Genomic DNA, 122,500 nt, shown 5'->3' with positions numbered 1-122,500 from the left:
GCTGTTGATGATTGTTTTTATTTTTTTGTTTGTTTTTTTTTTTTTGTGTTTTTTATTTTTTGTTGCTTTGGAGGGGGTTTTCTTTGTTTTTTTTTTTTTGTTGCGGTTCGGATTTTTGTTTTGTTTTTTTTTTTGATCGTTGATTTGATTTTTGTTTTTGAATGTGGATTTTTTTGTTTTTGTTTTTGCAATTGCTTTACATTTTACTACTTTTATGTCGCTTTAATTAAATCAGTTTTATCGCGCCCTTCTATGTACAGTAGGATAAAGTGGAATTAGATTTTCATCGAAAAATGGAGCGTATCGAATAGTAGAGGGTCGTTTATGAGAGTTTCTTGTTAACAGTGACTTTCAATAATCGAATAAGGGAGCATATCGAATAGTAGAGGGTCGTTTATGAGAGTTTCTTGTTGACGGTTACTTTCAATAATCGAATAAGGGAGCATATCGAATAGTAGAGGGTCGTTTATGAGAGTTTCTTGTTAACAGTGACTTTCAATAATCGAATAAGGGAGCATATCGAATAGCAGAGGGTCGTTTATGAGAGTTTTTGTTGACAGTGACTTTCAATAATCGAATATGGGAGCATATCGAATAGTAGAGGGCGTTTATGAGTTTCTGTTGACAGTGACTTTCAAAATCGAAAAGGGAGATTCGAATATAGAGGGTCGTTTATGAGAGTTTCTTGTGACAGTGACTTTCAATAATCGAATAAGGGGGCTCATTACATTTATCTTAGAAATGTAAGGGAGGAGCAGGGTGATTAATCTTTAATAGCCCTGCTGTAATCACCTCGCACGTTTGGGGTATTTTGAAATGTTTTCAATGAACCTCGGGACTATTATTCCCAAATCATCCCATTCGAATCAATTTTGCTCCATTGTCCATCCTGGTCCATCGCACAAAATCATCGTGTCTTTTGGGTATTTCCCTCACTTTTTGTCCCATAAAATAAAGAAAGAAACCATGGGACGCACACGTTTTTTCTTGTGTTGGTGGGATAGAGCATGTTGCATTGCACCAACGCGGAAAAAACTTCTCGTGTCCCCAAGCCTTAAAATTCTAGAACGATGCGAATAATAGAAGTTCGAATTAACGGAAATCCACCGTATTTCATATCTTTTCATTTTAAATTTTCGTTACAGGACCATTACTGGGAACAATAAGTTTCATCATTCTTATGTTTTCACCGTTATCGCTTCTCGCTGTTATTTATATCACGTACTACTTTCTTTGGGACTTTGGACGTTTCCGCCCAAGGCGGAAGGCGGAAATTTTTGTTAATTTTAGATCGTGTAATTTTCAAGGCCGTTAAATACTTGCCTTGTGATATTTGTGTAATAAGGTCATAAAACCCCCTTAATTTTTTAAACAGTCTTCAAACCATGCTATTATTAGTACGTATCGAATAGAAGAACATCGTCAACTGTATTTTCATATCTTTTCATTTTAAATTTTCGTTACAGGACCATTATTGGGAACAATAAGTTTCATCATTCTTATGTTTTCACCGTTATCGCTTCTCGCTGTTATTTATATCACGTACTACTTTCTATGGGATTTTGACGTTTCCGCCCGAGGCGGAAGGCGGTTCTCACTTTTACGCCGGCTACCTGTATGGAATTATTTTTGTCAATATTTTCCCATCAAATTGGTCAAAACTGCTGAATTACCTGCCGACCGGTACGTTTTTTTTCTTTCCCAGAGGACACACAACGTTCTTTCAACGTTTATCAAACGTTCATAACGTCCATATAACGTTAGATGGACGTTGAAACAACGTTGTGTGCCAGCTTGGATTCTTACTATAGTTGTCTATATAACGCTAGATGGACGTTGAAATAACGTTGTGTACCAGCTGGGATTCTTTATATAGTTGTCTATATAACGTTAGATGGACGTTGAAACAATGTTGTGCGCCAGCTGGGGTTTTTACTATAGTTGTCTATATAACGTTAGATGGACGTTGAAACAACGTTGTGTGCTAGCTTGGATTCTTACTATACTCTCGGGTACTTAATAGCCGGGGGGATTGGAATAAGCGGGGGGGAGGGGGGTTGGAAAAAATCTCAAAACTTAATAAGCGGAGGGGGGGTTGGAATATAAATGTTCTAGGTGGAAAATTTTCGAAAAATTAATTAGCGGGGGGACGGCTATTAGATACCCGAGAGTCTATATAACGTTAGATGGACGTTGAAATATCGTTGTGTACAATTAGGCTACGTCATATCTTCCTTCGTTTCGAGCGTAAAACTCCTACTCTTAAGGCCTGAAAGCCTGGAGCTGTCTATTGTGTAGACTATCTTACAATATACAGTGAAATAGTTCCACTTTTCTCTGAAACAAAATGAAAGTAATTTATTTTTTTTGCATTACAGTTGAGCCTCCATAATTCGAACCTCTATAACTCGAATATCTTCCTAACTCAAACGAGAATATATTAGTTAACAGTTAACAATACCTCTTAAACCTTACTCTATAACTCGAAATTTCCTTGACTCTAACAAATTTCTCTGTGCGGGTTCGAATTATGGAGACTCCACTATAGTAATCGAATTTACAAATAATATGTCTGGTAAAATTAAAGTCCAGCAAATTAAAAAATAAATCTTTGATGGATTCTTTGTAAGCCTTGAAACAATAATATTATTCTATTTTCTTTGACAGGAATTATATCTTTGGTTATCACCCACATGGAGTGATCAGTAGCGGTGCATTTAGTAGTTTTGCAACCGAAGGTGCAGGATTCTCCAAATTGTTCCCTGGAATCGTTCCTCATCTGATGACACTAAAATGTAAGTGTTTAATTTTGGTATTCATGACGTAATCTTTGATACGGAAACACCTGAGAAACACCGGACTTTTGCCGGGCTTTTGAATTTAAACAATGAAACTGGTGGCAAACGCCTCTAAAATAAATTGAACAGAAAATTTAATTGTATTATAAATTGAACCATTTCGATAAGTGCTACTCCTAAAAACTTTGATTAAAGATGGCGGGTATATCTATGGTACGAATAACAAATATTTTAGTAGGGGGCAAACCAACCTCGTTCTCTGCGTATTATCAGCTTTTTTATGCTTACTGATAGCGCTAGATAATTCTCTGGCGTCAATCAATAACGTAAATAAAGCCTAGGATACACGCGGACGAGGTTGGGGGCAAACCGTTAGCAACCACATGTAATTAGTTCGAAAGTATATAGGATTATAAGACTTTTTTGAGAGGGGGTCCGTGAAGTTCAAAATTTATTTTTCTTTAAAAAATTAAAACATTACAGACTGTTTCACGCCAGAGACGATCATCAGATGTATGAATAAAAAAATTGAACATTAATTCTACTATGTAAAACATATAAGAAATAGTAATTAACAGGCTAGCAAAAACTGACGTTGTAGGCCAAATTCCTAACCCCCAAAATGAGTAAAAATTTGAGAATTTTCAAATGTCGAATTTAACAAAAATGGTCGTTTTCATTTGATGGAGCATGAAATTCTGAGCAAGTCTTATACAGTTGACGCTCTCTAATTCGATCTTCAAGGGGAATTGGATTTTCATCGAATACAAGGGAGCTTATCGAATAAGGGAGTGTCGTTTATGAGAGCTTCTTGTTGACGGGGACTTTAAATTTCATCGAATAAGGGAGCCTATCGAATAGTAGAACGTCGAATTAGAGAGCGTCAACTGTATACTCAAACATACGAAAATAAATGACCATTTAGACCATGTTCACACGTTAAACGATTCCGTTTCGCTCCGAAATGAAATGAAGCTATTGGTTAGAAGTGACCTGAAACTGGAATGTAACTAGAATGTAACTAGCTTTATTTCGTTTCGGAGCAAAACAGAATCGTTACGTGCGAACATGGTCTTAAAGTCTGATATCCTGTGAAATCTGTTAAGTTTTAAGGGCTACTTAGACTACCTAATATATTGGTGATCAATATTCAGTGCCGAGCAACCAGTAATTTTTTCAAATGGTTATTTTGCAAAATGCAAAGTTTTTCTTTTTTAATTTGTCATAATTGTCTTTTAAATCCCCCTTTATTGTTGGAATATTGCAAATTGAGCTGACAATATATCGCGGACACCTTTTCAATATATTGACGGCATTCAGCAATATATTCTCAATATATTACCCGACAATGTTGCCCTTTAGATTAGACTATGCTATAGTCTAATACGAGCTTCATCTAAGAGGAACAAAACGTGAAGACGGGAATTTTTTTCGGGAGCTGTTGTCTTGAACACAGACTCTATCCGCCGCGAAACATATTACGTTTTATAATATACAAACTATGTTATATCATAATATCATGATAATATATTATACGGACGATAGCATCGTCTACCTTTAGACTAAATTGACATCCAACTGACTATTTTGATCTTTGTTTTCTAGTTAACTTTCGATGGCCCTTTCATCGCGACTTTCTTCTCGGTCTTGGCTTAAACGACGTTTCCAAAGAAAGCATTAATCATGTTTGCACCAATCAGGGAACAGGAAACGCAGCCATTATTGTTATTGGAGGAGCAGCCGAATCTTTAGAAGCTTACCCTGGGTCCGCGAAGTTGAAATTGAAAGGACGTAAAGGTTTTGTGAAATTGGCGCTTAAGAATGGGTAAGGCAACAATTTTTTCATCATATATTTAAAATATCATTGGGCTCTTCCAGTTAAAGTCCGTTACAGGGGGGGGGGGGTGGCAAAATGTTTTTTTTGAAATCCCTGGATTTCCAAGACAAAAGCAATTGAAACTCCTGGATTTCCAATACAAAATCAATTTTTTGGTGGAAAAATCTGGAATTTCCGATACTCTTTTCAAATTTTTTTTTTTCGCTCGAAATGTTTTTAATGACATAATCTTTTATGCAGGCAAAAACATTGAAAAACGTTTTCGCCATTTTCGCGCGAAAGTTCAGACCAGCCTTGAAGGAAGTTCTACTTTTTTCTCCCGTTACGTCAATTTCTACCAATGGAATTGCTTCATTTTTCAACCGATCAATAACCTTACAAAAACGTCAAAAAGTTTTCGCTCATGTCGCGTGAAAGTAGAGACCGGTCATTATGGATTGCCATCCTGGATGGCATGAAACTTTGAGTATGAAATTAAATAATTTTCTTTACTCAAACAAGCTTTCATTCTATGTGATTTCACTGAAGACTGCCATCCTGGATGGAATGAAACTTTGAGTATGGAATTAAATCGTTTTCTTTACTCAAACTAATTCTGAAAATTTCAATTACTTTTTATTATAGAGCTGACTTAGTCCCTGTTTACGGTTTTGGTGAAAATGATCTTTTGTGTCAAGCACAACATCCGTGGTTGCGACGGTTACAAGAAATGATTCGCTCCATTAGTGGAATTGCACCTGTCATGTTTTACGGTCGAGGAATTTTTCAATACTCGTTTGGATTGATGCCATTTCGAGTGCCAGTCAATCTTGTCGGTGAGGATTTATTTTTAAAGTGTGTTAATTTTGGCTGGGATTAAAATCATTATCGATTTTAGCCCGAATCCGCTAAATTCATGATATTCATGATATGCACCACTGCAATGACTTCACGAAATTATGCAACTTTTCTGCACCCAATACGTCATTTTTTCTATTGTTCAAAGGCCGGCACAAAGATTTCGAGTAGAAGCGTGATTTCACTACAAACTCTTTTTTTGCAACCGGTATATTTCATGAAATTTTTGGCCGACGTATTATCTCCCCGATTGTAGCCACTGAGACTTTGTTTAAGGTTTTATCTTTACATGAATATTCCCGTTTCATATCAGACACATATTTCATACCAGGGCAGTGTCTGCCTATTGTTATATTATGCTGATATATAAGCAAAAGAAAGTTTTCCTTTTCCTCTTTCTGTCCAATCTTGCTCCACATCCATGTCAATCCCATGTGAAAAAGCTTATAAATTAAAATTGATGAGTAAGCAAACGATATCACTCTTATCTAAAAACAAAACCTTCAAAATGTTCTTTACTTTTTCTTATTTTAGTTGGAGAGCCCATTCCAGTCACCAAGTCCACTGAAATTACTCAAGAAATGATCGATAATTTGCACACCAAATATATTGATGCACTCACTGCGCTGTATGATCAACACAAAAAGAAATATTCGAATCACCCAGATGTTGAATTGTCATTCATGTGACGTCACATTATGGAGTGATTGTTGTTATTATTGTTATTTTTTATATTTAAATATGTAGTTTTTATATTATAGTAGAATCTCTTTATCTCGAATCTCTATTCCTCGAATGTCTCCTTAACTCGAACAAGTTTTATGGAACCTTCTGTTAACAAAGCCGTACAAACCATATTCTAGCCTGTTAGACGAAAACCGCTTTTATATCAAAACAAAAGAAACAATTTGGTTTGTGGGAAGGTACTGGATAACCATACAAACCATTTATGTTCCACGTGCGTGTTCGAGTTATGGAGACTCGAGTTACCTCTATAACTCGAATGTCTCCTTAACTCGAACAAGTTTTCGCGTCCTTTCAGTTAACATTGTTTTATATAAACCTTACTCCATAATTCGAAATTTTCCATAACTCGAACAAATTTGTGTTCCATTATTCGCCTTCGAGTTATGGAGACTGTATTTCGATTACAAGACAAAAGTTTCATTTTTAATTGAGTTAATGATAAATTTGTGGAATTGGTGTGTATTGAACAATGAGACCGAATAATAAAAACAAATTTAAAACATAAGAATAATGCTGAGCCTAAAATGGCTCAAATTTAAGCAAATCAAGACTTAAAATTAGTAAAAATAGACCTAGATACTTAAGTTTTGCCCTAGAAATAAGAACAAGATTAGAACAACACTCTTAAGCTCAAAGAACTGCCGAACGTAATAAAAAATTTACTGTGTTTCTTATTTAAAAAAAATTATTATATTCTAGTTCACTGAAATTCCACTGCCTATGGTTTCTCGCTTTAATTGGTAAACACTTAAGCAGTGATGCATGAATTACTGTATCGCAGCCATCGAGGCTCCAATATCGAGTTTATGTATTTGTGTTTTTCTGCGACGTAGACGGTAAGGTTCTAATTTGTCTACATCCCAACTGACTGAGGAGTCGGTAAATCAGCATTTTTACCGTCCTTAATTTTGCGGGTGCGGGTTATTCCAAACCGACTCAGTCACTTTACCGTTCTCAAAAGTGCAAATACAAAAACTCGGTTGAATCATTTTCACTACAAGAAAAGTGTCAGTCTCAAAATTTATATTGGCAAATCAAAAAGACTGAAACCTTTTTCTCAGACACAAATTTTGAGATTGAACCTTTTGTCAGCGAATCATCAAAGTCCATTTATTGGACCCATGACCTTTCTCGTCGTCGACGACTGTTCTACTTTACTGACCTGACTAAATGTAAATAAAATTTCACTTTTAGTTGAGCCAATGATTCGACATTACTTTTAATTATACTTTTCTCAGGGGAGAAACCACAAACAAGCTATATAGTTGCTTTAGTTTTAATCTAAACATGTGGCATGAGGGGGCTCTTGCTTTATAAACAATCTTGGCAAAACTTTTTGCTATATACCTCGACAGTGCAATGAAAATTTGTGGAGATTGGAGAACAATAGCTCAACGTATCTAATAACAATGTATTTTAATTTATTAATTTATTGGAAGCTAATTTAACCTTTTCGCTCCTAAGGACGTACATATACGTCTTTGATACGTTCCTAAGGACGTATATATACGTTTTTAAAGGTGACCTTTATATTTGATCGGATTACGCCCCAACCGTCAGAGGTACGGTAAAACCGATTAAAAAATCGGAATCAGCGTGAAATTTCCGATAAGAAACAATCGGGGTTTGTTTTGGTATGACGCAACATTTTTCAAAAATAGAAATGGTAGACCAAGCTGTGTTGCGTGATTTTGTGAAACTGGAGGAGGCAGAAAGTTAGCTATGAAAGTAAGGGTTTATAAAAGTGTTTTAGAGTTTTATTTGGCTTTTCAAAAGTATGGAATTGTATTACCTAACTATAAAGAAACCTTCTAAAGAAAAAAGTAAGTGTTTTTATCAATTTTTCAGTTCTCTATAATTTTTTGAAGTTTTGCACCAAAAAATGACTTTTTCGCGACATTGTTTTTTCATATACCTTTTGTCTGGCTTCATAATTTCTGTCCAAAATTGTTTGAAGTACTCAGTTAAACATATTTAGAAAGGGGAAAGGTAGGGCTTTCCAAAAATATAAGGGTTTTTTTCTGAAGTTAATTTTTCAAAAAGTTATAACGGTTATCGTGAAAATTGCATTTTCATCAAAAAATGTTGCGCGCAGACCGCGTAAAAATATAAAAAACAGCGGAGGGGAAAGGTTAATTACCATCGTCAGGAAATTTTATTTTTTTTACTATTATTTTTGTCATTCTGTCATTAAAATTTTTAGTTTTGATAATTTTTTTTTCTTCATTAATTTGCAATTACCATAATACACCAATTTTTGTAAATAATTTATCGACAATGAACCAAAACCTTCTCACCGGACGTCAAATGGACTTTAAAGGGACGTTAAAGTACTGACAAAATTTGTAAACAAACCGTATGCAGCGGAGTACAAAATCAAAACAAATGTCACATGTCAAAATGAAAAATCAAAACAAATATGGCTGATTTTGATTGTTTCAATTGTTTTACAAGTTTGTTTTGGACACGTGATTTTAATTGTTCTCTTTAATGACACGCGGTTCGCGCAATTTTAATACTTTTATGTACCTTTATAAGAAATTTTTCATCCGACACGTTAAAGCTCTGAAGGTGGGGAAAATTTTCAACATCTGGAAGGTTTAGATTACGGAACTTAGCAAGACAAGACGATTTTGCAGCGGGAGGCCTAAAACCCAACCCTCGTTTTCGGGTAATAGGCGGTCTAACCGAAATATTTTTAGGTTTAAGCCCAAGGGTAATCGAACCCGACTGTCGTCGCCACATCACAGGACAACTACTAAACCTCTCCGATGGGAGATTGGCTCGCTCCTTTAGAGCTTCAGCGTAGGCGGGCGCCAATCCGCCATCGGAATATTAGATAAATTTTAAAGCGCACAATGACGCGATTGAATCTTTCGCAAAGTACAGTTGTCACCAGTGCGGTATATGTGCGAAAGCTCTTTTGCACTGGTGGAAATCACGCTTAAGGAAAGTAGTTCAGGCCAAGTACACTTTTCACTATACATTCAGTAATTCAATTTGTATATAAATTAATTTGACATTTTATAACTTATATAAACAACGACTCGGGTATTATAATGGTTCTCTTAAATTTCGGGTATTATGGGTATATTCTTGACTCCAAGGGGTGAATCACTCAAAAGAAAAGTCGGAAGTTCTTTCTAATTGGTGGATTTTTTAACTCGGGTTTTTTTCGTGCCTTTAACTTTTCGAGAAAACGAAACCGAGTTAAAAAAACACCAAATAACAAGAAAAGTTTAAAGCTAAAAAAAAAGTCGAGTTATCATTTTTGTGATGGCATCATAATGACGTCGCAAAACTAGAATTATGACGTAAGATGCGAAATAACTCAGAAAAAGATAACTCGGGAATTCCAGGCCCCTTACTCAACTGGATTGTCTTATTTTGATTTTGAATTGACAATAGATGTTTTTTTTATATAGAATATAAAATGTAATTACGTAACGTTTCGTGACCAAAAATATAGACGACCCTATATCGTCTACATAAGATCACTAAAAAAGGGAATAGTTTAAGAGGCGTGATAAATTCGGGCGGTGGTGTTTACAGCTGTTCCAAACTTTACCGCCTCTTTTTCCCCGTAAACCGCCCTGGCACTCTGGTTATACGGTTATATATTTTCCCGCGGTTACTGACCCTCTAAAAAACAGACGATATAGCATCGTCTACCAAAAATATTGAGAGCATTTAAAGGCTTTCCATTATTGAACTCTTGATGTTTTTCTATTTTTCTCTCGTTTCAGAATTTACATGAAAAAGAAAAGATGAAATATTGTGTGACATGTATGCAATGAGGATTTTGTTTTGAATAATTTTTGTATTTCCTTGTATTTCCTTTGTGGAGAGGACATACACATATCGTTGGTTTTGAAATTGACAAAGAAAAATTGAGGAAATTTATATTTTTGGATCGAAAATTTATCGAAACCATTTTGTTGTTGTTGTTGTTGTTGTTGTATATTTATGTGAAATTAATGAAGTAACAAATTTTGGAATCGCTGGAGAAATTCATTCATAACTGGTGATCATTAAATTAGATTCAATTATTACTGAAGACTTTGCTATTGGTTTTCATATTATTGCAAAAAATTGACGGAAATTTTTGGATTGTTGATACGCGCAAACAATTTATACCTTCCGAAGATTTTGAAATTTAATTTACGAATTTATACTTTAGCGATACATTGTTGATTTTGAACAAATTGACGGAAAAATTCTGATGCCGGGTTGCTATTGATCATCATAATTGAATAAACTATTTTTGAGTAAACATTTAATAGAAAATCAAATCAATACTTGAAGCAATCTGTTTGGTGCCCGATATATGGTTCATGTCATTACATGAGATAAATTTTGAGTATAAATTTGACTGAGATAAAGTAAGTTTTACTTTAAACAGAAATTTTGCTAATTATTCAAATCAACAATCTGGTTTGAAAAGTCTCCAAAACAGGAGAATCTTTATTGATCGAAATTGACAAGATTGACAAAAAATTTTCAGTAGAGATAATATATCAGGACACAGAATTAGTGAGCAAAATAATTCTATTTATTGAACGTTATTTTTGATGCAAAGTATACCAGTTTGATACAAACAACCCTTAACGCAAACAAATTCGCAGAAAAATAACGACTTTAATTAAGCAGTTTGGAACTTCGATTTATTGGACAGTTTTGAAATAAAGTACACAAAGTTTGATACAAACAACCATTAACGCAAACAAATTCGCAGAAAAATAACGTCTTTAATTAAGCAGTTTGGAACCTTGATTTATTGGACAATTTTGAAACAAAGTACCACAAAATTTGATACAAACAACCATTAACGCAAACAAATTCGCAGAAAAATAACGACTTTAATTAAGCAGTTTGGAACCTTGATTTATTGGACAATTTTGAAACAAAGTACATAAAATTTTAAAGAAACAACCCTTAACGCAAACAAATTCGGGAGAAAAATAACGACTTTATTAAAGCAGTTTGGAACCTTGACTTATTGGACAATTTTGAAATAAAGTACACAAAATTTGATACAAACAACTATTAATGCAAACAAATCTGGGAGAAAAAAATGACAATTTTAATCAAGCAGTTTGGAACATTTCTTGGTATTTCTACCACTGTTGCTGGTTATGAATGGTTCAAATGGAATTATGCTGAAGCTTCGAACGAAACAATGACTGAAATTCATGACGATTGTCCAGAGAAGAATGAGGTATTATTTTAGGTTTATTTTATAAGAACAATTTTATGAGAATAATGAGCCTAAAACTTGCCAAAAAATAAGAACATTTCTGAGCCTGAATTTTACTCAATTTCAAGCAATTTAAAGATCAAAGTTGTAAAAATTGGGTAAAACAGCTTAGAATACCTTAATTAAGAACAGGATAAGAACAATTAGTACCAAAAAAATAGAACAGCCAAACCTCATTAAAAACTTACTGGTTCTTATTATGAAAATGATGTGCACCTGCCAACCACTGACCTTTATACTGGCTTTTACAAACCCTGGATAAAGCTATTTCGGCCATCTTTGATTTGAATTTATAGAAAAGTGGTAACCTAATGGTAGCACCAATCGACGTTTCTCAATTTATGATTTGATAAAATTTTCCGTCGGAGAATATCTTTACCAACAACTGTAGTGGTTCTAATCTGGTTCTATGTAGTGGTTCTGTAGTGGTTCCGCTACCACCAGGGTATATAAAGGTCAGTGCTACACCAACCCTTTAAACCTTCAGAAGTTTGGGCTCGAGTTTACAAGGAATATCGGAAGGAATAGTGAAAGGGACTTGAGTTTTTTGTTAACACATATTAGGCTATTCCAGAAAAAATTTCTACCCCCGATGTTGAGGGAGGTCCTTTTTAAAAAAGGCGACCCCCCTGGATTTTTTTCCAATTTTTCAGGACCCCCTTGGATTTTTTTCTCCCATTTTTTAGACCGCCCTGGATTTTCGACCTTGTTATACTGACCAACCTGGATTTTTTATTTTACAGACCATCATGGACGTCACAGCAACATAGGGGGTACAGACTATTTCTGGAATAGCCCATTTGTACATATCTCTGGGGATGGTTAGGCAAAAAGGGTCCTTTTTTGTACCCTCGAAAGTCTCTCAAAGGGCTACAAAAACGATAAATAAGCAATTGAGTCTCTGAAAGGGTCAAAAATCTACTCTCTCAAAGGATCATAAATACTCGTAATTTCAAAGGGTCGTAACAAAAGTCAAAAAAGAGGCAGTCTTTTGAAATTAATTCAGACAGGGTCGATTCTTGGCTCGGATGTACCCCCTCACCTCGCTTCATGTACATATCTTATCATTATTCAGGTCAATCTTGATTTCGCAAATCTCGGTAAAATCCAACCACCAAATGTTAACAAAAGAAAACAAAATGGCAATTCTACAGACCAGACGAGTCTGCATAATCATAAAGATTTCACGGACCACGTGATCACATACGGTCGACAATACAAACACGTGGTTCCAAAACTCTTTCGTGTTTTACAACAAATCAAAGAAGAAACTGGAAGTCCTGGTAAGCTATTAATTTAATGGGGTGATTTGTCATGGGAATTAAATTTGCGCGGTTGAGCTTGTCCGCGAAATTTCAACTTGGTTTCTCGGATGCCATTATCGGGAGACAATCTTTTATAATTTTGTACCTTTTTGCTGCTAAATTATATTATATTATACTGGTTGCTGAAATACGCAGTATGTGAAATTTTGGGGGTGGGGGGGGGGTCACAGTCGATCTGAAAATTAGGGTCTCAAAATTAGACTCTGCTATAATAGTGCAGAGAAAATTTTACCAAATTTGAGGAAAATTAATTATCAATTTAGAGCACCATAATACCTTTCCTTCGTTTTTCTCATTTTCTACATCCTGAAAGTGCATTTTCTCTCATTTCAACTCTTTACAGTTAACTATGGGAACCCTAAAGATTTACCCATAGGGATTGCTTACCTTGAGTGCCCCCCCCCCTATTCTCACAAACCCCGGTGGGATTTTATAAGCCACTGGAGGTAAGAATAACGCGGACCAAAACTCGATTGGGATTGATTTTCTCATATTTTTTACGGCTTCCATTGTTTTCTAGCCAGAAAATTCAGTGGGGATGGAAAAAATAGCACAATATTTTTCAGTGAGGATTTGCTTGTCTGGTTATTTTCAGCGAGGACAAAAATTAGAGTATAATTTTCCCTTGGGGACGATATTTTTGCCAATTTTTCCAGTGGGAAGGGTTCCCAGTGGGTCTGTGAGAAGGAGGTGTGTATATCATTGAAAACAACACGAAGGGGGTCTCGTGTACATCTTGAGTGCCCCCGGTGTGTGTATTGAAACTGTAAAGTTAATTCGTTTTTGTATTCATTTGTGCCATCATCCGGAATCCTATTAAGAGCGGTTTCCACGTGTTAGGACCTGTTTGGAGGTTAGTTAATATCCAGCGAGATAAAATCTCGATTACGTAAGATTGGGCGGTTCAAGTTATAGTCTGTTACCCCCTGTGGACGACATGGATTTTCCGTAACAAGTTACTTTTGAAAAACTTCAGGATTTTTTATGGGAAAATCTTGGGTTTTCTGATACTTGGCAGGAAAGAAAGAGCAAATTTTATGGATTTTCGGATACATATGACTGAAGAAAAATCCTGCATTTTCCGAAGCCGTTTTCAAATTTCTCAGGATTTCCAAGTGAAAAGGAAATCCAAAAGACCCTGTTGTCCACAGTGGAGTAATGGTTTTTTTCTGGAACTGCCCATTATAGTTCATAACGGGAAAGATTATGAAGTTTGGAATCTAATTATAGACTTTTCAAAAAGACAGTTGCGCTAATCACATCGCCCCATGTTCTACGGTCCTATTTGGGAAAACACTTGAAAATGACCTGAACCAGCTGATTGGCTCGAGAGAGGTAAAAAAGGCACACTTAAAGTGAATCGAACCTAATTGTCAACATTCCAGGTATTTCTTTCGCCATTTCACGTGATGGTGACGTCATCATGAAAGGAGGCATCGGATTGGCTGACGTCGAAAACAATCTACCAATGACAAGCCAAACCATTTTAAGAATTGCAAGCATCAGCAAAAGTTTGACTTCCATCGCTGTTGGTGAGATTTTGTTTTTTCTTCTTACTAGTAAGATTTATTGAGAGATGAATTGGGCTATTCCAGAAAAAATACGTACCCCTATGTTTAGGAGGTCATTTTTGGGAAAGCTGATCCCCTGAATTTTTTTTTCAACTTTTCAGGACACTCTTGGATTTTTTTTTCTAATTTTTTGGACCACCCTGAATTATCGACCTCTTTTTTCTGCCCACCCTGGATTATCGAGCTTATTTTACTGACCACCCAGGATTTTCAACTTCAATAAATTGACCTTCCTCTTCCTCTTCCTCGAAGAGCGTGATTTAATCCAACGAAATGGCGCTTCAGACCAAAAACGCTTAATAAGCAAATAGTCCATAAATTAATCATGTCAGAGGGTGGAAAAATAAGGGCGGCGGGCCCATTTGGATCATCACCAATGACTTTTAAGTTCGAGAAAAGTTTTTTTTTATATCAACAATACATCATCCAAAATTTCATATGTTCTTAAGTTTTGAGCTTTAAGCCTATAAATGTTCTTAACTTTTAAAATGTACGTTAAAATGGGTCATTCTTCATATAAATTTTTATTTTAAACAATATTTCCACCACCTTATTGAAGGTCTTTATCCGATTTACAAACGTTCAGTTTGAGATCATTGTTTTGTAGTCATATGACATCAATGCAATGACTTCAATCTGATGTGCGAGAGCATTGGTTTCCAGAACCTAGACGTCACATACTGACCATCGTCTAGATTTAGACCATTTTCACCATGTGGCGCCGTCTCACGGAGCTGGATCTCCAATGCTTCTCGCACCTTCCTATCAAATTTATTTTCCTCTCTTTTAAGGAGCGATACATCATCCCATGTTCTTAACTTGTTCTTAATGTTTTGGCCATCGAACATGCTTGTAAATCCATTATCCAAATGAAATTGGCCGAACTATTTCAAATGGAATAATAATACTTCTTATAATTATTTTTAGGCAAGTTACTAGAGGAAGACAGGATCAACCTTGAAACCCCAATCCAAACATATTTGAAAGATTTCCCTGTCAAAAAATTCCATAACAAGGCCTTTAACATTACAACCAAACAACTCTTATCACATACAAGTGGGATCAGAGGATATTTTCAGGACCCGAATAAACAAAGTAAGTCATTATTTTGCCTGTCAAAAAGTTTCATAACAAGGCCTTCAACATAACAACCAAACATCTCTTATCACATACAAGTGGAATCAGAGGATATTTTCAGGACCCGAATAAACAAAGTAAGTCATTATTTTGCCTGTCAAAAAGTTTCATAACAAGGCCTTCAACATTACAACCAAACAACTCTTATCACACACAAGTGGAATCAGAGGATATTTTCAGGACCCGAATAAACAAAGTAAGTCATTATTTTGCCTGTCAAAAAGTTTCATAATAAGGCCTTCAACATTACAACCAAACAACTCTTATCACACACAAGTGGAATCAGAGGATATTTTCAGGACCCGAATAAACAAAGTAAGTCATTGTTTCCCTGTCAAAGAATTCCATAATAAGGCCTTCAACATTACAACCAAACATCTCTTATCACACACAAGTGGGATCAGAGGATATTTTCAGGACCCGAATAAACAGAGTAAGTCATTATTTTTGCCGTCAATAGGGTTAACTTTCGTAAAGCAGAGATGGATTTCATTTCTCTAGGCCACTCTCAGGTTTAGTTAAGGAATGTCCAAAATCTTTCAAGGCTCTTAAATTATTCACTTTCTTAGTCATCTTGTGCAGACGATTTGATGCCTTATTACCCGAATATTACTAGGCAAGTATTCAACGGCCTTGAAATTAACATGCAAAAAATTCACATGAATTTTATTTGAATTTTCAAGGACACCAATGTTGGTTTTAATTAAGGGGGTTTTTATTAACACGAAATTTTTCAGGACCCGAATAAACAGAGTAAGTCATTGTTTTGCTGTCAATAGGGGTAACTTTCACAATGAAGGGATTCAGATTCTTGTCCTAAAGATTATTAAATTTAAAAGTCCTAAAATGCTGCATGGTTTTGATGAAAGTTGCCGTACTCTTATAAAAGAGACCTCAATAATTTGCCGGCATAAAAATTTGACACTTGACACTGCCATGGGTTTTTTCGGTTCCTGGAAGCCTTAATCAGTTAAACCAAAGTACTTGGTCAAATAAATGATCTTCCGTTAGAAATAAATCATCGGCACTTTAGGCCTACTTTTGATGGGTGCCTTGTCCTTAAGGACCGAAAGGCACCCTATTTCAGTTTTTTCAAAACTGCATGAACTTTTTCCATATAAACGTTGGGCTCAAATGATAACCCTATTCATGATGTAATCATGGATTAGCCCTGTCAGATACAAAATACTTTAACCTCGAAAAATTTAATGAAAACCTTAAAAAAATCATATATATATTTTACTGAGATAAAGATTTCAACTTTAAATTTAAAAAAATGATATGATTATATGGAAAAGTTCATAAAGTTTTGAGGTATTTTTTTAGTTTACTATCCCTCTAACGGACTAGAATTGTCTAATGTATTCCGCGTTTTCTTTTTCAGAAGAAGACAAAAAAGACGAAAAGGTCAGCGAGAAAGACAAAATCAAAGCCGATATTTTGCTTCAAAAATATGGCAAAGAAGCGAATACGAAATGGGATGAAAATTTAATTATGAGACATTCCAAAAGTGTTCAGGATGGGCTCGAGTTATTCATCAATGATCCTTTGATTTATCAGCCTGGAACCGATTATGAATACTCCTCCTTAGCGTACAGTCTAGTGAGTAGAATAATTGAAGAAACTTCTGGTCAAGATTACGTAACATATATGAAAGATGTTTGCAGAAGACTGGGAATGAAAAACACGTGCGTTGATTTGAATAACCCGATTATTCCGAATCGGGGAAGGTGAGTTTATCTTGCGGGTTAAGATATTGAAATAACGTTCTTAGTCTATTAGTAATAATTTCTTATCTTTATATTAATACTCTCGGGTACTATCGGGGTATCGGTACCGGGGGGCCGGGGGGTTGGAATAAGCGGGGAGGGGGAGTTGAAAAAAAAGGAGAATTAGGACAAAAAAGGGAACTTTTAAAAACATTTTCCCAAAAATTAATAAGCGGGGGGGGTTGGAATAAGAATGTCCTTAGTGGAAAATTTTCGAAAAATTAATTAGCGGGGGGGGCGGCTATTAGGTACCCGAGAGTAGCCGTAGTCTTTATGGGGTTGGTCTAGAAAGCCAGGTAGCCAATTGGGCTAGGTTGTTTTTCTTTTCCTCTTTCTAACCAATCTTGCTCTACATTCGTGTCAATTTAATATGAAAAACCTTGTAGATTAAAATTGATGAACAAGCAAACGATTTCGACTTATTTAAGAGGGCTTTGGGGACACAAGAAGTTTTTTTTGTGTCGGTGCAATGCAACATGCTCCATCCCACCAACCTGAAACAAATCAATTTTTCTCCATTGTCCCAGCGACAAAATCAGCGAGTCTTTTGGATTTTTCCCTCACTTTTTGTCCCATGAAATAAAGGAAGAAACCATGGGACGCTCACTTTTTTTCTTGTGTTGGTGGGATAGAGCATGTTGCGTGTCCCCAAGCCTTGTTTGATTTTTTTAAACACTATTTTAGATATTATGACCGTGCGAAGAATACGCATCGTTTGATGAATGTACCGTATGTGGATAATTCTTATAAGTGGTCCGGTGGTGGCTTTCTTTCGAACGTGGATGATCTCATCTTGTTTGGGAATGAAATGCTAAAGTGTCATTCGCCCGATAAAGGTACAATTGCACTTTATTATGCAAACTTCAAAGGCCATTTCACAGTCGGAATAGATCATGGGTAATCAGGACTGATTGCGCCCCGACAACGGTTTAGAATCGAATTTTTAACCTTTCTCAGGCAAGAAAAAGTTGAGCCTTAAGATATGCGCCGTATTCTTTACGTCGGATTGAATCTTCCGATTCCTTTGTTTTCAAATGATATCTTTTTCGAAATTTAGGTGTAAATTTTAGTTTCAATATGTCATTTGTGTATAAACCAGGCTGACCACGCTAAACCGCGCAACTTTTATAGGATTTGGTAGGCTTCAAATCCTACCAAGAAGATTCCCTTCGGGCTTATACTTCATTGGTCGTTGCACTCAAAATAATTTATGAAAAGGCCTATTGAAAAGTATGGCGTTGTTTATGTGAGCCTTCTTTGTTGAAGGTGACTTTCAATATTACCGTACAGAGCAAAGTAGACAACGACATGTCGCCTTTGGTGACGACCCGCATGGGCAGCCCCGCTAATATTCTCGCTAATGATGGTAAATAAGAAATTTTACCGTCCTTGATTTTGCGGGTCAGAACTGCGGGATATTCCATATCGCTTTTGTCACTCCGCCCTCCTTAAAAATGTAAATACATAAACTTGCTATTTATCGAATAATGAAGTGTATATATAGAATAATAGAATGTCGAATTAGAGCTAAATGAATGAAGAAGCACTATATTAAATTCTGGGGGAGGGGTGTTTAAGGCTCAATATCAGTGATGGTGCATTGTAAGAAAGTGAAAAGTATAAGAAAAAGGTTTTTTTCCCGGCAAAATTCAGACTTTTATTAAACTGGACACACTTTCACGGGTAATGTGTATGTAGTTAAGTTAGCCTATCTACACTTTTTTTCACAAAAACATCCAAAACTTTTGAACCCTTTCTGATTTTTGCCTTTCTGATTACCCAATTTCCTAAGAAAATTGAATCCTCCAAATGTTCTTAAGTTGTACTTAATATTTTGGCCATCGAAGTCTTATGTTCTTATATAGTTTCAGAAGCATCCGGTAACAATATTTTTTGAATACCTGCTGTTCAACCATAGTTGACCTAGATTTTTGGATATGTTGTTCTGAATGTATGTGTTGTTCCTTGAAAATGCCAAACTAACGGTCGAACCCCTTTTTTCAGATACAATGTAATTGTTGCTCAGCTAAAAACTACTTCCTTATCTTAGAATGTAGAAAAAGTTGAAGTTCTGTCTCCCCTCTGCCATTTTGCTGTTACACCAATATCCATACTTTCACCTAATAATTTACTAATTGCTTTTTTTGCTGTCTTTAAACCCTTGAAGATTTGCCTGACCTAGAAAATACCAAGTGTTGTTCACTAATAACGTCATCATCTAAAACTTATTGCTGCTTACTGTTGATGTCCATCATCGGTGTCCATCTAAAGAATTATCTGCTGTTCATGGATGATCTCTTCTCCTGTAAAAAAATAGCAGATAATTTGCACTTACATAAAAAACCTGTAAACTGGTAAATAACAACAGATATTTCCTAAAAATGGCTTGTCGGATGTCGGATGCTTCTTTAGTTTGTGCTCATAAAAAACTTGAGTGTAGTGTGCAGAGAAATATGATGTCGTAGTGTAGTGGTAGAGCATCCGGTTACGATTCACAAGGTTGTGGCTTCAAACCACAGCCTGGTCATATCAAAGATTTCCAAAATGGTACTCGATGCCTCTCTCTGCTTGATGCTCAGTAATTAAGAGAAGGATCAAGGCTAAGTGGAGCAATCCAGGGAGAAATAGCGACGCCCTCCCCCTACCTTCGGGTAGATAGCTATCGAATGAGGAGCCTTCGGGTCGCCTCCGACTGCGGTCTCGCAGACTTACTTATGATGCCTATGTTCACTTTTTACCAAAGGGATTCTAAAGCCTTCAACTATTGAAACATTGTGGCATCCAGTCACTGAAACGTCCACAAAGAAAAGTCAATACGCTCTTGGATGGCAAATTCCTTCGATCGTTGACCGTGAAATTGGGAATAATGCAGTCTATCATACAGGTATAGTTATTTAAGTTGTTATACACATTACATCTATCCGCAGACACGTGTTTCGTTCATCCAGGGACTCATCAGTGCGGCTAAGCGAGCGTAGGCTGTTGTCACCAGAGATAAGTTGTATTATATAAGTTTTATTCTCCTGTTTGTTTGTGTTTTGACCCCTCTAAAAACTATTAGCTAGAACTAGAAGCTTTTTCACATTGAATTAACACGGATGTGGAGCAAAATTGGTCAGAAAGTGGAAAGAAAAATATTTTTTGCTTATATCAGCACGGTATAACAATAGGGAGACACCGTCCTGATATGAAATATACGGGAATGCTTATGTAAATAAAAAACCTTTAATGAACATGTATGTGTGACATACAATGTAATTAACGATGTCATTATTTTTCACTACAGGTGGAGCAATAGGGGTCAGTAGCGTTTTCTACATTGTGCCTTCAAAGAAGAATGTCACAGGAAACCCCCAAGAAGAATCGAATCATAAGGAAAACCCCAAAAAGGAATGGAATATCACAGGAAACCCCAAAGAAAAATGTAATCAAAAGGAAAACCCAAAGGCACAGTCATTGCTTTGATAGTCAACATGCAAAGTATTGGGCTGACCAAAACGGCTGAAAAGTTGAATGATATTTTGGATCAAGAACTATAGACTAAAAATTACTTTTTGTCTAACAGTGGAAACCCCTATAACTAAACAATTTAGTTTTCATTCTTCATTCTTCAATCTGAAATAAAGAAAAATACCATCAGTGAAGCCCCTTGTAAGATTCAAACCACTTTTCTACTAGCAGAGCGATTAGTGGCATAGAAATTCTAAAACTTTGATGGCTTCTCTATGTCATTTTACGACATTTCGGCATGTCCCTGCGCTTAGGACGAGGTTTCCAGCGCAACTAACAAAAGAGAAGTATATTTTCTATGGCGCTAGTAGCACTTTTCTATTGTTAGTTGATATCTACTAATAAGAGGTTATACACTAAACGTGAGCAATGTTGGTAAAATACTGACCGGTCTGTAAAATACCAACAATGCAGGTGACGGGAATTTTATACATGATCAACATCCCCTGTATCAACATATATCAGAGGGGATGCGCCAGCCTAAGGAACAATGGGGAACGCGATGGGGAACCCTGAAAAAGCGCTTTTTTTGATAAGAACCAGTAAAATTTTGCTGAGGCTCGGCTGTTCTTATTTTTTTGACACTCTGAGCCTCAAATTGTTCTTATCCTGTCCTTATTTATAGGGTGTAATTGAAGTATTTTAGGCGTTTTACCCAATTTTTACTACTTTGACCCCTAAATTGCTTGAAATCGAATAGTTTCAGGCTTAGCATTGTTCTTAAATTGTTCTTATAAAAAGAAAAAAGTATATGTTTGCGAATTGCCTAACTTCTATTAACCTGAACCAAACAGGTGGCTGATCTGGAGTTTCTAAATCATCCATATTTGCCAATATCTGAAATTACGAGAAAGCTCCTCGGCTTTTAGGCCCCTCTTTAGATGGTCGAAGGGGTTAATAGGCTTTATTGACTTAAAAAAACATTAATAACCTTCCAAAAGTCTGAGATTTCCGATGTTCTCAATTTGTTCTTTCGTCGTAACTTTTTTTTCTCATAATGGGGTCTGTAAATTTTGCAATCATCGAGAAAAAGTTATAGTCTTGTGAAAAGGATACGGGGCAACCGTACTAGAATCCTACACGTTTTTTTAAAAGAACAAACTATATAAGAACATGAGGCTTCCATAGCCAAAATGTTAACTTACAAATTAATAACAAGGCTTTGTGGTTAAGATTTAGAAGGACATTGCACAATAATCGAAAGCATCCACCGAAGGAGGACTTCAAAATATCTGTTCTGAAGGCACGTTCCACCTGGATATGGCGGTCTGTTCTTACCGAACTAAAGAAAAAAAGACTGCTGGAAAAAAGTGGTCTGTTCTACTGAAGATTGGGACCAGCTGGAAAAATATGGTCTGTTCTACTGAAGATTGGGACCAGCTGGAAAAATATGATCTGTTCTACTGAAGATTGGTACCAGCTGGAAAAATATGATCTGTTCTTATGAAAAAATAGTCTGATATCTTATATTTATAAATAACGTGTCTAAGAATTTCCTATCTGTTCTGAGGGAATTTAAAAAAAGTCCTGAATGTGGTTGCCTGGAGTGGCAGCTGAAAATTCTCCATCTGTTCTACAAAACATCTGGAAATTGTGGATCTGTTCGAACTGTTAGCTGGAAATTAAGTTTCTGTTCTTAAAAGTCCTTCAATGTCAAGCTGGAATTTAGCGATCTGTTCTTATAAGATTTTGTCAGCCCTGGTAGATAAGAACAGTTAACTCGCGTAAAATCAATCGCCTGGTAATTTCGTATCTGTTCTGAAAGTTTTTTTACCTCCTAGCTGGAAAAATATAACTGTTCTGAAGTAAAAATTTCTCGCCTGGAAAACGAGGAACTGTTCTTAATTTCGTGGAAATCCTTCCAGCTGGCAAATCAGAACAGATATTTGCAAATTTTAGGTCGTTGGCTGCTTCTGAATAATACTCACAAAATTGTGGAAATAAGAACATTTTAAGAACAATTTTAAGATTAAAACTCAAAAAAGTTAAGAACACTTGGAGCTTTCAAAAATTTGGATGTTCTCATAAAAAAACGTGTATTCTTGATATGCACCACTGCAATGTCTTCTGACATTACATCGCAGACCCAATAGTTGATTGGTTATAAGTGACGTAAAATCAGTCAATACGTCACTTTCAACCAATCAGCTATTGGGTGGAATAGAAGACATTGCAATGGTGCATATCATGAATTGAGAAATTCTTAAGGTGTTAGAAAAAAGGGGAAAGCGTGGGGTCTTTCTCCAGGAATATTTTCTTGTGAATTATTAAATTTCGTAATTCTTCTAACACGTCCATTTCTTGCTTTTATATAAGAACAATTTCATAAGAACATGATTTTCAATTTCGGCCAAAAGCTAAGAACAAAATAGGAACTAAGATTTTAGGAATAGCTAAGAAAATGATGACTTCTAACCCCAATGGGTGAACAGAATAAGCTTATTAAGAACAGTTTAAGACTTTTTAAAGCTTGCACAAATTCGAAACAAAAAACAGTCGCGCTTCGGTCCAAATTTAATGGTTCTTATAAAAAAGCCTTACAAATTTTCTCAATCTTAAGGCATCTAGTGAAATTTATATCACTTTTTAAGACATTTTTTGAGGAGTGTTAAGAACAAGTTAAGAACTGAGTTAGTATAAATTAAAGTCCAGAACTCGCTTTTTAAATCTACAAACTGTATTGACTGTACAAGCACCAAGATGAATTTAATGCCACCATTTTGACTGGAGTGTTTCTTTGTTTCAGGACCCTTTTTTTGGATAAACATGTCAGATAGATTAAAAATTCCGTACAAAGTGTCCTTCTATAAAAAGGATGTTTTTTCATTACATCATGGATATTCTTACTCTCGGTTTCCTAACAAAAATAGAGGGTTTGGAATAAAAGCGGGTGGGTGGAAAAATTCTCAAAACTTGATAAGCGGGGAGGGGGGTCGGAATAAAAATGCCCTGTGTGGAAATCGTTTTGAAAAGGAAGTTAAATACATGTACAGAGGCGATTCTATAGCCTCTGTACTGCGCCCAGAAACCACCCTTCACGCCCGTAACGCCCTAGTTACGGTTGAATGAACTTGAAAGTGTTTTGCTTTGCTCAGATCGCCTGATCTGGGAGTCTAGTTTCGGATAGGAAATGGAGTGGTGGGTTTCTGTGGCGTGTGTATAAGGTAAGCGTTTTATTTAAATGTGAGATATAGCCAATACAGAAATACGTACAGTTTCCCCTTCTCTGTTTGATGTCTGGACTAGTCCTCCACCCGTTAATAGTGTGGTGTCGACCTCGACGTGGGCCGGCATCACATTATTACAAACAGCAGAATAAGGGCAAAAGAGGAATAAGAATGTCCTGGGTAGAAAATTTCCTTTAATTTCTGTTTACGCAAAGTTTTCCAATTCACGCATTTACGTAATTTTTTCTTAAATTTTCACGCATTCAGACAATTGAAAAGCCCATTCACGCAAACAGCTGGGGTGACGGTAAGAGGATGAAAAAGTATTGCCAAAACGTCTATTCTTTTTTGGTGTGTCTCAAGGAATGTCTGAGTAACAAAATCATATTGTACTCATAATTCTAAAATCTGATATTGCAGGACCATTTGAATCATTATTAACTCTAAATCCTGCAAAATTTCCCAATTAGGTCTTTATTCCCTCCAAAGTTATTAAGATTTTTGTATTTTTAAAAATTTTCAAATCTGAAATTTTGATTTTTGATACAATCGTTTTGGTTACAATGATCAAAATTGACGTCAGAGATTGGTCAATAATTTTTGGAAGAAACTGATGCAGTGGAGTGACTGTTGTGACGTCTCACAGTAAAAAGACTGTAGATTGCCCATTCCTTTTGATTACGTGACAAAAAATTGCGAACCGTAGCCGCTAATTGCCGCGCGGGCATTTTTTTGTCCGTTGTACGACCCTAAAACTGTCCCAGTCTTTTTTTCGCACCTAAAGACAATAGAAAAAAGTGTAAAAAAAGGATTGGGCCGAGCTTAGGGTGGTAAATTAAATAATAAAGTGACACGCGCTTGACCGCGCGACTACAGTCGGAAAGGTGTATTGACATTGTGAGATGAATCATGCTTATATAAGAAAAGGTTCAAGATTGATTTTCCTGTGAAGTGTAGGAGAGATAATTTTCTTAAATTGTCATTAAGTGTACACGTTTTTTTTTATAAGAACGTCAAAAATTTTCGAAGCCTTCGGATGTTCTTAGTTATTTGGATTTGAAGCCTCAAAATGTTCTTAAAATGTTCTTATTTTCAGCATTTTTTGAGCATTTTGATGTAATTTCTTAAGAAAATGCATGTTTTTAAGTCTCCAAAGCCTTAGAATGTTCTTAGAAAGTTCTTATATTTTTTGGCCATTTTCATCATGAACATTCTTATAAAGTGTATTCTTATAAAAAAAGCGTGTAATTAGGTTGATGACCCATCAGATCTTCTTAGCTTTAATGAGATGCCATTTTCATCGATTATAATACCTTTTAAGAATGTGATAAGTTGATAGGTAGGCAGGCACATAAGTGAACAATTTTGTTTACTGATTGGATTAGAGTCTGCTTTGAAATTACGTGAACATTTTAATTTTACTGAACTTTACATTTTAGAAAATTTCTTTGTGTGAAGTAAACCGATCAAAAGTATGTTGAAACTTTATTTTACTTTTTAGAAAATTTAAATTTTTATCTTTGAATTATCTTTTCGACCGTAGTCGCCGATTTCTGCGCAGACATTTTTTCTGTCCGTTTTACGACCCTAAAACCGTCGCAGTCTTTTTTCGCACCTAAAGACAATAGAAAAAGGTGTACAAAAAGGATTGGATTGAGTTTAGGAGGATACCTAAGTAATAAAGTGGCATTTTGTCTTGTTGAAAAAGAGTAATTTTTTTTGGAGAGATCTTAGACCTGATTATCCTGGTCTAATGACGTCATAACTGAATTAAGATAAAACTACGGAAATTTCATTTAAAAAAAAATTTGATTTTCTTGCATTTTTATACTCATTGTTTGTTTTTCTAATTTCCGGTTTAAGACTTTGTCCCTAGGGGCTTGAAAAGCATTCAAAATTTCCTCCCTGGGCCAAACCATGGTTGGCCCCCACGGTGTCACTGAGCTTATGCCCTACCCCCCCCCCAATTTCAAAATGTTTCCTGTGGCAACTGTCGGAAAAATATCCATCAGGATAAATGTCTGTCGGGAAACGGCCGGGTACGGTAGTCAAGGAAAATTTCGGTCGTGAAATGTCTAACCTGCTCTATTAAAAGCCGTACAAATTTCAGCTAAAGTAATTGATGAGGTATGCGGTGTGGATCACTATTTGATTCTATGGTTTCAATTTTTGCCTCGAGTTCTTAAATAAATAACATTTTCAATAGAAAAGTTAGTGTTACCCTCAAAAAGTTGAATTAACTCCGGAAAATCTTAAGAACAAATGGGCTGTTTTATTTGGCATTAATTTGTTTGTTTATTGTTGTTGTTGTCACGGAAAAATTTGTTTATTGCTTGCTCTCAAAATATTTGAAAATTTGCCAAAAAGAGAACAGATCAAATCATAGATTCGACGAAAAAGTTTATTTTGTAATTGGTTTATTTTCGACAAAGATTTCTGGGAAAACGTGCATCAAAGGTTTTGTTTTTATATAAGTGTTCCCGTTTCATATCAGACATATATTTCATATCAGGACAGTGTCTTGCTATTATTATATTATGCTTATATAAGCAAAAAAATGTTTTTCTTTTCATCTTTCTGACCAATCCTAGCTCGACATCTGGTGTCAATCCAATGTGAAAAAGCTTGTGAGTTGAAATTGATGAGTAAGCAAGCGATATCACTTTTATTTAAAAACAAAACCTTAAAAATGAATTATGATCAATTTTATTATGGTGCCAATGGGAGGGGCCAAAAGCTTTTGTTCATCAATCGATTTTTGTCGATTATATTCGATATGTCCTCATGCAATCGATATGATTTACTAAATTTCGAATTTTTCAATTTTACGAGCTACCATAAATTCAAACTTAAAGGTTTTTTTTTTTTAATTTCCTGCTCAAGGGAAATTTTTCTTAAAACGGTGCGCTTTCTCCTCCTTTTCCAGTGCGCGGTTTTTTACCGCCATTCTACGCCCATGTACAGTATTACGCCACCGCCCTTCTGTCTGTCCGTTTTGGTAGAAACGGCGCTTGATACCAGTAACACACTTTCTGCCGTCTGGACAGGGAAAAGCTTGCTAAAGTCGGGTACTGACTATAAAAGATATATTTTCTGATTCCGCGCTCCTTAAACAACAAACGTTTTCAAAACAAAACAAGATGGCGGTCGAAGCGAGGAGATTGATTTCGTTTGATTCATACTTTCTTTGTTCTTGAACATTTTCTTTGCTTTAGTGGTCAAGAGACTTACAAACCAAAGAAACTTTGTATTGATTTTTCTTTGTAAACTTTTTCAACATTCTGTCATATCGTATAGGTTTTGCTCAAGTTTTCATAAAGCTTTCTGAGTGAAAATTCTACCTTAAATCAGTTTCATTTTTAGTTTCTTGTTTTCAAAAAGATTTTATTTTTAGGAATTTAATGGCTTCTAATATAGAAATAAATAAACAGAAATGCAGCTCATGTGTTTGAATAAGTTGGAACATATTTCTTGATGCTACACAAGGTTACTTCTGGATCTGTCGCTGTTTGTTAACAACTAACCGTCAGGCACCGTCAGGTGTGGGATGATTTTCAAACTCGACACAAAATCATTTCAAGTAAACTGATTCTGGAATTTGTTGATGGACACTAAAATGGAGTTCATGTGTAAATTAGAACAGGATTGGAAGTTTCTCCATGATGCTACGTGTGAAAATGGTTATTTCTAGATCTGTCCTCGTTTAACGAATTGGTGGCTTTTATTTTTCAAACTTGACACAGAATTATTTCAATACCAATTAAATGGAATATGGCAATGGAGACTAAAATGCAGCTCATGTGTAAATTTGAACAAGATTGAAACTTTTTCCATGATGCTACGTGTGAAATATGGTTATTTCTAGTTCGGTCTCGTTTAACGAATTATTTGGTGGCTTGATTTTTCAAACTCGACACAGAATTATTTCAAATACCGATTAAATGGAATATGACAATGGAGACTAAAATGCAGCTCATGTGTAAATTTGAACAAGATTGGAACTTTTTTCATGATGCTACACATTAAATGAAATGGTCATTTCTGGAGCTGTCGCATTTAACGGTCAATGGCTTGGATTATTCAAACTCGACTCACATAATTGTTTATAAGTCGAATTGACCTTGATGGAGAAAAGAGGGAGAAGATGAACAAATACAATTGACTACATTACATTGCAAAAAGTCTAATTTTTACATTCTTTTTATTGACACTGTCGTTATGTATATTATATAGATGTTATGGAGGAAATTTTTAACCGCATCTTTTGCGGCTCTTGTTTAAATAAGAGTGATATCATTTGCTCATCAATTTTAATTTACAAGCTTTTTCAAATTTTCACATCAAGATTGGTCCAAAAGAGGAAAAGAGAAACATTTTTTACTTATATCAGCATAATATAACAATAGCAAGACACTGTCCTGATATAAAATATGTGTCTGATCTGAAGCGGGAACGCTGGTTACTTCGACGTGTACTCCGTATCTACTTGAAAAGCGATTAATACGTCACCGGGTGTGGGTGGTTATTTTTTGGCCAAATTCTGTTGGTATATACCTCGGTGTTTGAAGAAAAGCCGTTGCCGACAAGACCCAGCTGACACACGACGTTGTTTCAACGTTTATATAACGTTCACAACATCCATATACCATTATATGTTGTCTGGGAATGGATGATCTGTTATGAAATTAATTCAAAGTGAGTTACGGGTCAAGGCCTCTTACTTGTATTAGCATGCATATGAATGAATACATTAAGATTACAGAATTTCACACCCACCATCTCTAATCTTACATATCAAAGTAGGTGTTTAGATTATGATTTAATGATACTATCAGCATCCCACATTTAAATGTATCGATTTTGTGTGCGGTTTGGCTCAGGCTGCACCCGGGGGGGGGGAGGAGGCACTCAAGGTAAGTGACTTACCAGGCGTGCGGCATTTAAGGGTTTCAAGGGTCGGTTTTTCAAGGTTCAGCTTGTGCACCGTAAGGGTATGTCTTTACCTGTACCTGCACTTTAAGGGTAGCAAATTACCTTGTTCCTATGAAAATTTCAAATGAAATGAAATCTTCCTTCACAAAGGAAGGAAATTAAAATAGATTATTCGATAGCGTGCTGGGACCCAAGCCCCACTGGAAAGTTTGGTAAAAGTTTCGTCCCCGGTGAGGAAATACCCTGAAATTTCAGCCCCACTGGGAAATTGACTTTGATTTCACCTCCATTCGAAATTCAATGTTTAAAAATTGCACTCCCAAACCCCATAACTTCTCACTTAATTTTTTAACCTTGGAAAATAGAATTTCTAACCCCATTGGTATTTCTATAGGAGTTTTTATCCCCACTGAGAAAAAAAGTTCCACCGGGGCTGTGAGACAGGGGTGTCATAGATAACCAGACTAATCAGAGTTGGACCATTAAATTTCCAAGCCCGAGGGGGACTTCTAGATTGGAAATGAAGCCATTTATTTCCCATCCTAAACGTGTGACCCGCGTGGTTTTCACACGAACGTTGAATTGAAAGCGTGAAAATAAAGAAAAAAGGGCTAGATTCGATCCGTCATTCTAAATGCGTTGCAAAACTTAAGGCTTCATTTTTCCTTGCTTGAGAAAGGTTGAAGATTCGTCTCTAGCCCCTTCGGGGCTTCAAACTCAATGAGTTGGCCACTAATCTATAATTCCGAAAATAGATAAATGATTTTTTCCTTTACTGCCTTCATCCTCTTTATCTTAAAAATCAAAAGTAGGAATTCAAATTATCTGCCTAGTGCAATAAAACATACACAATCACAAAACAAATCGTGTTATTTTTTTCAAAAGAGTCAATTTTTATAAGAACACATACTGTTGTGTGAATTCATATCATTTTTGTCTGTTCAATCATCCAATCCGAATGTGTATTGACCGGGGGGAGCACTCGAATTAAAACGACCGTACGCGTGGCCAAAAATTAGGCCTTTGAAATGGGACTCACTTTTACACCCTTTGTCTCTAAAAGCGGCCCTTAAAATCCACTGTAGCCAGGCTAGAAAAAAATTACCCTTAAACTTACCACACGTACAGGGGGAGGCAACTGCCCCCCAATGGCCGATATTTTGGGGGACGCCGAAAGACACAAGGGGTTAAAAAGGTGCCTTTAATCTCTGACATATTTTATTCTAAAAGGGTGTTCCAAAATTCCATATTTCGGAAATGGCCTCCACAGATTTGGTCGATCCACCACGCACCGTATAAACAGTTGTATTCAGTGTGTACGTTTTGGGCCGTTTTGAGTTAAACAAAAAAGTGAAAAGGTTTCTTATAAAAAGTTTTGTTGGCTGAATATCCAAGGGGGGGGGTACTAGTACTGTACCCTTCATTTGCCTAAGTACCCCCCCCCTCGGCTGAATAGGTTGATTTTTGATTAGAAACAAACCTAAACAAAGATTTCGTTTTCTCGTTTTTTATTTGTGTTTCTAATCACAAACCTTGGAAAGCTTAAGTTTTTTCATAAGAAGAATTGTGTAATTTACTGACCAAAAAATTGTGTCTTTCTCATTGGTTGGAATATTGGGTATTGGGTATTGGTCCTTATATTCTCAAAACAGAACATAGAAAGGAGATTCTTTTTGTATAATATAGTGTACAGGGTGTTGTCAAATTTCCAAATCTTTTTTCCCTTTTTTGCCCTATACATTGTTCTTATAAAAAGCATAGACGAAACATAAGAGACTTGGAGGGAGAAAAAGAGAATTGCAAAATTGCAGCCAAATATATTTAGACATGATCTATAATATGTTACCATAGTAACTTATTTTGACGTCATCCCAAATGGTAGTTAATGATCACAAAAAAAAGTTTTTTTTAAGCTCGTCTTTTTTTTCATATAGCCTCTCTCCTTTTCTCTCTCTCTATCTCTCTTTTGTTATTTTTTTCTACGTCTCTTGTAATATAGAGGAGCTAGAATACGATGATAGAGAGGTTCTTTATAATTTTGTTGGACGTGTTTTGATTTTTATTCTCATATATTCCTATACTACGTTTATAGTGTTATAGTGTAGTAGAAAATAAATAAAACATTACGATATTACAAAAGAAGAAGTAGAGAAAAAGAAGAGAAGAGAGGTTTTGACTTTCTAAAAAGTGCTTTGGAAAGGAACTTTTTAAGGATCAACCTGAGGTTCTCTGTGTTACATTAGATTTCATATTTAATAACTGATATTGCTGGTTATAAATGTTTTTGTTTGGCTCGGAGGAAGAGATTTTTAAACTACAATTGCAATGGTTATGATGATATATGGTGATGTTTTTATGTATGTATGCATAGAAAATTATGGTTTCTTTAAAAGGAGAATGTTTGGATTGTATTTGTGTTTTTATATGAAACACACAGTGTTTCAAAACTTGATTTAAAAATGTAAAGCCTCGACAAATATTAAGAAAAGGTCAGAGAATAGGAATAAGTTCTTTGAGGGTAATAGTTTTAACTTAAGATATAAATAAACTGGCCTAAATTGATCAGTTAGACTAGTGGGTAATGGGGTGTTTATGTAGAATACGCCAATAGTGTTTAGAAGAATGAATAATGGTCGATGACTAAAGCTCGTGTGAGGATAAAATAATACTAAGAAACTTCACTTCATTAATAATAGCCTCTGCGCTGATAATATTTAGAACAAAAGTTAAATTTTAGTTTGTTTTGAGACAGGGTAGCTTATAGATTTAGTTTTTCAGTGTGAAGAAGGCACATTACTGATATAAGTTGAGGATTTCAAAGGTTTGTGTTTGCCATGTTTCTTTGTTTTATTTAGTAGCAACATTTGTGTGAGTAACTTCAAATTAATTATGCTGATTTACACTGTACTATCTGTTAGGTTTCAAAAGTCAAGTATATACGTGACTGAAAATTCTCGTTGAAATTGACGCTATGCTATCGAATGACGATTTTATTAATTAAAAGAAATAGACTTTATCAAACTATGAGTAGTTTTTCCCAGTAGTACACAAAGCAATCTGTAAATGATTGACTCTTTTGTATGAAAATCTTAAAGAGGCGTCTTGTCACTGCTGCTATTTTTAGTATTGATACTCCAAAATAGGTGTCCTCTTTTTTATAAGAAATACATACTGTATTATATTATTTACTGCTCGATTCTTCGATCTTGTGTATGTTTTTTTTATAAGAGTAATTTCTCATGAATATTCTTAGCTTTTTTGAAAAAGTCATTCTGAAATATACTTACGGTATTCTTAGGTTAGGATCCAACAAACTCCAACTAAATCTAGCATGCAATACAAACAAAAATTTGGCATTTGTGTGAAACTTTTTAGCATTGCTGGGGAATTATTAGCAATTTACAGGTAAAACATTTTGAGAATGGTATCTTAGGCTCAGATGCCAAAGTCCATGATGGTGGTATTCCTATAACATAATTCCATTTTTTTTTGGCAAAATCTACATAAATATTTTGAAGAAGTATAATCTTTTAAAAAATTGTGTAGTTCACTTGCTGTGTCCCAATGTAAGGATATAATCCTGACGTAATCTAAAACAAGATCCAAATTTTTAGGAAATGCAAGGAAATACATAAGATGAGGCCATTTTAAGGACATTTATTTAGGTATAAAATTAACAAAGTTAAGAACATCCAAAGGCCTAAGAAATATACGAATCATTTATAATATTGACTTTCGACATTTTTATTTGCAATGGAATAATAATAATGACTTTAACAGAGTTTTTGGACGTGGGAAAACGTGATCTTTTTGTGAGAATTTCCCCCGAATTTCCTCAGGAATACCATAAATATAAATTGAAAGTGAACCAATAATGCCATGATCGAAATGCTTATATGCTATCCTTATACTTTAAGGGACAGTTTACACTTGGATTTGAATGCTTTGAAATTTCAAAATTGGAGTTTTAGAATTATCATGATCGTTTTTCATTTATGATAGAAAAATGATATTAAAGGTGGAGTTAGTTTGTATAAGCTGTTTTAAAGCGATTGGAAAATTCTAAATTTGAGACTTTTTATTTTATCTGGAGTTTTGAAATAAATTCTGTTGTCTGTACGCACGATAATAAGATTGTTTTAGTTTCAAGATTCAACTTTTTTCCCAAAATTTTCCACATTTTTGACCAATTCCCCCGAAAAAGTACCCTGCGAGAGATTGATGCTTTTGGTATTTTTGTGACCCTACCAGAAACTCATGGAGGTGAAAACCAATACCCCGTACCTCTTTTTGCCCAAGTAAACACCCTCTAACCTAGGCTAGTAGTTTGCATGAAAATGTTGGTGGGCCCTTTCCGTTGTTCTTTTATCAAAATATCTTACCATTCAATGTTCTTCATGTGACGAAATCAGGATTACGGATGTTACGTCACCGGTCGCGTGACACAGTTTTCGATTTGTCGGAGATTGGTTCATTTTAATTACTTTCGCTATTGTAGTGACTTTTCTTTGAAACTCAAATCCGCAGGAAAAACGTTTAGATTCAGGATATTATACCAAGCTTTGGTTGAACTGGAATAGTAATTACGTTATAATCACGGTTCTCTATCCAGTAAAAACAACAAGGACGTCGTTTCAACGCTCATCTAATGTTCACAGCGTCCATTTAACGTCAGATGAACGTTGAAACAACGTCGTGTGCCAGCTCTGGCTCTTCGTGAATTTAGCACGCTTGAAAAGCTTGAGAAATAAGGCCTTAAACAGGTAAAAGTTTGAGGTAATTACATTTTTTGGGCAGGGAACTTTGACTTTTTCATTCAATCAACTAATTCTTTGGGTGGGAATTCACTGTAGTGCAGTGGGTAGAACATCCGACTACGGTGCGCAAGATTATGGGTTCAACCCCCGGTCGGGTCATACCAAAGATTCCCAAAATGGTACTTGATGCCTCTATGCTTGATGCTCAGCAATTACGAGAAGGATCAAGGGTAAGTGGAGCAATCCAGGGAGAGAGTTCCCCTACCTTCGGGTAGATAGCTATCGAAAAAGGAGCCTTTGGGTTGCCTCCGACTGCGGTCGCAGACTTGCTTACTACTAGGGGGATTCCTCAGGGGGGGGGGTTCCGAGTGCCAGTGTCGCCTATTGGTTACACCTACTAAAACTCTATAGTAGTTTCAGGTTTGTTTTATCACTCAATATTGAAACAGAATCTCCCATGTTGGGAGATATTGAAAGATCATTGAAAAATCTGACTGAAGACTGCCTGAAACGGCACGAACCTCCGAGTATCGGAAAATAAATTTGTCTCTATTCTTGACTTAAAGATCATCTCATATAGGGGCCATATATAACGTGAGATGAACGTTGTAAACTGTTTTTGGTGCCGACTGGGTGTATTTGCTGATTTTCCTTTTCTTCAGCTGCTCCAATAGAGGAAAATCGAAGACGTGCTTTTTTTTGCTTATCGTCATTTTACGTGATTTAGTATAACTGGCAGTATTGTTTATAAGAACAAACTGTAGAACATAAGGCTTTGATGGCCAAAATATTAAGAACAGATTAAGAACATTTCAAGGTTTCACGGAACATTCAATTGCTTAGGAAATTGCACACAAATAGCAGTCACAGAATGGCAAAAATAGAAACATATTAAACATTTTTAGATTCAAATCTTAAAGAGGTTAAGAAAATCCAACGGCTTCGAATAATATTTTTGATGTTCTTATGAAAAAAACGTGTGTAAGGACGAAGGAACGGTCAGAGTAATTTCTTGGAGAAAGTATTCTTAATAGACGTCATCGGGATCTGGCGAACGTCTGAGAGGTACCTTTTGATTGGATTTAAAAAAAGAGGTTTTAGGGAAACAACATTTAATTTTATCAAATTTATTTTAAACAAATATAGTTTCGTTATAGTCCAGGCACGATGGAAGCTTTTTAAATCTGGCACGGTGAATGAGGAAAGTTAGGCGATTTTATCGACGAATAGGAAAATTTCGGGATTTTTTATAAAAATATGGTACGGCGTGTCCGGTGCGTCGTTCCTGGTTTCATGATTCTTTTAGAAAAAATTTCGAGCCCTGTGGCTGAGGAATGTATTACCTTCATGGTATTACAGTTGCTGTCTTTTTAACTGAATGAAAACATTCTTTAAATAATTTTCAAGGCACTTAAAATGAAATTAATATTGATTTTGTTGTGACAATGGTGATAAAATAGTTGCTATGGAGCAGAGTGAGCATCTCCTTGGTAATAACTAAAAAAATCTAGCTTTTGATACCAATACATCGTCCCTTACGTTGTTTATGCAGAGATACAATGAAGAAGACTAATTGTGTATGGCTCCCTAGCTAGAAAACTAACTGGATTACAAGCTATTACTTGGAGACTTTTGTAAGACAGTACCGTGAAGTCGGGTAACTTGCATCAGTGGAGGGAATTTTTGCATAGCCATCAAATGACTGACCAATTAAAGCAGCGAAATTTCAAAACAAATGAACTACGCAGTTCCGCTCGCAGCTCTACTCTACTATTTTTGTTTTGATTTAACTTTGTATTTTAATGACCAGACAGGTCATTCATTTGAGGGCTATATGCATGTTAGCCTCCACTGATGCAAGTTACCCGATCTCACGGTTTGTAAGTGGAGGGAGTACTGTTTAGACTATGTTCGAAATGAAGCCATTCTATTGGTTAGAATTGACGTAAATCTTGAATTTAACCAATAGAATAGCTTCATTTCGTTTCGAAGCGAAACGGAACCGTAGTGTGTGAACGAAGTCTTAGCCGTGTTATTCAAATTACAGAAAAAATTTGAATAACACGGCTTCGAAATTAAATAGAGTTGACTATTGATGGCTAGAAATATTTCTAAGCGTCTGAGAATTCGATGGAGTCTGTTTAACTGGAACCTCTATAACTCGAATGTTTCCTTTAGTTGGACAAGTTTTGTCAGCTATAGTTAACAATGCCTTACATAAGATTTCACTCCATATCTCGAAATTTCCTTAACTCGAACAAATTGGTGTGTTCCCCGTGTGTGTTCGAGTTTTAGAAACTCCACTATATTGCTACGTGTATGTCCGAGTCATCAACGTTATTGCTCTCGAGTATTTCTGTTCGTAAGCCTTCCGTTTTTTGGAGGTATTTATTTGTTGTTACTAAGAGAAACCTGCTGAATAATTTAATGTCAGATAATTTTATTTTCACTTCTGGGTTTTTTGTTACTTAGATAACAATACCAAAACGTTGATCAACAGTAAGACCAAAAAGTTTCAAAAGTTTTGGCTTCCAAATGAGTTATATTTTAAGGAATTATTTCACCCGGATACAACCCGGCTCCGGCCATAGTGAATTTCTAAAATTTACTAAATATAAAGTGTTAATTTGCGCCTGATCTAGCCTGAATCTTAAAATTTGAAAATTCTTTAGCAACTTCTACGAGTACACTCGAGGGGTCAAAATACCTGTGGTATTTCAAAGGTCCGTAACTTTTGATACAGAAACTTTTGCTTGCCTTTGGTGTACAATTTGAAGGCATTTGGTGCAAAATTGAGGTCACAGAACCCTCTTAAAGTCTAACTTTGGATCAAGTTGCACGAAGTCAAATTTACGATTTCTGGAGTTCTACCATTTTTAAATTTCTGCTATTATGGAAAATAACCAAAGTGTGTAAAGTGGCACTCGGCGTCTTTTCACTCCTAGCGACCTATTGAACATAGTCCAGCAAAAAAATCCACGTGGATTCAAGTTTTGGGTCCGGTCAAAAAATACCCCAAAATCCTCGGACTATAAGCAGTGAACGTGTTTAATTGATGAAGAAGAAAATGAAGACTGCTAAGAAAAAAGGAGTATTGTAACTTTGAAAGATGCCCTTGTTCAATTCTAATTATTTTACCATTCCTGCAAAACACATTTGAAAAAAAAATTTGCAAAAAGGCTGCCTGATGTTTTTTTCTCATGCGAAATTGGAGAAATAATAAGGTCGTATTACAAAGGCAAGTCATTTATAATACTATACCCTTTGACGTCAACGACATACCGTAATGTCACAATTTTCAAAAATCTGCCTCCTCCTCAACCTATCAATTTGCAATTCAATTTTTTAATGTAAGAACAACCATTTTATAAGAACAACCAATACAACACCCTCTTCTTACAGACCCGGTTGAATTTTATCAGCCAATGGGGGTAAAATTAAAGAACCAAAGTCCAAAACTCGATGGGGATCGATACTTTCATGTTTTTGATTACTGGGGATTTGAATTTCATTGTTTTCTAACCAGAAAATTCAGTGGGAATGGGAAAAATAGTACCATATTTTGCCTTGGGATTTGCTTATCTTATTATTTTCAGCGGGGAAAATAATTGGAGGATAGATTTCCGCTGGGGACGATATTTCGGCTAATGGGTCTGCGAGAAGGGGTGTAATACAGAGGGTACACTGTTTTACCTTAACATGCAATGTAGCAAATACGGTGAAATTCTTTCCTTTACAGGGGGGGGGGAGGCTACAGTACAGTAACCAACCCTCTCCTTTTTAAAACCTTTTTAAATTTTCTAAAATTTCTACTTGTAGATTGCTTTCTATATTATAGATTTTTTCTTAGGTTCATCCTTATGGTGAAAACACTTACTACCTTGAAAACACGACATTTGTGTTTATTAGCACTAATCTCATAACAAATAATCCATTATGCAAACACTACTGTGACCTGGTTTAAAAAGAACACTCTTTTCGCAGACCCACTGGAAACCCTTCCCACTGGCCAAAATATCGTCCCCAGTGAAAAATTATACTCTAATCTTTGCCTCCACTGAAAATAATCAGTCTCCACTGAATTTTCTGGCTATAAAACAATGGAATTCAAAACCCTGACCATAACAAATATGGGAGTACCAATCCCGTTCGAGTTAAAGTTCGATATTTTTACCCCCACTGACTGACAAAATCCCACCGGGTCTATGAGAAGGGGGTGTTAAAAGATGTGACAGAACTATGCACTTTAGAGTAAATATGTGGATGACATATTGGGGAGTAATTGGAATCTGCTAGGATATTACATCAGGACATCATTGCAGGGAGAGAACACGATCCAAATGTTTAAAACTCTTAACACGTTCTTGCTTTCACCATTTTGTGGAGCACTTTTGTCCATTCTTCCAAGAAATCGGGTGTTTAGGAGTCTACAAAGCCGTAAAATGCTCTTGTACTTTGTTCTTAATTTTTGAGCCATCGAGAGCTTACGTCCTTATTATGGTTTAAAACCCAGCTGGCAAACGACGTTGTTTCAACGTTCATCTAACGTTCATAACGTCCATATGACGTTAGATGAACGTTAAAACAACGTTGTGTGCCAGCTGGAAAGCGTGTACTCTTTCTTGATTTCTCGTTCGATTTAAAAAAAAGCGAGACATTAAAAGTCAGCCAGGCAGAGAGAGATCTTTATATGAATAAGAAAATAAAAGGTCACACACATACACGTTTTTTATAAGAACAAACTATATAAGAACATAAGTTATCGATGGCCAAAATATTAAGAACAAACTCAAGGCTTAGGGGACTCTTAAGCACCCGATTTCTTAGGAAAATGGGGAAAATACTTACAAAACTGCGAAAATAAGAACATATTAAGAACATTTTTAAGCTTAAAAATATCCAAAGGCTTCAAAAATTTTTGATGTTCTTATAAAAAATCTGTGCACAGTATTTGTATCATGTTCTTATATTGACGTCAATGCCCTATATTGGAAAGATCGATATCTAGGTGGTATAATATGATGTGTAGTATATTATGTTTACAAGTGTTATATGCCTTCTCGTGTTACCCTTTTGAGTTCGAAAGAGGCTTTTTCTTATTGCTTTATTGTGAGTAAGTAAATATGATTTCGTGTAAAGTGTTGTTGAGTATTGAGGCATATTGCATACTGTTGTAGTGATAATAAGAGAATTTTTGCTTGATGTTTTTTTTAAAAGTTTGAAACCGAATCGGGAAAACTACAATGAACAATCACTAATTCGAACTTCTATTAGTCGAATCTTTCCATTAATTTTTAGTTCCCATCGTCAATATTTAAACCTTTAAACATTCTCTCTGATTCGAAACATTCTATAATTCAAGCAAGTTGAGTTTCCGTTTGACTTCGGTGGAGGGGCGGAATCAGCTTTCTTGGAACTGAGTGGTGAAAATCAAGCCGGAATTTTGAATATTAGGTCAAGTGTCGGGGGGCAGAAAAATTGGATTGTTTGTGTCCGGAGAAACGTATTTTACCAAAAAGTCGGTCAGAATTTCGGATATTCAAAACGTACGAAATTTTTTTTAGACAAAAACGTTCGATTTTAAACTAATTTCCGGTGGTGGAATTTTGGCTCTTAATTACTGGGTCCGATGGAATAATTCAGGGAAAACTTTTTAATATAAAGGTTTTGATTTTAACTTTCTGATATTTTACTTAGAGATACAAATCAAGATTCCTTATTACTTAACTTTTTCCAACAAGGAAGCATTGTTTTTATGTTGTGCCTTGTTTTCAAAAATAAAGTGACCGTTATCAATTACATAATCAGTTAGGTTATGTAATGCCTTAATAATGGCTTTCGATTGGACGATATTTCTTTTGGATTATTTTGAGCCTTGTTTATTCTTCTATATTCTTCTTTGCTTACTATTGGATAACTTGATCATGCTTAATTTCTTAATGGTTTTGGTTTTCCGGAGCACCGTGTCCGGGAAAGATTAGAGTCCTTTTTTCAGACTCTTTATATTTGACAAGGTCACAGTTTTGGCCTTTTTAATATAATTCTGGCTGATTTGAATTTTTCTGTTTGAAAAGATTTCTTTTTTCGCCCAATTATTCTTCGTGTCGAATTTTGTTAAGAATTAATTTTCTAGCTCAAGGAGCACATCCCGTCGGCCGTGAAAGTCAGTTACTCCAACGTTCACCGGGTACAAAGGGTCGAGATAGAAAACTCTACAGCAAGGGCCATGAAGGGTTTTTTCGAATTAGAGACCTTGATTCCCGGTCTGGGAGGTCAGGGTTCGATTCTCACTCGATGCTATGATTTACTTGGCAAGTGAGTGTACCTTCGTCCGGGTCGACCCATACCATGTGAGTGCAGTAACTGGGTATTATCCCTCCGATAAAATAGGGAGTATGTCAGGCATTGCATGTGGTGTGATGACGATACTCATAGGTTCAACGAAGATGTATGTCTTCTTGTGTAGTTCAAGTATCATCCTTTATACACCAATAACTTATTCGTGTCGTGAGCGCAGAGTTAGCAGTGTCTGGTAACCGTGGTTATTTCCCTATCCTATGGTAGGTATCCTTCCAGGGCCCATTCCGGATGATTCGGAGGGTTCACTTCTATTCTCTCATCTTTACCAAAATTCTATTTTTAACTGTAGCTTTTCCGAGGATTAGAAGGGCTGAGAAAATGTAACTTGAATTTTGTTACAACACCTCTGTATCATGTATCATAACGTCATTCGATCCTCCACTCACATTCATCTAACGTTATAGCGATATTATGAACGTACCTGAAGGGTTGGTCCCTTTTTTAGACTCTAGAGTAGATATATCTGACAGGATTCTAAATTTTCTGAATGTCAAGATGTGTATCCGACAGGGTCGACTTTGGGCTATTTTGGACAATTATAAGGGTGGAAATTTTCCGATTTTTCGTTCTGACACTTTTACAAAACGTTCATTTTTGACAGGGCTCACTTTTCAAACTCCAGCAGCACGTCTCCGTCGGTCGTCAAGGTCAGTGCCCTGCCCCCGGATCTTAGAGAGACTTGGGAAGACTTACTTGAGAGTCAATCTCACACAAGGTCGATTTTCGAACTTAAGCTTCCGTCATGTCGCAAACAAAGTCCCCCCTCGGGTTTTCAATTTCATCTTTGACATCATGAAATTCTATTGAGTGGATTTACGCTCAAAAACGTCGGTAAGCACATGTTATCACAACAAAGGCACATTGTTTCCAGACCAACTGGAACACTTGTTTTCCAGTCAAAAAGTTCTTTGCGTCAGATGTATGAGAAAGGAGAAATTGGTGCACAAGAACGTCATTCATCAAATGTCGACCCTTGTTTTCAAGCAAAGAAGACCTTTCCTTCTTCCAGACATAAAACGTCATAGTTTGTAATTCTTTATAATGGTTTTACACTCGATGTCATGTCATTGCAACTGCGTTTTTTAAGAATGGAATGTCACCTATGGTCAAAGATTCATTTTATAAGAAAGAATTTCGAGAACTTTGACGTTGAGGATTTCAGGTACAGTATGCTAAACTTTTTGGTTTTAAGCATAAAATTGTTCTTAAGATGTTCTTATTGTCAGCATTTTGTTTATATTTTTGTGCAATTGTCTCAAAATGTTTTCGACTCTGCAAACCTGATATTCTTCGAGTATTCTTTAATATATTGACATTGAAGTCTTTTTTTCTTATATAATTTGTTCTCATATAAGAAAATAATGTAGATATTGCGTAACAAAATTTGTTTATAAATCAATCCATGTTTATTCAATGAATTTTCTGATAGTTCCACTTCAAATTTGATATTTTCAACTCTGCAGTGAAGTCCTGAATGGCATTATACCAATCCTTTTCTGGAATTTCCAGCTCTCCTTTTGATGTTAAAGATTGTTTTTCTAAGATAACAGGATCTTGGAGGTTTCTCCAAAGACAGTTTTTGCATAAGTTTTTATCATTAGAATATCTGATTGTTTGGGGGGACTCAAGATGGCTAGATAGATCTTTTAAAGATGTCGACCTTTTAGGGGAAAAGAACCCGCGGTTCTTTGTCCCCTTATTAGAGCTACTATTTCTTCTACGATACAATGGTAAATCATAGTAGCCTTTTGCTACAGCGTATCCAATCTCAAGCGAAATTCATTTTTGAAGTCTTTTGAAGTCCTCATCTTTCTTTAATCTCTAATAAAAAAATAATATCTTGCAGCCATTTTTAGTTTAGTTTGATCACCATGGTATAAGGATGCAAAAATAAACTTTTTTTCACATGGAACATTTCGAAATTAATGACATCATTAAACGTATGTACACAACAGACAGGTTTGCTAATAGCAAAAATAACAACCTCTCTAGATCTTCTCTCACTTGCGCAGTGTGAGACAATCTGAAAATTCAGATAATGACATCATTTTTGTGACGTATCTCTGGTCACAAGTGACGTCACATTGTCAAAAGTATTGTAACATCACTAAGGTAACACAATACGTTTATAATGATATATAATAGAATGGGTTTTGAAGCAATTAGAATATGCTAATTGAAAAGAATAGCCTTGCTAATGAAAATACCATTATCAATTTTTATGTTTTGTTCATCGATCGAGCAATTAATTGTTTTTATTGTTGCGTAGACGAAGCACAACATCGCATTGAAATGGTGCATTAATATATTTGAGCAAGGTCAGCAATGTTTTTGTTTATGTTTAATGTTGTTGTGTTTTGGTGGCAATGTCAGAGAATTTTGTATTACAGTCATATAATTTATTTCATATTTTAGCCTGGTTTTACACTAAAATCACTAACTTTGGAGACTTTTTTATTTGACAGAAAGGCCCTTAACTTTCTAGTTTATGTTTCATATAATGTTGTTGTGTCTTGGTTGCAATGTTATAAAATTTTGTATTACAGTCATACAATTTACTTCATATTTTAGCCTGGTTTTAAACTAAAACACTAACTTTGGAGACTTTTTTTAATTGACAAAAAGTCCACAGTTCTAAGCAAATTTGTCCCGCTAAGGGTCGTAAAATTCCCAAAATTGTCCTTTCTTTTCTCCTTTTTAGTCCCGGTAAGGGTCCAAAGTTCGAAAGTCGGGCGGCAACCCCCCCTGTCAGCTCGCAACCCTAGTACGCCCCCCCCCCCCCCGGGGATCTACCATCCCAAGTACTTATAGTCTTTTGTTTTACTTTTTAAATTAGGTACGGGACTTATTTGTACTCACAGAAAACAAATAGGCGAAACAAGATGAAACGCCCCTTCCTTCTAGATGCCCGCCCCTCAAATAAACGCCTTTCCTAAATTCCAAATGATTCAATAAATGCCCGAGGCGTTAATTCGAAGTAATAAGATATTCATGCTTAGCCTTGTTAACTAAGCTTATATTCACAAGGCTAGGACAGCTGGCATATCGCAATATAGCGTTTCCGGCACTTTAAAGATACTTTATATTTACGGATTTTAAGTCTGCCTTGGAATACTGTTGTTCAGTCACAACTTACCATCAGACTGAATCAAACTAGCTTAGATTTCTAGGCTAATTCATGCTTGTTAATTCGAAGTAATAAGATATTCATGCTAGTAATCAATAAGCTCGAGCCCGGTTCCCTTAGTTCACGAGTTCACCAAGCGATTGTATCATGTCTATCAGTAATATATCAAAAGGTGGTGCAAGTGGCTCTGGGTACGACATTGATGGATATAGACTGATTCGGCGAAATCCAGTCAGGCACTATCTTCAACCGAATCTCAAGCAAGCTGCCTGTTCCTAACTGCCTATTTTTCACCCACGACATAAAAAAACAAACAAGAAACTATGCGCAGGTCCAAAGGGGAACACTAAAAGCCTTGAAGCTAAGCAAGGTGTTACTAAATCGTCCTGTACACATTCTTTCTGCCATTTCTTAGGAAAATGGTCGATGGTGGGTGAAAATGACGTCACACGGGATCAGTCTATAAGTATCAGGGGACATGTTTATCTGATATACTAAATATTTTGTTTGTTTACAAGTTATTTTTTAAGGAAAAGGTGTGTGACCTTGAAGTAGATGATTCATATGCTTTCATTGGTCTCTTCACTTTTGTTTGTTTTTAAGCGGAAGTTTATTTTTCCGTTTCACACCCTGTTTGTTTTGTTTTGGCTCCACAATATTACTTTTTGTTGTTGTTGTTTATTCAGCGTGTGCCAATAAAAATTAGCCTTTAATCATGGTATTATGTTAAATTCTTCAACTGTGAGAAACTGAAATTTAAGGATTTCTTCAAAACCAAGGTGCGTCAACTTCATTCAAATGTATTTTTTTCGGTTTTGGTTAACGCAAAATAGGTCATGTTTGGGTTCGTTGAAAAAGTAGTGACACATGGAGTGTGGGCTTTGGTTGATATGATTGGGATGAGGTGAGGTCCAGTCGTGTCTGTGACACGGGTGTAGGTATGAGTAAGTTAAGTTAATGGTTTGATGGTCAACTGAATTGACGAAATGTTTTTCATTCAATATTTCAATATTTAGGATCCGTGACAGTGTTTCTAGGACGAAGGCCATAGTTGTGAGTTGATTCTTATACAACAAGCCATGATTTTCGAACATCGCCATTAACGACAATTTTCCATGGAGCCAAAAAACGGTAATTTCCGAATTTGGCCCCTAAAAATCTTTGCCAGACCTTACCAGGGGGCCTAGCGAGAATGTCTTCAAATACATTCAACTTTCAAATGAAAATCATGCGGTCGCCTCCTAAATTGTCACTGATCCTAAGGTTTGGCCCCCTGCTATCTGTTTGGATAAAGCTAATCAAGTCTCGACTCTTCGTGAAGTCACGTACATTTAATATCTCCATGTTGTTTACTTATGAATCTTCTTTTAATGTAAGAACCGACTTTTGAGTCGACCTCAGCGCAGATCCTATAGCCTAGTTTACTAAGCCCGTATTCACAAGGCTAGGGCACATGGCTAATGGCAATATAGCGTTTTCGGTGCTTTAAAGATTTTTTATATTTACGGATTGTAAGTTTGCCTCTTGGAATTCAGTTATTCAGCCACAACCTACCGTCAGATTCATCCTAGTGACTTAATCAAACTAGCTTATATTTCAGGCTACAGATCATACTTGCTCGTCATTTTCATGTTAAAGTGACTATATTTTTAAAAGGAGCTCGTCTTTTCTGCATGTAGTTCTTTAAAAATCGAAAATTTAAAAAGGGTACAAATTGAGCCTCCTTTAAAATTTTTGAAAGCATTTCTTATAAAAAACAAGTGTTATATCCCCGTTATATTTTCACTAAACAGAGTACTGTTTCAAAAAATTAGTTTCGACTATTCAAGTGTGTAATTTTAAATGTTTTCCGGTTTCGCGTTGCCAGATAAAAAAGGCTTTTTTAAGTTCTGCATTAGTCTGCGCGCGTATGTCTAGAGATTGAATCCCAACGTCATATGCTGTCAGATTTGAATATGTTTTGGAAGACCATCGTGACTTTATGGAAAGAAGTCATGATGAAAAGCTGCGGAATTATACGAAGTGCTTCAGCTTTTATTAGACAAAGATACCTTGAATTCGCTCATAAAGTCACTTCTCTTCTTGTTTGAGATTCAAATAATGAAGGCTTGAATGAGAAAGAGTTGATTAATTTTAGAAAGTAGAAGCGATTTAAGTAATCTTTTAGAAAAACACGAAAAATTGTCTAGATATTGGTCATGAACCTATTTCCCACAAATTTTTGATATTCATGACGTAATCTTTTATACGGAAACACCAGAAAAACACCGGGCGTTTGCCATCAGTTTCATTGTTTGAATTCAAAACTTCAAAATTTGGTGGCAAACGCCCGGTGTTTTTAGTGTATTTCCGTATAAAAGATTACGTCATATATATCAAGAATAACATCATAGTACTTACTACGTCAACAAAGTTAAAAGTTTGTATATACAATTAGAAAAAAATATCAATTTAATTTAATTTTGATGTTCATGATAAATTGAAAGGAGAAAAAATATATAAAGGTGATTCCCCACAAATAACATTGCATCCCAGCTGGCGCACAACGTTGTTTTAACGTTCATCTAACGTTATATGGACGTTGTGGACGTTAGATAAACGTTGAAACAACGTTGTGTGCCAGCTGGGATATTACGTCAAGTCAAAACCTTAGAACATTAATTTAATTTTGATGTTTACAAAGTGCTTTGGTTTGAAGAAAGTTCTTTTTGGTTTTTGGTTATGATGACGTAATTGATTTTATCTTATCACTTGATGATTTTTTTTGTTTTGATGATGTTAAATTTTCTTAGTCTACACAATACACAGCTCCAGGCTTTTAGGCCTTGGTCTGTAGGCACTGCTATAGGCGGCCACTAGTAACCCCCACCGGGAATTGCTTATCAATGGGTTTAAACATAATAAAAAACTTTCACAAAAGATATTTATCAATTGAGATTTTAAATAAAAGAATATTTAAAACACAGCTGATTGGCTTAGGTTTCGGAACTCTCTATTGTTTCATTAAAAGCATGCGATTTATCCGGAGATTTTCAATATTCAAAACAAGAGCAGTGCGCATAGCCCGAAGAGTAGAAGTTTTACGCTGGAAACGAAGGAAGATAAGACGTAGACTAAACTTTCTTTGGTTTTGAAATAGTCTAGATATACAGTGTTGAAGATCTCTACAGTTCGATTTTCAAGGGGAATTGTATTTTCATAGAATAAGTGAGCGTATCGAATACCTTATCGGGGAAAAACATGTCGGAGTTTTATTTAGTCGGGTTTTTTTTTCGTCGGGGAAAATTTCGTCACCCATCAAAATTTTAGTCACTTTCCCCGACATATTTTTCCCTGATAAGGTAGTATAGCGTCGTTTATGAGAGTTTCTTGTTGACCGGTGGTTTTCAATATTATCAAGTAATGAAGCGTATCGAATCGTAAAATATCGAATTAGAGAGCGCCCATTGTATATATAATTTTGTAAATGAGGAAATTCTGTATTTTGCAAGGATTTAAAAAGGTACCTCAAAATTCCATTCGCTTAAGGAAGGACTTTCAGATCTTTTAGCTGCATGTTTGATTTCGTCGGAACAAAGCTTAAATTGATTAATTATTTCATTTCATACATTATCGGCCAAAAGTTAGTCGGCCTTAATTTTAGTCGGCCCTAATTTTAGTCACCTCGTCAAAACTTAGTCACTTAGGGTCGACTAAGCGGTTCTATTTACAGTTAATTTGGCCCAAATTTTTAGTCGGCCCTAACTTTAGTCACCAAGCCAAATTTTAGTCACTTATGGCCGGCTAAGTTTTGGCCGATAAGGTTGATTTTAAGGTCGAAATTTCTCCTGGGTAACCAGGACTAGAGCACTCTCATAACGCCTTTTTATTGGTCCAGAGGCTTGAAAGTTTTTGCGTCTAACCAACGGGAATTATGGGAACGGAATCTGTCCTTATGGGCACATGATTTATTTCGACATTGAAAAGACCTAATAATGTACAGATAGAACTTTATTTTATTAATGAATTTTCATTCCTCTATATTTTCATGACGTAATCTTTTATACGGAAACATCTGAAAAACATTGGACGTTTGCCAACAGTTTCATTGTTTAAATTCAAAACTTGTGGCAAAAGTCCGGTGTTTTCGGGTGTTTCCGTATAAAAGATTACGTCATGAATATCAAAAATTTCTATTGTTTCACATTTCTTTTTACTTTTTAGAGTAATTTCGATGACCTTAAAAAGTTAAAAAACGAAAATTATAAACAAGATGAATATCGAGTCAATACTAAAGGAACATGGCGATTTGAAGAAAAAACAAGGTGGGGGAGAACCGCTCCAACAATTCCCAAGGGACGCTCTTCAACGTAAAGAAAATTTCACTTACTCAACTTCACCCTCCATCTCAGATCAATTTCAAAGATGGCATATACAGAGTTCAATGTCAATGGACCGCGAAGATGATAAATTATCAAACGGGGGAGAGTCTTTTGAAAAAAAGTCGAATTATGGAGATTCGTTTGAACAAAAATCGAATTACGGAGAATCACCATCGTCGAGTTTTGAAGAGCGAAAAACGACAACACAATCGGTACAGCAAACAAGTGTGATCACGTCTGTGCGACAAAAATCGGCAGAACGAGCAACCACTGACCGTTCTCGTTTAAAGTCGTTTCAACGACAAAAAAGCGTGAACGACGAAGATATGGAATGTACAAGTCCGTTAGCGATATTATCGAACGACGGACCGAGAAAAGTTGGTAATAGCGACAAAAATAATAACACTGACCGTCAAAAGCAACCGAAGTTGCATTCGATCGCTTATTTTTTAGACGACAATAATGCAAGTAATCGGCCGAAATCGCATATTGTAAAATCGAACACTCAAGAAGCGAAGCCTCATAGTTTCGACCGTGATTTTTATTCCAAAGTACAGCAAATGAATAAATTTAAAAGCAAAAGCTTAGATTTGATGGACAATGATATAGACTTAAACAAACCACAAGGACATAGTTTCCCAATTCGTTATCTACCAAAACATTCAAGCTTTGAGACTGACGAACAGGGCTCCCGTTATATAAATGCCCTACATATAAGCCCACCCACCGCTGCACCGCCTCATTTATACGGACATGGAAGTTTAACAAATAGCCCTTGTGGAAGCCCTATCGATAATTCCATTCGACATAGCCCAGCAGCATCGAATGGTGTTTCTCAATCTAAGAGAGTAAACTTGATGGGAGAAGCAGGCTCCCCGTCTATGATTCCTATGCAATTTGGTAGCGGACGAGGGCGGCCAGAGCAAGCAATGGGTGGAACACCCTTTGTTAAGAGTCGATCTACAGATCTACAGTTTCACAGACAACATAAATTTCAACAGAAGAAGGCTTATACTCTAGCCACGGCACCTTACGACGTACACGAGAAAAATCTACGACGTATCCTATCAGAGGAGAACGTTCCTGAAAATCTTTTACTTAAGAAATCACTTGGTGCTCATTTCGCAGGAATGCGTCGAGCAGCCAGTTACGATTTAATAAGTCGTCTAACTCCGTCATCAGGAAGCTCTCCGACACGACAGAGTAGTGACCCGAACACATTCGCGTCACGGCATAAACCAAAGGCGACCAAAATTATGTTTCCTGAGCACGATAACGTTACAGACTGTAATTCTATTTTCACGCAACCTATAGAAGATGAACGCGCGCATGCGTTGAAAATCAATAAATTAATATCAGACTTTGCAAATAATCCAACTTACCACGGACCACAAATGCATTCGAATCTTAAGCAACCGTCGTTCGATGATTTGGAAAAAGCACAAACTTTAGCAGGCTCTGTTCAAGGTGGTAGTAACACAAAGAAAAATACAGACTCCAAACAAAGTAAACTTTTAGTTAATCAAAATTCAATGGATAAAAATTATGCGATAGGTCCGTATAAATATGATCCGGATATTGACGATCATGTGGCTGTTTCCGTATCCGGTCTTCTAACATTACCGGGATCAAACGAGAAAAAGTGAGTGATTCTTATTCATTACCGTACTTACCTGTAACAATCCAAAAGTTCCCTTGACAATCAAATCGATCTGATTGGTTTAAACTCAAAATTATGATGTAATTGACCTAAATGAACCAATCAGTGCTTAGAAAAAGAGTTTGATTATTGAGGAAATTTTTGGTGACCTTAAAAGGTTGTTATAAGGTGAATACGGTAGCCTGAGATTTATTTCTTTTTCTATTTCATAGCTACACTCCTTTCTCAAAGCCCCGGTGAGACTATATTCCCCATAAATTATATTTTTTATTTTTATCGAAATACCAATGGGGATAGAAATGTTACAAGTCAAAAAATCCAGAGGGGATGCTTTTGGAGTGCAATATTTTCCATTGTATTTTAAATGGGGATGAAAAGAAAATCAAAATTTTCCATTGTGGCTGAAACTGTAGGGCCCGTGGTCAAAAGCTCGCCAAATTTTCCAGACCCAAATTTTCCAGAGAGGTCGGCGGGCCCAACCGGGTCACACAGGGATTTATATTCATTTATTCTGCAAAGTTTTTTTGGTCTCACATTGCAGGGTTAGACATCCCTGTCTCGTTGACCAAATGATATTTTATAGCCATTGAAATCAAAGCTCTTATGACTTAAAACACTTCAAAAAGGTAAAGAGGACTGAAAATTTGGCAGAGTAGTTCTTCGGGTTATTCGGAAAAACGATTTCAAAGGAGCAAACCCCAGTTTCACTATTTTTTCTATAATTTTTAATTATCTTATCTAATCAAGTTTAATTATCTCGGAGGGTGTGTTGAGGAAAATAACGATGCCTAACTGCATCATTTAAACAAAATGTTAATTACACTTTTGCCGATAAGAACATCCGAAGCTTTTTTTAGCCTTTGGATATTCTTATTTTTTTGAGTTTTAAGCCTAAAAATTTTCTTAACATGTTTTTATTTTCATCATTTTGGGAGTATTATTGCCCATTTTCTTAAGAAATTGGGTCCACAAAGCCTTACAGTGTTCTTACTGTTTTTTTTGGCCATGGAAGCATTATGTTCTTATAGTTTGCTCTTTACAAAAAAGAAGTTGTATGCTGGTTAATAGCTAAGCTAAACCCAAAATCAACAACCAAATTATATTGCTCTCGTAGAAGGGTCACGTTTTGAGGAGTAAATAATTATCCCACAGCAATTTGCTTAATTGAATATCAGCGTGGGTTTCCTTTTTTTATTTTATTCCACTATTTGATGTATGGATAGCTCCCTCTCTTCCGTCTCCTAAGCTCCTGCATTCCAAAGTTACATACACTTTTTTAAAGAACAAATTATATAAGAAAATAAGACTCCCCGATGGCCGAAAATTTGCGGACTCTAAAATGTCTTAGGAAGTTTCACAAAAATGTTCACAAAATGGAGAAAATAAGAACACGTTTAAGAACATTTTTAGGCTCAACACTCAAAAAGCTTAGAACATCCGAAATGTTCGATGTTCTTTAAGAAAACGTGTAGTGTTGAATAGTATCAAAAAGCAATCCAGTCTCTAGTTGCCTATACACGTTTTTGTTATAAGAAATAACTATATAAGAACATAAGGCTTCGATGGCCAAAAGAAAATTTTAAGACTTCATGGACTCTAAAACACCCAAATTCCTTAGGGGATCGCACAGAAATACTAAGTAATATACTAATTGTTCTTAGAAGCAAAGAACAATTTAAAAGCTTTAGAAATTTTAAATGTTCTCACAAAAAAGCGTATGACTCAAACTACAGATAAAAAATTCTTAACAAGAAAAACGATTCGGTTTAGGGAAAGTTTTTATATAACTAGCAAAGCCGAGGACACTCTATTCTTTAGTTCGAATCAGAGAAAGGTTACATTTTTAGAGGTTCGAATTAGAGAGAGTTGACTGTAATCTCAATTAAATTGTCTCTCGATTTTTTTAGATATCCAATATCAGTGGGCGAGCTCCGACGTCGCATCGCACCGCCCGAATTCCTTAACAAAGTCGACATGATCAGTTACGTACGACTTGCTAAAACATCCGCCCGCGAGTTATTAGAGAAACACGCCATCCGCCCTAAACATCATAGCCGGAAATCCAAACATAGTGTTATCTCCAAAATGTGTGAAGCCGAGTGTGCTGAGCTAGCTAATGGAATCAAAATGCTGAGTGAGTTGTATTTCCCGAAAGAACTTTTAGCACAGCAAGCGATACAGAGGGTGGCAGAAGATGAAGAAGAACACTTAAGGAGACAGAAGTTGACAGAACAAAGAAGACGATACGAAATTGCCAAGTAAGTTTTGCTCCTGCTTATCTCCAATCCAAAAAAAGATAGATAGAGTCGATATTTTACGTGGATAACCCAGTAATCTAGGACTTTTAGACAGTCTTTCGATTGTTTTCACGGGGTCCACGGCCAGCCGGCTCGGCTATCTATGAACTGAACGGAACAATGGAAGGAGCGGGTATTCGAACCGCGAACCCCTGGTTTGAGAAGCTGACGCACTAAACCACTTAGCCATCGGTCCTTATTTAAATACAGTTGACGTTCTTTAACTCGATATCGCACTATTCCACCGTCAACGAGAAAAATATATTCCACTCCTTATTATCTTTTCAACAAGCGCAAAACCACCATTTCATTCGAATTCTATCACAAGTTACAACCTTTTTTGTCTCCGCAGATTATATTGAGACAGACTTTATTCGACATTCTACTATCCGATACTCTCCATTATTCGATAAAATTGATAGCCACCATCAAAAAGGAACTCTCATAAACGACACTGTGCTACTCGATATACTCCCTTATTCGATGAAAATACAATTCTCCTTGAATTGAAAATTAGAGAGCGTCAACTGTAATTATTAGTGACATAGTAGTGAAGTGGGTATCAAACTTGACTGCCGTTTAGGAGACCATGACTGGATTCTTACCCCCCCCACTTGGCATGGGAGTACATCATCCCCCGAAATTAATTGGGCAGACATAAATTCACCTGAAACCTGTAGGCGACTGAGGGTAGGTAAGTAGGTATCGAATCCACAAAACTGTGAGACGACACTGACCTTTGCAGTCTGGTGTTTCAAGCCTCCAGCATTGGGGTAGGGTAGGGGGTACTAAATTTGAAGGATGAAAACCTCATTGTGGAATTAAAATTTGATCGAATTGCGATGTTTTTAGGAGCAAAGAATTGAAATTTTTTCCATTTTTTACCCTTAATGGAACTGAGATAGAATTACACCCCTTCTCACAGACCCAGTAGTAGTTTATCAGCCAGTGGGGATAAAATTAACAAGATGATGGGGATTTATATTTAAATATTCTTTTGGCTGGGGATTTCAATTCTTCAAGTCAGAAAATGTTAGGGTGGGAAAAATAGCATAATATTTTGCAGTGAGGATTGGTTTATTTGATTATTTTCAGTGTGGACAAAAATTAGAGGATTATTTTCTACAGGGACGATATTTTGGACAATTTTTCCAGTGGGAAGAGGTCCCAGTGGGTCTGTGAGAAGTTGGTGTATAACTTTCTGATTTTTCAAACCCTTATAAATTCCAAATAAGTTCCTTAAGGGCGGCACAAATCCGTACCTTCACTTGGCGTTTAAAAACCTCTTTTTTTCCGAGCACTTTCGTGTCTTTTAAAGTCTATTCACGATAAGTGTGCACTCTTTTTTCTTTTACCTATAACTTTTGAAGGAATTATTTAATCTTTATAAATTTGGTATCATTAAAAAGATATTAGTGAATGGAACAATTTGAAATAAAAAAATCTTTAAAAAATTCTAAAAGTGAAGATGAAAATGAAGAAGAAAAAAAGGAAGATCTTGTAGAAAAGTGCTATAACTTTCATTTTTATTGGAGAGATTCTTTGATCTTAGGAGATCGTCACTGTGAAGAAATTTTATTAAAATATTTATTAAATATAAAGTTATGATACAAAGTTAATAAGTTGACCCCAAAAAACAGCAAAAAACTGCAGAAAACAGCGTTTTTAGACGTCAATCAGCTTATAACTTTGTTTGATATCTTTTGACTGAATGATTATTTTTGAGAATTTTTTTCACAGTGATGACGTTCGATGATTAAGGATTCAACTCAGTGAAAATGATAGTTATAGCACTTTTCTACAAGATCTTCATTTTTTTCTTCTTCATTTCCACCTTCATTTTTAGAATTTTTTTTTAAAAAAAATTTATTTCAAATTGTTCCACTCACTAATATCTTTCCAATGATACCAAATTTATGAAGATTGAAGAATTTCTTCAAAGGTTATAGGTAAAAGAAAAAAGAGTGCACACTTATCGTGAATAGACTTTAATATAATTGTATTATTCTTTTTACTTCCAGGAGTGTATTAACTGAAATTTCCGATCTGGTCAAAACGAATGAGCACCATGAAGAAATGCAGGATTATAAACTGGCTACCCACTCGTTTGGTTCTTTAAACCTTAATAACAATATTGAACTTTTAACGTCAATTTTACAGACCCAGACGGATGCAGTCAATCAGAAACTTTGTAATGATGGATTTTCAGATAATCTGTCTATGGGTTGTAATGACTCAATGGAAACTGAATCTGGACTTGGAAGTAAGAATAGTAGTATTGATGACCCACACATTTGATGAATACTCTTGAATGTGATTGGTTGATTGGAGTTGATACTGCGGGGATTTTGATTGGTTAATGAGATCCAATACTGAATTGTGATTGGACGAGATTCATGAGGCTGCAACTCGATTGGCTAGTAAGATTGTTTTGTGGATTTTGATTGGTTAATTGAGGTCGATATTGGATTTTGATTGGTCAATGCAACTTCATACTTACTTTTCATTGGTTTATGCTATTCGATACTGAATTTTTATTGGTTAGTTGGAGTTTATGATTGAGTTTGATTGGCTGATTTACTTGGTCTCTCGATTCTGATTGGTGGACACTGACATTCCAGAGAAAACATCGTCCTAATAATTCGGATTAAGTGAGACAGGGGCCTTTGAGTTTGCTTGATACTTTTGAGAATTTGCTTATAAAAAGTGCTTAAAATCGGACATACTAGCTTGTTTATAACATAGTAACATGAAGATTGTTTTAAGGCCGAGGTAAACGATTCCAAACTTTCATCAAACATAGAAATTTAAATGTTGGATAAATTTTGGAATTCCTTAAAATTGCTCAGTCGCAATATCCAAGAGCGTTAGAATGGACGACTAATACTTCTGCAAGGAAAAAGAATTCATAACACAACACTGTGTCACAGGCAAAGATTTCGTCCCCATTCGAAATTCATTGTTTAGAAATTGCACTACAAAACCATCCCCACTGGATCTTTCAACCTTAGAAAAATAGAAATTTTATCCCCATTGAGATTTCAATCGAAAGTTTTATCCCCACTGTAGAAGAAAGTTTCATTGGGGCTGTGAGACAGGGCTGTTTCATAATACCTTACTGTTGTCATCAAAACTTATATATTTTTTATTTTCCAAAACACGATGCATTTTCATTTTATCTCCGATATTGTGTGGTTCAAATATTGGGCTCTCTTTGAAAAAAGCTTGTAATTTTCCCTATCGATTAGGTGCAAATAATTACGATTTTTTTTTTAATTCGCTTTCGCAACCCTTTAAAGCAGAATCCAAGATGGTTCTATCGAAAGAAAATGTTGGTCAAGTTCTAGCCCAAAAAGTTCTTAATGTTCTTCTTTTTAGTCAGGACTAAGGCTAAGGATCCGAAGATCGATATTCGGCCGGGCTACAGCTCGCAACCCTAATACCACTCTGAGATAAAACCTTGATGGGGGTAGAATAGATGTTCGATTTTGAAATTCGTGATTTTCACGACGTAATATTTCTATCAAAAGAATCCAAAAAAGACTGGGTATTTGTCACTAATTTTGATGCTATTGTAATCTTCTCGAACGAATACACCCGTTCTTTATAAGAACAAATTATATAAGAACACGAGGCTTCGATGGCCAAAATGTTTAGAACAAGTTAAGAACATTTTAAGGCTTTGCAGACTCTAAAACACCCAGTTTTTTAGGAAAATGGACCAAAATACTCACAAAATGGTGAAATTAAGAACATGTTAAGAACATTTTTAGGCTTAAAACCCAAGAAATTAAGAACATCCGAAGGTTTCAAAAATCTTTGATGTTCTTATTAAAAACCGTGTACGAAATTTTGCATCTCATTACCAATCATTTTTTAAATTTCTATTACACTTTTTTTTCAAAATTAACAAATCTTTTACAATCCAACTTATAAATCCATTGAAAAGAGGCTTCAGATGTTGTAAATATTTTTTTTTTAGTTTTAATTTTTTTTGTCTTGAGAAGCCAAAAAATTATGTGTACATAAATATTCGTTATTTAAAATCTAAAATTTTGAATGCTAGAATAAAAAGATAAAATAAAAAGAATCGAATTTTTTTAATTCCCCTAATTTTAATTTGTGGGGACATATACATACTCTGAGGTATTTCAGTTTCCAACCGTGGAAGGGGTAATAGCGAGTTTATGTATTTACACTTTTGAGGACGGTAAAGTGACTGAAGCGATTTGGAATAACCCGGAGTTCTGACCCACAAAATCGAGGACGGTAAAAGTGCTGATTTACCGTCGTCCTCAGTTGGTCAGGATCTAGCCAAATTATAACCTTACTGTCTCCATCGCTGAAAATCACATACATAAACTCGGTAATGACCTAAATAGCCAACGGGGACGTGCTGCTGGATTTCCAAAGTTGGACCCAAAACCCGTATCCAGTTCCCTACAAAGATGGTCGAAATATATTGAGATTCTTTTGTATTTTAACGTTTTTCAAAATTAAAGTTCGGACGAGAATTGCTATATTAGCACTTCAGCTTTCTTTCATTGAATATTTCGATTTTAGAGGGTTTCGGTGGCTTCTAGGCTATAGTCCAAGCCTTATTGAAGAAAATTTGAGCTTTTGAATCCTGAGATCCTAAGCTCCTAATCCTAAGTCTCATATTAAAACTCTACTTTCCAACTGTAGTTTATCGCGCTTAAAAATCATTTATGGTGTATAAAATTTCGCCATAATTGCAGCTCGCTTTTTGATAATTCTGATAGTACTCACGAAAGGTGCTCACAATGCTGTTTCAACGTTCATCTAACGTTTTTTGGACGTTGTGAACGTTAGATAAACGTTGAAAAAACGTTGTGTGCCAGCTGGGACGAAAGGTGTTCACGACCGTAGATCACGAAAAGCGCTCACGATTGTATTACGCCCAGCTGGCACACAACGTTGTTTTAACGTTCATCTAACGTTATATGGACGTTGTGGACGTTAGATAAACGTTGAAAAAACGTTGTGTGCCAGCTGGGACAAATCAAAAAGGTGATACAAGTGGCTCTTGGTACGAGATTGTATTGGATCCTTGTCAAAAACTAATATTTGGCAAAAATTGAGCCCCTGTTTTCACCGGTATGCTTACAAGAAGCAGTGTTGTTACGGATCAATCAACCCATCGTTCCTTCCATTTCTAATCTAAATGTAGTGAACTGTATCCATAAATTATATAATGAATGATTTTGCGCTGGAAAGGAGACAGTATAGTTTGTAGAAGATTCTATTGCCTTCACAAGATCGCTCAAAAAGGGAATGATTTAAAAGGCGGGGTGAGTTTGGAAACTGATAAACATCACGGAGATTTTACTGGTTACTAAGTTTGACCAACCATCGTAGGTGCTTCTTCACGACACAGGACGAATATTGAGTCGATGTACACCAAGATGTGATCGTTCGTTTGGTCTATACTCTACAGCCACTACTTTTTGTATACCACAAATAACAGCTGTACATTCTGCGCATATATTGTGTATTTGAAGAAATTCAACGAATTTATGTCCAACTATCTTGCTTCAGGAGATTTGGGTGGCAGAGCTGGTGTATGCATTTCGCCCTTATTGGCTCATAAGCGCACTGCACCCTGGAAAGCCAGCATGTCAACCACAAACTTATTTCCACGTTTTAAGAAATTTTCAGTAAGTAAATCTGCGACTGCAGTCGGAGGCGACCCGAAGGCTCGTCTTTCGATAGCTATCTACCCGAAGGTAGGAGAGGGCGCTACTATTTCTCCCTGGATTTCTCTACTTACCCTTGATCCTTCTCCTAATTGCTGAGCATCAAGCAGAGAGGCATCAAGTACCATTTTGGGAATCTTTGGTATGATCCTGCTTGGTGTTGAGCCCACAATCTTTCAAACCGTAGCCAGATGCTCTACCACTGCACTACGGTCGCTAATCGGTTTGGTAGATTGTATTTAGATGGTTTCGTTGAGAAAAAAGGAACTCTACGGCGCCAATAGAAATAGTGGACGGAAGGGAAATTCCCCACGGAATCCCTATTTTGACTTTTATTATTCTAACGGTTGTTACGGGTAACGAAAAATACAAAATGGTGACGTCAAGAAAACACAACAATCCCACGACGCTAATGGGCCGAGCAATACGACACTAAAGTGCCAATTTTTTTGGCACAGTTTTGTTCAAATCATATCATGAAGTATCGATTTTGAAATCAAAACAAACACTTCAAAGCCAAAATTTATTTTTGTGAATCTATATCTGTGATGCGATTCTTTTTGATAAGTTTTGAAATCGGATACCCTCCCCCTAGCCAGCACCTGACCGTATTGAGATTTTCTAGAAATCGAAAGGTAATCCATATTGAAACATTTCAGGACCTATTTTGTCGTTCTATTGAGGTATTATGTATTTCCTTCCCGGGAAGGGGGGTACCAGGGTTGCAAACTGACGGTTTGTGCCACCCGACTTTAGACCCTCGGCTTAGTAGGACTAAAAAAGTTTGTAAATGTTGTGAATTCTACGACCCTTATTGGGACTGATTTGACCTAGTTTCGATCTGTGAAGGGGGAAAATTGAAGTTTTTCTATTTTCCCAACCCCTAGTGGGGGTAATGAACAAAGATTGATTAATTTTGAGACTGGTTTTCATATTTTGAAAATGTTCCTTTTGCTAACGCAAGCTTCATCAAAACTTGCTGGATTAGCGTAGACTTAACTTTGCGTAGCGTAAGTATTGATTATTCTATGTTGACTTCCAACAATTCTCCTGCACTGGCCTCTTTAAGTAAGTCACAGATCCTTTTATCGGGTCTGACTCGTGAGGGTACTGGCTAACCTCCCCCAAAAAATGCAAAATACTCTTAAGATCAATGACGTCGACTCTTGACCAAACAAAAGCAAAAAAAAAAATCTTTCAACAAAAACAACACATATGAAATTCAATAATTTTTGAATTTTGATACAAACAAGTATCTCTTGTGCAACTCTTTGTGTTATTGAATAGTTGTACGTTTTTTGTGCTAAGTTGTTCATTACACTAAGATATGTTGAAGAATGTATCGTTTATACTGAAATGGCGCTGTTATTGGAATTAATGTTTTTAGGGCGTTTGAATTTTGCATGGTGAATTTAATTCTAGTTTTTAAACTTTCTAAATTATAACGTTAATTCGTCTCTTTAAGACTATTTATTTACTGCTATCTAGGGAATACTTTTTGGCCGAAAGGGTGTCAGGGTTGATGCAAATTTGTGATTTTCTAAACATTTTTATTTTATAGTACGTTAATTTTATGGTTGTGAATCATTGTTATATTTTTGTATTTATGAATTCTTTCAGATTACACCCCTGTGTCACAGACCCAGTGGACCCCCCACCCCGGTGGAAAAATAGGCCAAAAAATCGTCCCCGGTGGAAAAATATCCTACAATTTCAACCCCACTGCGAAATTGCTCTATGATTTTATCCCCATTGAAAACTGAATGTAAAAAATTGCACTCCAAAACCATCCCCACTGGAATTTTTGAGCTGGAAACAATAAATTTTCTATCCCCATTGGCATTTTGATAGAAATTTTCATCCCCACTGAGGGAAAAAGCTCTACCGGGGCACTGAGACAGGGGTGTCAGATTCTTTCAACAGTTGCTTTTTTTGTTGAATAAAGTGTTATAGAAAATTTTTGACATCCTTTGCAAGAGGTCAGTGGGTCTTGAAAATACAAACTTTTAGATACTAGACAACAAGGTGCTGGATAATACTTAACACTTTTGTTTATAATCATCTACATTTTCCTAACATGTAAATTGTAAACAAAAAAAGTGTGAATTTTTTACCAAAGTGCTAAAAATCATCAACAAACTCTGGAAACAAATAAAAAGTACAAAAGATTAAAAAATTATCCTAATTTCACATTTCTGTCTTAGTTGCCTGACACAGTCTCTTCTCACAGACCAGGTTGTACCCACGCTCCAACTGGAAAAATTAGTCAAAATATCGTCAACATCGGAAAATTATTTTTTTTCCACTTGAAATACTCAAATAAATAAATCCATAGTGCAAAACAATGTGCTACTTTTTCCATCCCCACTGTAAATTTTCTGATTTGAAAATAAATCCCAAACAAAATAAAAGTTTGGAACATCAATTCCCATCAATTTTCAGTTCGTTATTTCTACCCCACTGACTGAAAAAATCATAACGGGTCTCTTTGAGAAGGGGGTTTCCTGATGAAAGTCTTAACCATTATGGATAACAGATATAATAAAGCTAATAAAAGGCTTTACACGGAAGATTTTGGATTCTATATCTTCCAAAAATACTCTTTGGGGTAAGAAAACAGACCAAAACTCGATTCGTGGCTGGAGAATTTAAACTCCATTGTCTGTGAGTCAGAAAGTGGGGATAGAAGAATATTTTGCAGTGAGGATTTGCTTGTCTGATTATTTTCAGCAGTAACAAAAATTAGGATATAATTTTCAACTGGTGACAATAGTTAGGGGAAAGGGGTCTGTGAGAAGGAGTGTCGTGTGGAAGGTTTTAGGTTCAAGCCCTGGCTGGATCATACTAAAAATTCCCAAATAGTATTTGATACCTCAGGTTAATCTCAGCAACCGAAATATATCTACGGTAAATTGAGAAAATCTTCAGGAACATTAAAAATTTGGTAGGCAATTGCACAAAAATACTTAAAAATTGTGAAATAGGTTGAAAACCATTTATTGGAGAATCAGTTTATGTATCCTTAAGCAATTTGAAGATATCAACCAAAAAACATATGTTGTGTGTTTTGGCACACCTAGTATAATATTTTAACAATATTTTTCGACTTGAAGCTCAAAAATCTAAAAATATCCAAAGGCTTAAAAGATTTTGGACGTTCTCACGAAAAAAACTTGTACCCTATATATATAATAAACCAAATTTGTTTGCGTGTATAAATTCCAAATACTCTTAGAAACTACAATGTGATAAAATTCCTCCAACCCTCCAAATAAAGATATTTGTTTGTTCATAATATTTTATTATTTGTTTTTCTAAACTAATTGCTTTCTTCCTGTCAAAAACAAAAGTTTGCAGCATAAACAGAATACATGCAAAAACTCAATACTAACAAACTCTCTTTCAGAGCCTTTCAGAGTACATTCCAGTTTCTAAAAAAATATAAAACTAAGTATTATGTTATGACACTCTTCAGTGATTGCCTTTCCATTATTAAAATTTAAATATTTGGAAACCTTAAATTATTTCTCGCCCGTGACCCATCCAAATATTTAAGTTTTTATAAGTATTATACATGGAACTTTTATGAGTTCGGTTATTTTCCAAGCATCGGGTCTTTCATTACATTAGCATGTCACTGTCCGTGGTCCTGCATTTTCGTTTTTGAAGAAACAGCGCTTTGTCAATTCATCAAGTATATTTTGAAAGAAACGGCGCCTTGTACCACTCAGTACCAAACAAACATTCAAATATTACGAAGTCGCTGGATCTTCATGCCGCTTCGGCTTCTCGTATGTTTTCATACAGGAATTTTGTTGAACACCACAGATCCTATTAAACCCCTCCCCAGATGGCGGATCTAAAGAAGGGGCTCAGAAATTCATAAATGAGAGTCTTTGTTTCCTTATAAGGAATATGGCTTAAAGAAACACTCTTCGTCATTAATTTTTGCGAAGTACCTTATGGGGAATATTTCGTCGGGGAAAAGTGACGAAATTTTAAACAAGTGACGAATATTTTCCCCGAAGAAAATTTTCCCCGGCCTTAATGCGTTTATCAGCTACCAGCAAGTGACGAATTTTTCCCCGACGAAAATTTTCCCCGGCCTTAATACGTTTACCAACTACCAGCAAGTGACGAATTTTTCCCCGACGAAAATTTTCCCCGACGAAAATTTTTCCCGACGAAGTTTTCCCCGATAAGGTATTCTGTAATTTGAATTATAATATTGGTCCACTCAGCTGGAGAATGGTATAAATTACTCTCTGTAATTCGAAGAAAACTTTTAGTCCCTTGAAGTTCGTCGAACTAGAGAGAAAGTCAATTGAATTTACATTGGCCAAGTGACATTCCCTTCTCACAGACCCGATGGGATTTTATCAGCCTGTGGGGTTAAAAATAACTGACAAAAACTCGATGGGGGACTGATATTCTATTTTTTTATGGCTGGGAGTTTGAATTTCATTATTTTTAGCCCGAAAATTCGGTAAGGATGAAAGAATAGCACAACATTTTGTAGTGAGGATTTGTTTTATTTGATTATTTTCAGTGGGGATAAAAATATATAAGTATAACTTTCCACAGGGGCCGATATTAAGGGTCCCAGTGTGTCTGTCAGAAGGGGGTATCAAGTGGTGAGCAGCAGACTAGGCTAAGTAATAAAGAAGTTAAATAAATCGGTAAAATCACGACGAAGAACGAAAATTTAACAGGCTAGTGAGTTTCAACCAATCGAATTTCATATTTTCACTAGCTTATTATATTTTTCGTCCGTCGTCGTGTTTATCCTGGTATGCTTAACCTCAGTAATATCGGTAATATCATAACCATGAAAGACGAAACCATATATTTTTGTATTTCTTGTTCATTCCAGTTTTGTATAATTATTTATTCGCCTTGATGGATGGAAACTCTACACCTGTGTATAAAAAATAAACACACCGACTGACTGATATTTAAAAACTATGTATCAATTTGGACGAATGTTATAACCTGAAGAAGACGATAAAATATAAATTGATGACAAAACATTTAACGACGCATAAACGAAACAGTGACTAAATTATATATTGATAAACATTTTTTGTTGACCGAACCCGATTTTGAAATCCCGATTTCCCCGACTTGAAAAAATGATGGATTATCGACACTCTAGTGACACATGGTCCTCCGTTGATCCGATTTCCCCGATTTCACATTATGATGGTTCTTCTTACTACGGCGATGTATCATCACCTACCAATGAATACCCCTCACCGAATTGGCCTTCTTACTACGGCGATGGACATTATAGTTGCTGTAAGTGATTTTTTTTCTATAAATCTTAATTTTATTTTTGGATTTCAAAGTGGAATGATATTTGACATGTTTTTCAGAAATAATATATTTTTATCGGGGAATGAAGTTAGGGTTTTAGTTTTTCAGGGGAAAACTTTCGTCAATTTTCACTATTCACTCTAACTTGACTAAATATAAATTGTCTAAAAGAAATGGTTTCTTATTCTGATATTACAGTACGGGCTTGACAAAGGGCGCGTAGCTAAGCTATGTAACGTCCTTGGTTTAACATGTGTTTGTTTATCATCGAGCACTGTTCAACATGATTTCATGGCAATGATGTGTTTTTATTCAAAATAAAATCCTCAAAAACGTCTCCCTTGTATAACTCGACTGGGAATTGTTTAATTATTCAAAAGATATTTCATTCCAAAGGCAATTTAGCTCATTAATTCCACTTTTTTTTTTCGGGATACGCTGTATAATCATGGTATTGCACCTGTTGTGTTATGGTTAAGTTTACTTGTATGTTTGACGAAAAATGCCCACGTTTTCGTGCTTGCATATGAGCCCGTTTTTACACCAACACGTTGCCACTTTGTCACCCCCAGAATTTTAAATTGTGCAAGACATTTCTTTTCAGAAAAATCAGTCAATCTACTTTACATTCTGTTGAATTTTCCAAATCTTTAATTATATTTCCTAGTCAAAGTATAATCAGTACTTATTTTTGAAATCGCCAAGCTTTAAGCTTTCCAAAGATGTAAAAATAACGTTTATACGACCTATCTATAAAAGGTTGAACTTTTTCTTCTTCATTTTTCTTCCTGTTCTTTTCAAATTTCACGGAAAAAACAAACAGTAAATTAATAAGCTCCTTTCTACCTTTCCAACGATACCAAACTTTTTACGATTGAAGCATTGGTTGAAAAATAACATGCAAAACAAAATTTAGTGCACACTTATCGTGAAGGGAATTTAATCCTCGTTTGAAATTCAATTTAAAAAAAGCACTCCATAACCATCTCACTGGATTTTTTAAACTTCGAACTATAGAATTACTACCCCCATTGGGGTTTTGATAGATTTTTAATCCCCGCTGTGGGAAAAAAATCTAATAGGGCTGTGAGACAGGGGTGTAAAAACGAAACCCAGAAAAGGAAGGAATAGCATTATCTTACGTGTGAATTTAGAAGAGCCAAATGATATTTTTTTTTAGGTCTCAGTTATGGCAATTAATTCCGGTATCTCACTTTTCATGCCCTGCACAATTCTTTAGTCACGGTCTCGACTGATAAAAGCTGCACACCTCGTTCTTGTGTCCGGGGGTGTCGATAATTTGTGAAGCATAAGGTCTTTTTCATACCCCCAGCTGGAACACAACGTTGTTTCAACGTTCATCTAACGTTATGTGGACGTTGTGAACGTTAGATAAACGTCAAAAAAACGTTGTGTGCCAGATGGGCCGTCAAACTTCTCTCAAAGGGGTACAGGAACCATGAATTAGCAATTGAGTTTCTGAAAGGGTCTTAAATTTTCGAAATATAAAAAACCGACTCCCTCTAAAGGTCATAGATTTTCATCATTTGGATTAAAGTTGGAAAATCTTGGCTGAAAATTGGGAATAATCTCAAAGGAACGCTAAAACGACGAAAAATTGGCAAAAACTTTGAAATTCAATTCCTCGATGGGTCTATGGATCTATTTTTTGAACTTTGGCTCGTACATAGCTGTCACCTCGCGCACCTAACACTCCCGCGCATGCTTATAAGGTCCTTCTGGCATTTAACTTATTATTTATCAATCTTTCCTTGTTTACATTTTTTGTCAAATGATATCATGATATCTACCTATAATATCTAATTGTGTCACAACTTTTATGAAATACCGTCTGTAAAAGCAAAAACAAAATCGATACTTTTTTCCTATCTTGTGATAAACGACCTGATGAAAGCTTGATATTTTTAGTGTTAAAAGATCAAACGATTTTAAAGATTACTATAAAATACTATTTTGCTAGCTCTAGGTCAAGGCAACTTTTCGAATGTATTGAAAAAACGTTTGCTAAACTGTATACATCCGAGGAAGGGTATTTGGGCAAAAATCGGTACAGGGATATGCCGATGCTCACTCAGGGTACCTTTTTTCACGTCCATGAGCTCCAAGTAGGGTCGCAAAAACACATGAATAGAAAAATTAGTTCTTCGTAGGGCATGGGAAATTTGGGGGAATTGAGAAAGAAGTGAAAAGTTTTGAGAAAAGTTTGGAATTTCAGTTCAGTCAGGATCACGTTTTTTGCAAACTTTGGCAAAATTTTCAAGCCCGCGTAGGGTCCATTTCAGTAGCAGCGGCCTCATCAGTGGCACACTCCCATTGGTTGGCAGGGGTAGCACTCCTGGTTTTTAAGTTTTTCCCTATACATAGAGATTATGTTTATCGAACAAGTGAAGAAGTTGCAGCAATTTTTTTGTCCCATCTTTCTAAACCCAACATCTTTTTAGCTGTAAGTAAGTCTGCGACCGCAGTCGGAGGCGACCCGAAGGCTCCTCTTTCGATAGCTATCTACCCGAAGGTAGGGGAGGGCGCCACTCTTTCTCCCTGGATTTCTCCACTTACCCTTGATCCTTCTCTTAGTTGCTGAGCATCAAGCAGAGAGGCATCAAGTACCATTTTGGAAATCTTTGGTATGACCCGGCTGGGGGTTGAACCCACAACCTTGCGAACCGTAGCCGGATGCTCTACCACTGTACTACGGTCGCTGTAGTGGAAGGAGCCACCCCATTATAGACTTGGGAGTCAGAAAAATTTCTTTTGAAGATGTAAACTTGTTTCACTAGTCTCAGATGAGTTTTAAATAACTTATATGAAATTATTTAACATGGGGATATGTGTTCTTCATCTTCTTGATTGAGACATGCACGATAAAACTCTTATATATCCCGTCACCAAAGCTAAAAGAAATTTCAGAAATATCTCCTTTTGTGGGACGATATGGAGTTTTTACAAGCTCTTATTTGATTTGTTTGGTCGTTAACCAGTAATAAAACAATTGTGTTACTTTTTCTAAAGTACGCGTCATTTTTATTACTTCAAATGACCAATTATCAAAGTATCTTATAAAAACTCCATCTCATCTGCTTTTTGTGGGAAAATCTCTCACCGAGACTGCTCTCGCAGGGTGTGAATATGCAGTCGCTGTAGCACCGTCTTCTGACAAGCAATCAGAACCATTCGAAAACCTACGGAATCATCACCATGGCATTCGCAAACATTAGTTTAACCTACACGTTCTTTATAAGAACATACTTAAAATTTAAAAGTTTTCTCTCGATAAATAACTTAAAGTTTCGTGCTTCTGCACAAATGTACAAGAGATGAGCACTATTCAATATGATTTCATGACAATGATTTAAGAACAATATATAATGTAAGAACAAAAGGCTTCGCTGGCTAAAATATTAAGAACAAGTTAAGAACATTTTAATAGGCTTTGTGGTGAACTCAAAAACACCTTATTATTAGGAAAATGGATGAAAATACTCACAAAATGACGATAATAAGAACATTCTATGAACTTTTTTAGGCTTAAAACTCAAAAAGTTAAGGACATGATGTTCTTACAATAACTGTGTAATATTTTTGGCAAATATTTCTTCGATTTCACACTATTTTGCGTGAACACTAGGACTAGCGCTATAATGTGGTTTTCCTTTGCCCATTTCCTGACTCTAAATATGAGCTTAAGTTTAGGGGATATGGTTACTTGACCCCCGCCAAAGGGAAGTTTCACTTATTCAATAATAATTTGTTGCTTTTGTTGGTGAAACATTCTAAAAACAAATGTCGTTGCCAATTTTTACTGTATTAATGACGTAATCAGGGGAAATTGATCTTTTTTTGAAAGAGGGGTTTGACCCTGTAAGATAAATGTACGTGACTATAACTGCAGGATATTTGTACAATAAAGAATTTAAAAAATACAAAAATTTTTGAAAAACAAATTAAAAAATACAAAAATTTTTAAAAAAGGGACCCATTTCTGCCTTTATTTTTGAATCTTGAAAATATGCCATAGACAAAGCTGGGGACGAAATCAAAGCTCAGAAACAGATTGATCATATATTTACTGTTATGCATTAAAAAAGGATTTTAGAAGAAATGAAGAAAAATTTGAAAGAAAATTAAATTTGGAGAGAATTTATTTTAGCGAATGACCTATAAATTTAAATTTGCGGAAAGAAATTTTGGAGAATTTGGCGCCAAAATAGAAAAATCAGACCCTCTTAGGGTGCTTTTTTGGAAAAATGTGGAAAAAATATGGAGACTTTTAAGAAAATTTTGGAATTTTAGTCCCATTCAGGGTCACTTTTTTTCAAAAAGACGAGTCCCATGTAGGGTATCCATTTTTCGAACTTCAGTGGCACACACCCGTCGACCGGCAAGGGTAGTACCCCCCACCGGGCTTCCATCATACCTGAGCTACAAAAAAGATATCAATTCAACCAAATTTGTTCACGAAGGCGTACAATATATATTTCAAAAGAACAAGAAAGAAACAATCTTGGTCAAAATATATTTATATATTGAGAATTTTGGTTAATTCCACGTTTTTAGCAATTTAAAGTTCGGGTGAGAAAATCGCTTTTAGGCTCTAATTGATAAATTTGTTCGAATATTTCAATTCGGGAGGGGTTTATAGACTTCCAGGTTATATTCTGAGCCTTATTGTACTATTTTTGGACTTTTGGATCCTCAGATCCTTAGGTGCTAAGTCTTAAGTCTAATGTTAAAACTCAGAGTTAAAACTATACCCTTCTAGCCTAATTTAGAGCGCTTCCAAATTAATTGTAGCTATAAGATTTCATGAGAATTTCCCTTTTTTCTCAAATATTACGACTTTGATTGTATCCTTGATTTGGAAAACTTCTAAAATAATCCAAATTGGAAATCTAGATTGAAATCTAGATCAACAATTACGTTTTAAGACCCCTCCGAGTCCCTCTAAAGACCAACAAATTATCTCAGCTAGTCATTGTGACAAGTAGGGTTTCGAGCATCAGATTTTATTATCTTATAGTTTGTTAAATTAAAGATTTGGAGTCAAAATTATTCCAAGTTTATATTATGACAAAGATGTTTTGATAGTTACACATTATCAACTGTCATGTTAACACACACAAAAATAATTAAGATAAAAGGTAGCCTTAATTTCTTTATATTGAGACCGGCTCTTTTAGTTCTATAGATTTCATATCTCGCCGTTAATCCTTCCGTTAAAAGATTTCATCAAGTCTACATGTTGTGTTTTGTAAGAACATGCAACATGCTCTACGCCCGGGGGGGGGGTACTAGGGTTGGTGAATGAGGGGTATGTGTGGACGGGACGGGCGTGATTTTTCCCACCCTTAGAGAGGCTACTTTGAAATTTCCTGATTTTTGTAACCCTTAGAGAGACTTTGAAAGGTAAAAAAACCGACCCTTACCGTCCGCACATACCCAGCACCTATTTTTGCCTAAATACCCCCCCCCCCCTCCCGGGGCTCTACCCCACCAACACAAAAAAAAAGTGCATGTCCCATGGTTTCCTTTTTGTTTCATGGGACAAAAAGTGAGAGAAATACCCAAAAGTCACGCTGATTTTGTCCCTGGAACAAAGGTGAGATTTTACTTTTATTGGTAGAAAGAAAAATCAGGAAGAGACACGAGAAAGCGTTTCAGGTTGGTGGGATGGTACATATATTGCATTGCAAGTCATCAGAACTCACGAAACCTCCAATCCGTAGGCAAAATTGAGTGTCTTGAAAGTCATTGTTAGGCTCGTTAACTCCTTCAGGGCAAGTTAATTAATAGTTCCAACTTCAGATGCAATCATCTCAGCTTTGGAGCAATCTAAATAGATCATTTTTGGATTCGTTGGAATGCCTTTTTATGATCTTTTCAGCGTGCCAGATTTGTAAATTAGGTCTTCACAAAAATTTACGGCAGCCGAAAAGTATCGTTCCAAATTAAACGAAATTAACTTGGGCCGTCTTGAAAGAGTTAAGTGGTCTTTGGGCTGATTTTCCCCAAAAGTAGAGTAAAATTTTGGATAACTTCTTTAAGAAAATTACATAAAATGCTAAAATGGGTTGACTTTTTTGGAACAGTTGCAAAGCGAAATATAATTTTTAGATCAAGAAATTAATATTACGGTAAAACAAAAATAGTGAAAATGATTGGTCATATTAAGTGGACAGCTTGATCAATCAATTATCACTTAATTGCTTATCAACGTTAACTAATTGAACAACAGCACAGTAAAATATGATGTAATCTTTTTCCTTGAGGAATAATATGGAGATCATTTTTAGTATCCGGATAATTTTAGCACTGTTTTTGTGTGTGTTGTGCTTTCCTGTTCTTTTCTAATTGTTGGGTTTCTTATTTTTCCTCTGATACGTGTATTACGCATTACAATACACGTTAGTCAATAGACAGCTCTAGGCTTTTAGGCAGATGTACACGTCTTTTTTATAAGAGCAAAATATATAAGAACATAAGGCTTCGATGGCGAAAATCTTAAGGACAAGCTAAGAACATTTTAAGGCTTTGTGTGCTCCATTTCTTAGGAAAATATGGACAGAAATGCTCAGAAAATGACAAAGTTAAGAACATGTTTAGAACATTGTTAGGCTTAAAAATCAAAATGTTAAGAACATTCAAAGACTTCAACAATTTTGGATGTTCTTATAAAAAACCGTGTAAATTTCAAAACTCAATACAGTATTCAAAAACAAGAGCAGAGCGCAATCCCGAAGAATAGGTGTTTTACACGCTCGAAACGAAGGAAGATATCCTGGTACTGTGCTGCACTCGGGGGAGAGGGCTGAACACTCGATTAAAAAACGACCGTTGGTATAGCCAAAATTTAGGCCTTTGAAATCGGACCCTTATTACAGTTACCCTGAGTATCAGAGGTTAAGTTTTCAAAGAAAATAGTAACCTCTGAAGACAAATAATAGAAATTTTATCGCGCATGTGTCAATCTAATCACTGTAGAAAAAATCAAAGATGAAGAGCAAATATTACCATATTAATGTCTAGCAGACTGTATCAGTATGCAGTTTACTATTTACGAATTCCCCAGAAACCTCCAAGTGTAGTTGACATGAGTTTATTTCGAAAGAAATCTTTTACATGATCCCCAAATGTATAACAGTAATTACTAAACTTTTAATTATGGAAATGTCACTTTAATTGAATCGAAATAATAGACAGACTTTATGTTATGATTCTCTATCACTGACTCTTTTTACAAAGCATTGATGACTTTTTGTAAGTTGTGTTTTCAACGACGGGAATAAAAATATCGACTATGACGCTCATCCAAGATCTTGGATGGTCTTCATGGTTACTTTTGTCTTCGCTGATTGCGCGATGAATAGAATCTCGATTCGTCGGCACAGCGTAAATATATGATTTTGAGCTGTGCTTTTCACGGTATATTACAGTGCATAGAGAAAAATTAGCCAAACTTGAGTAAATTTTGGCGAAAAATCGACCATTACAAATTCTACACACTTAGAGTGCACTTTCTCTCAAATTTGCTCATTTCGACCCTTACAATGCACTTTGGGAAGCTTTGAAAAAGGACCCTTAAGGGCCGCACGTACGGTCGGTCGTTTACCTTGAGTGCCCCGACCGGGGTTACATATAAATGAAATGGGTGTCGGGTACGTGCGAGTTTAGGATTTTTTCATAAAAATAATGGACTGAAAATCGATGGGGATTGATATGACCATATTTCTTATGGTTTGGGACTTCAATTCTTTTGTTTTCAAGTTAATATTTTGTAGTGAGGGTTGCTTTATCTGATTATTTTCAGTAGGGACAAATGGAAAGATGCATTTTGGCGAGCCCTTCGTACAAAATATCTGCTGTTCTCTGCTATTTGTCAGGTGGTGGGTTTTTTCTTTGAAACTGACTAGCACATCCCATTTTCTAAGGGCTTTTAAGGATGGCTTGTTTTCTTCAAATTATCTGCCGTACGTTTACAGGTCTTACAGGAAAAGAGATCAAAGATGAACACCAGATAGTATTTTGTAGGTATAAATGATATCACCATTCATCGGCAATCCAAAAAATATCTGCAATCTGGTTGGTTAAAAAGAGTACAATATATTTTGTATTTTACATTTAAAAATATAAATTGACGAAAAGATGTTGTTGCATTGTAGCGGTAGCAGCAATCTAACGTCACTTTGCTACAAAAGTGCCCTGCGCTTGTTTCCAACACAACAAGTGCATTTTTGGGTCACCGATAAACCAGTTATCAGACATTTAACTCAACCTCGTCCCCGTGTATCCCAGGCTTTATTTACGCTACTGATTGACGCCAGGGTATTATCTAGCGCTATCAGTAAGCATAAAAAAGCTAATAATACGTAGGGAACGAGGTTGACATTTAACTATTACGTATCACCAAATAATAATTTTTAAATGATTACGTGTTCAATGATAACAGCACATCGTATTTATAGGTCAGGTCAAAGTGTAAAGCAGATAAGAGAATGGAGAAGGGTGGGACAGCAGATGAGAATAAAATAAAGCTGAGGAAGGACAGAACTGCAGGTTGAATACACTTTTTCTAGGGAGAGGAAAGTAGATTTTAGCTGAAAAACAGATTCAAATATCTGGGAGAAGGGGTCCTAAATCGTGTTTGACATTTTAATGGAGCAGCACATCGATATTTCTAGGAGTGGAAAGAATTCAGAACAATTAAAATTAACAATGTACGAACAGCAGATATTCGAGAAAAGGTCGTTGCCAGATGCTTCTGAATGGAGGATAATTTTCTACCGGGGACGATATTATGGCAAAAGTTGAAGAAATGACTAATCCCTAATGCCAATTCAAGTTTCTGTATTTGTAACATTTTTCGTTCATAATTCAAAACAATGTCTTTTATTAATTAGATAATACTTGAAATAGAAATATAAAGGGATGAAAATTTCATAGATATGAAAATGTTTCCAAGTTTCAATAAGAACATTTAGTTTGAATATATATTCTGTGTCACTGTGTTGGTTTTAAATCGATTCGCATGGCGCTGCTACGGAGAAAGATTTGTTTTTTATCAAAAAATTATGATTTCATACAAAATTTATAAGAATTCTAACATGTTACTTACCTGAGAATATGAATGTTTTATTGAGAAATGGGGTTTTAATATTTTATTCAAAACCCCATGAGTAAAAATATTGACCGCGATATAAAAACTAAAGAGAGAAAATCGTCGAAAAATTTTCCGAAAATGTCGAAAAAGAGAACAAAATTGAGAATGCGGACCTGGTGGACCAGTTCTTTTCCGACCAAAACATTCGATCGAGAAAAATAAAAACAAAAAATCAAAATGGCGGCCGAGGTGGATGGTGAAAGTGGTAAGACTGGTGAAAATCAAAACAAAGAAAATGGTCAAGATACTCTAGAAACTGACTCAAAAACAGTTCAAAATGAAACTATAACACCTGTAGAATTAAAAGAGACGATTGAAGAAAATCTATCAGAAAAAAATAGCGTAGAAATTGACGATAATGTGAAAGGTTTCAAAGATGAGAAATCTGAAAATTTGATTGACCTGACCAATGAAAATGATGTTAGCAGAGACGAGATGAACATAACAAATGATGTCAGCAGAGACGAGTTGAACATAACAAATGATGTCAGTAAAGACGAGTTGAACATAACAAATGATGAAGAAGAACGAACGACTGAACGAACAAACGATACAAACGATGAAGCTTCAACTTCTGAAGATAGGAGTAATCAAGAAGAACGTTTCAGAGTTGATAGAAAACAGCTAGAAGCACTCTTGAAAGGTATAGCTTTCATTTTTAATCAACAAGTCCACTTAAAGTCCTTGCTTCTGGTGAAAAAGTGTGTATTGAGTTGAATGGTTTTCAGGGTCATTATGGTGTGTTACTTTGTCTTAACACTGATTTTTGAGAAGTTTGAATATATAAAGTTTTAAAAGTGCAGGATATTCCAGACTATTACTGTGAGATTGGGTAACTTGCATCGTGGAGGCTATAACATGCATAGCCCTCAAAGGAATGACCTAGCTGGTCATTAAAATACAAAGTTAAATCAAAACAAAAATGGTAGAGTTGAGCTGCAAGCAGAGCTGCTTAGTTCATTTGTTTTGAAATTTTGCTGCTTTGATTGGTCAGTTATTTGATGGCTATGCAAGTTTCCCTCCACTGATGCAAGTTACCCAATCTCACGGTATTACGGTGGGGTGTTTTAACCTTCAGATAAAAATTGCAATTCTTGCTCTCTTCTGAAAATGTTAACTTTCTTTCTTGCTAATTCAGCATTTCATTGCTAAAAAGTTTTTGTAATTAAATCGCCGTTTTGATCTAAAAAGCCCTTGCTGACAGCAAATCAAACATCAACAATTTTAATTAACAAGGTTAACTGAGTACCGTAAGTTGGTCTAATATCGACATCCCTCGTCTAATTCCGACACCCTTCTTTAGAAAAAGAAATAATATGAAAGCTTGAATCACTGATTGAAAAAGGATTATTCCTCTCTGACCACTAAGCAACAGAAAAACAACCTTGCTATAAATTTCAGCAGATAAAAAGGGTGTCGGAATTAGAGGAGGGGTGTCGATATTAGACCAAGTTACGGTATGCGTTCTGTGCAAAGAAAGTCCTACAGGATGGTGACTATGCTTGTGAAAGTAACCCTAAATCATTTTATAATCTATATTTCTTTATAGATGTCAACCAAGATGGCACCTCAAGTGGAAGCATTTTCTTTCAAAAGGTAAAATGGCAACAATTTGTCCAGACAGTGAAAAAGTTGTGCTATAATCAATGCAGTGTAGATTTTTATAAGATTCCTACGTGTGTTGATGCCTAGTAAAATTATAAAACAGTAATTTTGTATATTTTATTTTGTAAATTCTTGTACATTTTTAAAAGTTATGGATGAGTTGATGAAGTAAATCTCTCAACTATATATTTGAAATAATCGCTTAAAAAAATTCTAATCTGGTCAAATTATTATATAACTGAAGGGCTGCTAAATTGTTTAAATGTTCGCTATTATTTGGCGTTATTTGGTTTTTATGTTAGGTCTTTTTTAGAAATATGTTAACTGACATGTATAATATATATATACTAACAACTTTTTTCATTTTAATCATTATTCTAGATTGAGAAAGCTACTAACACTGCCATCTCTTGGCCCGCCAAACTCAAAATTGGTGCGAAAACAAGAAAAGGTAAACTAAAAAACTAATTTAACTAATATTAATAATCTTCCTTTTGCATTGAGAGATAGAAGTGACTAGTGTATGAGCACGAGTCTGCTAATGTCACCCATTTCCGTTTTTTTCAACTTTTCAACTTTAAGGATCCAGTGAAAAATCTAGGTGCATGCAATAATGATACCAGCTGATGTTTTTTATCAGTCTTGATACTGGCAAGCTTAAACAGTCATTTTTTTCACTTTACAAAGTACACATTTTTTTCAGGGCAGCTTTTTTCATCAAAATGTGAACGGAAAATGAGGTTTTTAGCAAATTGTCTAAGTTCATTATTTAATAATCTAGGCCAATCATGTCTGATCATACTTAATTTTTCTTTTTATTACAGCCAAGGGACATGAAAAACAAAATCTACAAAAAGATTTTTCAAAATGAAGTTTTTCCCAGAATAAATGCAAAAAGTTGCGGACATAACTTTTTCCGTTCACAAAGTTATGTCCGCACACAATTGATTTGCTAGAGAAGTGAAAGTGTTAATATCTATAGTTATTTGATTTTTAACCCTTCCCATCCATTAGAGAACCGAACCGAGTAACACTAAAATACCAGTTGTCCTTCATTGAAAAATATTCCATTTTGAAGTGAACAGGGTATGATTTCCGTTCACAATTTTGAGTTATGTCCGCACATTATTTTATCCTTTAAATTTTCAAAAGAGTTATTCTTACTCAGCTGAATCATTTTTCTATATCAAGGGTCATATTTGGGGTCATTTTATACAAATTTGAAGTCCCAAAGGCTGTTTGTTGGGAGACGGCGAAACAAAATAGTTTCTCCAAAAATTAGTTATGTCCGCAACAAAAAGTTATGTCCGCAACAATTCATGAAGTTTTTTCAGCCCCCAAACATCATTTTTAGGTTTCTTTGACAAATTATTGCATTTGAGGTCATTATAAGTTGGTTAAAACCAGAAAAAAGTCTGATAATTTTCCATTGGCAAGATTTCAGTTTTTTCACCTCATATCATATGTATTTCATGTTGCGGACATAACTATTTCATCTAAATGTTGCTGATGATAAGTGTATTTGCAAGCTGGCATGATGTTTTATTATATGGAAGTAGTGCTTAGGCTATTAGAAATAGAAAACAAATACTCTGATGCCAAGCTGAGGTCCAAAATTAAAATTTTAACAGAAAAATAAGCTTTTTGTTTCTTTGAAAATGATGGTTCTGAGCCTGCGAGCTTGAATAAAGGATAAATCATGCATTAATTTGCATATTAAATTCATTGTGTAGTGTTCACACAACATAATCTACTACACACTCACTTACAGACTGGTTAGAATTGCTCCAATAGTTCAAAACAGAGTCATATTCTGTAGCAAATTGTATGTTGCGGACATAACTATTTAAAGTATTTTATCAGATTTTTGACCCCCTTAAGCAGTTATGCTAACACTTTGACAATACTAAAGAGTTACATTGTAAAAACCATGCATTTCCTTGTTTTTTTTTTTAATTTTTTGTGTCCTCTAGAGGGTCGTTCTTCTATTAGAAATATGAGAAAGTTCTAATATCATTGATAAGTCTTCTTTTGTTCTTTTCAAAGAAAAACATGTAATAACTGAAATCAAACCAAACCAAATCTTTTGGTTTTATATTGATTTAGTCTCTATAATATTCCTTAAATTTTGGCAATAGAAAAAGACACTCCAAAATCTTTAATTAATGATGTATAATGTTCTATGGTTCTACCCTAAGAAGAAAAAGTTATGTCCGCAACACAGCATTATTATACATTTAACCCTTTCTATTGAAAAAGTTTAGTGACTCTCAAGGAAAAATCATATTTAATGATTATGAAAATGTACAACAGTTGATGTCAAGCTCAAATCTTAACTTTTAAGATTAGATTTTAACAAAAAATTATATATGATTGGATTCTCTTTTACAAATAAATCTTCAATTTTCAGGAAATCATAGTTACAAAGACCTTTCAAGACAACAAATTTCAATGATTAAGTTTTGGTTCGTGTACAGCAAAGTATTAAAAGCCAAATAATAACTCAATTTAATGTTTATTGCTGATTTTAAATCGAATTTAACAAAAAGTTATGTCCGCAACCAACAAGGTTTCATTTTCTAATTTTTATTGGCTAACTGAAATATAGCAAACTTTTGTTTTTTTGGAAGCCTTGTGATGAGTCCTTCAAATCTAGAATGAAATTACCTGACCTTAGCCAGTTTTCTTTTCATGAAGTCAAACTTTATGGGAATATTTTTTAGTATTTTAGATTTTATTTTGAAAAAAGTGTCAGAATTTGAAAAATATGCCATACTGGAGGGTAAAAATTGCTTTTTAATGCAGCTTAATATATTAGCCATGAACTGAAATCTAAGACAAGTATTAGATAATGCATATTTTATCTCAAATAAAGTGTAAACTACAAAGAGTTTTTTGCCAAATTTGTCTGATCATAACTACTCTAGGTTAAATTTATGGACCAAGCCAGTTTAATTAAGCCCTGATACTTATGTTTTCTGAAAATTGAAGTCATTAATAAAAAAATTATCCAGGAATAAAAGTGAAATTCAAAACTTTATTTTTTCCAAATTTTTTCACCTATTTGGGTGACATTACCAGACTCATGCTCGTATGTAAGACTTACAATCAGGACTTTTTCATACTTAATTCTTTTTTTCATTATTATTATAAACTTTGTGATAAATAAATAAGTGTCTTGGAAATCGTGCAATTCTGTTCTGCCTTTGAGATTGGCCTTTTTTTAAATATGAAAACATTGATTATTCCTCTACATGAAAAAAGTTCAATCTCAATCTCAAAGATGACCACCACAGTAAAACTTTGAATTTGGAAGGTACTAATTTTGAGCTTTAACCTTTAGTCATGTGAACAATGAAACTTTGACATAAAAAGTTTCTTTTTATAGCATGTCCCCCTTTGTTGAAGCAAATTTTAAGACCTCTTCACAAAATGAAAATCAAAGACAAACTCATACTACTGTTTTGATTTTACTCTGTTATTTCTGATTTAAAAAATCATTCACAAAATAGAGCTTCTTTAAAATGAGACCATAATGTCTCACTGTTTGCAAATTGTTTGTTTATATTCAAGAAAATACTCAAATTGTAAACAATGAAATTGTAGTGGATTTCTACCTTGAGTAGCTAAAACAAATTTCAATGTATCATTTTCTAGTGATTAGAAAATTGATTTGTTATGCTCAATATGAGGATACAATTGTAACCTCATGTTGCAAGAGAAATCAAAATCGTTTAAATCTAATTATCTTTTCAATACTGTTCTTCTGTTTGGTTTGGTAAACAAACAACTTTCTAAACATTTTAAACAAATCTAGGGCAAACTAATCACAAAAAAAAAGTTTTGATTTTTTGAAACACTTTTGTTGATTGTTTTGAATTTTATAAGCCTCACTTGGAAAAATTTTGATTTGCAAAATGACTTAAAAAGAGGACAGGAAGTTTAAAGTTTTGGATTGTACCAAGTTGTGTGCAGTCCATATATTTGCTGGATTTCATTCCAATTTAATATTGTTTGGCTTATGAAAACTATATCAATGACATTCTATTTTTGGAAGTTCCTTTTATAATTGATTTGTCGTCAGCATGCGACAAGTAGTAACAAATGTTAGAGATTTGGAATTGGTCCAATCTTTGCATCACTTCATGTACAATCAAGTTTTCCCAAATGCGATTACTGCACAGAATTTCTTACAACATAGACAACTTTTGCACAGTTTTATACGACCACCTTTGCCACCTCCTTTTCCACCAGTACCAGCTCAAACTCATGTTCCATGTAAGTTTATAATGTCTTTTTAACTTTTTAACCTAAAAGACTAGGTTCGAGTTTTACCAGAAAGGATTTTTATCAAACGTTTGAAGTCATTGCATCAGTTTTTTTGCACACAATACACCCATTCAAAACCCTTAAAGTGTGAGGACAACGGGTTAGAGTTGGAAGTTAGAATGGATTGTCAAACGACTGGAGTTGCTGCATTGAGTTTTCTTGCAGATACAGACATGTCATTCTTGGTAATAACCAAGATTTTAGTGTTTGAGCAGACGTGTCTAATTCCATTGATTTTTAAATTAAGACCTAATCATTGTCCAACCGAAACCTCTCTGTATTCAACCCAAACCTGTATCTGACTCAATAATCAAAGGTTTCAAGCCAATTCAAGATTTTAGTGTTTGACAGACGTGTGTATAAGTCTTATTGAGAAAAAAAGTTTTTCCAAATAGGGCTACTTATAAGCAAAGCAAAGGTAAGCTTATAATGTCTTGCACACACTGGAAGTTTAAACTCTTCAAGCGTAAAAGACTGGGTTCGAGTTTACCAAGAAACATTTTTATCAAACATCTGAAGTCATTGCATTGGTTTTCTTGCAGACATTTGCTGGTAATAACCCAGATTTTAATGTTAGTCAGACCTGTATAAGTCCCATTGCGAAAACAGGCTCTCTCAAACCTCTCTGCGTCTGACCTAATATGTCTGTGTCAGACCCACAATAATAATGGTTTCAAGCCTAAATCAACTCATATTCATATCAAACATTTTGCAAAACAAATTGAATTTCGTTATTTTGGGCAAAGATAGATTATACTGGATGTATTAGTAACTTAAAAGCCAATTTCAAAGTACTTCTTATTAGGGCTTTCTTTACTGCGATTTTTCTGTTTTTGTGATCAAAGTCCTTTACACTGTTTAAAGAAATATTTTATTTAAATGTTAACTCTAGATGTGCCAATCTTAAGTCTAGAGGCAAGATTAGAATGTTTTGCGTTTGTTTACTTGCATTCAAGTGTTATTTAATGTGTGATCTTTATTATGATCAATATCTGACAAATGTGTTTCTTATTTCCTAAATGAAATTTGTAAAGTCAGCAACATATCATTAGCAAATTTTCAACTCAAGATTGGTGACATATCAGTTGGATGTGTTTTTTATATTTTTTGAAAATAGTTAGCAATAGCGTAGACAGGAGGGGCGCAGAATTTGTGTATGAGAGCAGATTTTTATGATACAGTAAACATCTTTTCATAATATAAAAGATTTTGCGCCCCCTGTCTACGCTACTGGTTAGTGTGCCATATGTGTTACACGTTTCTTTTTTATAAGAACGTCAAAAATTTTCGAAGCCTTCGGATGTTCTTAGTTTTTTGGATTTGAAGCCTAAAAATGTTCTTAAAATGTTCTTATTTTCAGCTTTTTTTGAGCATTTTGATGTAATTTCTTAAGAAAATGCATGTTTTTAAGTCTCCAAAGCCTTAGAATGTTCTTAGAATGTTCTTAAATTTTTGGGCCTTGAAGCCTTATGTTCTTATATAGTTTGTTCTTATAAAAAAAAACTACGTGTTTTTAAGTCAGAAGGTATTCTTGAGGGGGATAGAGTTTTCAAAATATAACAGATACAGTATTTGTTGACGAGAACATTGTTTTACTAAAAATAGCAGATTTATCAAAATGTAATTTGAGACATTGTATGCAATGTATTTTGTTAAAAAAACGGAATTATTTGCTTGTTCAAGTTCCCTTGAATTTGAATCTCCCTTGTTTTGTATAGTTTGTTATTGCCTCAATATCATGAAATTACAAATTTCAAAAATTTATGTGACAAAAAATCAAAAGTGTTGGCAAGTGAATATTTTAATATGTTTGATGACTTGATTTGAACAATAGCCTTATACACATTGTGGCTTGTTATTATTGGAAGTTTCCCAAAATATATGTATTTTCGTGTTTTTATCTTGCAGTTGACAACTGACTTAAGTCGTTATAAAGGCAATGAGTTTCCATTATACAAGTCCCCTTTTTCCCTTATGGTGCAATATGGAATAATCTTTTAAAAGTTTACAATTTTGATATTATTGGATTTGCTTTTTTATGGTGAACCTGTAGAATTTTTATTTCAGAATTAAAGTTTCCTTTTAAATGCCAATCGATAATTTAGGGGCTTTGATATTATTGTCAACTTGCTTTTGGTATTTAATTTTTTTCTTATTTTCAATTATTTTTATATCTTTGTTTCTAATCGAGTTAACTGCTCTTTCTGAAACGTTTGAGGGGGGATGAGGTACTAGGATTGCGAGTTGACGGGTATGTTCGAGCCAAAGATTGAAAATCGAGCCTTACAGAGACTGAATTTCGAAAATTTTTCCATTTTTGACTTTTTCTTGAAAGTTCCCCCTTTGAGGGACTTTCGAGGGTTTGAAAAAGGGACCCTTGTAACTCTATAACTCGCACATACCTGATACCCATTTTGCCTAATCCCCCTTCACACTTATCCCACTTAAAAAATAGGAAAAGTGACGTATTGGGTGGAACAAAAACAGAAAAGTTGCATAATTTCGTGAAGTCATTGCAGTGGTGCATATCATGAATTCAGCTTTAATCTTTTCGAAAATTAATAGCTGGTTGGGGACGTTTATTTGGGACCTTAGAGTATCCATTCCTATACTAATGATTTAATTATCCATTCTTATGTTACTTTATTTTCAGATCCGTACATCAAGGTAACAGGCCTGCCAGAGGATCGACAATCCGCCAAACAGATGGTACTCTCCATTATGGATTCCAAGGTATTACTTACAAAAATCACCACAAAATAAGTATTTGTTTTATCTGTTTATGCTAAGTATGTACTTTTAGCTAAACCATCATGTGGAAATCACTTTAAGATAATTAGCTTGGTTACAATGTTTAGAACGACCCGTACAATAAGTTTGCAACTCTTTTCAGACTTTACTCACAATCATAAAAAAACTTCAAGACTGTGCCGTTCGACCATTGTCTTTTAGAATTTATTGTTGATGTCTAGGATGATTTGATAATATCAGTCATTTCGGCTTGGTTTTTATAATTAGAATTTATCATTATATGCAGGAATTTATTGAGGTTATCCAGCCATTATTCTTGAAACCCAGGTCGCCACTAGCGTGCGCTGTGATTGCACCTTTTGGCTTCAATCCTTTTTGCTAGGAAGAAAGATTACGTCATAATAATGTAGCGCGCGCTCGAAAATAAAGTTGAACACATTCCAACTTTTTTCAACCGTTACGTCAGATCGCGCCAATGGAGTTGCTTCATTTTTCTTTTGACCAATAGCGTGGAAGCTCTGCTCCAAAGTGTGATCGAAGCGCGCGTAAGTGAAGACCGGCCTTAACCATTATTCTTGCAACCCAAGTCGCCACCAACTCAACGAATAAATAGCTTATAAAAATCGAATAATCTGATCTCAAATTACAGAGAAAAGGGTGAAGTTTTAGAGTTGCACCTCAGTATTTCATCTCCCTGATCTATCTGCTCAAGTGGGACTTTTAATAGACTACTATAGCATTTAATAGCTACTTTTAATTAAAATATCTAATACTTTAAAAACTTATTTAAATCATCGACATTTTTTCCCTTTCAGTCAACCAGAGTGACCCTGAAGATGGATGTGTCTTTTGCTGACCATTCTCACATCATTGGCAAAGGTGGAAATACTATCAAGAAAGGTGAGAAAAATTTCCATGGTTTGTTTTACTCTTTTTTAAATAAAAACATAAGCCTCCGAATGATGGTAAATTAACTCTGTAAATGTCAAAGTCCATATCATTTGAGACTACAAGAGAGAGTTTGCAGTAATGCTCACTATGAAAATCAATACACCTATCAAGTCTTTGCGGCGTGGGACTAGTAATGAGTTAACAAGGAAGATTTGTTCTCGGCGCACGGCATTTTTAGGCTACAACTAAATCAAGCCAAGCAAATTCTCGCCAAAACTCTAGAGGCATTTTCTACCCAGCTGGCACACAACGTTGTTTCAACGTTTATCTAACGTTCACAACGTCCATATAATGTTAGATGAACGTTAAAACGACGTTGTGTGCCAGCTGGGTAGAGTCTCTGCGGTAGAGTGCAAGCTATCATTCGAATAGCTTTACTATATATTGATGTTACATTTTCGCTTCAATGTAAGGGTATCTTACATTTTTCATAAGAGCACTTCTCCATATTGTACGAGCAAATGTCTGATAACTGGTTTATCGGTGACCCAAAAAATGTGCTTTTTGTGCTGGAAAAAAGCGCAGGACACTTTTGTAGCAAAGTGACGTTAGATTGCTTCTTCCACTACAATGCAACAACATCTTTTCGTCTATTTATATTTTGTACATGTAAAATACAAGATACTCCTTTCAACCAATCAGATTGTAGATATTTTTTGGATCGCCGATAAGGAACCGTAACGTCTGAGCATGGTTCTGAAAACGATTATTTACTTTTTTTTAACACTCTTTTCTCGTTTACTTTTCATGTTTAGTGATGAAAGACACGCAATGTCATATTCATTTCCCCGACTCCAACCGAACCAGTTCTGAGAAAAGCAATCAGGTATGATATATCATACAGTTGACACTCTCTCTTATTTGACGCTCTACTATTCGATACGCTCAATTATTCGCTAATATTGAAAGTCATCGTCAACATGAAACTCACATAAATGACGCTTAGGCTACGTCATATCTTCCTTCGTTTCGAGCGTAAAACTCCTACTCTTCGGGCTATGAGCACTGCTCTTGTTTTGAATATCGAAATTCTCCAGATAAATCGCATGCGCACTGAGGTTTTAATGAAACAATAGAGAGTTTCGAAACCTAAGCCAATCAGCTGTGTTTTAAACATTCTTTTATTTAAAATCTCTATTGATAAACATCTTTTGTGAATTTTGTCTATTATGTTTAAACCTATTAATAAGCAATCTCCGGTGGGGGTCACTAGTGGACGCCTATAGCAGTGCCTATAGACCAAGAGTAAGGCCTAAAAGCCTGGATCTGTCTATTGTGTAGACTAATGACGCTCTACTATTTGATACACTCCCTTATTTGATGAAAATCCGATTCCCCCTTAAAATCGATTTAGAGGGCGTAAACTGTATTTAATTTGTGGATTCCCGGCGGACTCAAGGGGGGGGGGTAATTAGGCAAAAGGGGTGCCGGGTATATGCGAGCCGCAAGGGTCCCTCAAAGGGGTACGAAAACCATTTAAAAGCAATTGAGAGTCTCTGTAAGGGTTCCAAAATTGCGAAAATCAAAATTCGACTCCCTTGAAGGGTCATAAATTCTTGAAATTGGGACTAAAATTTGAAAATGACTGACATTTTATGGAAAATGTCTCTCTAAGGGTGGCAAAAACGTCAAAAATGCATAAGAATTTCGAAATTCAGTTTCTATGGGGTCGATTTTCGAACTTTTGCTCGGACATACCCGTCATTTCACAAACTCAGTGCCCCGGGTTGGCGGGAAAATAAACGATTGAGTTTAAATCAGGTATCCTATAATGTAAATAGGCAGGCAGCGGGGACTGGTCTGGAAAATCTTTGAGAAATTGGTTTTTGTTTGAACTATTAGTCCTATGGTACACATAAGGGTATAATGAGTTGAAAAATTTGGGTAACCCTTCCCTTTGCTCCTTAAGGCCGGTCTGTCTCCACTTTCGCGCGAAATATGCGACAGTTTTTTCTCAACTGTCTTTGCCTGAAAAAAAGATTACGTCATAAAACTTTTTCGCGCGAACAAAAAAGTTGAAGAAAGTTCTATTTTTTCAACCGTTACGTCAATGGGGCAAATTGTTTCGCTGCTATTTTTCACATCTTTGCCCCAAGTGCCACTAGGTTCCTAATTGTTTCTACAAAATGTGTCTAAAAGTGGCAAAAGTGCTTACATTTTTTGCCACCTAATTCCAAATGATCGTTTGTGTCCTTTGAGTTAAAAGTGGTAAATTCTCAATCTCCACCAAGCAAAAAACAAATTTGTTTTGTTTCGCGCAGTTTGTGTGAAAAGTGGTAAACAAAATGGCAGCTTTCGAATGCATAAATTTGATTATAATTTTGCATTAATTTTCCGTCGCTATGTAACTAGAGAATAAATTTATTCAAAGATGGCAGAAGGCATCATTTATGTTGTACCGATTGAAAATGTAATATAAAGACCTAGAAAAAGGCTCTGTTGCCGTCGGAATTTTACCTAGAAGGACCACTGTTTCGGGCCCGTACTAGAAGGAACGTGGTCTCGTTTTTACACATTGCCTGACACAAGTTAGCTGAAGGAGCCACTTTTCACACTTTTTAAAAATGTTTCAACGTGATGGTGGCGTTCCCACAGAAGTGGGAACAAGGGCAAAAGTGGCAAAAGTGTAAGCGAAACAATTTGCCCCAATTTTGACCAATGGAATTGCTTCATTTTTCAACCCACCAATGACCTTACCAAAACATTAAAAAGTTCTCGCTCGTTTCGCGCGAAAGTGGAGACCGGCCTTTATGCTATGGTTGTTATGTATTTACTGGTTCGAGGTTAAAATCTTATATATATCCCTAAATTTCACAAATCATTTTTCTTGTTTCTACAGGTTTCCATAGCTGGGCCGCCATTTTGTGTTGAATCTGCAAGGAGACAAATAAGAGTAAGTGGTGTTTGAAAAATTCTCTTTTATTTTAATCTTTTAGAATAGACCTTTTCATAAATCATGTCGCGAACATCACTTGCCTCGTTTTACAATTATTGCCATGGTGATTAATTCCCAGTGGGTTTTATTAAAACTACTTTCTATTTATAAAAAAATCATTTAATATCTCAAGGGACATAATTACCATGGTAATTGTTTGAATACGAGGCAAGTAATGTTCGTGACGTAATTTATGAAAAGGTCTATTCTATTTTTTTGTGTTTTTTTTTAAGTTACAAGTGCATTTTAAAAGTGAAAATAATAAAACTCACATGATATTACAGAAACTTAAACATCGATCGATTGGAAATATGATTAAAAGCTACTTTAGGGTTGATTATAATGATTTTGTTTTTTTATTTTCTAAGATCATATTCACACGTTTCTGTTCCGTTTCGCTCCGGTATGATTTTCGTTACGGATCGAGTGTGTTCATATTGGTTTCGGAACGTTTTGGAGCAAGAAATGGAGCAGTTTCGTTCCGATGAAAAAAGTGGAGCGAAACCGTTTCGATCCGTTTTGCTTTGTAACGTCTTCTTGACGTTTCGAATTTTGACGTTCACATTTGTTTCGGAACCGTTTTGATGTCAATTTAACCTTTCTTTTTCACTTATTCTCACAGGAATTGCTCCCGATTGTTTTGAAATTTGAGATACCACAAGCAGTGACGATACCAGATAGCTCATCTCCTGTTATTCACAGCATCAGTCATCAACTTAGTGTCAACATCAGTTTTCAGCAGGTAGGTTGCAGCCATTGGTTAAGGGCTGGTCTCCACTTGCGCGCGCTGCGATCGCACCTTTTCGCTTCAATCCTTTTTGCTTGGAAAAAAAATTACGTCATAAAAATGCAGTGCGCACTCGAAAAAAAATTTGAACACATTTCAATTTTTTTCAACCGTTAAGGCTGGTCCCACACTCCAGCCACTTTCGCGCGAAATGGGCGACAGTTTTTTTTCTTAACCTTTTTTGCCTAAAGAAAAGATTACATCATAAAAAAGTTTCGCGCGAACAAAATAAAGTTGTACTTTTTTTTATCCGTTACGTCAATTTCAACCAATGGAATTGCTTCATTTTTCAACCGACCAATGACCTTACAAAAAAGTCGAAAAGTTTTCGCTCATGTCGCGTGAAAGTGGAGACCGGCCTTTACGTCAGATCGCGCCAATGGAATTGCTTCATTTTTCTTTGACCAATAGCATGGTAGCTTTGCTTGCACGTGGAGACCGGCCTTAAAGAAGGCTTCTTTTATCTGGCACTCGCTGTAGAAATGCTAAAGCGCTAAAGGTTTAGAAAATTTTCAACATGTTTAGATTACAGAATTTCTCCATTTTAAATCAGGTAGAAAACTATCGCGAAGCCGTGATTCTGTCTTTTAGGTGTAAATCTTATTAGCCCATTAAATGACATCACACTCCAACTAAAAAAAAAACAATCTCAAATTATGCCTGTGACACTTTAACGGATTAATAGCGAGTTTATGTATTGCCCTTTTGAAGACGGCGGAGTGACTTAAGTGATTTGGAAAAACCCGCAATTCTGACCCGAAAAATCGATGACGGTAAAAAGTGCTGATTTACTGTCGTCCCCAGTCAGTCAGCATCTAGGCAAATTACTTTAGGCATACAAACTTTCGCGAGCAGAAACTTTCGCGATTTTCGCGAATTTTAGCCCTTTTCACGAAAGTAAATGTCTTTCAAAATTCTTGAAAGGGCAATTCGCGAAAGTTTACGCTCGCGAAAAATTTTCCTCATTGATGAAAGCAAGGGTTAGATTTAGTGTAGAAATTATGCAAATGTCCATCAATTTTGGTTTGGGTACATTTGAACGATCAAAACACTGGTTTCATAAAAAACCTGAATTTTCCACTAAAAACACACCACATTCGCGAAAGTTTATGCTCGGACCAATACCCCTATTAAATTAATAACATGATTTCCATTCTCAAAACTCACAATTGCTTTATTGTTCTTTTTTATACAGCTGATACAGGCTCATCAGAAATGACCTATTAAAATTAAAATATGGCGTAGTGAGAAAACCTTTAATAATCTATTTCCTTTGTTTATATTTTCAGCAATTACGTTCATACAGTTATGTGGGATGCGTAAAAGGCCTCCATTCCGACCCATTCCATGTCAGGGTAAGAAGAGATCTCCAAGAAGTTTTTATACGTTTATACTTTCCTTAAGGGAACTAATTTTCACAGTAACTTGTTTTCGTTTTTTTCGTGGTTTTATTGGCAAACCGAGAAAACTAAAACCCGTGAAATTACAAATTTCGGTCAAATTTTATTCGACCGTGAAGAGTTCCCACTAAAATTACTTTTGCTAAGGTAATTCTTGACTTTCTAAGGGTTAGAGCCCGAAACTTATTCTTAAGATGTTCTTATTTTGGGTATCGGTGACATCCTTAGAAATTTACAGCCTGCATTGGCTTTGTATTATTCTTTAAAATGTTTTTAAATTTTTAAAAGTTTGTCCTTTTGTGCTTATAGTGCTTATAGACTTTGTTCTTATAGACTTGGTTCTTATAAAGGAATATGTAGGTCTTAACACACTATGACCGACGAAAGCCTAAAGTTTTTTGCATAAATTTAACAAGCTTCTTTATTCTTTTCAGGATGCTGTTTTGAAAGTCTTGGAACACTTGACAGGAACCGTGCCGGTATGTCAAAATAAGAATTTTTTATTTGATCCCTTGTTGGAAATTTTTGCTTAAAGCGGTAACGAGATAAAAAAATGAAATTCAACCAAAAGATTCCTTCCATAGTCCTTAGCAGAACCTCAAAATTTTACTGGCTACTTGCCTTTCAAAGTCAAGATATCTAGGTTTGCAATTCTTAGTTTCTGCTTGAAAACAATAGAATGTCAACGTGAGGTACTGTACGTGCGATCTACAAAAATCTGTAATCTTAAATATTTGGTGGTCTTACCAAAGACCATGGAAGAAATCTTTGAGCTCTCTTTTACTTTTTATCTGGTTATTCCTTCATCATAGCATTGATTGTAATCAGTTTGATTTTCTAAGAGCGAGCGATTGTTTGGCAGGATACCCAGCTGGCACACAACGTTGTTTCAACGTTCATCTAACGTTATATGGACGTTGTGAACGTTATATAAACGTTGAAACAACGTTGTTTGCCAATTGGGTAAGCAAACAGTATTTTAACTGTGTACTCTAAGGTCCCGAATAAACGTCCCAAACTGGTTATAAATGTTAAAAAAAAAATTCAGCTATCACAAGCTGAATTGCTCTAAATAGCCTGTCTTTAGCTTATAATTTATACCTCGCTTACCTTATTTACTTATTACGTTACTGCGTAGAAAATAGCCTGTGCCGTCTAGTTAAAATTAAAGGTTTTGTTTTAATTGAAAGGTCTGATGATGCTGATGTAGTAAAAACAAGTGCGACAAGATTAGAAAAAAGGTTTTGAAAAAATGAAAATACATTGAATAAAAAAGCATTCCTCAAACTGATACTCTTTCGAATGTTTTTATGTCTACAATAAATAGAACGTTTTCTATCTTACTATCAAAACATTCGATTGTAAATTTGCTCGAAATCAAATTTGCTATTTTTTTGTTTACAAAAGCAATAGAATGTAAGGTCATATCTCGAAACAACTTTCGATCTTTCATTTGTTTGCAGGATATTGTTGCGTAAAAAAGTAGCTTTAATTTATCTGACTCAGCATGAAGACACTGCCTAAAATAAGCTCCTTTTATTCCCGTAGAAAACCTTTAATCTTTCTTTTTCCCAACCAACAAACGCAGGTCACCGTTCCCGTCACAACGCAAGTGGAAATCGACGCTAAACATCATCCGTATGTTTTGGGTCCTAACGGAGCTAACATTCGTAAAATCCAACAAGCCACTGGTGCCAGGTACCGTACAACTTTTATTCAACGCCCTTCAAAGTGACGATAGGACCATTCCATCAAAAATCCATACAGGGGGTGGACGAACCTTTTTAAGTCAAAAAAAAAGTCTCTTGGTAATCTGTCGATACCCACCCCCTTGATTGCAAGATTAAAACAAAACAACCCTTGGAAAGATTCTTTACATATGTTAAAGTAACGATTGACTAACTAAAATGGGCTTTTCCAGAAAAATTTTTTACCCCCACTGTTGAGGATATTGATTTTTCGAAGTAACGAACCCCCTGGATATCCTACTTTATTAGCAAAGACCCCCTGGATATCCACTCTTAAAAATATGCTCAACTCTTTGGATATTCTCTCTTATAAAGATGCTTACCCCCTAGATATCGTATTTTTTACTTGATGGATATCCGCTCCCTTGTACCCCCTGGATATGTTGGATCCACTTTTAAACAAAAATCGTTACCCCCCTGGATATCCGATATCCTCAACATGGGGGGGGCACGGACTATTTCTGGAAAAGCCCAACCAGTCTTTGACCCCCTGGAAATTTTAGATTAACATTTTACCCCCTGGAATTCCTATATTGGAATACCACCCCCTGGAAATGTTCGTCCACCCCCAATATGGATATAAGATAGAATGGCCCATTGACGGCCATTTGTTTTCTGTCATGAAACTTGCTACATCTGACTCTCTCTAATTCGATACTCAAAGGGGGGAGCAAGAATTATCTTCGAATTAGAGAAAGATTCACATTAGAGAAAGTAATTTATATCACCCTGCAACCAAGGAACTACTATTCTAGTTCGCATTACAGAAAGATTCGAAAAATAGAATTTGAATTAGAAAGAGTTGACTTTATTGTCTTTATTGAAGGGAAGATTTGCTTAAAAAAAACTGTGCAAAAATATACTTAATTTTTTCAGATGCTATTCTGTTCAAGCTTCAATATTGAATCTTTTGAATGGTTTTTTATGCGTCAAACTTTTTCTGAATATCTTCGAGTTATGGGCAATTTCTTTGAAGGGGTAATAAGCTGTGATTTTTGTCATTTAAGTTTAAAATGCACATGCACGTAAAATTTTACTTCAGACCTTACAGAAAATCGTTCGTAAGGCTGTCTCTTGGGAATTTTCCCGACATTATGTAGAGTTTTTGTTGATTAAGAGGGTCTTACGTGACTTTTCCTTCCGTTCAAAACTTTTTGAACGTAAGCAACTCTACATAAGACCTTAAAACACTACGTAAGCTTAGGGAACTTCCCCACCTTTCAAGGTCTTCAATAAAGTTGTGAAAAAAGCTTCAGAGCAAAACCTGTAAGAATATTTTCCAAACTCTTCAAAATTCTTTTTCGTTTTTTTCACAAAAAAAACAACAAAAAAAACAGCAGCAAAAATCTCAAACTGATTTTGTAAGACATGTTTCAATTAAAAGATAGCCAAAAAAATTATTTCTTCTTTTTTTACACAGCATTCGCTTCCCTGATCCAAACGATCCGAACATTCGAAAAAGTACTGTCACTATCACCGGAACCATCGAATCTGCCGTCACCGCAAAAGTTTATTTACTGGTGAGAAACCTTATTTGATAATAAGTTCCTTATTTTGTGATCATGGTGCAAAGAAGACACCGAAACGTCAAGAAATGAATAGTTTTCACTTTTTTTATCAAATTTATCTGGCCCAGCAAGAAATTTTTTCAAGAAACCTTATTTGGCGCCCGATGCAGAAATTGTTCTTCTGACACGATAATGCTCTGAAGGTTGAGAGAGTTTTGCAATATCTGGAAGGTTTAGATTACGGAATTTCACTAGTCCGCGTTAAGGGGAGGCCAAAACCCCAGCCCCGTTTTTCAGGGGATTATTGGATCCTAGCAAAAAATATAAGGGCTGTTTTTCCTGACGGCGTCAAGAGGAGGCCGGAACCCCAGCCCTAGTTTTCGGGAATTATTATCGGGCTCTACAAAAGAAACTTATGCTTACGCGCAAGGGCTGTTTTCTCAAACCGCGTGAAGGGGAGTCGTGAACCCCAGCCCTCGTTTTCAGAGATTATCAGATCCTACAAAAAAATATAATGGGCCTTTCCAACAGCTTCCCAAAGTTTGACTAAAAAGAGCTTCTAAAAAAAATGTTTCTGTTCCATTTTTAGCAATATCTTCCGCTGATCCTGATGTTTGATGTCCGTGACGGAGAGAGCGATCATCTGCTTGAACAAAGTAAGTAGAATGCCCGGGGGGACTCATATGATCAGGCCTATGTCATGTGCCGCGCCTAAGGGTGGGGTTTTACAGCATCCCAATATGCACTGTAAGGGTGTGTTTCTGTGAGATTGCACTGCAAGGGTCGAATTTTAAAACAAATTCAAAATAATTGTTAAAAAGAAAGATTTTTACTTCTCATTTGTTTGAAAAAGTTTCGATTGTCTGATGATTACAGCTGACATGAATAATTTTCTCATTTTTTCTTTGAAACAGAAAATTTCCCAAGCTTTTCTTCCACGCAAATTTACAGCTGAGAAATATAGTGCACTATAAGGGTTGGGTAAATCAAGAGAAAATGCACTGAAAGGGTACTTTTCAGCCATATTGAACTGCATTGTAAGGGTACGATGTTGAAAAGCAGATTTTGTGCGGCCCATACCGTCGTTTCGAAATCTTTATTTCAAAATTTTTTGTCATTGTCATGAGTAACTTAAATTGGGCAGTCTGATCTAGGTGGTAAGTTACTTGGAGCTAATAGCAGATGTGGCGTTTAGCCAAAATTAAAATTATAAGATCGAAATTTAATTTAAATTTCATTTTCAATGATCAATTTCGAAGGTTTTTCGTCTAACTTTTTAACAGTATTATCTCGATGTACTTGTGTTAAATTGATTTCTGAAGCGGCTTTCTTAAGGCTTTGGGACACGAGAAAAATTTTTCGCGTTGGTGGGATGCAACACGCTCTACCCCACCAACACAAGAAAAAAACGTGTGTCTCATGGTTCCTTTTTTTGTTTCATGGGACAAAAGTGAGGGAAATTACCAAAAGACAAGTTGATTTTGTCCCTGGGACAAAAGTGAGATATCACTTTTATTGGTAGAAAGAAAAATGGGGTGGAGACACGAGAAAGCGTTTCAGGTTTGTGGGATGGAGCATGTTGTATTGCACCAACGCGAAAAAAACTTCTCGTGTCCCCAAGCCTTTTATGCGATTAATTTTATATACCTATGTTTTTGTATGATTTAGACACGTTGAACCAATTGATGGCAAATTACGATGTTCAGATTACGGTCAAACCGAAACCGAGACAGTACTGCAAGGTGAGAGGTCTAATTGATGAACTATAACTTTGCCCCTTCTTTATAGTAACAGAAGTTAGCAGTTTTGAAACAAAAGTGTTCTTGTTGAGTTCAAAGAATGCAATGACTGACCCTATCCCCACCATGGATATTTGCATCCTTTGCCATGAGCGGTACAACCCTATGGGCACGCAACGTCGTATGGACATTCAATGGACGGCTTTAAGACCTTTGGGCGTCCTAGAAACGTACATTAGACGTCCAAAAGACGTTTGTGCCCATTGGGAATAGTCATCAAGAGTACTAAAAGCAAAAGGGGAAAAAGTAATATAAATACAGTATTGAGAAAATAATATAAACACTTGAGAAATCCCTTAAGAACTATTTGGCACAGCCTCTGCAGGCTGTTTTTTTACAGACCAAAATGGTTGCTTTTGTTGTATTGTTTTATGGAAAAAAACAGAAAAATCTTTGGTTTTTTGTCCGAATCTTTGTAATTTTCAACATCGTCGTAAATCGGATCCGCGTAAATTCCCCCGTCAATTTCATCCTCAAAGTTCATTTCCGGTCGGCGTTCGCTTTTATCCTTCATTGGGTTACTCTCGGCAACCAAACACATAGCCAAATTAGCGGCGAAAATCATGATTGTTGTTGACTTCATGCTAAAAATATGAGAGATATCTGTCAACCTTTTTCTTAAATAACGTTATAATTATAAAATTATCATCAACCCATCATTTTTGTAATGAAATTTGACTGAAAGCACCAATTCGTTTAAATGAGTCTTATTCATGTATTTACCAGGGGTCTACCTTAATTAAGCATACCTCTATCTCAACACGTGGTTTTTTGTCACTCTCTTGGAACGGTACACAACTCCTTAAAGGTTTTATTTTTAAATTAGTGTACCCGTTTCATACCAGACACATATTTCATATCAGGACAGTGTCTTCCTATTATTATATTATGCTGGTATAAGCAAAAAAATGACAGACATTGTGGTGTGCTGAGACACTTAAGAGGTTCTACACCTGCGAGGACATCTGTTCTCCCGTGTAGTTCGAGTGTCGTGGTATACACCATGGCTCGGCAGCTCGCATCTGCAGGGTTGCAATTTCTGCTTGCGCTGTGATTCCATCTCCATCGTGGGTAGGAGACTCTATCTAAGCAAAAAAAAAATTTTTTATCTTTTCCCTTTTCTGGCTAATCTTGCTCCACATTCGTGTCAATTCAACGTGAAAAAAGCTTGTGAATTAAAATTGATGGTAATCAAACGATATCACTCTTATACAACTTTTCGACCGTAGCCGCCAATTGGCGCGCGGGCATTTTTTTGTCCGCTTTATCCCACTAAAACCGTCTAAGTCCTATAACACGATAGAAAAAGGTGTCAAAAAAGGATTGGATCGAGTTTAGGGGATAATTAAATACAGTTGACGCTCTCTAATTCGATTTTCAAGGGGAATCGGATTTTCATCGAATACGGGAGCGTATCGAATAGTAGGAAGTCTCCCCAATCCGATAAACACGAGGTAAATATCGAATTATAGAGCTGAGAAAGAAAAATATAAGCGAGACTCGATTGGTTTGAACGCGAATCAGGACAAATGTCTTCCTGAAAACCTAAGTTCTTCGGAAGAAAACTTTCGATATTTGCCTGTTTTGAAAAGCTTTGAGGAATCGAATTTCGAAATTATAATTCAAACGCAAAAGAATTGAAAATTTGAATTTCGAACTCCGTCCTAAAGGCCTTTTTACACGCTAGAAATCGAATAAGAGAGCGAAAAACCTTCAAGGGACTTCAAATTTTCATCGAAAACGGGAGCCTATCGAATAATAGAATGTCGAATAGTAGAGCGTAATTTATGAGAGTTTCTTAAGCAAATTTGACGGTGACTTTCAATTTGATCGAAAACGGGAACTTATCGAATAGTAGAACGTCGAATTAGAGAGCGTCCACTGTAATTAAGTGGCACGCGCCTGCCCGCGCGACTACGTTCGAAAATGTGTATACATTAAAAACAAAACCTTTAATTATACTTTCCTGCTTCTTTGTTTTCAGTCCATCATTGTGAAAGGCCACGAGAAGAACGCTTTAAACATATACAAAACACGTATGCATCTCATTGGGGAAGATCCAAACAACATGCCACATTTATTGACACCTCTCGCCACACTCGTTCTTCCTTCGCAAGCAGCAAACACACAAATGCCAATGTACAACGGTAAGGATTATATATTGCCTAGCTTTGAAAAGACATCAAAGTCGACCATAATTATGTAGGCAATAACTTGAGAGCTAACACACAAATGCCAATGTACAACGGTAAGAGGTATATATTGCCTAGCTTTGATAAGACATCAAAGTCGACCATAATTATGTAGGCAATAACTTGAGAGTTAACACATAAATGCCAATGTACAATGGTGAGGGTTATTTTCAATACCTTTGAAAAGAGGTTAAAAACATCATAGTCGACAATAATTATGTAGGCAATAACTTGAGAGCTGACACACAAATGCAATGTACAATGGTGAGGGTTATTTTCAATACCTAGCTTTGAAAATAGTTTGAAAACCTTTGAAAAGAGGTTAAAAACATCATAGTCGACAATAATTATGTAGGCAATAACTTGAGAGCTGACACACAAGCGCAATGTACCATGGCGAGGGTTATTTTCAATGCCTAGCTTTGAAAATAGTTTGTAATACATCAGAGTCGACCATAATTATGTAGGCAATAACTAAGAACTAACACACAAATACCAATGTACAACGGTAAGGATTATTTTCAATACCTAGCTTTGAAAATAGTTTGTAATACATCAGAGTCGACCATAATTATGTAGGCAATAACTAAGAACTAACACACAAATACCAATGTACAACGGTAAGGATTATTTTCAATACCTAGCTTTGAAAATAGTTTGTAATACATCAGAGTCGACCATAGTGATTTAGGCAATAACTAAGAACTAACATACAAATACCAAAATATACAATTGTAAGGGTTATATATAATGCGTCTCCCTTAATATGACACATTTATTGGATCAGGTCGGGTTAACGTGGTACATGGGTATAACCCGGACAGTGAAAGCGACTGTCCCGCTTTGCGCCCAACAACAATTTTACTGACCAAAAGATTTCCGTCACTTTCGACTGTCCCGCGTCACACCCAAAACGACTTTTTTCGACTGTCCCGCTTCGTACCCAAGACGATAATTGTCGACTGTCCCGCTTCGTACCCAAATCCGAATTATGCCACACCCTTCCACTGTCCCGCTTCGCACCCAAATCGGAATTATGCCACACCCTTCCACTGTCCTGCTTCGTACCCAAATAAGAATTGAGCCACACCCTTTCACTGTCCCGCTTCGTACCCAAATCCGAATTATGCCACACCCTTCCACTGTCCCGCTTCGTACCCAAATAAGAATTGAGCCACACCCTTTCACTGTCCCGATTCGTACCCAAATCCGAATTATGCCACACCCTTCCACTGTCCCACTTCGTACCCAAATCGGAATTATGCCACACCCTTCCACTGTCCCGCTTCGTACCCAAATCCGAATTACGCCACACCCTTCCACTGTCCCGCTTCGTACCCAAATCCGAATTATGCCACACCCTTCCACTGTCCCGCTTCGTACCCAAATCCGAATTACGCCACACCCTTCCACTGTCCCGCTTCGTACCCAAATCGGAATTACGCCACACCCTTCCACTGTCCAGCTTCGTACCCAAATTAGAATTGAGCCACACCCTTCCACTGTCCCGCTTCGTACCCAAATTAGAATTGGGCCACACCCTTCCACTGTCCCGTTTCGTACCCAAATAAGAATTGAGCCACACCCTTTCATTGTCCCGCTTCGTACCCAAATCTGAATTATGCCACACCCTTCCACTGTCCCGCTTCGTACCCAAATAAGAATTAAGCCACACCCTTCCACTGTCCCGCTTCGTACCCAAAGTTGAATTACGCCACACCCTTCTATGGTCCCGCTTCGTACCCAAATTGGAATTGTGCCACACCCCTCCACTGTCCCGCTTCGTACCCAAATAAGAATTACGCCACACCCTTCCACTGTCCCGCTTCGTACCCAAAGTTGAATTACGCCGCACCCTTCCACTTTCCTGCTTCGTACCCAAAGTGGAATTATGCCACACCCTTCCACTGTCCCGCTTCGTAGCCAAAGTGGAATTATGCCACACCCTTCCACTGTCCCGCTTCGTACCCAAAGTTGAATTACGCCACACCCTTCCACTGTCCCGCTTCGTACCCAAATTGGAATTGTGCCACACCCCTCCACTGTCCCGCTTCGTACCCAAATAAGAATTACGCCACACCCTTCCACTGTCCCGCTTCGTACCCAAAGTTGAATTACGCTGCACCCTTCCACTGTCCTGCTTCGTACCCAAAGTGGAATTATGCCACACCCTTCCACTGTCCCACTTCGTACCCAAAGTTGAATTACGCCACACCCTTCCACTGTCCCGCTTCGTACCCAAATTGGAATTGTGCCACACCCCTCCACTGTCCCGCTTCGTACCCAAATAAGAATACGCCACACCCTTCCACTGTCCCGCTTCGTACCCAAAGTGGAATTACGCTGCACCCTTCCACTGTCCTGCTTCGTACCCAAAGTGGAATTATGCCGCACCCTTCCACTGTCCTGCTTCGTACCCAAAGTGGAATTATGCCACACCCTTGGCCTTTCACTGTCCCGCTTGGTATCAATTGAATAATAAAAAAAAAAACTTTCGTTTGTGTGAAAACCACGCGGGTCAAGCGTATAGAAAGGGAAATAAGTGGCTTCATTTCCCACCCAGGAGTCTCGTGTCTAGCTTTTTGAGCTTGTAATTTAATGGGTTTCGTAACCGAAGAATCCTGCTTTGATAGAGTAAGACATTTTCAAATCACAAGACCTTTCTCTTATAGTCAAAACACATCCTGTCAACTATTTGGCCTTTTCTCAACGCCAAGAAAACTCAAGTCAATGTGCAAATAGGTTACACGCTTTTTTTTATAAGAGTGGTGTAAATCCATTTCATCGTGGATATTCTTAGTTTTTTTGGGAAAATCATCCTAAAATATTCTTACAGCATTCTTATGGTGGGATCCTACTTCAGACTAGATTTAACATTTAGTACAAACGTGTAAAGCATATAATGGCATTTTTGTGAAAGGAGCGAGCCTTACTTTAGGGTAATTGACAATTTTTAATTGAAAATGCTCTAAAAATGGCATTCTTAGCCTGAGTAGCAAAATTCCATGATGGTGATATTCTTAGCATTATTCTTAATTTCTTGGCCATTTTTAGCATGGACATTCTTATAAAGTGTATTCTTATAAAAAAGCGTTTTTATTGACAGAAATCAAAGTTGAAGCCTTCAACTAAATGAAGTAAAATCCCGAAGGGCTAAAAGGGAATTTCCTACGTAGGATTTGAAGCTGCTAAATCCTACATAAATTGTGCGGCCTTAGTTGGCTCGTCTTGTTTTCATACAAATTCCAGGATGAAAGTTACATTTTTTTGCTATATTTAAAAAAATATACCACTCGAAAACAAAGAAAACGCTAAATTCAATCCGTCGTCAAAAACACATTGCTTTCATTGTTTTAACCTGCGAGCATCTATGGAGTTTTTGATAACTTTTGAAATTTTTATCCAATAGATCTTTTCATAAAATACGTCACAAACATCTTTTGCCCCGTTTTGAATTTATTGCCCAGCGGATTTTATTACAACTACTTTCTATTCATAAAAAATCATTTAATGTCTCAAGGAATATGATCATCATGGAAACACAAGGAATACGAGGCAAGTGATGTTCGTGACGTAATTAATGAAAAGGTCTATTGACTTTAAATCATGTAAGTGTGCACGAAATATGAATTGGCATCTCAACCTCGTCCCGGTGTATTTCATCCTTTATTTACGTTACTGATATACGCCAGAGAATATTATTATCTAGCGCCGCGCCATCAGTAAGGGCCAGTAAGCATCAAAAAGCCGTTAATACGCAGGGAACGAGTTTGTTGGCATCTTTGGTAAAAATTCTACCGTCATTGATTGCCATTGTCACCTGATGACGTCGTCATTCTTGAAAATACCGAAAGTATTCTCTAACTTGTTTCATTTTATTTTTTTTGCTCGAATTTTGTAAGGTAGTTCCAAATGACATGTTTTTTTCTGGGCAAAAGATCAATTTTTTGCCACCTGTTGATATCGTGTATTTTACAGAACGGCCCAAATATGTCCTTTTTGCTTAAATCAGCCCTAGGATACTGCAATGACTGATTAGTAAATGTTATTGACTTATTATTTTGACAAGTGTTAGGTATTGATAGTACACATTTGCGGTCAAATTTCAGCAAAATCAGACGAGTGGTGTTGGTGTCGGTGCTGAGATTGAGTATATTTCAGGTAGGATACGGACCGATCTGTAAAATTTTGCACACTGTCTTAGATGGTCAATGACTAGGAAGAATTTCAAGTCAAAAGCTCCAGTATTTCCTGAGTTCCAGCAGGCGATGAACGTGTATTTTACAGATCGCTCTGCAAAGTGCCAAATACTCACGGGAACGAATATATTTTGTTATTGATCTCTTTTCTTCGACAAATCACCCTTCAGCGGAAAAAGTCAACCAGTCGAAACATGGTTTCAGTCAAGTTTACATTCTGGTCTGTAAAATACCAACCAGACAGCCCCTCCAAAGAAAAATAAATGCTTACCTAGTAAAAAAGTGAGAAGATGTTCGAGCTTTAAGTCGAAGGGCTATGCAAACAGTTAATAATTACTAATTTTAGTGTTGGAGATAGCACAGGACCATTTTAGAAATCTAAACTAGAATTTACAGTAATCTACATTAATTTAGCTGGGTAACGTTACATTGCCCTTCCAAATGAGTGCGCAATGAGTTCCCCGATTTTATTGACCATTCTCTGACGTGGATTTTGATCACGTGATCAAAGATGATGGGCAAAAAAATATCAACCTCAAAATTCAAAACAAGCCAGCTTACACACCAGGGTGATAATCAACTGACATTGATGGGGGTTTTTTGACGGAGTTTACGACTAGCTGATTCACCTATCTATGAACTGAATGGAACACGGAAGAAGCAGGGTCTCCTCAAAGAAAATTGTAAGCAAATTGATCCCAGGTCATAAATGAAGATATCTTAAGTGTAATATTGATTCTCAACTTCAGTTGAGCTAGAAAATGAGAAACTCCTTTCCCTGAGAAAAAACCTTGGGGCAGCCTTGAGACTTGAAAAACGATCAGATTTGGCTGAAATTTGGCACACTTGTTCCTTGGGTGAATATCTGGGTTTTTTTCATTCTTATAAAAAAAGATTTTTGGGATCTTGGCACTAGCTTTTTTGTTTGGTTTGCTAAAATTTGGCCTTTGAATAATTTAAGCTACTGAAGTTTAACTGAGTGCGTTGCGCATTTTACTCCTTGCATATTTACTCATACAGGGTTCCCAGCAGCTCCCCAGAATAATTTTCCCTGACTTTTGCTTTAAAATCCACCCTTTTCCCTGACATAAGTGTTGAAAAAGGGTAGTTTTTCCATGACTCAAGATGAAAAGAGAGCAAATTTTTCGTGTTGTAGTAAAAAGATTATCGCGCTCTTCAAAAATAACCCGGTAAGCTTTACAACAGTCAAAGTGTGCTGATTTTAGTGGGATCATTTGGAGGACCCACCATGGTTGGGTCCGACAAGAAAAAATTTGAAAAATGGAGATTCAAAGAATGGCTGAAAACCATCAAATTCAAGGCATTCGGGGAAAAAAGTTCCCTGACTTTTCCCTGACTTTTGAGAAATTTTACAAAAATTCCCTGACTTTTCCAGGTTTTCCCTGACTTTCTCTCAAAACAACCCATTTTCCAGGTTTTCCCGGTTTTCCCTGACCGCTGGGAACCCTGTCATAGCCGCCTCAGTAACCTTCTTCGTGTAAAAAACCGCGGAGTACGTTTTGTTAACTGTTAGCAGTTTTTTTGTGCGTTTTTCAGGTCTTTGCGGTGGAGCGCAGAGCTATTTTAAACCTTTTGAGAAATTGGAAATTGGTCCTCTTTGAATTTTATCGAAAGTCTCAGTCGGGTTGTGGCCTCCATTATGCTTTAAATGCCTTAAAATTGAAATTTTATACCAATCAACGTAGAATTTCACTTTGATTCAAAAAATCCGAAAGAAAAGCAAAAGTTTTTATATCAAAGTTATCTTATCAAAGGCTCTTAAAGCCCGGTACTCACTTGTGCAAAAAATCGTGTTTAAGGGCTCTGACCATAGTGAATTTTTCATAATTGCCGTGTTTAAAATGTGTTTTCTGACTGATGTAACCAGCAAAACTATGGCATGTTATACATTTTCTGTTAAACAAACTATTCTTGAATCTGAAAATTCCAAAATTGCATTGAAAAAATTTGATGAAGAAGAAAATGAAGACTTTTGCGAGGAAGAGTATTTCAACTTTGAAGAGCTTAGTTTCGGCGAAGAAAAAACATTTTGAAAAATTTTTCGCAGTAGATGGTGTATCTTTAACCGAACAGTAAAAAATGTTGCGGAAAATTTTTGTAAATGCTTCTTTGTCTCGAAATCTTCAAAATAGTGGTTTTTCATCAATTTTTCATCTGGCTTTTGCTTAAAAAAACAATCATAACTTTTGACACATCTTTTTAGAAAAATTTTCCGAAAAATTTAAAATAGTTCAATTCTTTGCGGACAGTTTGAAAAAACTTCGAAACAAAAAGGTTAATTACCATTAAAACTTAGCACTTTTTATAAAAGAAGGTGATGCAACATATTATTTACGTCTTTTTAAAGTTCATAGCGTCATTTTTGCAATTAAGTTCTTAATTACTCTTAAGGGGTTTGATTAAAAAGCAATTTATAAAGGCAATTCTTTGTTAAAAGTGTTAAAGAATCTAAAACATAACTTTTATGTTCAGATACTAAAATCAATTTTCTGACTATGGTCAGAGCCCTTAAGTGCGTCTAAGTGCGCCTAAGTGCGTTTATCAGTTAGGCGCACTTAAACGCTATTTATGTACTCACTGCAAAGTGATTTGAATGAAAGAGAGTGAAAAAGGAGTTAAGCGCACTTAAACGCAATAAAAAATCCCCCTCTCTCTTCAAACTCAACGCGGTGTCTTTGATGATCGCGTCGAAATATCGAAACTTTTTTATATTCGCGTTTAAGTGCGCCTAGCAAAATCAAGGCGTTCATGTGCGTATGTGTGTCTAAGTGCGCTTAATTTCGTTTAGCAAACGTACTCACTAGAAAGCAAAGATGTGTTCGATGCACTTAAGCGCAGTTAGACGCACTTAAACGCAATTTTTTGCACAAGTGAGTACCAAGCTTAAGCATACGAGTATACTCGTATTTGGCAGCGAATGTGTTAAAATTCGAAATACCTCAACTAAATGACGTTAGATTATCCTCGATGCAATGGTAACTTTTGTTTTTCAAAAAGAGTACTCCTATACATGGAGGTATAAAGAAACAGGAGAAGTATACTATTGTAACCAAGCTCGCCCTACGATTAAAAAAGTTACGATGTATGCATGCTCGTATCTTTAATGAGCTCTTTTATCCATAGGTGAAATCTTATTGGCTCATTTAAGCTTTAGAAATTGAATGAGACGAGATTCATTGTTTCTGACTTCCGAGTAAGAAAATATAAAATTAAAAAAGACCTGTAAACTTGGCAATCCTTCATCAAATGATAAGATTTTTTGATCAATGTTTTCTTTAAGGTGAACTCTATTGCCTGATACTTACTCCAAAATTCTCCAGTGACTTTATGTCTACAAATTGAGTCTGAAATCGTGTGTGCTTATAAAGGACTTATTTTATCGGGTGAGCTTAGAATTTCTTTTGATACATTTTATAAAAGAAATAAAAAGACTTTAACAACCAATTACCGACATATTCAACTCCTGTTTTTCTTTATACCTCCATGTCCTATGCAACTATTTTTTGATATACAGTGGAGTTCCTATCACTCGATCATGCGCGGGGAACACAATTTTTTTCGAGTAAAGGAAATTTCGAGTTATGAAGAAAGGTTAAGAGACATTCAAGTTACAGAGATTCGACTTAAAGAGACTCCACTATACAAAGTTTAGATATGCTCAGACGTTATAGTTTGTTTCGCTCTGAAACGAAACTTCTCGAAAAGCTGTGTCAACATCAAAATTCAAAACGTCAAGAAACACCAGAAACCGTATTCTTTAAAATAACATGAACATATAAATTACTGGACATCCATCTCCTTTGTATTTTTAAAGATAACACTGCTAGGTTCGTTACCGCCTCGTTAAAGTCATAAAATGAAACAATAAATTTTGATGATATACCTCTTCGGAATAACTTGCTAACAACGTCAAAACTTCGACAAAAGTCTCTGTTGTTCTACTCTTCTCAAGTCTTTTATCTATATCATGACAAAGATAACCGAGGCAAAATCATCATCAGCTTGTCAAAATTGCGACAAATATTCTTAAATTTGGACTCAAAAGTATAGAATAATTTTAGAGAGTATGGGATTCATATTATGATAATCTTGTGACACAGGCTCTTAACTTTGGCATACTATGTTTTTCATGTCATAAAAAAGATTATTGGAGTGACAAAAGTGAATCAAAAGTAAACACGTTGTTGAAATTCTGCATTTCTGCGTTGAAAAATGTTGATATAATAAATTGCAAACTTACTAAAACATTTAGAATAATTCTTTTGTGAATCATGATTAATGTTCAAGCTCCATGAATCCTTTTACCTAAGTAATTCCAAGAAATGAAATCGTGACGGAATATTGTCAGATTTTTTATACCAATTTTGAAATACAGGCGGCAACGAAGCTCGCTTCAAAGACACAACGGAAGATGGACGTCCAGTCGTTTATATGTTCATGATAATAATAATGAAATAATGATTCAAGATTGGGTACGAAACGGGACAATGAAAGGGTGTGGCCCAATTCTAATTCGGCCACGAAGCGGGACAGTGGAGGGGTGTGGCAGTATCCCACTTTGGGTACAAAGCGGGACAGTGGAAGGGTGTGGTGTAATTCTTGTTTGGGTACGAAGCGGGACAGTGGAAGGGTGTGGTGTAATTCTTGTTTTGGTACAAAGCGGGACAGTGGAAGGGTGTGGCACAATTCTAATTTGGGTACGAAGCAGGACAGTGGAAGGGTGTGGCTCAATTCCAATTTGGGTACGAAGCAGGACAGAGGAAGGGTGTGGCATAATTCCAATTTGGGTACGAAGCGGGACAGTGGAAGGGTGTTGCATAATTCCGATTTGGGTACGAAGCGGGACAGTGGAAGGGTGTGGCTCAATTCTTATTTGGGTACGAAGCGGGACAGTGGAAGGATGTGGCGTAATTCGGATTTGGGTATGAAGCGGGACAGTGGAAGGGTGTTGCATAATTCTTATTTGGGTACGAAGCGGGACAGTGGAAGGGTGTGGCATAATTCTTATTTGGGTACGAAGCGGGACAGTGGAAGGGTGTGGCATAATTCCGATTTGGGTGCGAAACGGGACAGTGGAAGGGTGTGGCATAATACGGATTTGGGTACGAAGCGGGACAGTGAAAGGGTGTTGCTCAATTCTTATTTGGGTACGAAGCGGGACAGTGGAAGGGTGTGGCATAATTCCGATTTGGGTGCGAAGCGGGACAGTGGAAGGGTGTGACATAATTCGGATTTGGGTACGAACCGGGACAATGAAAGGGTGTGGCTCAATTCTTATTTGGGTACGAAGCGGGACAGTGAAAGGGTGTGGCATAATTCGGATTTGGGTACGAAGCGGGACAGTGGAAGGGTGTGGCGTAATTCGGATTTGGGTACGAAGCGGGACAGTGGAAGGGTGTGGCGTAATTCCGATTTGGGTACGAAGCGGGACAGTGGAAGGGTGTGGCGTAATTCGGCTTTGGGTACGAAGCGGGACAGTCGACAATCGTCGTCTTGGGTACGAAGCGGGACAGTCGAAAAAAGTCGTTTTGGGTGTGACGCGGGACAGTCGAGAGTGACAGAAATCTTTTGGTCAGTAAAAATGTTGTTGGGTGCAAAGCGGGACAGTCGCTTTCACTGTCCGGGTTATACCCATGTACCACGCTAACCCGACCTGATCCCATTTATTATACTTCTCACCTGAAGTGAGAAATGGTGTAATACACCCCCGTCATCTCGCAAACCTAGTACCCCCGGTCTGTTTTTTCTTGTTTGACTTCAGCTTCTCAACTATTTTCTGTTGGGTTTTTCAGTTGTTCCTTCCTTATTTCTTTATGTTATGTTCTATTATTTAGGGATGCATCAACAACATCCGCACCAGCCTATCGCACAACATCCGAACATCGGTGCCGTAACAATCGACACATCATCCTCCACGTCCACAATCACTCAACAAACAAACACACAGCTGATCAGTCCACCTCTTCAATCATCCAGCCCTCAAGAACAACAATCTCAATCACCGCCGAACAGGTGAATACAACAGAGAGATTAAGTATCGGAGATATTCTACGGCTATGGTTGCGGGGCTGCCCATACGGGTCGTCACCAAAGGCGACACGTCGTTGTCTACTTTGCTCTGTACGGGACAAACACCAAAAATAAGATTCCAACCGACTTTTCCGCGATTTTTCCGCTAGATTTCAAGAATATGTGCCAGCTGGCACACAACGTTGTTTCAACGTTCATCTAACGTTATATGGACGTTGTGGACGTTAGATAAACGTTGAAACAACGTTGTGTGCCAGCTGGGATTCTTATCAAAAGACTTTTCATAAAAAAAAAAGCTTTATAATGCCATCATTACCAACTAGATACTAGGGTAAACTTTTCCGTTGTTTTTTAATTTTCTCAACAATATTTTTTTTTACCCTCAAGGTATACCAGTATGAGCCCTGTTGGTCAGAAGATTGTTGGAATCGAGATGAAGATTAAACGAATGAGTTTGGACGCATCTGCATCTGGTAAACTGTTGTGTAAGTAGATTGTGCCTTGTGTGTTAGACCCATAGAAAAGGGTTCTTCATAACTCGAATGTCTCTTAAACTTGAACAAGTTTGCTTGCCCATTTATTTTTTGTATAATTTAGGAAACTACATTACACTTAAGAACATACTAAACGAATACAGAGAAATATATAGCTCCTCCCCCGATAGGCACTAAATGATATCGCCAGGGGTACTAAGCTATATTAAATAAAATAAAAATTTGAAGGGAAAACAATAATAAAAAATTACTAGAGCTGTGTAAGAAGATTATCAAACTGAAATAAGACAGCACTAAACCTTTCAGAGTCAAGAATAAATTTAATGACAAGATTAATTATTGAGTGATTTATGTTGAAAGGTAATGCTGGATTACCGTACAACAAAAGGTTGAAGAGAAAAACCTTGCTTGGACCAATATTGTTGACCGTTTAAAAGGGGACCCCTATAAAATGAATAATAGGGTTTTCATTTCTCAGACCAACTCAATATTAATTTCCTCTTTTTTGTTCTCTTTATGCAGCTGATACAGGCTCATCAGAATCGCTATCCGCAAGAGATGGTGGTTTATCTGGCTCGAAGAGCGCTGAATCTTTACTTGATGCTTTGGTAAGATTATTAACGTATTAACTCTTTCTCCGTTAATTACGTGTTTGCGGGCGATGGTCGAGTGGTCAATTTTTTTCAAAAATAGGTAATTTTATTTAAATTGCGGGATTTATTTTCACGAATCGTCCCCTTTTTCAACTAATTTTTAATTTTCCTAGGGTTTTTTTAAGAGCCAAAAAAAACATGATTTGAAAATTTCCACGAGCATCTTGAATTTCGCGAATTTTCGGAGAAATTTGCGAAACTCGCGAAATGCACGGGTAAATCAATCCACTTAAGGTATTATTTTATTTTGATTTCTTTCTTCTTCAGCGGCAAAAGAAACAAGAAACAATCACGACGACCAAAGAAATTGAATCTCTAGGTATGGTTATCTGTCAGCTTTGATTCCGTGGTATTCTAAGGTCCCGAATAGTAGGGGGATCTTTTCAAAATGTAATAAACGGGAGATGTCCGAAATTGTACCTCCAAAAACCCAAAAATGAGATAAGCAGGCTATTCATGATATGCCACCACTGGAGAGTCTTCTGAGAATTTTCCACCCTATACCTTCATTTTTCTATTGTTTAAGTGACGTTATTGGGCGAAACATTTTAAAAATTCTCGGAAGACTCTCCAGTGGTGCATGTCATGAATTTAGAGCAATTCAGCTACTTGTGATAGCTGAAAGTATTTTCAAAAATAAGTAAACGATGGGGGGTCATAATAAGAACGGGAGGGGGAGGGGGTTCCGAAAATTAATAACCGGGTTGGGACGTTTATTCGAAACCTTAGAGTATTCGTTACTGTAATACAGTTTTTAAAATCGTATTGATTGCGCTGTTTGTAAACCAGTGTGATTAAACGTATGACTCCAGGAGGGGGGGGGGTTCGGTAGTAAAATCTCAGACATAATGACGTTTATTACGGTGGTAGTGTGACGAAAAATCGAAAAAACATTTTACTACCCAGGGTAGTTAAATACTAAAAATTGGTGGTATCTATGTGTTAAATGTTGAAAAAATTTTACTTCCTGGGTAGTTAAAACTGGTAAAATTAGCAAATTTTAGCTATTTTTTGTAATTCTTTTAATTTTTTGGATAACTTTTCTGAAAAAATCTGAAAATTTTTATAATTTGAAAAAATTTTCTGTTGGAAAGTTGTTTGCTGCAAACAAAAAATTCTCGAAATTTGTTGTCAATATAAAAAAGAATTTAATTCTAAGGGCAAAACATTAATTTTTGCACTACGTTAAAAGTGTGTCACAGAAATAATCATTTTTTAGCTTTTGTTGCAAAATCAGTCCGAAAAGCAACCAAAAAATAGGTTTTACTTTACTTTTACTTACTATTGCCAGGGTAGTAAAATACCTCTTCCAAGAGTGTGGGTGGTGGTATGTAAAAATTCGTAAAAATCCTTTTACTACTCATATATGTCTGAGATTTTACTACCCCTATTTTACCGACCCCCCTGATGACTCTTGACTTTTTTAATGCGGATGGATTCTCTATTCGGTTTTGTAAATGTCATATATATCTTCGCTGGTCAAATAATTATTAAAGAAATGAGGTAATGATCATGCGAGAAGAATCCCTCGAAACGTAGCCAAACGTAAATCTCGTGATCCACGATAAAATTCCAATATGAGATAATTAGTGCATTTCTTTTTAGTAGAATGAATTATCTAAACGAACAGATTTCACAAATTTCATTATTCTCATTTTAGCATTGAGTGGATCATGGAATCGACAAAGCGCCAACAGACCCTCCATGTAAGTAAAAACTGTCTAGACGTGACCAGACGTTTCTTGAAGTCCCTCAGGACCATCGTTGGGGAACTTTTTTACTTATATGTTTTTACTTCAAATATGAAATGTCATTTTCTAAGCTTTGGCTGAAGCAAAATAGCTTTGGAATGTTTGGATTCGTTGGAAAGCTCTTTTTCTAAGAACTATCTTTTAACCTTTTAATTTTTTAGAAGAACTTTAAGGCCCTCGAAAAAGTTAGTGGTATCCGAAAGTAGTGTACAAACAGAAAGGAAATTAGGCTTTTAGATGTCAGAACGCGACAATGTCTTTATTTCTTATCATGCTACTAGACAGGAGAACGGAATGCGTTATCGTTTAACGCTCGTGTATTATATCATGCTGGTCCTGTTTTTATCTCATAGGAGGCGTAAATCATCACTAGCTGTGGATGCTGGATTGAATCGTTCACAAGATGACTTGGAAGGAAGTTCCAATTTGTCGCTGACCTCAAATCACTTGTAAGTGAATCGACATACTTTAAACTCCGCGAAATTTAATTCTCGCGAAAATTTATCCCATAGAAGTAGACCGTTAAGCTGGGAGCAAACCGTCAAACATTGTTCTTCAAACATCGTGACGTTTCATGTTTGAAATCGATGTTGGGCGGTTTGCGGAGTCAAAAATTGTATCTTTCCAACAAAAAAATCCAAAAATATGTTTGAAACAATGTTTGAACAAGTTCATAATTCTTTCAAACATTCAACTCGGGGTTTCCCTAGAAGGAAGACAATGCATTGCTAATCGAACATTGAATATGATTTCGAACGCGTGATTTGAAAAATAAACAAAAGAAAGAAGCCGTTGTAATGCAACAAAATAAATGTTTGAGACAATGTTGGAAAATGCCGCGCAAACCATTCAACAAGAAAGTTCAAATGTTTGAAGAACCATGTTTGATGGTTTGCTCCCAGCTTTATAACATTATATGGAACTATGAGCTATTTTGATAAGTGCATCATAACCCTTAAAGCTTCTTCCTATTTTCTGATAGGATTGGGGGTAGAGGAGCCTCAAAGCACCCTCAAAATATCAAGATTGACAAGCACTTTGGCCTTAAAACTGTCACCAGTGTTTAGATATGGATAATTGGAGATGATTTGCTAAATTTTGGTTTGGCTACCTGTCTGATTGGTATTCATGATATGCACCACTGCAATGTCTTCTGACATTAAGCCACAGAACCAATAGCTCATTGGTTGGAAGTGACGTAAAATCAGTCAATACGTCACTTTCAACCAATCAGCTATCGGGTGGAACGGAGGACATTGCAATGGTGCATATCATGAATTTAACAGACCAGAATCTAAATTTGAATATGTGTTGGCTGTGAGCTTATCAATACCTATGACTTCAGGTCTTCTATTTAATATAATCTTGAACCAATCTAAACTTGAACCAATAGAATCAAGTTCATAAAGTTTTCAATACCATATTTGGCAGAGCGATATTGACTTTGTTTATAAAGTCAAGTTGTTTTGATATTTATGTTAATTTTTTTTCACATCCCTTTTCACAGAATCAACAACGTTGGAATGCAATCAAATCCTAAATTTAACGTAAGTTTTTCTTCTCCTCTCAATATGCAATAAAAAACGTTTTACCTTACAACAAACTGTAGACTGGAGTCTAGTCTGTAGCATGCTAGACTTAACAGACAGAGGTTTTATTTTATTTACGCCGCTACCGCCGCAATGGAGTGCGGGTGAGATAGGGGAGACGACGAGACTTGCTATTTATCGACCGCCGGAGGCGGTTTCTTTCATAGTGGTACGCTAATCTCGTTTTGTCTTGGCTCATTACTTTGTCTACCATTTACTTTCAGTTTTTTTAACTAGATTACCCAGGTGTTTCTCTTTTTTTTTCCCTGAATGTCTTTTATTTGGAATTGACATGAAAAATGACTATATTGTAATCTGTTTTCAATGAATAATCTAAAATGTACTGGAGATGACATGTGGGCGTTAATAATGTGCGCGCGCTCTTTCGTGAGCGTGATGCGTGATGGAAGGCGGTCGTTTCAGTGTGGTTTACATCCACACTGTGACCTAGTAAATAATACTTCTTCTTGTAGTAGAGGGTTTTTATCTTCTCCTCATAGAGTGCTCGATAAGTTGATACATGTGCGTCATGATACTCTGAGTTTGAAACATAGGAGGGGGTTTATCTAAAGAATCCTGCATTTCTAAAAATAGACAAAAAGAACGACAAATTTCTTAAAAAACGACATATTTCGCCGTCCACAACCCCGACCGAAAGTGACTGTACCACCCTGTACCCACCTCTTTGTTTATCACGGGAAATAACTACATGTGGTCTAAAAGAACGACAAATTACGCATGCGTGTTACAATGCAGGATCCTTTAGAGGCACAGACTGTAGATATTGTGTCAACTCAACTTCATCGCAGAGGTCTTCGTACGGGAATTTTTTTATCAAACAGACAATGCGCACAGAGTGTACTACGAAACTATAAACGTGAGATACACTCTAGTACAGAGTAACCCTATAAAGACTTTTAATTTAATTTCCATTTTGTTTTTGGGTACAGGTGGACGATTATGAAGCACGAAAGATGAAAGCCAAGAACGGTACTTATTCTTGTTATTCTTGTTTCATTTTGTGAGTGAGAAGTCCTTAAAACTACAACAATTGCCATTACTAATAAGTGTTATATGTTCTAGGATAACCACGACGACGGAAAAAAATTGTAATAGGCTAGTCAAGATATGAAATTTAATTAGTTGAAATTCACTCAGGGTGTCTACGGGACCTTGAAAACCTTAAAACCTTGAAAGTGAATGTAATGGGAAAGAATTCCTTGAAAACCTTGAAAAGGCATGAATGTGACAGTATAGTTGTCTTGTTTTGGCTCGGTCTATGCTAAACTCTAAGAATTTTCTTGCTCGCTTCGCTCTCAATCATTGTTTCTAGACCAAATACTGGTAGTAACATCTCTTGCACCTTGTCAACAAGTCATATCCTACTATTAAAGTCAATTTGAGTTCTGAAAAACCTTGAAAATACCCAATAAATGGTAACCTTGAAAAAACACTAAAACTTTGCCAAAAAAAAACTTGAAAACTTTGAAAATGGCGACAAAAATTCCGTAGACACCCTGTCACTAGCCTATTACAATTTTAGCCCCGTTGTCGGATTATTCTTATTAGTCATATTTGTCCTCTCCTTGCTCCCCCTCTTTTAGAAGGTTTTGGAAAGTAAGATATGGATCAGCCGGAGAGGAAGGAGAGGTTACTACCTTGTTTCCAGATTTGACTGTCAATAATATTAGATGCCAAAATATACCAGCAACGATTGTACATGTTCTCGATGTAAGTTAAATTATCATTTCTGTCTTTCATACAGCAATGCAAAGTCAAGTGAAACTTGGGAAAGTGCGAACGCCAACAGATGCTTGGAGTGGTTACGGCTTCTCAAACTCAATGCCTGAGTCTGCCATCAAAGAGCTGGTAAGAGCTGGTGGGAAAACCCTATTGATTTTAATAGCGCACCGCGCTGAATCTAAAAATATATTTTAATCTAATAACACGTGACCCATGTGTTTTTTTAAATGAGGAGCAAACCTAAGGCTTCGCTTTTTTCTTACTTTAGAAAGGTTGAAAATTCTTCTCTAGTCCCTCGGGGCGGGGCTTTAAACTCGACAAAAGTTATAGGTACTTTTTGTGGTAAAAGTCTTCATTTGATTTTTCTTCGCCACAGAAAAAAGAATGTTCCTGGTCTAGTTATTGATAGGAAACGATCATGAACTTTCAAGAAGCTGTTGTCATCTCTGGCACGCCAACTATTTTAGCCCTCGAACAAGCCTAACAAAATTGAAGCTGGTGAATGTAGAGAGTCTATCACCATATTTCCCTAACACTTCCTTCACTCGTATATCACTCTCTCTCAATCCGGCTGATAATCGAAGTATTGATTGACGTCAAATGAGCTTAGTAAAGCTCAAATTGCAGATGTAGAACGATAAACTCGGTATACAAAGTTGAAGCTAGTTATCGCCTCTTCGCCTTAATCGCGTGCAAACCCACTATACAAACACAATAGTTACTCCCTAATTCGAACTTCTATTGTTCAAATTTTTTTGTAATTCGAACTAATAAAAACTTGTTCATTCGTACTTGTGAGAAGGGTTAAAAATCTCTCTTGGCCTGACCATCCAATAAAACGCATATGGTTCCTTGAAACCAATCTCTTTCCTCCTTAAAGGTCGGTCTCCATTTTTGCAAGAAATTGACGTAACTTTTTTATGACGTAATCTTTTCTTCAGGCAAAAAAGGTTGAGAAAAAAACTGTCGCCCATTTCGCGCGAAAGTAGACTCCGGCCTTAAAGCCAATAGCGCGTTCAATTTGCTGGTCATTGTTTCCGTGCCTCATCTGAGGTTATTCCCTTCCTATTGCTTTGGAAACCTAAACGTGTGGCTCAGAGGTCGAGAAAATTCATCTTTCCAGATGTGTGGAGCAGGGATACAGGTCTTGATCTTAGCGACCTTGGCACTGCTATGCGCAACCGCGATTCCTGGCGCCAGCGAGTGGAATCCATTGTCTCGACTGCGGTCGAGCAATGATAATGATGATGATGAGAACTTAGTGTAAAGGGCTCTCTGTAATTCGAATATTTCTTTAATTCGAAGAACAGTCTTGGTCCCTTAAGATCGAATTAGAGAGAGAGAGAGGCAATTGTTCTTAATATGTTCTCTTTTCAGTGGAACAACCGTGAACGAAGGGCCAACAAATCACCTTTAGCGATGACTGGACACTCTAATGTCAATCATCCTAAAACTATGGTAAGTTATGTTTAAAGCCGTCAATGTCGCCGAGTATTTAAGTCTTAAAAAGACTTTTTGTAATACCGGGTGCCAACCGTACTCATCAGTAGGGTAAAACTAACCTTTCTCACGGCGGTCTAAACCCAGCTTACGTTGCGCCACCAAAAATATTCTCTCTTTGAACTTGATTTCCTCGAGTTCTTTAAATTGTCAAAGAACGAATCTACTTTTTCCATTGGAAAAAGGAAAAAGGAAAAACTTAAATTTTGAGGGGTCATTTATTTAATTTGGTTGATTAGATCAAAAGTTATGCTCAATTGAATAAAAAAGTTACTTTTAGAAAGTGCTCAAGCTGAAAGTACCATTTTGGGAATCTATGGTATGACCCGACTGGGGATAGAACCCACAACCTTGCGCATCGTAGCCTGATGCTCTACCACTGTACTAAGGTCCTTATTATAAACGACTCCAGTTAATTGTACCTTTATTGCCCTTTCAGGCTTCACCGACCACTTCACTTGATTCATCTGTTTCATCAAGTGGGTCTTCGTCCAACTCCGCCCATCATGGTGGTATGGGTGGACATCAATCACCGCCCATTGCTAAACCTATTCGCCGCCCTGGACCACCACCAGGTCTTGCTGATGTAAGTGGTTTATAATATTTTGTTTTTCATACGACTAAGGCTGAATGAGTATGATTTTTACAAAATATCCAAATGAATAAAACAATATGTGCTTGTGGTGATTTAGTTTGGTTCCGATAGATATGAGCCCTCCGAATGCATTTGGAATGGGTCCTACCCACGAAGGAGTAGGAATCACGGCGCTGACAGACAGTGCAACTTGACAGACGCGATCTGCCAAGCCATGGCATGGTATACCATGACACTCGAACGACACTGGGAGAACGATGCTCACGTGAGACCGAACCTTATGAGTGCCACGGCACGTCACAATGTCTGTCTAATCTACCCACACTATTGTATCAGAGTAATGGTACCCAATTCCCCTCACATGGCATGGGTTGACCCGGGCGAAGGTATATGCACTTGCCAAGTGAATCGTAGAGACACGGTGGGTATCGATCTCGGGCCCTCCAGTCAAGGATGATAACCACTTATACCACTACGCCTTTTGGTTCCGAAACTGATATTAAAGGCCGGTCTCCACTTTGGCACGAAAATGAACGAAAACTCTTTGTCAATCGTTTTTGCCTGCAGAAAAGATTACGTCATTAAAAAAGATTTCGTGCGAAAAAATAAAAAGTTGAAAGAAGTTCAACATTTTTTTAAACCGTTACGTTAGATTTGCCTTTAATACTACATATGGCATCATAATATGATTAAATTCGTTTTATTTCAAGGGTAATAAGGGCCGTCGTACTCTGATACCGACTTTCCGTTGGTCTAAAACTTTGAATGTTTTTTTCCCTCTCTAACCATCAGTCCTGATTACCGATGATTTCGTTGAAAAATTATAAATTTTTGTTTTGAAGAAATTAGATTTTTGTGAATTCTTTCATTATGGGAACAAAAGCATGTCTTGTTTGATTTCTTCCCCAGCAAAATTATTGCAATAGACGGGAAGTATTCTACATAACTCTATCCCATTTTTTATCACTCTGGTCTAGTAAGGTATAGTTCGCCGAAAAGCCATGTCTATTAGGTAAAGGAAAAACTAGTGTATATGTATAAGAATAGCGAAGCGATCCACTCGATTCGCAAGTTGCAAGTAAAGTATTTAAATTTATCTGTCATGTACTAGAAATTGCGAGGTGAAATAGATAATCGATCCGTAAATGTAAACCCCGAAAAACCCCGACGGCACAATAACAGTAATGATTTCAAAACTTTCAATTCATTCATTCAATTCACAGACAGGAAGTCATTATTGGGTCACAATCAGTACTTATTACCCAGCCTATCCCTGTCCAATTATTTTTTAATCAGTGTGTCTGATCACGTTTCACGTGTCTTTTGCGTTACATTGAAGTGACGTCAGCTGATTCTTTGATGAATATTTGTAAAAAATTGCAGCCGGAGTGACATCGGTAAAAATCAGTGTCCATTTGGTAAACGCATGATTTCAAAACTTTTCAATAATTTGATTCACATTACAGAGTCGGAACGCGATGGACAACATTATGATGATGAACAGTAGTGGAAGTAAGTATATTTATTTCTGTGATTGTGATTCTCTGCACAATTAAGAGTACTTCCAATGGGCACAAACGTCTTTTGGACGTCTAATGTACGTTTCTAGGACGTCCAAAGGTCTTAAAGCCGTCCATTGAATGTGCATAAGACGTTGCGTGCCCATTGGGCTCGATACTTTTTAGGTAGAGCGTGTTACATTAATGAAAAACAGAGTATTTCTTTATCATTTCCTTAAAGTTTCATGCACTTCACAGTCATCAGTTGATTTGAAATTCAAAAACTGTAGAATATTTTGTTTCGTATTGTCATATTTCAAATCAACTGATGATTTTGAAGAGCATGAAACTTTTAAGTATTGATAAAGAAGTACTCTGTTTCTCATTAATGTAATATATATTTGTTCTATATTTCTTATCTTGTTTCTTTTGGGATTGGGTTAGTTTTATCCACCACTTCCTCCATGCTGCTTCCCCTTGAATTTGCCATGTTTCTCTATGTCGAATATCTCTTCAAATACCGAAAATAAAATCATTTGTGTTGTACCTTATCGCGGAAAACTTCGTCGGGGAAAAGTGACGAAATTTCGGCCAAGTGACGAATATTTTTCCCCGACGAAAATTTTCCTCGACGAAAATTTTCCCGACGAAAATTTTCCCCGACGAAAATTTTCCCGACGAATATTTTTCCCCGACGAAAATTTTCCCGACGAAGTTTTCCCCGATAAGGTATCTTCTGAAACTTGGTACCAAGTTTGGGAAAAAATTACCAATTTTATGAGGTGAGGGGAAGCAGCGACCAATCAGATTTTCTGAAAATTATAGGGACCCCGGTTAAAAGGGAATAAATCCAGAGAGGAGAAATTCCATCGACAAATGTATACTCAAAAAACTTATTTAGCAAATTATCCAGATGTGTCACCCAAAAATAAATATAAAATATTCAGATATATCTTAAATCTCGGTAAAAAAGAATCCATGAAACTAAGAAATCAAGAAGTAAAAATAAAAACCGCAACTTTACATATTAACTAATGATGAATTTTATCAGTACTAATCCCTTTCCCTACACATTCTTTGTATTTCTTCAAAATTTAAATCTTTCCTAAAAAGGACTATTTTAAAATCAAAAATTTTATGAAAATAAAATGAAGTCGCTTCTGTGTTTGAAAGTTTTATTGAACTCATTCAGGAGGATCAACTAATTTGACTATTTTAAAAGGAATTTCTTATTGGCTAGTGGCCCTCGAAACTAAACCCATACACGTTTTTTTTATAAGAACAAACTAAATAAGAACATAAGTCTTCTATAGCCAAAATGTTAAGAACAAGTTAAGAACATTTTAAGGCTTTGCGGACTCTAGAACATCCAATTTCATAGGAAAATGGACAAAAATACTCTAAAAATGCCGAAATAAGAACATGTTAAGAACGTTTTTAGACTTAAAACTCACTAAGTTAAGAACATCCCAAGGCTTCAAAAATTTTGGATGTTCTTATTATAAAAAACATGTACTCTTTATTCTTTTCACTTCAGGTGATTACACATCGATGCTCTCACCGCCCGATTCGTCTGCCAATCAAATGGCGTCTAACAACACCCAAAACACCTTGTCCAACACGAGTAACCCTTATGCTAATATTACTGGTAAGTTGTCAGGTTACTCTAAGCTCAAAATTTTTCACGACATTATTCTGCTTATTGTTTTTCTAAAAGAAATTTTGACACACCCATTTTATTTTGACAAGAATCAATTTCAGTAGTCCCTCCGGTCAATGATGATGGGAGTTCAGGAGTTGACAAAAAATCGAAGGAATTGGATCAATTTGAGAAGACTTCTTTATCAAGAAGTAAAAAAGTCACAAAAAGAATAAAGTTTTCTCCCATACTAGACTAGAATGACGAAGCTTTTTTTTTCACATGAACGTATAATTCTGCGTAAGACTTTTTAGGAGGGGTGATTTTTTCCAAGGTTACGTTTTGTTTTAAGGCCTTAAGTGAAGTTTTCTCACGTGTTCGGAATCTTTTCAATCAAAAACTCAACAAAAATCAATAAAACCTCTACGTAATGTCGGGACAATTTCCAAAAAATAGCCTTACATAAGGTCTTTTTTTCTCGTTTCCATAGAAATCAACGAGCTGTTCACTCTGCTTGGTTTGGAACAATACATCACTGCTTTCGAAAAGGAAGAGGTAATGCTTTTTATGCAGTTTTTGTCAAAAAGTGTAAATCTCATTATTGCCATAGCATCAACCTTCTAATTCATATCTGAGACTTTTTACGTAGTTCCCCCATGTCCCAAACTGTCGTTGATGGGTCTCAGACCATATTCTGACGTTACGGTTTCGTATCGCTCCTAAATGAAATGTTCCGAAACATTGTTAGTCTATACTAGACGTCACCCGCGTTTTTTCTACGTAATTAACGTTTATTTCACGTTGCGACTTTTTCGAATGCTTTCAAAGCCCAGGTTGTCGGGCTCCAAACATTCGATTTTTCTATGCCATTTCAAGCTTTCGAAGCTTCTACAGTAGCAAAAAAATGGAAAAAGTGTTACTATTTTCACCAAGAACGAGATGAAAAATCCCGGTTTTTGGTGAGGTGCTCACTGTGTGAACATCGAAATTACGTTACAAAGCAAAACAGATCGAAAAGATTTCGCCCCACTATTTTCATTGGAACGAAACAGCTCCGTTTCATTGCTCCGAAAAATTCCCGAATCAGTATAAACACCTCCTATCCGTAACAAACAACATGCCGGAGCGATACGAAACCGTAAAACGTCTGAACATGGTCTCAACATTGACAGTGGGAACGGAGATCTTAAATTTATTTTTTAAGAAAAGACTTAAGAGCCAAAATCTTTGATCAAAGGTGATTGTTTTTATTATACTTCTATCTTTTGCTCTTTTTTTGCAGGTGGACTTACAAACGTTCATGTCTCTTACTGATGAAGAATTGAAAGAACTCAACGTCACAAAGTTCGGCGCACGTAAAAAAATGACAAACGCTATCAAAGGTTTGAGAATATCATTATTTACATTTTTAATAAGAATAAATAACCTTGATGTTATAAGGTTAAAAGTTCAAAGTTTTCGTTAGATCAGCTCTTTTTTTAAATAGAAATCCAGACCTCGATATTAATATCGTTAATCTGGCTTTAAGGCCGTGTTTTATAGGTGTCATTGTACAGACGTTCCACTGACCTTTATATATCCCTGGACCAAGCTATATCCGCAATCTTTGATCGAAGTTTTTTTTGAACCAGTACCCGTAAAGAAGCCATTGTAGTGTTAAAGATTAACGTCTAACGGCGCTACATCATCAAAAGTTTTCGAGAGAAAGTAGATCAAGCGCTCTCGATGCATTTACACCGGTATTGAGTAGTGCCCCCATTAGGGTACCACTTTTCAAAAAACCCCGATCAAAGATTTTGCTTGGCCAGGATTGAGAAACTTGGTCCAGGGTATATAAAGGTCAATGGGACGTTCTTTTAACTATAAAACCTTTTCTATAAAATCCTTTTTCTATTCTTCCTTCTCAGATTTACAATATGCGCAAAATCAAAACTCGTGGAATCACCATAACAACAATGGATTGCCTTCGACCAGTCTGCCTTCGTCGCTAAGCAACGGCTTATACAAACAACAACCTATCCATGCTTTCGATGTGGCTGCACATAGCCTGAGATGGTGATTTATTTTGAAAGGAACGCAGGCTAAAATAGCCTTTATTTTGTTTCGTTCTTTTGACGTTTGGAAAATTTGCTCGTCACTCAATCGCTATTGGTTGTTTGAAGATAATGAGATCAAAATGGCTTCTTCTCATCGGCCTAAACGACTGGTTGGCTAATTTCTGATTGGCTCAACACAGACACGTGACGAAACCAATGATTTTGATTGGCTAGTAGTTTGTCATTTGACTGTTTTTTAACACGTGACCCATTTTGACGAATTTCAATTGGCTTAGATTAGAGATAGATAAAATAATAGACAATGACAGACAAGACAAGACACGTTGCTGCATCTGAGTGGCGTACTAAGAAATTCCTCTTTTTTTTGTTTTGAAAATGTGAATATGTTGAATTTGATGAGAAAACGAAATTAAAAACTTGACGCACTCTGGAGAACCTATACGGAGGAGAGAAAAAGGTTATAACAAAACAGAGGAGAACTATACATGACCATATTTGGGCATTTTAATTGCATTTACACACCACCGTCGAGACGTTTCAAATGATTTATTTTGAAACGGAAAAAAAGAAAGATTTGTTGATATAATAACTCTCTCTCTTATCTTTATTATTTTAAAAAGTTTTATTGCCATTATAGTTTATTCTAAATTTTCATTAAAAATGTTTTTTTTCTAGTTTAATTTTGCAACATTTTAAATGATTTCACGCGCCGTCTTTTTTACATAATGTTCTGGGTGAGTTCCGCTCACCAAAGCTGTGGGCGCTCCTAGTAACACTTTTGAAATGGAAATTAACGTGCATAATTGTGCCATACTTTAACATGTGCATTATTTATGTCAAAATACAGTGTGCTTCGAAAAAAGCAGACAAATTTTTAAATATAAAGTAAAACTCTCATAAATTATGCCAAATTTGATTTGTCTATTTGATATTTCAATCTCAAAAACCTATTAAATCATATTGCAGGCCCTGCGGAACAACCGTAAAAGTGGGGAGGCGAACTCAGAAAATCGCTGGAAAAAAATCTAACTTGCTCAAAAGTGGGGAGGCTGAACATCTTCCCAGTCTCCCCGCTTTCGCCGGGCCTGTATAGGGAATTAAACATCTTTTGATTGAACACATTATTTCAATCTTATTTCAATCATTCTAAGGCCAGTCTATATAACGAGTCTTGAGGATTTTATTTTAAAATATAAAAATTGTCCGTTTTTTTTGGGACACACTGTATGCCTTTTTCACCCTAACACTTCTGAAATTTTTCAAATTTCATCTACACACTTTTACGAGCATTGACCTGAACTTTATAGGTTCATTACATTTTTTTGTAGCTGCAGCATTTTTTTATATTTCTTTTTATTAAGCAATTTTTTTGATACCAATGTTTTTTAATTTTCAACAATTTTTACATAATTTCTTCAATTTTTTTTTCACATACCCTCAAATTATACTTCTTTAATATTTTCGTTGATATATTACTTTAATCGGATAAATCCACGAGATAACATTTTTGCCTACATCATGTAGAGCACGCGTGAGATTTTAGCACAATCTATTCCCAGCTTGCACGCAACGTTGTTTCAACATTTATCTAACGTTTGCAACGTCCATATAACGTTAGATGAACGTTAAAACAACGTTGTGTACCAGCTGGGTTAAGTATTATGCAAAATGCAAATATAAGGATTTCTGTTCAAGTTTTACATAATTTTCGCATTTATTTTGGTGTTTTTTCGCCAAAAATTACTTCAAATAAATAAAATTTTAAGCACTGTAATTAAAGGTCCTCTCATAATCCACGAGATTATTTGTGATTTTAAGGAAAATTTAATCACGGGATTTACGATTTATCCTTTACCAATCAAATATTTGTAAACAATTTTTTTATATTTAATTAATTATCTTCTTTTTTTGCGCTAATTTTATTAGATGCACCTCACATGCGCCAAATACTTAGTAATAATAATTTGTGAGAACTGATAAGAACACAATTTTTAGCCTTTCCTCTCTGTCTCAGAAATCAATGAATTTTAAGCACTTTATCTACATGTAGGGATCTACAATTGTTCTATAATTCGATCTAATTGTTTTTTTCTATAAGCATAAAGGCCGGAGTCCACTTGCGCGCGCTGCGATCGCACCTTTTGGCTTCAATCCTTTTTGCTTGGATTTTGGAAAAAAGATTACGTCATAAAAATGTAGCGCGCACTCGAAAATAAAGTGCGATCGAAGCGCACGCAAGTGGAGACCGGCCTTAACGCTTATCATCATATGCAGGCTCAGTTTTTGGTACCTAAACAATGGCTCTATTGTTTGAGAACAATACAATGCTAAGCATAATGCGAACCTGACATAGGGGTAGATAATTTCTTAATAAAAATCAAAACGTGTAATTGTTTTTTTTCTTCGAAATTTGCATTTAAATCGTTGCTTAATAAACGTTTATCTGATCACAACGTCCATTTAACCTTAGATGAGCGTGGAAACATCGTTATGTGCCAGTTGGGAGGTGGCATTTTCAGAAGGCCGACTCCCCTAAGAATTTCTCTTTGCCCGTAACGTTGTTCGACGTTCATCAATGGCCTTAAATGAACGTTAAATGAACGTTGAATTAACATTGTGTTTCATCCGGGATACTACTATCCCAGCTGGCACACAACGTTGTTTCAACGTTTATCTAACGTTATATGGACGTTGTGAACGTTAGATAAATGTCGAAAAAACGTTGTGTGCCAGCTGGGATACTACTATAGGTTATCCCTCACAAGGCTACACGCACGCACCCACCCCCTCTAATATGTCTTGAATAGTGGATGCTAATCGTGTATAAAATTTCCGCCTAAGACTTACCTCATACAAATGTAACTCAATGTGCAAATCATAAAAATATAAAAATAATCCTGACTTATAAATTTGAAAATTTAAACACTTTATTATTATATGGTAATGATTACTTTAGAAGGAAATATTAATTTTTTACAAATTACAATTTTTTTTAAATGTTAATTTTTGGCAATTTTATTTTCCTTGCCATGCACTTCCTTTTTATATTATAATAAATTTAAAATTTTACGATAATGGTAAAGCTTGTACCTTTAAACTTTTTTTTTGCATTTTATAAATATCGATTTTTTTGGAGTGGAACAAAATGAAAATTTTCACACAAGGTATTCATCAGAGATTTGGGAAAAGAGGATAAGAATTGCGCTATTCAGCTATAGAAATATAGGCTAGGCGACCTTTTGTTCTATTGAAATATCTGCGCCCGATCGATTGTTTTAGTTCTGAACCAATCGGAGCGCTTGATTATACTATGCGCACAAGACTAGAAGTACAAACAAAAAATGGCAGCCGTGGTTGATATCGAAAGTGAAATAAAAATATTTTTAATATCAGGTATTTTGGTATTTTTTTATAAGCATTTTTCATTTTGGACAGGGCGTATACAGTGTTAGTCGAGCCAAAAACTTTCAGTTTTAGCCAAAATACTTTCCTCAAGGAATGCTCGAACCAATGTCACAGATTATATTGTAGAAATAGAAATAATTACTAGTGAAAAATAATTTAAAATTCATTGCATTCAAACACAAAACGAAGCTGGTAAAACTAATATAGTTTTTCATTACTTCTCAGGCTAAAGTGTTTTGACAATCATATAAAAAGAGCTAGCTAGGTTGAATATTAAAACAATGAAGGAGAAGGGAAGGAAAGGAAAAAAACAGGACTAAAACAATGGCAATTCATGATATCAATGACAAAAATCAAAAATATCATGAATTTTTTTGTAAGAACTTTTTGAAGTTTACACAACAAAGCGAAAAATAATAGCAATATAATACAAAAAAGTAGCACACATTAAAAACAAAAATTATACAAAAATCTGGTCGCGTTGTAATAACAAAAAATAATAATAAACTGGTTAAATTTCATTACTTCCATTACGTCTTATTGCTTCCAAAAGGTTACTTAAATAATTGCAAGAAAATTAATTACAATAAAAAAACTTTGACTTGATTTTTCCTCACTAAAAGCACTTTGGAAAATGAACATATATATTGTGAAACACTCTTGGATTTAGGGGGGCTCACTAATTCCAATAGAGGTGTGACTCAAAGATATAAAGCAATTTACCCTTTCAAATGAAATTTTAGAGAAAAAGAGCATAAATATAACCAGACTGAAGATGAATAATTATATAATGTGATGCATGAAAATAGTTCAGTGTCCAAACTGGAATTTCTATTTAAAGCATTTTGATATCTCTATGGTTGGTTCATATCTTGTAATTGTAGTCTACCCGCATTCTGGTGTCTTGTTTGGGACTATTTGCGTAATCAAGCAGGAAATCCTGGTAAAACAGGGATAAAAAGCCCTCAATCCAACTGCAAACAAACCATGACATCAGCAATGTCATCAGAAAAAAAACTGATTTGTACATAATGCAGCATGTTTTAGTATCAAAATTCAGTTGCCATTAAAAAATAAATTTCATATATACTATACATACATTATATACACATAAGAACTCATTTTCATTGGCAATTACAGCCATTACATATCAAAATCAAATCAAGATGTACTTTCCAGAGAGGATTTACATAATACAAATTGATATTCAGTTTACAGGAAAAAATTTGAATCCAAAAACATCCAAGATAGAAACAAATTGTTAGGTACACATAATGCACATAATCAATTTGATAGAATTATTCCATTGTTGTTTCCATTGAGTTAAATATAGTTTCCACTCATCCATCTTATTAGCAGAATTTGTTGGTGTTTACAATGATATTGAGCCTTGTACGTGACAAATTCAGACAAATTTTAAGCCAATTCTCATTGTATACCAACCACGTGAAGGTACAAAATAATTCATGGATCTAGGTTATTGGGCAGTATGATGGTAACTAACCTGAAAGTATATAATAATGAAAATGGGAATTAGGATCTTTGCAGCAAGCTATCATGAACAAATAGACCTTTTTTCAAAGAGGCCACCTTGTTGAATAATTATGTAGTCCAGCAGAAAAACAATGATAAAACCATGCATAATTATTACAATATGCATGAT

The 122,500-nt window shown here is 35.9% G+C and overlaps 4 protein-coding genes across 7 annotated transcripts in view; all 4 read left to right on the top strand.

Moving 5' to 3' along the window:
- The window catches only part of LOC136812846 (2-acylglycerol O-acyltransferase 1-like), an 81,570-nt gene extending 75,332 nt beyond the window's left edge, over positions 1 to 6,238 (top strand). For both annotated transcript variants that reach the window (XM_067069372.1, XM_067069371.1), the window contains exons 3-7: positions 1,467 to 1,683; positions 2,668 to 2,795; positions 4,404 to 4,623; positions 5,260 to 5,450; positions 6,007 to 6,238. In XM_067069372.1, the coding sequence (XP_066925473.1) occupies positions 1,467 to 1,683; positions 2,668 to 2,795; positions 4,404 to 4,623; positions 5,260 to 5,450; positions 6,007 to 6,161 (911 nt within the window). In that variant the 3' untranslated portion in view covers positions 6,162 to 6,238. The remainder of the gene's footprint in view (positions 1 to 1,466; positions 1,684 to 2,667; positions 2,796 to 4,403; positions 4,624 to 5,259; positions 5,451 to 6,006) is intronic.
- A 4,963-nt stretch (positions 6,239 to 11,201) lies between these two features.
- LOC136812828 (serine beta-lactamase-like protein LACTB, mitochondrial) lies at positions 11,202 to 20,904 on the top strand. Its single transcript, XM_067069351.1, has 7 exons — positions 11,202 to 11,437; positions 12,552 to 12,759; positions 14,187 to 14,333; positions 15,300 to 15,467; positions 16,894 to 17,239; positions 17,963 to 18,114; positions 20,714 to 20,904. Exons 1-7 carry the CDS (start codon positions 11,294 to 11,296, stop codon positions 20,815 to 20,817), a joined length of 1,269 nt encoding a protein of 422 aa, XP_066925452.1. The 5' UTR covers positions 11,202 to 11,293; the 3' UTR covers positions 20,818 to 20,904.
- A 28,054-nt stretch (positions 20,905 to 48,958) lies between these two features.
- Positions 48,959 to 54,608, top strand: LOC136812843 (transcription factor AP-2-epsilon-like). The gene is made up of 3 exons (XM_067069369.1): positions 48,959 to 49,134; positions 51,060 to 51,410; positions 53,471 to 54,608. Exons 1-3 carry the CDS (start codon positions 49,025 to 49,027, stop codon positions 53,745 to 53,747), a joined length of 738 nt encoding a protein of 245 aa, XP_066925470.1. The 5' UTR covers positions 48,959 to 49,024; the 3' UTR covers positions 53,748 to 54,608.
- A 7,429-nt stretch (positions 54,609 to 62,037) lies between these two features.
- LOC136812842 (protein bicaudal C homolog 1-B-like) lies at positions 62,038 to 117,632 on the top strand. Of its 3 annotated transcripts, XM_067069366.1 has the most exons (31): positions 71,797 to 72,300; positions 73,207 to 73,253; positions 73,644 to 73,713; positions 80,245 to 80,324; positions 81,158 to 81,242; positions 82,049 to 82,119; positions 84,133 to 84,186; positions 84,851 to 84,970; positions 86,305 to 86,370; positions 86,850 to 86,894; positions 88,004 to 88,113; positions 89,584 to 89,683; positions 90,261 to 90,327; positions 91,340 to 91,413; positions 93,455 to 93,617; positions 103,717 to 103,894; positions 104,300 to 104,397; positions 104,929 to 105,014; positions 105,327 to 105,378; positions 106,720 to 106,765; positions 107,164 to 107,259; positions 108,318 to 108,357; positions 109,350 to 109,389; positions 110,165 to 110,268; positions 111,520 to 111,600; positions 112,082 to 112,228; positions 113,704 to 113,749; positions 115,274 to 115,384; positions 115,866 to 115,930; positions 116,658 to 116,757; positions 117,283 to 117,632. In XM_067069366.1, exons 1-31 carry the CDS (start codon positions 71,835 to 71,837, stop codon positions 117,432 to 117,434), a joined length of 3,060 nt encoding a protein of 1,019 aa, XP_066925467.1. In that variant the 5' UTR covers positions 71,797 to 71,834; the 3' UTR covers positions 117,435 to 117,632. The 3 variants fall into 3 exon arrangements, with proteins under 3 accessions (XP_066925468.1, XP_066925467.1, XP_066925469.1); XM_067069367.1 differs by lacking the exons at positions 71,797 to 72,300; positions 73,207 to 73,253; positions 73,644 to 73,713 and adding an exon at positions 62,038 to 62,464; XM_067069368.1 differs by lacking the exons at positions 71,797 to 72,300; positions 73,207 to 73,253; positions 73,644 to 73,713 and adding an exon at positions 79,657 to 79,727.
- Positions 117,633 to 122,500: the final 4,868 nt, after the last annotated feature.

The sequence above is a fragment of the Clytia hemisphaerica genome, unplaced genomic scaffold, assembly GCF_902728285.1.
Source record: "Clytia hemisphaerica strain Z4C2 unplaced genomic scaffold, Clytia hemisphaerica genome assembly, whole genome shotgun sequence".
In the NCBI taxonomy this organism is placed as follows: Eukaryota; Metazoa; Cnidaria; class Hydrozoa; order Leptothecata; family Clytiidae; genus Clytia; species Clytia hemisphaerica.
The sequence above is the reverse complement of the archived record's forward strand: the minus strand, read 5'-3'. Positions and strand labels throughout refer to the sequence as shown.

Coding starts and splice junctions, on each gene's coding strand:
- LOC136812828 (XM_067069351.1), top strand. CDS start 11,294: ATGACAATTTTAATCAAGCAGTTTGGAACATTTCTTGGTATTTCTACC. Junction 14,334..15,299: donor TTTGACTTCCATCGCTGTTG/GTGAGATTTTGT, acceptor AATTATTTTTAG/GCAAGTTACTAGAGGAAGAC. Junction 18,115..20,713: donor GTGTCATTCGCCCGATAAAG/GTACAATTGCAC, acceptor TGTAATCAAAAG/GAAAACCCAAAGGCACAGTC.
- LOC136812842 (XM_067069366.1), top strand. CDS start 71,835: ATGGCGGCCGAGGTGGATGGTGAAAGTGGTAAGACTGGTGAAAATCAA. Junction 111,601..112,081: donor TCAATCATCCTAAAACTATG/GTAAGTTATGTT, acceptor TTGCCCTTTCAG/GCTTCACCGACCACTTCACT. Junction 112,229..113,703: donor CACCACCAGGTCTTGCTGAT/GTAAGTGGTTTA, acceptor TTCACATTACAG/AGTCGGAACGCGATGGACAA.
- LOC136812843 (XM_067069369.1), top strand. CDS start 49,025: ATGGATAAAAATTATGCGATAGGTCCGTATAAATATGATCCGGATATT. Junction 49,135..51,059: donor CCGGGATCAAACGAGAAAAA/GTGAGTGATTCT, acceptor CGATTTTTTTAG/ATATCCAATATCAGTGGGCG. Junction 51,411..53,470: donor AGACGATACGAAATTGCCAA/GTAAGTTTTGCT, acceptor TTTTACTTCCAG/GAGTGTATTAACTGAAATTT.